We start from the raw sequence: 144,179 nt of genomic DNA, 5'->3' as shown, positions 1-144,179 counted from the left end.
CCTTTACCACATTAGTCACTGTGAGGGGGGCTGTACTGCCTCTTCTCTTCTTCGTTACCTGGCAATAGGCAAGAGAAGAACATTAATTTCAGTTATTTAAAAAAAAAAAAAAAGCAAATTGTTGGATTTTAGATATGAACTAAACATGATTAAAAATGCCAAAAAAAGCCACCAGGTTTGAGCTATATAGAAAACCTCTGAGTTACCTAGTGGGCAAATATTAGAAAATATCTTATTCATTATACACAGCTGATACAATCTAGAGCTCACCTGACAGTTTTGGAAGCCATCTTTTCAGGAAATATTGTGCCACCTTGCTTCAGGTTAGTAATTATGGGAACAGGCTAAATTGTTCTGTACATATTCCTAATTTTCCTTAACTCCATCAGATCTTTCATACTCACCATGACAACACAAAATATTATATATGTATAGTAGAGTTGCACATTTTTTCAACTCCCATTCCTTATGGATGGCAATATCCAACATTTTTGAAAATGAAGACATTTTAAGGGTTTTAGCTGAGCATTTAACTGTCCTCATTTAGAATAAGACCACACTCTTTCCTTCCCAAAGCAACAATATTTTACTGAGCTCTCATGGTTTTATCTGCTGACTTGCATATGTAAGTTATTTACAAGTCCAAAGATATTTTAAGAATAGCTGACACTTAGTTATTCCCATGCAAGGAATTTCATTAAAGAACCAGAGGTCTCCAGAGGGACCTGGACAGGCTAGAGAGTTGGGCAGAGAGGAACCTCATGAGGTTCAATAAGGACAAGTGCAGGGTCCTGCACTTGGGGAGGAATAACCCCAGGCATCAGTACAGATTAGGGGTCGACCTGCTGGAAAGCACCTCCACGGAGAGGGACCTGGGAGTCCTGGTTGACACCAAGTTAACCATGAGTCAGCAGTGCCCTCGTGGCAAGAAGGCCAATGGGATCCTGGCCTGCATCAGGAGGAGTGTTGCCAGCAGGTCAAGGGAGGTGATTCTGCCCCTCTCCTCAGCTCTGGTGAGGCCGCACCTGGAGTACTGTGTTCAGTTCTGGGCACCCCAGTATAGGAAGGACGTGGAGCTTCTGGAGAGGGTCCAGAGAAGGGCAACCAGGATGATTAAGGGAATGGAACATCTCTCGTATGAAGAGAGGCTGAGTGAGCTGGGCCTATTTTCTCTGGAGAAGAGAAGGCTCAGAGGGGATATGATTAATATGTATAAGTTCAGGAAGGGAGAAKGCAGGGAGGAAGGGGACAAGCTGTTTTCACTGGTGGCCAGCGATAGGACGAGGGGTAATGGCCACAAGCTGAAGCATAAGAAGTTCCATCTCCAGGTGAGGAGCAACTTCTTTACTGTTAGGGTAACAGAGCAGTGGAACAGGCTGCCCAGGGAGGTTGTGGAGTCTCCTACTCTGGAGATCTTCAAAACCTGCCTGGATGCCACCCTGTGCCACATGCTGTAGGTGTGCCTGCTTGAGCAGGAAGGTTGGACTAGATGATCTCTAGAGGTCCCTTCCAACCTTAAATATTCTGTGAATCTGTGAACAAGATAAGCATTTACCTATAGAAAAAAGAAGATGAAGAATTACTTCTTTCCATTCTACTATTACTCAAACAAATACACAAGTCAGGTCTGATTCTCAGCTTCTGCTGGAGTCCCTTTGTGATAAGAATGCTTACATGAGTCACTGACAGGCATAAAGCCAGGATTATTTATTGCATCCCCCAGGCTGCTCTAAGGCATGCCAGGAGTAGTTTTGGCTTTCAGCTTTGGAAGCAGAATACTAGCTGCAAGCCACTTTTCTCACCCCCTCCCCTCATCATGTCTGCTAAAGGACTTGCCCTTAACGGCAGCTTCTTTCTCTTCCAGATGGTAACTTCTAAAGTACACAATAGGAAAGTGGGAACATGATTCTCACATCTTCACTGATGTTGTAAGGTTAAAAAATCTTCACATAAGAGGCACAAAACTGCCATCTCAAAGTAAATAGTGTGCTTGCAAAAGGATAATATACTCTTAAAATGCTATGTATTTCCTATGGGAACAAAATAGAAGCATAATACAACTATAAAGCTACACAGTGGCTTGGGGCCAGCTTCTCAGTCAAAGTTAAACAGCATAGATTAAGTCTCAAGAGCATATATAACTTGCTTTTGATTTCTTGTTTGCTCTCTCAGAACTTCTCCTATTCTAGTTAACATGGAGTATCAAGTTTATGGCACAGAATCAAAGTGCAAATGACTGGAGTCCCCTCCAGAATACATGGAAGGATTACCTTTAGAGGGAATGTTCAAAAATATTGAACTAATTGAAAATGAACAACTGATTGTTCAAACAAATGAAGCCAAGATTTTCAGCCTTCTTTTTCAGCTATATAACGGTACAGGGAAAACAAGTGCAACAGTTCTACCCAGTTACGGGTTCAAAGGCTATGTGAAAAGGCCATGTAGCTTGAGGCTACATAATGCAAACAGAACAACTGAGCATTTCTACTCTAGTTTTCAGTTTATCACTGATGTATTTGGCAGGCCTGAAAGAGCAGAYTATGGAGAAATTATCATAATCTGGGAAACACCATGCACCAAGGTATCACCAAATAAAGTATTCTTGAAAGTTTTCCCTTATTTAGGAGACCCTCATTAACACAGGATGCCCAGTAAGCAATGAACATAAACATCATAAACAAACACAACATCATAAAACAAATATTTTACTGCTGTCTCCTACTCCTCTATTTTCAGTTTATAAGACAGCAATATGTAAGGCATATTGCGCAGACTCAACTTGACAGGCCAGTTTCTCTGCAACTTCTCTTGTGACTCTCAAAGCTGGTTCATGAGGCTTTCTTTCAATGCACATATCCATAATCGTAATTATTCTTTATATGTCGTGCGATATGTAATTATCCATCAGGTATTCATCAGGTGCTGATCACTTAAAGTTTCATTAAGGATTCACAAAGAAAATTCCTAACTGCTCTTCCCTCTTTGCAATTTGACTTTCATAAAACCTTTGAAAATACCCTGCCTGATGTTCTCTTAAGAAGGCTAAGGAAATATGACTTAGTAGTATAATCTAGAAAYGTGAAAAATGTGGGGAAAAGAAAAGAAAGGTAGTTATCACATAGGAGACTATTTACTCTACTGTTTCTGAAAGATTTGAGACTAGAGAGAAGACCAAGGAAGGATTTCACCAATGAATATACATATCTGAAGGGAGGATGTAAAGAGGATGGGGCCAGACTCTTCTCAGTGGTGTCTTCTCAGAGACAATTCAAAAGACAACAGGCAGAAACTGAGGCACAGGAATTTCSATTTGTATTCAAGGAGAAATTTTCTTATTGTAAGGATAACAGAGCATTGGAATAGGTTGCCCAGAGACAATGTGGAGTCTTCATCCTTCGAGATATTCAAATGCTGTCTGGACAAGGTCCTGGAGAGTCTGTTCTGGGTGAATCTTCTTGAGCAGAGGATTTGCACTAGATGATCTCTAAAGGTCCCCTCCAACCTCTATTGTTCTGATTCTTTTATATGTTGGTACCCAGTTCAGACAGTATTTTAGTTAATACTTTGGGATTTGGGATATAAATTATACTGATAAAATGGATAGATGCCCCAATCTGGGAAGATTTACCAGCTCATTATAATTCAAAATGATGATGCAATGGAGAAATGAATTGCAAAGACCGATACAACAGATGAAGGAAGGAAAAATTATCTGCTTCACGAAAAAAAAAATGCATAATGGTGGAGCAAGATCTGTAAGCTTTAATGGAGCACAAAGTAAATATAAAGCAGTAATATAATGTTTTTTGGGAAAAAAAGGAAAACGATTAAGTGATACGTTTCTGGTTTGTATTATCAGAACCTCTAACGCAAGATTCTAATGCATGCTGCAGAGAAAAGTTCTCATCTGGGGCCAGTCCAGGCATAATCCTTGAAGGAAAAGGTAGGCAACTTGGAACATGATTAATGAAGAAATTATATTTGATTAGTCTACAAAGACAGAAAGAAACCACAATAACTTTTTTCCAGTACATAACAATTGCCATTAATAGGATAGTAACCATCTGTTTTCCATGGCAAATCAACTTTTCTTATTCAAAATCAAAAGCAAGAGACAAAAAAAAAAGATCTTGTTGAACATAAAGAAAAAAAATGTAGGTTAAATAAAAAAGACTATGTTAGAAAAATCTTTGGAGATTTTTGACAGGATTGCTGAATATGTTTGTTACCTATCAGTGTAGAGCTCTTGACTACTYGATCTTCTGGCATCTCCTAGGCTGCTTCTGTGATCCTCAAACTTTCCAAGATCATTGTTAATGTCTAGCCAAACTTATGAAAGTCAGCTGCATATTAGCTTAGATTTGTCAATGATGACTAATTTAAATACTGAAAAAATGTAACACTTAAAAGGCTAGATGACAGATTAACTTAAAAGCTATTTTTTCRATATATTCTGTCTTCTGCTATGTCATTTCAGCACAAATAGGACTAAAATCCCTCTTACTTCAAATAATCATCCCCTTTGTCTGGGTTTGTTACATGTGGATTCATACTGCATAAACAGAGAAGCATTTTCATATAAAAAGTCCAATCTTATTTCACGTTTCAAAAGATTTATTTGTAATGGATATATGAAATACACCAACAATCTTTATTCAGACTAGTTGAAATTAAGAAACTTTCAGGAATTGAAACACTGCTATATTCTTAAAATTATTAGAATTTTCCTCTGACAGTTACTTTTTATCGATGATAAATATTGATCATAAATATTGGTGATAAATCTTGAAAACTAATGGAAATAACATTAAGCATTCTATTAATGAATTAAAAGGTATGTAGCAAGTCAATTTCCATCTATGGGAAAAGTAAACTGTATAGTAGCTTGAACATATTTGAGTTTTATAAGAACTATGAATTCAGAAACAACTTGCCTTTTCTCAAGTAATGCATTATTTGCTATACTAACCATCTTACCAGTGTCAATTAAACATCTTTATTTTGTAACTATTTTTTTCTCGCCCTGGAAAGAAAGGATGATGAGCAGGTTATACCTAGAAGTTGTTTTTTTTATTAATAAAGAAAAATGCCGGTGATTTATCCTTAACTAAATTTCCAAATAAATATTTTAAATGCTCAAGAACAATTTTCATATTAATTTGCTTTGATATCTTACTGTGAATAAATATCTTACTGTGAATAAATATTTTACTGAAATAAGTTGCAATATATTATTGAAAAGCTTGAAGACTGATGTAAGAGTTATTTTTTTCAATGTGACAAGAAAGTTACAGCACTTCAGAAGATATTTAAGCATTGGATCACAAACCCAATCTTTTTGTAAGTCAACATTTTGCACTCCGCATGCAGCAGATATGAACAAAAATAACATCACCACAACAACAGCAACAATTATTGCCTTTATATAGAGTTGCAATAATCTATTATTATAAAAACCTTCTTTTTTACATTTGTATATAAATAAACTTTTTGTAACAGATTTTTTAATGTGTTTGTAAATTCCTATAATCTAAATACTAAAAAAAAAATAAATTTAGAATCTAAAATAACTTTTGTTGTCTTAATGGCCCTATTTACTAGTGAATTCAAGTTAGACATTACAGCTATGCTTATACAAGTAAAATGAATGGTGCCAAGGAACATTTACAGACACAGGAACTTGATCTTCTACATGGCTCCCTGCATGGTTTTGGCCAGACAAACTACTGCTCTCCCAGATGATTACTGGTCACAGCTGGGGATCTGTTTTGGGCCAGGGTTCATTCTCAATAAACACCTGGCTGTAGCCACCTGGTTTGTAGGGTAAGATGGTTTAAGAGTAGGACTATGACCACACTGTGCCAAATAGCCTTGAGGAAGAGGACTGATCTTGGCTCTGGTTTATTTACTAGTATAAGTTTGGCCAATATTTCCTGAATGTCTTGAATAGCCAACCTAATTTTAACCTAAAAAGTGCTGGCATTTTGTCAGGAAATAAAGAAGTTATAAGTAGTCTAGATCAGTCTTTTCAGACAATTTTCCTAACAAAGAAAAGCCCATATATGATACGATGAAGATGGAATTTAGACAGACATATTGTCACAGAGGAAAGAACTTTTATTTGAAAAAGAGGCAAGAACCTCAGTTTAAGACATGATCAAAGAAAATATTTCTTTGTCTCATAGAAGCCATATTATTTTTCCATATGTTTCTCCAAAATTTATACAAGCATATGTAATCTATGCAAAATTAATACTGAGGAGATTATTTCAAGAGGATATTCTCTTCACTGTAACTGGAATTTCAAAACTCTGAGGTGGTTATGACCATCAGTGCATCTGAGCACAAACTCACAAATATCTACTTTTTGTCTATATCATGGCAACATGCCTCCAATCATCTGGTACTAAGTAAAAGTGCCTTTTCTATTAGATCTGAACACAAGCTGCAATTTGCCATGCTATTACAGCGTTCTCTGAAAGAAACAAGAAAGTTCTTGGGAGTTATGCGTGTCAAAATTGGCTAAGACTGTGTTTTTCAAATATGGAGGAATATTCTGTGCTGCCTCTAGAAGACRTGCCACAAACATCCACAATGATTTAATCAGATATTGCAGATGTTACAAGAATTGTTTTCAGAGTGTTCTGCTTTATTACGAGGGTTCTTCTGATTGTTATCTATTTAAAAAGTTTTAAATGAATGTCTAATTCTGTTTCACTTCAGGGCAGTGTAATTTTGTTCAGAAATGTTCATATAAGGTGTCTCAGAACATTTTATAAACAAAACTAAAATCATATGGCAACCAAGCTTTTGCAAATGCTGCACAATTCACAAATGTCAGAGAGGATGAGTATCAGTTTCCCTCCTTAAGTTCATTTACATAATCTCTAGTTTATTTTCAAGGATATTTTACCTATCATGTTATCATGGAATATTTGTTCATTTATTTTCTTAAAATTATGTAGTTAACAGAAAGCAAGATTTTACTGAAATACAGGAAATCTAATCTGAAGGAAATATTTTTTTCATTGTCTCTGCATGTGCCAAGTAMAATACATCTTTGTCCTTCACTGATTTAAAAACAACTCCTTAAAAATAAATGCCTGCAGGGGATAACTTGSTGGTCTAATTGTTTAGTGATTTGCACAATTCTTCATACAGGCGGAAAAGAAAGAGAGTAAATAGCTCTCCCAAGTCAGATGGATTTGAGAGTGCTAAAAAAAAAAAAAAAAGGAAATAATGGAGTAAGTGTGAGGTAACCAGTTCCTCTATATGGGGAGGGTACTCCTTTTCCATAATAAGAAACCATGAAAAATACATAGCTAAAAAGAGTATTCATAGAAAAGTGCTTTCTGGAACAAAATTCACAGTCATTTTCTAGTATAATCTAATGCAGAACACTATGCTAATATGATCAAAAAAATCACTCAGAAACCTTAAGCAATATTAATCTCTGCCATTTAGCAGACATTACTGTGAATAATATGCATTTTTCATTTCTAAAATAATCAAATATTATTCTGTAAGTAAGTGGCACTGTGAATAGGAGAAGGTAATAATATATATCTCAAATTCAGTTAGACTTGTGACTGCCTTCCATGAAAACCTTGCAAGTGAAACATTGGATGAATCCTAGATAAAACTATTATTGKATATTGCAAAATTTACTAAAAACCTTTATTCTCACAGTAGACTAAAAACATTCAGTATCAAAATGGAAGCACGTACTGAGTGGGGTTATGATATGGTTCCAATTCTAGTCAATACTTTCATATAAACAGTGGGACAAATTTTGAATTTAGCAAACCAATGGCTAAAAGAACATTGGATGACAGGGATAGAACTCCAAATTGTCCCCACAAGTTGAAGATACAGTAGGTGAACATTTAAGAAGTCATCTTATAAAAAAAAAAAAAAAAAAAAGAATGACAAGCACTTATACAAGCAATATCATTAATAAAAAGTTCTTTGCTTGGGAATAAGCTGGAATAAACTGTAAGAGAACATGTCTATCCTGCAATGCATGTTGAATACAGTGGAAAATACTAATGATTTAATTTACAATGTTGTAGTTGGCACTGTAGACAAGTATATCTCAAACGCAGCATAGACAGGAAATAAAGTTCCTTAATGAATATTGCTTCCAAGGTGGGAATTTGGAAGGAAGAAAGAAACCAGTGAAGGCTTTAGATCCAAGATTAACCCTGTGAAGACTCCAGAGACTCTCCATGACTATCATTATGCGAGTGCAGACATGTTCAACACCCCAATCTGAAAGTGAACCAGACCTTCAAGAGGAAGGATGTAGGATGGGAGAGGACAGTGGGAGATGACCCCTCAGAGTCAGTGCCTCCAGCTCTGCAGCCCAGCAGCTGCCATGCTCCTAGAGCTCCTAGAGCTCCCCAAGCTCTGTTGTTGCTTTGCGGAGACACAGGCCTGTTCCAGCTTTAGCAGGCAATCATATGAGAGAAAAAGATTTATTCTGGGCTGAAACTTGTTAGGAGGCAAACACAGCAGCAGCTGTGCATCAAAAGACTAATTCAAACTCTGATGTACACAGGGTTATATTTCCATCACCTTAAACCTGGAGATGCTGGCACAATCACAACATACATGCATACACACAAATACAATTGTGCTTCCATTGGAAGAATTGCTTTGAATCATGACTGAACTTCTAGTTTGCAGAGTTGATACTATTCCCTTTTCTCCATGAAATACTAAAAAAAAGTTGTAATGTAATTAACCAATCACATTCCTCCTATAAACAGATCAAAACCCTGCCAGAACTACCCTAAGCAGTGCTAACTTATTTCTAACAAACACTCTTTCATTGTCCAGTTATTAAATTTGTTTTGCTTCAGTAATCACAAACACTGTATTGGAAGTATGTCCATAGGTAGAAGTTTCCAAGAAATGTCTTGTTTCTTAAAATAAACATTGAGCGATCAAATGCTTTTTGTGCAACATTGTGTCTTCATTTTAGTGGATACCATTGATCTGATTCTTTATAAAACACTGAAAAACTATAGGCTGCATAAGGTGAAATAAGGTAGTCATACTGGTTTCTTCTGGCCTTAAATGCTATGCATCTATTTGACATCTTTCCCTGCAATTTCATTCCTACAAATATTAAAGTGTCTCTTCCATCTGCTGTATTAGTGGTCATATCTATTTATCTTCTTAATACTTGATCCTCTGGAGGCACTAAGCCAGTGAACACTCTAACCTGAAACAAATTATCAAAAGCAAAAAGACTGAATCAGCAGCCAGGAGAGAGGAAATAACCTAATGGAAGCAACAACTGCATAAAAGTGTCTGTTGCATAGTCATAGTCCAAGGAAAACATTTGGCCAACACTTAAAATTATGATAAATAGCTAATGAGGTATTTATGAAGAGACAGACAGTTCTGAAATCTTCAAGGGATGTGGGCATTTGAATGATGTGGAAAGTGCAGCAGTAAAGGTGGGAAAATTGGTTTTCCTATAGTTAATCTACTTATTTTGGGCTTTTCGCATGATGCCAAAATGAGAAATTTGTTCCCTTAACAGTGTTTTATACTGTGTTGGTAGTGCCTTTGGACTGATTTGACCTACAGTTCTGTGACTGACTCAGGATTGTCCTGGGAAGCTTCCCCAGATGCCATGACTGCATGCCTCATTGCACATTAGGTATTTGTCTCAAGTTCTCCTGCCTGTATGTACTCAATATTTTACCACAGAGCAAGCACAGGCAAGAAAATTATATTCTACAGACTTTGAGGTGTGTGGAATACATAATGCAATTCAGAATCACAGAATCACAGAATATTCAAGGTTGGAAGAGACCTCTAGAGATCGTCTAGTCCAACCTTCCTGCTCAAGCAGGGACACCTAGAGCATCACTGCTCTAGTTCAATTGTTCACTGTTGTGGAAGTCCAGTGGTATTGAGCTGGATTCTCATTCTTGTTTCTATCTCATTGTCTCTTCCTATCAAAGTATAAAATATAAATTGCCTGCACTTTAGAGTCCGCCTGCTGTTGCTACCTACACAGTCTGACTTTGGAGGGTATTTTGGAGAAAGGATGCTTGAACTTTCCAGCCTCAGGCTGATGTTGACAGTGGTCTCAGCATTTCAGTTACTGAGAGTAATCTCTGTGATTTTTCTGTTGCCACCACTGGAACTCACTTCCCCATCCCTTATTTTGTCCCTCTTTCACCTTTGTTTTGAGCCTCGAGTAAAGTTAATGCACATTGAGACACAGTGTTGCACAAAAASCAGCATGTGTCATACAAATAATATTTGCAGATCTTTGAGAACACGTAAGATACTATTCCACCAAATAGAGACAGCTTCTCCATGTCTACAGGAGTTTAGCTTTCTTTCCATGACTGGCACTCCGTGACTATGCTTAGGATGTCCCTTGACTACAGTGACTCTGTTGATGAYATCAAGATGTCAAATCAAGTTAGACAAAGACAAATGATCAATTTTCTGTGAAAAAAAAAGAAGGTAAAGTGATAGAATGCTACAAATAGAGCTAGAGCTGGATGAGATCTGTGGCCAATGGTCTAGCTGCTCTGATTTAGCTGGGAAATATTTGTATCATCTGGTGGGTATTGTTGAGTGAACTCAGAAGGGCCACAGAAGATGTGTGTGATTAAAAGACTCTCAGATCAAAAGACTCTCAGAAGGACTATTTAGACTGTCATCCAGAAATYAGGCACAAAAGAACTCTTCCTAGGAACAAGAGCTACTGAATATAGCCATTAAAAAGCACCATGGTTATTGTATTAATTGTACAAGTGTGGCATCTGCTGACAGCTGCAAACAAGAACATGAGCATGCCTCTGAGATACCTTATGAACAGCTACAACAGTTAAATGCGTTTCCCTGTTGCATGGCAGAGCCAGTAGGAAGTCTGGTTAAGTCAGAAGGTTGAGAAGCTCTGACCTCAGGAACTGGTCCAATATCCTGTAGACAGCAGCCTGGGTAATGTCAGCGGTCTAATCTATGACCTACCAAAAAGATCTGGATTCCCGGAAGGTCAGATCACTGCTGACTCAGTCAGTGCATGACTTGTATGTACAGTAGGAGCAAGGTTGAGCTGGGGACACAACAGACACTGTTGTTTGTGCCCACAGGATACATCTTCTCCCAGATTTGTCCTGAAAAATACACATGGGCCTAAAGATGTAGACTGTCTTTCCCCAGTGCTAAATTCCCCTAGCAGAATTACTCACTGGTAGAATATAGATGCTATTGCTAATCCCATCTTGAATAAACAGTTTCCAGATTACTTTTTTTTTTTTTTTCTCCATTCCAATGCCTGCTGCAACTCTCTGTTCCTGCTCAGCCTTCTTGCTCACTCCTGAAGAGATCCCTTCTGACCTCCCTGCCCTGAGAGGTTCCCTTCACACCTTGAGATCTTCTTTTGTTCCTGAGCTTTTCTCTAATCATTCCAGTAATCTTTTGTCCTTRTTATCATATCACAAGCATTTCTGCAAGTCATCTCATGATTGTGCATGACTGCATATTTCCTTCCYTCCCTTTCATTCATGTTTTTTACAGTAATGTTCAGCAGCCCTCAAAAGGCTATCTACCTAAAACAGAGGTTTATTATTCTGATTAGTGTTACTGGAAAAGTCTCAAGAAATAATCTCTCCCYGTATTGTTTCTAGATCCTAAGGTGATTTAGGCATCTAGCTGTTTAGATCAGGGCAAATGCATCTGGGTGAAAAGGGAGGTCTTAGTGAGTTTAGGTACCTCAGGATGAGGGAGCTATTAAGTTAGGAGTACTCAGATGACACTTGAAGAAGGTATCAAAAGTTCACCTATATTTTCTTCTTCATTTTTATACTCTTCTTTGAATGTAGCTCCTACTCTAACCCTTTGTAACAATACAGGCCCTAGTTATCTGAAGTATGATCTGCCTAAGYTAGCGGTGACATTGTTTTAAGATCATTCTGACAATGTAATTTTCTATTTAAGTCATTCTTTGAACTGATAGGAAAACCTTTGTTTCTGTATAGAGTTAATTAGTTTAATAGATTTTAAAAGAACAGGGATGAGAAAAGAGCTCATTTTCAGCAGCTTCCTATTTAAATTCTGCCATAAAATGGATTGATATATTTTAATATTCTGACAATATAAAGCTATTTGTACTTAAGCTGGCCTTGTTTTGTCATTGTCTTGACAATAAGTCATAAAAAAAATATCCATAGTCTTGAATTTATATTAACTTTGCAATAAATCTTAGACACCTTCATACTGGAGATGGAAAAAATGATTAGGTCATCTCATCTAAGTGTCTGCCAATGGAAGAATATTTTTTTGTAGTGTAATCTCCACTGATTTATAGCCCAATTGGACAGATGACTTAAGTGACGTTTTCCTTTCTGAAAGCTACTTGAAGTGAACAGCAATACAAGYGTACTTTTCCAGAAGCTACTTTGTATCAGAAATAACTAGTCAAACATATTTGTAATATATTGAACATACATTGAACAAATATATGGAAATTAGAACAAGTAGATAGTTACAAGGGTAAGTGAAAAAAAAAGGCTACAATTTTGACTGAACGTGACATAACCATTTTGCACTCAATGTATTATGGAACAGAGCTGTAAATCAGTTCTATCTCCTGATCATCTGGAATCAATCTAATCTCTAGTAGTTTTGAAATTCAAAAAGGAGATGGAAATTACAATACTTACGCAAGAAAGCATTCTTGTGAAGATGACGTTGTGTCTGCTCTAMCAGCAACCAGTTCTGTGATAAGGATTTTGAAAGCTGGAGTCCCTGTTCATTTTAAAGATCCCTACCCTTTCCTGTGCCCTCTTGTCCACTCCAGGGTATAGTTTCACAGCTGATTTAAGAACAGTGGTGGGACCACAGTCCCATCAGAGGGTTATATCCTTTTCTTTCACCAATCCTAAAGCACATTCCTGAATATCAGCTTTTGGCACCTTTACAAGCTTAGACTTAGATTTAAGCTGATGCAATACTAGTGCCTCAAAATGAAGAGAAAAACTGCAAAGAGCATGGCTTTTGTCTTGGTTCCCATTCACTTGCTCACTCATTTACTCACCCAATGAACTCAAGAGTTAACATGATCTTGCAGGTACACAACTTGAATGATTCTGCATTATATCTGTACAGATACAGAATATACCTATTTCATACGTGTTGCGTTTGCTCGAGGTTATTAGAAGCAACTTGCAAGTCAAACTCTGGGAAAGTGACTACTTTGTCATTAAAGTTTAGACAGTACAAAGTGTCTTAGTGCTTATAGATATCTATTTGATATTTACTGTTATTAAAAAAGTACCATTTTCCTATGAAATATATGTAGTAAACCATATTTATAAAACATTTGGGAGTTTCAAGATTGTAAGATTTTCTTTTTTTCCAGGTATCATCCCATCACACACTTCTCCAGTCAAGGCACATTGGTAGGCAGTTTTCAATATAAAATCTACTGTCATCTTTCATTTATCAATGTCAGTTGGGTTTTGGTTTTGTTGTTCAATAAATATAGCTGAGTCAAGAAAATATTTTCAGTTTTCAAATGATATTATATTGCAGATTTGTCCTGCAGTTCATACAAATGTCTCAGTTGCACCTGTTTCATCTAACTCTGTGCTCCAGTTAGATTCAGGGTTTGAGGATTTGTATTTTTAAAGCATGAGGAAAAATATATTAAGCTTTCTTCCACTCCATTATTTTCTTGAATTTTCCATAGCCAGACATCCTATTTCCAAATCCTCCACTGCAGGTAAAGGACAAAGCCTCTCATGATATAGGATACTGAACTCATATTAAGAAAATATCAAACTGAAATAAGTCACCAGTGCATTTTTGTAAAGGACTAATGTGATATTCAGGAGCAGCAAGAAAATGSTAAGTAGGTGACTACTTGGCTATTTCAACTAACTCTGGTGTCAACACATCGAAAAAGAATGTTGAATAACTGAAAAGTGTTCAAGAGCAAGTTACAACCGTGATCCAAGCTTCAGAAAGTCCATTTTCCAATAAGACAAGAAGAGAGATAAATTATTGGCTTGATTATGATCCTTTCTCTCCAAAGAGAGATGTTTTGATAGAGCACTTTAACCCAGCAGACAAGTATAATAAGGTATGGTGACTTAACAACTGAAAACTATTTTTCTGTGCCAAGATGTAAAATACATACATTGTAGTATAAATGACTTCATATTTTATACACAAAAAGCTGCACTAAGCCACTTTACAATGGTAAAAAGTGCAGTTCCATGARCAAGTATGATTTACAATTTTTAGAGTTTCTAGAAATTAAAAGTTTTGCATTTATTTGCATTTGCAGTCTGTTCATGTAACATCTGGAAGAATGCAGGAAGGAACTGTGAAGAGAAACATATTTGATATTAATGRCTAGGATGCACAGGGCTATATCAACAGTAGTATTTCTGTGAGCTTCACTGTTACCTTGATTGAACACAAAAGAGTTGGAAGAAAGACAAGTAACCTAGAAGGAGTGTAGAGATGCCTCTGATTGAAGCATCTCTATAGAGATATAGGGAAGCCAAAACCCATCTGGAGCTGAATCAGTGAGGGCAACAAGTAGGTTTTCTAAGAGTATAACAGTAAAAGAAAGACTGGTGAAAACATCCAGTGGAGTTGGCCTGGATGGCCTCCAGAGGTCTCTTCCTTCCTCAGTGCTTCTGTAATATCTTTTACTTCAGATTCTGAAAATTAGAAAGCTACCTGTCTGTTCCAGTTCATAGAAAGCAATAAATTAAAAGTTAAAAGTATGTTATCTCTTTTTGAATCACTGGTCTGGCCACAGCAGTGAACCAGTAACGGAACCAAAACTGTCTCAGAACTTASAGCATTTTTTATTTAACTTTTGGTTCCTGCAAACACATTTCTTCCATCCCTCCATGAGACAGAGAAGTGGGCTTGAACATCTGCATGTTCTACTGCATCAGTAKTAGATCTTTATACCTATTCTCTTTCTTTTCTCTTCTCTTAAAAAAGAAAAAAAATCTAGTGCAAGTATTCCTCTTACTTGTCTAAGTTGCAGTTATAGGAGTTTAGAGGGAAAACAAGCAACACATTCGAATTCCTCAAACAAACTGCAATAAAAGTTCGCTCATTGAAAATCTGTGCCCTAAAGTCCATTGTAAGCTTAGGTTATATTGTTTCAACCTGCCCATTGTTATTTGGTTTAGACCATTAATATTATAATATTATCATAGATATTAGTAATGTAATATTTAAAACATTACTACTAAAAACCTGTGGTGGAACTGCAACTGGAAAGAGAACGAAACCCACAGGAGCACTCCGTAACATTCAGAACAAAACGTGTGCAAGGCAAACTATGAAAATGGATAGTATGGCTCCAGACAGTTATACTTCTGGAAGTTTGTTTGAAAAGGTAGCTCGTTTAAGCCCAGGTGACAAATTTGCTTTATTTTGTCCCCTCAAGAGAAATATTATTGACTCTTCATTGTCAAGCCAAATCTTAAAAATGGAAAGCAGGAACCTGGCTTCGGAAGGCGAAGGTAAGCTGTTTCATTTTTGAAACATTTTTGTGCTCAGCTACAAACAGGAGGAGAAAAGTTGCAGAATAAACCTTTAAACTTAATCATAAGAGATTTTTAGACATAATTAGTTGCAATATACATTCAGCGCTATGAATTGTGAGCATCAGCTCACATAAAGGAAGCTGATTTAAGTGAAAACCAATGTTATTTTCTCTTCAGTAAGGTCATGGAATATTTAGCCTAACCACTATGAAGAGTATTCTTCTCTTCCCCTGGATCAAAAGAAAGTCCCCACAAATCAGAGTCTTCTGGACATTTTTTAAGACTCTAGCTATTAACATCCRTGCTAAACATGATGGCATTTTTTCCTAATTGTTCAAAAGTTGGGGATAACATGTCCTATTTATTTTTTAGWAGAACTTCTCTGAGCTGCTGTTTACTTTACTGCTCCCAGACCACAAACTTTCCAAACAGGCCCAGCTGTTCAATGTCAGTCGTGACCTTCCGTTGGTCATGAACATATTCCCGAACCCAAAAACRCAGAGGCCATGGAATGTCATCTTTTTCAGGCTTAGCAAACATCAGCTGCACGTATTAAACTTTCATGCCTGGCTGATATTTCTGAGGCAAGTGAGGGAGTATGTGAAGTCTAGCTGAGTTCTTTTTCTTTTCATGCCTCCAAATGACTTCAAGTCCCTTCCATGAGACATAATGAAGTGTCCCTACTACATGGGAAAGCATTGCCAAGCATTACCCAAGCTTTTGCCCATTGGGAAAGCACTCAGCAGCTATGATTCTGCAAGATCAGACTTATTTCATCAGAAACCACACTGCTTTTTTATTTTTTGTTGTATTGTTATTATTTATTTGTTTGTTTTAAATTATTATTTATTTAAAATTATATCAAAATTTAGAATAAGAGGTAGGGAGATACAAAGGTCAAATCAGCAGATACAATTTTGTCGAACTTTAGGATTTACTTTCTAGATTCTCTGCATAAAAGATCACAATTTATTTCACTTTATGAGAATGTATTGCTTAGTATTTTGAATCCTGAAGCGCCTTTTAAAAGAAGCTGTTGATGGAACATGAGGAATGGACATTGTGAACTCACATAGTCTCTCTGCAGTAAACTAAAACAAATATATGACTTACAAAGGTGAAAACAAGTACAGCTGGTTGAGTACTTTTATTTCCTCATGAAGAGATGGGCACTACCTTTGTAGCTTTGTGGCCTCCATTTGCTGTCAATTTCTTATAAATATGCAATGCCCTATAAATATAAATATGCCAGTGCGGTTTCTGAAGAAATAACCCTGATTTCTTATAAATATGCTCTGTTTTTGCCTCTGAATTCTACTAACTTCTTCAAATTCCTGTCTACTCCACTGCCATCCAGTATTCCAAAGCAGGTCATTTTTAATTGTACACTGTACATGTTAGGTTATGTGATTAAACACCCATCTGCATACACACAAGAGGGCAGAGAAGCAACAGCAGCTGTGAGGCCATGAATACTGCTCTGTGCTGTTCCTTTTAGGCCATCACATAGGAACCACCAGCCCATATATGCTCATTTCCAAGCAAACCCAGGAGCCAGACTGTCAGCATTCCAGAGGCACAAGGGCAAGAAAGGGCCAGTAAACCAGGCAAAGACATGAGCTCCTGCCAGGCCCCCAGGGCTATCCGAGGGGAGCATCAGCCCAAGGGTCAAGGACACAGTCACTGTGAGTCAAGGGGAGAGGCTTTCCAGCCACTGCACAGACTGAGGGGTCACTGCCTCGAGTGTTGGGCTTGTTATGGGATGCAGGGAAGAGGATTTGTGGGTTGTGCAAGACTTTTTAGGGGAAGCACCAGACAGGGGAAAAGAAGGGATCAAGGAGGCTTGGGGAGGAACAAAAATGAGAAAAGAGAGATGGGATGATACCCTGAAACTGGTCAGTTCACCCTGTTTGGCCTGACAGCACCTGACGTATCTGACTGGAAATGATTAGCTCTAGAGGGGCAGTGAATTGGACGGATCAACTGGAGGTGGAATAAAAGGATGTCACAGACCTCAGGTTGAGTCACAAAAAGACRGTGGTAGTGAACTCAGAAAATTCCATCAACTGCTTCAATGATAGTGCATATATTCATGCGCATGGTTTTAGACTGAGAGAAAAATAGGAAAAGTTTTTTATACTTCATACCACTCCTTAGAAATTATGAGATTTTCAGGTTGTCAAAATCTTTGTATGAGTTTACACAGACAAGAGTATTCTTACTATAAATAAAATGTACTAAAAAGAGTAAGGAAAAATGAAAAGATAATTTSATATCTTCAGCTTTGTAATTTTTCCTAAGAGCTACACTACAAAGATCATTTCAGCARTTAATGGAAATCTGAAAAGTGAGTGGCTTTGGCTCTATGAAAACGAACAATCCTTTCTGAGGTCTGAATTTTTGAGCTGTTGTTGACCATACAACTTCCTCACTCACAGCTCTGAGAGCTCTGCCATGAAGGCTTCAAGTTCAGAGCTGCTACCACTGTTCTCCAAATACGCTTTGCCTCTCCATGGAGCCAGACTTTGTTTCACAGTTTTCTCAAAAACAGTGGATCAATCAATCAGTTAATTGTCTTTCAAAAGCTTCCTAGAACAGCTATCATTCTTCACAGATCATCCCTGCTGCCTTTCCATAGATTAATTCCAGCGTTAGTATAAAACAAGGAATACTGATTTAGGCCCTATTTCATGTTTTTGTGAGCTGTTTATTGGYGTGGACAAACAAAAACGGAATAGATTTTACATAAGTGTCATTACAGCTGTGGTATCTGGAGTGTAGGCCTAGGCAAAGCAGGCAGTGACACCAGAACTGAGATTTATTTTTCCTAGCATCTGCAATTAGTAGAGCAGATAAATAGAGAAGATAAGACCTGGTTGCTGTGGGACCCACACCTCTGTGCTAGTTCCTGACCAGCCATATCACTAAGCGAGAGTCCTGCACTGTGCTGCTCCCTGCTTGCAGCTGCTGTTGATTACCATGGAAAGGCAATAGGGATCTAGGGAAGCAAAAATAACAGTGCTGCTCTGATTGGATAGCTAAGAATATATTCAATTTAGCTCCAGAAAGGTTAACTGCTCAAAGCGACCTCCAATTACTAAAATAAATAAATAGTCACGTGCATTTGTTTAAAATAACACCCATACAGCATGTGTAATTGCTGCTTGTGATTATTATTAATTATGATTGCAGTTTCAGGAATCCTGAGATGAATAAATATTGACATTTAGAACTTCATTAGACCTTCCCCAAAAAATGACACGTACACAGATACCCAGTAGGAGCTAGAACAGAGCACTTCTTTTTAATCAGAGTAACCAAATAACTTTGGTTCTCTTACCCTGCTTCTCTAGCCAGTGAGCTATTTATAGAGTAATGAATACTTTACTTTCAGATSTACCAAAAATATGAGAATATGACTTGCCGAATTATCAAACTACACAAAAATGTCTAATCAGTTCATCTTTTTCCCCAGAGCCCTTTTAGTCACAGTGCTTTTAAGATCTTTTCTCTAATATATTACTTTGGATGAATTTTTGAAGAAAATGGAATCTTAAAGCACCCAAAAAGCCGGATCAGGTTGTGATGTTTGTTTGGAAAAGGAAATCATCTCCAGCTGTGTCTGTTGTTCTGTATGCTTTGAGGCAGACTCTCTTCGGCCCGCAGCACAGGTTTGCATTGATTCCTCTGCATGTATTCTTTGCTCTGAATTCCCACGGACAGCAGCGGGAGGTCAGAACAAGGATGAATTTGTTCTTCAGGTAGCTCTTCAGGTAGTTAAGCAGAACTGCTCTGTAATGCATTCAGCACTGTTTCACAAATGTGCCTTGAAGACTGGTATTCTTAAAAATGGGTGCAAAATGCAAATCCTTGTACCTACACCTTGGAGCAATCACTTGGATTTGTTCTTGAACTGGTTTTTTTTCTGGGTTTTTTTTTTTTTTTTTTTTTTTTTTTTTTTTGCTATTTCTTATGTGAATCCACTGCTCAATACTTAGTTCTGGCCATCTTTGTATTGTGAAGCTAAGGCTCATACCAGCCAACAGTCATGATATATGTGCTATGTGAAACTCAGCTGTATCCTTGCTCTAGCTCAACTTCAGAAACCTTTGCAAAGTGTGTAGGGAGAGTCATGCACAGGATGCCTGCTGGCATAGACTGGACTGCAGTAATTCTTCTTTTCTGGTGCCGAGGGCACGCAGCTTACCCAAGTGAGTGCTTAGTCTAGCCATGTGTTACCAAGTGGGTTTGGACTCCATTTCTTGAGGTGTCCAGGCTTGAGTTTGGCCACTCAGTACATGTTCAAATGTTTACACTGGCAATATTCCTTTCTACTGGTTCCTGTTTCTGCATATGAAAGGACACATCTCTTTTTTTGTGTGTGTGTTTACAGGTTTCTCATATAAAATAAGATATTGTATGGTTCCTTGGAGCTGACCAGCATGGCCCTACAAATCTGTAACACCTAAGTCTCAGCCAGGCCTTGGACAGCTGGTGTTCTGCATGAAAACTTTCCACTATCTCTTTCAGTCACTCACATACACTAACAGAAAAATATGGGGTCCTTGAATAAACCAGTTCATAATACTGAGCACATCAAGCTGCTTGTAGTCAATACATTTAAAAGATGGAACRTGTTAGCAGAAAGTCTTTTATATGCATGGAATAGCGATTACTGTTTTTTACCAGGAATTACACATCTGGGATTCAATTTCTGCCGTAACTGTTATATATTGCTGATACAAAACCAAAACATCACTGGACAGATGTTAATCTAAGAATTATGTATCCTTATTAGGAAATGTTTGGATAACAATTCAAGGATGATTTATGAACATATAATATAAAATATACAGAAATATTTKTAAGAAGTATTACAATATCATACCATCATAAAAAAAGAGCAGGGACAAGGAAATACAGCACTAACAATCTTTTACCACGGAAAGCTATGCAGATGTTGTTTGTGGTTTTATCACAGAAGAAAATTACGTTGATCCAGAAATACCCATAAAGTAGGAATATGCAGCTAAACACATGCTTCTTAGYATTAACATAGATAATTGCTGCAACTCTTCCATACATATGAGAATCTGAAAATATGCTAACTACCTTAACAGATGATAGTTAAAAAATCCATTGCCACAAATTGGTACGGGTGCACGTACTTAATTTGTCTAGCAATTCATTAACATATTTCTTAAATAGAGCCATTCAATTAAAAAAATAGGACTGAGCTGTTCACTTTATCTTCTCCAAAATCAAAAAATATTTCATATCATGCATACAGTGCATAAAAGTGACATAAGCATCAACTTGACTCTACAATTTATTCAGCGCAGTAAGAACGTTAAAATTCAAAAACTGACATCAAAGACGTAAAACATGATGAAATTCAGCACTGGCTTTCCAAACTGCCACCAAATTCAAGTGGTTCCACATAAAATACTTTTGTCAGTAATTGATGAATTTCAATATGTTTTCCCTTGCAAGTAGTGTTTCCCAACCATCTCCAATTTGCTCTGTGTTTATCAGCACRACAGAATGAGTTCGATGAGTGAAAAATTCAAACAAGCAGAGGGACAATCCCAGAGCCAGACTGAAAGAGAAGTTTGTTCAGATGGTGACAAGCATTCTCCAGTTTAATGGATATATTTATAGTGCCAACAAACCTAATAGGCAGCTGTATGAAACCAGTACAAAACCAGAACAAAATTCTGTTTGAACACTGGAAGTGCCATCTTTAAGCATTTAGTCAGGAATATGTGGACATTTCAGACAAGAGCAACTTGGCGGAAGGGAGGACTAAACTTTTCTACATGACTGGAGTGAAACCCAGCACTGCTCATTGCTGCAACTGGCTGTAAGAGACTCTTCCCAACTGGTGCTGATTGATTCTTCTCACATGTCAGAGCACATTGGGAAAGTTACCATGCGTGAATAAGAACCCGTAGAGGAGCAGAGCCCGAAAGCACCACCCTGGTCGCACTCACTGCAWACACCTAACCTGCAGGCCTGTAGGAGTAAGACATGTGCTTAGACATGGCAGGCAGGTGATGGCACAAGGAGGATTAGAGTCATACCGAACTGGGAGCATGCTCAGATACACTGAATACACTCATCTGGCAGTGACAAATAACTCTAAAAAAGACAGATGGGCACTATGATTAGCAGGGCTATTTTGAGAAAATAAAAGTGTATATTGAACACTGCAGTTTTATGAGGACATTGGTTTCTGGTTAGTGTTTGTTTTCCTATATAAAAGTATGTATCAAGTTGCTAGTGGCCGGCCACAGTGGAACAGTCTCTGTCCGTGGGACACACACCACCCAATTTAGCTCTCTTTACAGCATTCTCAATGCAAATATGGTAAAGTCTTGGTCAGTTTAGTCACATTATAAACAACACTAAGCAAATAAATCATGTAGCATAATAAAGTAAATTGGAAATGGAATGAAGTTCATTTGCTGAGTAAACAACCACCAGAGCAGTAATAGCAGTCATTTATATGCTGTAGATATCCTATTACCAGAATTTCTGATCTCAGCAGAACYTCTAAACCCTTCTTGTGATTGCTGGGTTGTTTGTGCTTTTAAGAATTGTAGCAAATATATTGACTGACAAATTCTCAAAATAAATCAGAACTTTCAGTATAGTCTTGCACTACAGTTTACCTCTCAAAGGAGTGATGATCATGCCCTGTGTTCTTCCAAGCATCCAGGCAGATCAAGTGGCCAGAGTTTATATGACTTCTTTTTAGCCTGCACATTCCAGCTCCCTTTTTGTGGAAACCCAGAGTCTGGGGAGGGTGCACTGGTGTGAGCTGGAGTGTGCCTGCATCCTGGCCCAATACTTCCAAGTAGGACAGTTCAGAGACGGCCACTAAGTCTTTAGTAGCTTACTTTCTGCTTTAACCAATCCAATTTTGACRTACTAGAGAACACTGAAAAGTATTTTTGTGGCTTGCAGTGTCAGAACTGGAAACATCTATCACTTGTGACGTGTTACTGCAGCAGATCTTTCTCAGTGGCCTGATAATTTCCTTCCAGTCTCTAACTCTCATATTCCCATATAACTGCTCAGCAAAGAAAGAATTCAGCAAGATGACTGCTTGGCAGAGGACCGTCCAAACCAAGATAACAGAGCATGAAGGGACACAGGGAAGATGTTTATAATGATGAGAAATTTGGTTTCTGATCAAGCAGAGGTGACAACTAATACAAAGGAGCAGACATAAGCTATGAGAGGAGAGTAGTTGTATGGTGTCTGACTACTTCTCCAGACCACAAAGCATTCTCACTCATTTAGATTTGTGGAAGAACACCATCATCTTCAAAAGTTGATGGAAACCTACTTGCCTAAGTACCAGCTAGAGATGGTTAGGTATTCCTAACYATCTTTTACTGAGACTTTACTGCTATGTTTTCAGGAAAATAGCATCATGAAAATATCCATGTCATTCCTAAGGATCATTCTAGTAAGGGAATTAAGAAGTCTATTGCTAGGACTTTCATCTCTGTTTACTCTTACTTGGGTTTCCCTTTTTATCTGTTTGGCCATTTCTTACAATTAAACCAACCCTTTATCATATTGCCAGATTGCCTTCAGCTTGTTTATCTTAATCTTGACATCATACACTTTATTTTATGATTACTCAACTATAGTCTCCAAGATGTAAACTGATTTTTATTGTCTGGAAGGGAGATTGTAATATGAAACAGAGTGACAGAGACAATCCTGTTAAGCCATGTTTCATGGAAAACATTTTTGGAGAAAAAAAAAAAAAAAACAGGGAAAAAAAAAAAGAAATCCAGTATTTTTCCCCCTATAGTTTATTGTTAGCTAAAATTAAGTGTGCCTAAATATATTTGGTTCTAGTCTTAAAGCTGTATTATTTAGGCATGCCAACAAATATAAGCAAGAAATTCCAGAGAAGCCCTGCAAAATTCTAGAAAACATGAAAATGGGATTGTTCTCAGAAGACAAGACTGAAAAAAATAGAGATAGCTAGTCTATAGGGGAGACATGATAACACTTTTCATATGCATAAATGTCTGCTGCAAACAAGAAAGAAAGAAACTGTTCTCTACTGGTAATAGGACAAGAAATCAGTTTTAAACTGTGAAGAGGGAGATATCAGTTATGAAATCAACCTAGGACCAAAGYCCTCAAACAGGGTACCTCAGTGATTGTGAAAGTGTGGTCTCTTAAGACATAAAACAAGTGAAACTACCTTGAGACAAATTAATGTGGAGCTCTCTGACTCTGCTTTCAATCAAGCAGTTAGATTAAATAAGTTTTTTGAAGCCTCTTTCAGAATAATCTGACACAAAAAAAAATCAAAGACCTGCTTAGATAAGATCTTGCCTATGATCTAGCATATTCTATATTCTTCTTGTTTTCTGTGAAGCAAGTGTTGGAGAGATGGTCTAAATAGAGTGTAGCAAAAGTGATTTTTTCTTTAATCAAAACRTATTATAAAGATTTATTTTCCTGGTTGTTCAGCAAAAGAAATAACTGCAAATTTTCATTAGTTAATAATCATCTCCAATATTTTAACTTYTGTTTGTGATGACATAAAATGTCTCTTTGTTTAGAACACTTYGGGGAAATTTATTTCAAATTTTTGTACCTCATAATCTATGTCATTTGTGGCGCTAAATAGAACCAACATTAGAGTTTGGGTTCTTTTTTAATTGTGATTGGCTGTATTCAGCTTTCATCTCAGCAATATATTAGAGATAGGATGGGTAAGATGAGCACAGATACAAGAATGAATAGCTAGAATGTTATTTAAAGCTGTGTAAAATGCATGTTCTCACTTGACAAAGTACATGTGTGATTTTCTTTTCTTTCCTATTTATAACTATGCAAAGAAAAAATATGTGAGTCTTGTTCTATTTATTGTTTTCTCTTGTGAATAGAAATATTACTTACGACAAGGTTGTTTTTTTAATTTAATAATATTTCAACAATGTGTTAAGTTTCTATATTTATATATGCTGAAAATAAGTTATTGCATTTGGAGCTACTCTGAATTTACATGGGTAAAATAGAGTGAAATGTAGCATTTCAGACAAATGTCTGCTGTTGCTGCTCTCACTGATTGCTGGACAACTTCTCAAATAAAAAAGTACTGGAAACTTGCATATCTTACCATTTTTCTGTTTAGCATATTCATGACTTTTAGGTCCTGACAAGGTGGGCAAGTAACCTTTAAAATTAAAAAACGCAGATCTGTTTTCTTGTTTAGGCATTACTGTACCAAAACACCTCTTACAACTAATAGTTAGACAGTATAACCGCAGTATAATCACTGTGATGGCTATATGTACCACAGGGTAATGTTCCTATTCAGAAATCTAAATTACAGTGCATGGGTTTGTGTCAACATATATCGACATTTTTTTCCCCATGARTAATAATTTCTCTACTGACAATGTTTGGTATAAATATCCTTTGATGCATTGCGGCTCCATGAGCAAGACCCAAAAAGAGATTCATGAGCCAAGTTCTAGCGGAGCTAGAGTGGGATCTTGGAGCGATTAAGCCCCCTCTGACTGCTGAGACAGGAGAGTTTGGTGTCTCAGCCTAGATCCCAAAATAGCCAACACACTCATTTGCTAGCAAGAAAAGTGCTAAGAGTCATCCTTCCACTCTGGTAAGTCTCCTGCTCGTCTTTCCCAGACATCAGCCTGTGTTTTGCCATCTAATCAGTGGTCTCCTCCTAATCAGCCTCAGCTCAAGGTGAGCACTGAGCCAATGCAGCCCACCCTGCAGTCCCTTCTCTGTATTGCAAGACTTTGACCAGGCCCCTGAAGTCACCTGAACCAGGTCCCTGAAGTCGCTGGGACATYTGTGCAGTGTTCACAGAAGAACTGCTGTGAACGTCTCTAATACAGGCTTCAGATAACTCCCAGAAGACTTTAATTCAGTCYGACATATCGTCTGAACTGGGTGGTAAATTATCCTGTTTTGGATGACCCACCACTTTCCCACCCTTTGCTAATGAGATCAGAACAGTTTGAGAGCTGCCAAGTCCGTGATGGGCCAGAATCACAGGGTCCCAAGCAAGCTCTTATTTTCCTTGGTGGAGGAGAGCTCTGGTCTATCTTTATTTGGCATCAGCTCGGTGATTCATACTAAAACCATTCATAGTCTTTCTTTATGGTTGTTGTAGCAGGCTGGTAGGAAATGCTGAAAAACAGAAGGTGCTGCTTACACTGTCCCTGCAAACTGTCAACTTTATGAGTTGACCAAAACTGCAGAAATGATGCCAGTTTGTGGCGTTACAACCACCAATTCTTCAATGTATTCTCTTAAGAAGTAGGAAATGCTTTACAAGGGACTAATAATCTACTTCACTACCCAGTCCTCTATCAGTCATTGTCTATAAATAAATCGTGCAAGGAAGTGCTTTAGCAATTGCAGATAATGAACCCATTGAGATCTGCTGCGTCATCTTTGCCAGGCAGTGTGCAATGCTCTGGGAGCTGGAAGGCTGCTCTGTTTTTGCTGATCAGAGGCAGCTCTTAGCTGGGTTCAGGGTTACGGGTCTGAGCATCGCACTGAAACAGAGCTGAGCTGCAGAAATAAATAGTATATCCACAGAGCACAGTGGCTGCTGCAGAAGCAAGCAACAACCACAAGACTTTTTGTTCCACTGAAGAAAGGAAATTAAACCAGACAGACTTCAGTAGCGCCCTGTTGCATGAGTCCAAGAGACTCTTAAGAAGAAATGTAATATTGTAAACATCACTTTCCCAGGTGCTTTGTTACACAATTTATGCCCTAGCACTACTGCGTTTTAAATTCCTTCCAAACTAACCCAGGTAATCTCCTTCTCCCCTGGCTGTCACATATGCCTACATTGCTTGCATCCTCCCCCACAGGAACTTATTGTAGGCAGCTTTAACGTACAGGATGAAACTTAGTGCATTTTAATAGTATCAGAATTATCATTAAATTCACAGAGAAACTGTGAACAAGTCTGTTTTTCCAAAAGCAAATTTAGCAACCACTTAAAACTTACATTATTAAAACATTAAAATCATTTTATAGCTGACAATTTACAGTTCTTCTGTGGGAATGCAACGTGAACATGAAATTTGAAGTCTGTGTTCATTGSACACAAGATAACAACTTCTTTTTGAAATTCCAATTTCAGACTGTCCGGATGATTATTAACTATTGATTCTCCCATAAACACCCTTTAGAATTTAGTGTTCTCTAGTTTATGACAATCAAAGTAATTGCAAAGACTCATTTTTTATACATGGACATTTATCTGGGTAGTAAATCCATCAGTTCATCTAAGAAATTAAGTAGGCAAGGGCTAATAAATGTTAAGATTCTTTTATGTTTATTTCCACTGATATGTGGGAGCCCAAATGCTATATTCAGAAAATAATGAATTTGCAAAAGTCAGAAAGTAAGCTAGTAGGTAAGAATGCATGCATTTAATGAATGGAGGGAATAGAAAAGGCACAGATGTACAGTACATTGTAAATACAAAATGATGGCCCTGACAGTATTTCTTGATCTTCACAGAAATGCTTTTGTTAAAACAAGGTATTGTTTGCATTTGTTACACCTACAAGTATTTGCAAGGCATAATATTCCCGGATCAAAATCTCATTTCCTGCAGCACAGTGGAATAAAGCTCCAGGTTTGAACACCTGAATTCAGATGTCAGTATGTAGGTATCCACATGTAAGCCATGTGTCTAAGCTTCTCACAGACAATAGCAATCTGGCCAGCACAGTCCAAGGAGCCTAGGGATCGGTTCATCTCAGGCCAAGCTACATATGAAGAGCTTGATTCATTTGCCTAGGCTTTGATATCTACTGCTATTTAGATAGTATCAAGTAGGGTGTCCTGCTTCACCTAAATCTGCCACTGCAGAAGAACCCCAGGTCTTCCATTGGTCCGTTGTYCTGTGGTGGTCCTGTGTGGATGTCTCACATACCATGAGGCACCTCAGAGAGAGCAGACACCCTACCCTTTGGCAGCCAAACTGAACCAGCCTTTCAGCTCCATTGACTTATTTGCCAATGACCATAATGGGAACTCCTAGTACACATGGAGACATCTACATTTACATAGTTAAATTTAGGTGTGTAAATATCAAATGAATCCTATCTTGAGGACTTGATCAGTCTCTTACCTTGTGCTAATATCTTTAACCTTTTCTACTATACACTAATAATGCAGTTTGATAAATTATTAAACAGTACTGGCATAACACAGATACATCAGTATCATAACAGTATCTTTTATGTACTTGAAGAGTAGAAGGAGCTGCTGTGTTTTGCAAGGAAATGCCACAGTTCTTTTGTAATAATAGTATTATAATATCTGAAATGTGTTATTTCAGAATATCAGGTCAGAACACGTCAAGATCATCAGACTATAATTATGTTGTAGTTCTACACATGGGAGCAGATGATGAATACATCATGTGGGAGTAAGCAGGCTGTGACTGTGACAGAGAGAAACTTCTTTAATAATTCTATCAGTAAATATATTTTTAAGAATGCTGCTAACTAGAGTCCATGTGAAAGCAAAAGCTTCAATCATAAGGGAATTGATAGAGAGATTATAGTGGCTTTTCAATTTCCATTAAGACTCACAAGCATACTCACACTCCTGCCAGAAATAAACATGAAATACATGGAATTTCTAAATCCATGAACAGTTAATATATATAATCCAAGAAAAAAAGTATTAATTTTAAGATCTACAAAGTTAATGCACTTAGACAACTGAGTAGGGATCAGCATGCAATACCCACTGGAACTGATATAATGGAACAGTAATCACTGAATCTCTCAACTGTCCAAAACATGCAGTAAAGGCCTTGAAAGAGCAGCTTTATTACATCAAAGCTTTCAGTCCAAGCACTTAGCCAACATTCCCTCTGCCAATTCCATTACCAAATTAGTCACTCATATCATTCCCAAAAAAGAAAGTTTGGATAACACTCTCTTAAATTATTCAGCACAGATTTTAATGAATGATTAAGTGATCTATATGCTTTACCATGTGTGCCTGTATAAGCCATTCTTTCCTATCTAAGTTAAACAGCGTCACTACTGCTAAAGGAAAAAAAAAAAAAAAAAAAAGAGTCCCTGTGGCTTGTAAACAGTCTTCAAGCTTTGTCACAACTCATTCCCACTTTTTCTCTAGTGCCTCTCACAAATGTATCTAACAACTAACAAAATCCCGATTTCCTTCTGGGATCATAGGCCTGTGAATGCCTTCCTGCCCTATTCCACAACTGAATACTGGAATGTATTACAAACTGTGTCTCCTTCATTATCTGAAGACCTTTCAAAGGATGGTCACCCAATGCATGGAAGGAAAAAGCCTATGMCAACACTGAGAAGTTCAAGGGAGCTAATGTTATTACTACTAGTGAGGAGAAGGGAAGAATCCAGTCTAGGACAGGGAAATAACAGATGAAAGATCAGGGRTAAAAATTAAGCATTTTCAGATTCTCTTAATTTGATGAAATTCACTGTGACACCATTTCAAAGCTATTGCCTTGGCGGGCTCATGAAGGGCAGCTGAGGTTTGAGCAGGCAGCTAGAGGCAAACCCAGGGCCTGCCTGTAGAAAGCAAAGGGAATTGGACTCAGAAGATTACAGCTCAGTCAGCCTAACCKCAGTTTAGCATTAGAAAAAAAATTAAACTATCTATAAATATTTAGAAAATATCAAGAAGATGAGTATCTTTCAACACAGTTCTGTCAAAGCCATCTGTGGAGACAATCCCCTCCACAATGAGGTGGCCACATGTAAGGTGCCTATTGTCATGAGTGATGTCACCCCACTCAAACATTGACTAAGAAAGTGTTAAATGGCTTGGACAAAAACCAAAAACATAAGTCTTCAAATAGTTTATAAGTGCTACAAATGATGGAGTCCCAGATCTCCGGCCAATCATGGAACTACTTTAATCCAATGACAAATATGCACATTGAAAATAATAATCAGCTGTTTATTGCCAAACTGTAAATCTCAAGAGGCATTCCAGAGGAATGATCCCTTATGATTTGAGTGTCGACGTAGGGAGCACTCCCACTGCAAGAAACTGAAGATGATGCTGGAGTGGGGAAGAGTTGGCAAAGCACACGAATGTTTGCAAAGGAGTTGCAATGAGTAGAATGGGAATTCTGAATAATCTGCACAAAATAAAACATAGAATGCAGCTCAGTAAGAACACTGTTCTGCTCTTGCCGGGGCATAATCAACTGCACAGAAACTAGCTTAGGCAGCATTTCTACAGAAAAGAAACTAAGGGCTAAAAGGACCTACTAATTGTGCCATTTTGCACTCCTTGTCCATCAGCTGCAAAAGACTGGGTCAGGATTTTTGAGGATGATATATGATTCTCCAAAAGAAGGCAGCGATAACCCAGAAGTTGTTAGAATTATTCTACAAATAWGATTTCTGTAGTAGTAATTTGCAGGAATTTTACTGTTATTTGTTAGTAACCACTCAAATTTAGCAAAATTGAACATAAAAAGAAGTCATTTAATCACTTGCAGCAAGCTTCACCCCTAAAAGTTAAATTTTTCTGAGACATCTAATAGGTCCATTCTGTGCTTTATAAAGCAGCAAAAGGATTTTAGAACATGAAAAAAAATAAAGATCTATGAATAGCCTAATATTCTGAAGTCCACTCATCCTTTTCGAGTTACTTTCGAGTTACCTGGATGCCACCCTGTGCCACATGCTCTAGGTGTGCCTGCTTGAGCAGGAAGGTTGGACTAGATGATCTGTAGAGGTCCCTTCCAACCTTAAATATTCTGTGATTCTGTGATACTTACTGCAGAAGTCATTTCTAACATGGAGAATCCTATGTATAAAAGAACTATTGCAATCTAAATAAATTTTAATGATACCTGCTCTACTTGAAATYGCCCTGGTTGTATACTCAATTAGTCAAAAAACTCCACTTATGTTCAGTTGCCTATCAAGTCTTCTATTAATATTCCCTTACTTGCAAAGTGTCGCTTCCCATGGAAAGAACTAACAGGTGGAGAAGAGCATGGAAAATATCGTCAGTGACTGGCATGGAGTCTAGCAATATCCTTTGAAACTCTTCTGGATTAAAATCATTTTTGTTTTATGGAATTCAATGTTTGCTGTCTCTTTTTAAGATGGGACTGTATTTTACATCAAATCAGAAGCATATGTTCTTTGTTTTATAAAAAGAATATTTTTCTTATGACTACTAATAAACCATATTCATATAATTCATACAATTTCCAGTAAACATACAGCTTTAAACATCTTCAGCTTCAGTCATGGTCATTCAGAAAAAGCAACAGAACATTTTACAGATATCTTGGAGATGTCTACTAAGAATGTTTTCTACTCCTTAAAAAATAAATAGCCAGGAAAAAAAAAAAAAAGCTTCAGACAAAATAGGAATTAGCATTTGTTCAACTCGGATGCAGATGTTTCATTCAGCGTATCAGACACTTTTATGGTGCTTGAGAAATCTGTTGGAGAGGAATTTACTGATTCAGCACTTAATTATTTCTTTCCATAGATAGAGCATACAGACTGAGGGCTCTGACCCATGTACATTTTGTTTCTGAAAGCCCAGGAACATTTCCACCTAGATTCATCTGTTTGCTTTTTGTTCCTAGACAAATGGAAAAAAAATGTCACAGCCCTTTTGCAGCAGTAGCAGGACAGTGTGTTCTGGACAAGCCAGGGGGCCTCCAGGTACTAGGAATGGAAAATATCTGAACAGTAAATCTGCCAGCAATATCGATCAATATACTGCATAAAAAAAAATTCTCTTCTTCTTTGTTTGATTTAAAAGCAGTGAGCAGAAAAAGAAATCTGAACATGTGTTTTGATTTTTTGCTNAAAAAAAAAAAAAAAAAAAAAAAAAAAAAAAAGTCTAAGGTCTGAATATCCCTTAGGATATGAAGAACTTTCAGTCATGTGAAAATCAGCTTTTGTATTAATTGACTTTTCTTGATATTTCTACTGCTCACAATGGGTAGTAAAACCTTCCAATAACCTCCCTGAGAATCTCACAGCAATGTAAATGCAGTGTTGAGTATAGACAGGGTCTGTTGCATCACATTCAATTTGCTGTTGAACCAAGTCTGAAAAATCATGCCTAGACATGAACATACCCAGAATTTAAAGAAAACTGGTGCTGATTCAACTTCTGAAAATTCTCAGATTGTCTCATCAGTGAGATGACCTGACTGATAAGATCATCATTTGTAAGAAGCAAGTAATATTTAAATTATGACTTCCAAGTAGGCACTTTACAAACACAGTACAATAGGACACTACCAAAAAACAACCTCCCCATAACTGAGAACTTTTAAAAGTTACCAGTTCTTACCAGTTTCAGACCATACTGTGTTCCCATTAAATACAAAAACATCAGTTGTATAATTTGCTGCTATTTTCTTAGCAAAGAACATCTATTTAGGGCACTTTTATTTGAATATCCTTTGTGACACACATAACATAAAGCATAAGTATTTATCCTTTACAAATATATATTTAAGTCATGAAGTCAACATACCAAAGATAATACCCATCTGAGGAAAAAAGTGTTGCAAAAAATATATATATGCTGAAAAATAAAATGTGATTGGATTTTCTGGCTTTGCATGCAAAATTTGTCTGTAAACACTGACTAGATCACTTAATCACTGTAATAACCATTTTAAGTGATTCAGATCAGCAACACCATTATAACAGAGTCAGATCTTCAGCAGCTATAATTTCAGAGGACTGGCTGTGTAAAGCCTCCACCAAAAACTGATGCAAATAGGAGTTTTAGAAACATTGTGGTGGAGCTGACAACCGTTTTTAGCCTTCTTTCAAGATGTGGTTTAGTCCCCTTAGATTCCTGTTACAGACGTGATACACTGAGGAAATCTCTGCACATGGCCCTGGGTTATGGACGGCTCRGATGAAGTAACCTCTGGAAGGGCCCCTCTCTCCAGCAACAATAAAAATAGCCTGAGCAACTAATTTTTAGGGGATAATTTTTAGATGACTGGAAATAGTGAGATGAATCCTACCTCTTGGATATTTCTGGCACTGAACAACTCRCGATGAGGCTAATCTTAATCATTGAGTCTGCAGGAGAGGTCTAGCAGAAAGAGCTCAGGAGTGTCAATGGGACCCTGTGCCAAATTCAGGATTCAACTGAAAGTGATGTGGAAAGGGCAAYGGCATACATGAAAGAGAGGAGTGAAACTGGAAGAATAATTAAGAAATGTATCCCCTTCTGCCACTTATTTGTTCCAAAGCTGAAATACAACTCAAGAGCATCACCAAGTGACTGCAGATTAAAAGTATATCTTAAACATAAATGCAATATATACTCAAAATTTTCCATTAATTTACTTTTAGACATCTCTACCCATTCTCACAGCCTTTCTGAAGMTTTGTATTCATACCACTACTGATCTTTCATTGGCTCCATTCCTCAAGCACTATTTACAGTCTAGACTTAAGACAAGCGCATAGAAAATCAGAAGAGTTCTACCGCGCATCAAAGACTGGTCTCCCTCATATTGCAAAACACTTTGCATACAACACTACAGCAGGTGTCAGTTTGTCTTGTTTAGATGGAAAATTGAAAAAAAAAAAAGGAGAAATTCATGAATTTGAGGGAAACTCCTTGAGTATTCTCCCACCTTTTAAATAATTCTTCTTKGCTGTGACATTAGTTTAGGCCGCCTGAAACAAGTAAATGAAAATTTCAGCAAATCCAAAGAACATTTAATGGAAATCTGTAAAAATCTTCCTCATGCATGTGGGCAATTCATTTTCGTCTCTACTAGTGCTGTAATGCTGSCTGTGGGAATTAGCTAACTGTTTACTATACTTTGACCTCACTGAATTCTCATGTATTAATGTGGTAAAAGACTAAAAATTTTAATTTTGTTTTTTTTTTTAATGCAGGTAGTTTGCACTACATGCTTATTATGAATATGCAAAAACTAATGTTATTGGACAGCTATATTACTTCAGTACATATCTAACAGCAAACCCAATAAATTTCAGTTTTGCAAAGTTGTTGCATCTTACTACCTCTTCTAATTCAGTCTAATGCATTCCACAAYGCTGCCTCATTTCTCTTCCGATAGAGTAAGATTCACTAAACAATGCCCCTGTGAAAATACTAGCACCAGACAAGAAAAAAAAAAAAAACCTAATTCCGATTGTGTTTCTAGTTTGTCATAATACGCACAGTTTCAAAAATCCAGAGAGMGCAAATTTAAGTTTTTTATATTCAAACTCTTTTACCCTGGTACAAAACAAACAGCTCAGCATTTCTTGGTTTTGTAAATAGCCTGTGTGAAACACATCATCTTTCAGCAGTTCCTAGAAGGAAAAGTGACTTTACTAAAAAAAAAATAAAAATAAAAAAAAAGCATGGTTATTTTCAGAATGAACTGGAAGCAGAAAAGAAGACTGCGTGAAAGGAAAAACTGGATTATCTTATTTTCTGTGTGAAAAATATATATAAAAAAACAACACCAGCAATAAAATAAACACACATTTGAAGCATCCTGTTGAGGAAAGTAGAGCTAGCTATTTTGTCTTGAGTCATGTTACATAACAATTTCACACCTCTATCATATTAATATAGCCCTGCTGCAAACTCCCATTTTATTTCTATTATAACTCTCCCAGGGAAGTAAATCTAAAAGATATATCTAAATTTGGGATGTTGCACTTCTCTTGGCCTGCAATGAAAGAGGWTCAAACTATATTGCAGTAAGTTGATGGCTGCCACATGCTCAAAGCACACCCACAGTTTCTGCGGCTCAGCTGACATGCAATGACTTGCTAAGCTCCATCAACTTGGTTATTTTTCTGAACCCTAAGGCTACTTTGCTCTCAATTACCAAGTCAGGCACAAGCCTATAGGGAGCTGCCACACCTCTCCTGATAAAGATGGCACAGCTGGAAGGGCATYACTCATCATGCATACCAAAAAGGAGAGAATAAACAAAAGCATTTTCACTTTTTCTCTATGCTCCAAACAGAGCATACTGAGAAAATGCACAGTTTAAAATACACACTTGACATGCTCTATGAAATCACTTTATATACTGCTCAGTTCTAATTTAATTATCTCAGTGGACYTTGCCATCTAAATATGAAAAATTTTGGCTTTGATGTGTTGGAAAGTGAGGAAGGAGTAGTGCCGATGAAAATTCAGCAGCAAGCAGCCATAGTCCAATTTTCCCTCCACTGCTCCAGCAACCCTGCCTTGCAACTATCTGCCCTGAGGCTGCCAATAACGTTGAATTTTGGCAAGCCTCTGTTATTTTTGTATGGGCAAAGCAATCCCATTCATTTCTTTTTGTGACCTTCTTAGGGGTTGGTGTCACAATTTCCCACTACGAAAAAATCCCAGAAGGAATAATTGTTTCCTGGAGCGTTATTTGTAAAAGATAACAGYGCCAAACATTATTCTGACAGTAGAGAACTCATCCTCAAGCTCTTTATTACCCTGGCTACGGCCTGTTAAATGATAATATATTCTTATTGAATATAATTAATATGGAGAACCTTATTATACATCACATTCCATGCCATATCTCTGATCTGAATATTAATTCAAATTTACAGCGTGAAATATAACCATATAGTCTGTCAGTCATTGCTTAGGGAAAGAACAAGGTTTGAAAAATCTCTCTACCTTGTGTTAACTCTTACAAATCTTTCATATCCAGACCTGAAGCTCTTCTTTTATCAGCTTGATTTCAGCAGAAGGGTTCTCCTAGTCAGTCCTTTTCATGTTTCTCTGCAACCATCAAAARGCAGATAATCATGGTAGATAAACTTGTTTTATTCTTAGACATTTATCCAGATATTTCTACCTCTTTTCCTCAGTAAATTGACTTAAGGACTTTTGTAATTAATATCTTAGCAGTATATTAATGCTTCTGCATAAAATATTCTCCAATTTCTGCATTCATAGTCTGCAGTATCACAGTGCGTGCTTGAGGTGTGGAAAACGTAATACAAAAAGTAAAGATTATGTGTTCAGGATCGGACCCAGTCTTCAGGACTCAAGTACGTGCTTCAGGAATAGCTCAGCCTTGGGCTTGCCTTGCCTCAAAAAGAAGATCTGCCTGTTTGTCCTCTGGGAGCTCTCCCTTCTTGACGCACCCTCGTCCCCTGTTTTTATTTCCTCCATCAGTTCACCACAACAACTCGAAATGGAGCAGTGAAGGATAGTGGATTTCCACCCCCATCTTCCCTTGGGAAGCAGACACCCACCACTTCTGGGTTTTAGTAAATCAGAACTTGAAGTGCTGATCTGGTGTCTTCATTCATATGGCCTGACTGACATAAGTATTACTGGATAATCTAAAGAGAGACAATTGGCTGTTAATTGGCTTTCTGTAGAAGTGATATTGCTTTTACAGCAGATAACATTAACGTTCCTCTCTAGGAAAGCTTCCCTAGATTGATTGAAATCTTTCTCTCAGTTTTTACTACCTTTTAACCATCCACATTTCCTCAATGCAAAGTCTGTAAAATATTTAGTTATCTATTTCTGGACAACTTCTGTCATTGCAGGCATTAGATTAGCATTTTGGAGATCTATTCATATCATTTGTGACAGTYTGCTTTGTCTTAGACTTATTTATCTTTTCTCTGCCTCCAAGTGACTAGCCCAAAGATTCGGTCAAGTACAGAGTCCCTTTAAATTAATTGCTACCTGGAAAGACTACATCCCTGGTCTGGAAAACAAGCTGGGTTTTTGTTTAAGAATGTGAGGCTGGACTACCTTGCTTTTTGCAGTTTGAAGRACAACAGACTGCTTTTCATCTATTCTTTGTTCTTTCAAATTACCTATGTTTGGATGACCTGAGCATGAGGCAAACCCTCACCACATAGTTCTTAGGGCTGTAGGAATAAATAAGACTTCCCATCTCTTCAAAGACACTACTCAAGGTAAGGAGCATCAGAATAAATCATAAAGATGGCTTATATAGAGGGGTTATTAACAACACATTTGCTAGCAGATTCTTTCCATGTGAATGATCAAGGAAAAAAAAAAGATTCTTTTTTCTTTTTTGTTATTACTGTTGCTGCTATTAAGGGGCATTTTCCTTGCCAAGTAAACTTTTGTACTTCCTAGACTGAGGGCCAAATCTAAGAGAAAATTATTTAGAAGGAAGCAACATAGCTTTGTCCAAAGGAAGAGCCCAGACTACTTGTGCTGAGCAAGTCCGTTCCCAGATGATTTTGCATGCAGAGCTTTACCTCGTTGGCTCGCTAAAGAGGAAATGTGGCTTTGTAGTTTGTTATACAAACTTTAAAGCCAAAAGCACTATAACTTCTCATGAACTAGAGGGACCTGAACTGTAACATASGAAGAAGTAAACCTTTCTGCTGACCCCTTAAGTTATTGCTCTTGCCACAACACAATAGTACAGGGTTAGGGTAGAGTTGAGTTGTCTCCTCTGTTCTTTTAACTGCTTGATTAGTGTGCATTCCCAAAGACCAGGGAAACATAAGTGTCCCCAAGTGCCAAAGAGTCAAATGACCCAAGACTAGCCAAAAAACAAAGCAGCCTTACCTGAAAAAAATCAGCTCGTATAAACTATTGCACTTACAAGAAAAATATTCTGATAGTTTGAAGGCACATTAAGCTAGAACAAATTAAACAACAGTTTTCTAGTGAACCTCTTCAAACACAAGTATGTTCCAGCTTACAAATAGCTAGAGAGAACTAAAGGTGTTGTATCATATCTTCCAGTATACATCATTCATTAAGTCTCGATAGACAGCTTTATCCAATTTTGTTTGATCTCTGCTGTCTGGAACGCACTACACCTGTGAGACAGAGCCCATGTGAAAAGTGAGACACATAAATGAAAGCCAAATGTGGCTGGAAACAGCACTTGCAAGTTACAACATGTGTTTAGCTAGAGCTTTTTTCCAAGCTTTGCTGTTGATTTCTTTAAGCTCCCTCTGAGCAGGCTACGCGGTTACAGTTTCTTAGGTCTCGTTACTAACAATTTCCTTGGCACCAAGCTCCAGTCAACACCAAGAGACTCAAATCATTAACTACCTATTTACACAAGTGACTGTGATGCAAGTCACTTCTCTGGGAAATAAGAAGCTTAATTTGTACAGCTCAGTCACAGCAAGGTTACTGAGGGAAGCTGAAATGTCGATATTTGTAATTAAATATGTTCTTCTCATTACCAGCATAAGGCCAGTGGTCAGGGGAAATAGTGCCTTGATCTCACCTGAGGCCATTCATACGAAGTACAGCACGATGCCCACCACGGATCAAGGATGGGAAGGTATCTGATGTGACTGCACTCCTGTGTGGGGAAGGTGAGACTTTGAAGCTTGATGACTGGCTGCATTGGTTTTATTTTCTGTTTTGTCCAATTTGCAGACATAAATCTGAATCACACATTTTTACTTTTGTAAATTCAAAGGTGAGATTCTGTCCAGTAATGAAAAGTGTAACATTTAGGTAAACCTGTGAAACTCAGCTGAAAACACTGGGTGCAAAATGACTGCACAAAAAGAAAAGCCTTCTTCAATCACCTTTTACTATATCTACTAACAGGGAGTGTGAGTATCAGAGCATCCTGGAGCATTTCTTCTGAATGTGGAAGAACCTCATCTGACCATGAGGGAAAGGCTTGAATCAGGATGTCCAAAGAAATTTTATAATTAAAATATTGCCCTGTTTCCTCTGTGTACTACTCTGGAAGGTAGTACAATTGAGTTGTCATACACAAAATCCTAAAAATCTGAGTTATCCTTGCTGTTATTGATACATGTGTATGTGGAAGGGAGTTTTGGCCTTCCAAAAATATGGTTCTGAGTCACTAAGGGTAGCGTATGAACAAGCCACCTAAAATCACCATTCTGATGCTAGGAAAATTAAAATTTACTATTCAGAACTGAGGTCTAAATAATTTCTTCTATTGCATTCAGCACGTGAGGTAAATATTGCCTTTTTTTTTTTAATACAAGCAATATTGAAGGAGATGCAATTAACACTGAAGCAGACACAAGCAATAGAATATACTGAAGCAACCTGCTACCCATTTGTTTGGAACACCTGCAAATCAAAAAATTAATCCTGAGAGCAAAAGAATCACTTTTTTTTTTTTTTTTTTTTTTGTGTGTGTGTGTGTGTCATTTGTCTTCATCTGTCTTCATCTACTGTTATGCAGAGAAATACATTTACTTCAACTGTGTAAAATATTGCAGAACTAAGTTTCTTTTTCTGTGTACGCTTACCTCAGCTAAATAAGATCCATGTGTCTCTGTCATTGGAAAAACAGCAATACATTAAATTGAAGGGTGCAGGGGGAGGAGGGGGCTTTTAAATTCTTCTTGTCTGCTTTTCAGACATTGTTTAAAAGTTTTTAAAGATCTGGTGAACCAGAGGTCAGTGGAGGGTTAGATGCAGTAGTGGAAAAATAACTGGCTGGCATATTCCGTGGAATGTGTTGCAATCACTTTGAAAAAAAGCTGGAAATCTAAAACTGAGGAATTTTATAGAAATTAAGGAGTTATTGGCACAGGCCTTGACAGAGGACAGCTCAGTGGAAATATCCTCATCCTGAAAAAACTCCTGATGACATTTCTGGCTCAATCGTTTTTACTGAATGGCAATAGACTGACATCTAGTGGTTCTGGTTCTCTCAGGACTGTACAGACCCAAGCAGGTCTGGTTAGAAATTGTCTGGTCTCATCTTTTTTATTTTCTAATGGAAAGTATATTTCTGACTAGGATTTTTTTTTTTTTTTCGGAAGAATATACAAGTTTTTATTCATTTTCAACTTTCAGCACTTCTGGGCCAATGGGAGCCTGGCTTCATCATTGCCCCCTCGCCATCTCCCCTCTCCTCCCCGGGGTTTGGCCAAGGGGAGAGGGGCTGAAGCTTCTCCTTTGCTCTTCAGTGACCCCGCGTGGTCCTTAGAGGTTTGGCCTCAGAAAAGCATATGAAAATTAAAATCCCTGTTGCGCTGCTTCCCATGGCTGTGTTTGCCTCTCCCCGGTGCCAGGCTTCCCTCCGAGTGCTGACTTTTGGATCCCTGCTCTAATCAAAGCCATCTCTCCTCGCTACGCTCTGCGCTTCTGCTCCCCCATTGTCACCCTGAGGTGTGATGGATGTCACACTTTCCAGATGGGTGCTATTCTCCACACTTAGAGATTCCCATTCCCCTCCAGCGCCAGAGGAAGGCAGAGCCTTTTTGACACCCACCCTGAAGAGCAGAGCACCTCCACCATCAACAGATGTGATCACTGCTTGCTAGACCCCAGGATCTGTGAACAGGAATGGTCTGAGGAGGATGGAAGGGAAAGGCAGCATCACTCCTAGGGCCATGGCTGGACCTGTGGCAGTAACAACACCAAGGCACCAACTATGAACGAGAGACTAGCTATAGATAGGTTTAGACTGCTCAATGCGAATGAAAACTTGCAGCACATCCCTGATTTGCTGCTTTATTTTTCCTCCCTTCTCTGCCTTGCATATGCCAATAATCCTGTTTTTGATTGCATTTACATCATTAGAATGTACTTTGAAGAAATAATATAATTAATGCTGGGATTCTAAAATATGTTCGCTATGGGCAACAGTGCTTTCTTCAGATGAGAGGCTGTGATATATTTGTGAGATGTTTCCTTGGGTTTTCTTCATTCTTCATATTTATTAAAGCAATATTTTTATTCAGCAGACTGATTTTACTGTTTGATTTATTGTTTAAGAACAGCTGGGGCAATAAATCATGCCATATGTCACAGTTACTGTTGCCTGGTTAGTAGTGAGTACAGACAAAACTTTTTTTTAGAAAAAAAGCACATCAGCTTTGCTCCATTTACTAGCTGGTACTTCAGCTGTTATAGAAAAGAGAATCTGGAAGAAATACATACATCACCGATCAACTTTGATTTGATTTGAGTACATATTCCCAGAAATTGCTGTGTTTTTTGAGACTGCTTGACTCCTGCTTTCGGCACTACAGCAAATATTTTTTCCAGGCTTGTTTTGATGCCTTTGTTACATTTGTTATTTTATTCCTGGACTTATTTTCAGAAATYTATTCAATTATTCAAAATTTATTATTTTCCCCTTAATTATGGGGGGAAAATTTCTCTTATTATTCCCCTTATTAAAATAATGAATGAGAAAAAAACCTCCCACACTGTTGCTGCTGCACCCTCAAATGCTGCGAGAGCAAAGCTTAGACTGAGGCAGGGAAGATGCCTGACGGGTGCTCAGACACTGCATTTGAAAACATCTGTTCATTCAAAACCATCTTTTCACAGTCCTGAGACAGAAACAGAATCTGTCCTGAATGCATTTCAAAGCACAAGCAAATGTGACAATGCTGAAACATCACCATTTCCCCATTACTCACTGGTTCTAGTAAGTCACAAGCGAGGCTCCTCTGTGCGTGCTGTTTAAATTACTAATTTAATCAATTTGTCTAGACTGGGTTAAAATCAGACACCTATTTCCAGCAACCCAAAGTTTGACATCTCCTTTGCCAATGTACATCAGTCCTCAACACTAAAAATAATCTCCTGCTGATAATAAACCCACGCCAAGCTGACGCATCTCATCAGTTTAAAAGTTGTTGTTTAGGTCCCCATTTCAGCAGGATCAAGCTCAAGACAGTAGTGCCACCATTCAGGAAGAGCAATAACCACTGGTGCTCAACTGATCTATGCCCCCTCACCAGGTACGGACTGAATACACATTAAAATCAGGTTCAGAAGAGGTCTTGGCTGCTCTGAGTGTCACRAAAGGTGAGTTTTAGGCATCCAGCTTTAGTTTTCCCAGAGAGAAACAATCTCATCTCACCAGTACTTTCAGGATAGGGTTCACTTTCTTTCTCTCCTTTGATTCTGATACTGCAGAATCATTACTYGTTTTTTAGAATTTGCTTTCAGTCAGAGCCCAGATTCCTCTCCTGAAGACCCAGATGTTGCCCTTTCAACCTTATTTTCATGTATGTGGAGCTTCCACAGCTCTGGAGGCCTTCTGACATCATGGATCATCAATTGTGGGATGATCTGAGGTCAAGAGGCTAGCGACAGACCATGTTATAATCTCAAACTCTGCTGTCTCAGAGCTGTCAATTGCATTATGGAGCATTTTGGGACACCATGAAGCTGGCTCTGGGCAGGTGATGGCTGGTTGTGCCTCACAACCGGAAGAAAAGGCAATAGCTGCTCATTTAATGACAGGTGTGTTCCTGCCTTTTGTTGTTTGCTTTTGTAATCTGGGTGTCTGGTTTGCATCCCGGCTGCCAGAACAGGATTAGCAACCAGTAAAGTAAAGTTTCCTTTTTTCCACTTACCAGATGGCTAAAGGATTATGCCCATTTCTTTTGGATATGAACTTTGCAACTGCCTTTGAACCTGTGTCAGCTGGAGAKTCAACGACTGTGCTGTGCTCTGCACAGGGCAATGTTTCAAGTCTGTTTGGAGGCTTCTGCTACTGCTCAGTTCAGCCTCCCACTTCTCGTGAGGCATTTCCCTTCATGGACATATCAAATGTGGGCTCTCAACAGGCTGCCTGCCAATCAGGTTTTTAAAATCAATCTTAGGAAGCCTGACCCTTCCTAAAAGATGTCTTTTTCTTCCCTGTGGCAGCCAGGCAGAGCTGCCTTAGCAATATGCTATTTCTGGGCCCCACTAGCATAAGAGCAGGGGCACAGCAGGAAATTCTCTATTAAGGTTGAAAGTCTTGGATATTATTTTTCCCCTGAGCCACATGTAGTCATTAGTCTCTGCGAGAGAATCGTATTCCTTGCCTGCRAGGAGGTGGGTGTGGAAAAGTAGGACATAAAACTCTGAGGATGGCAAAAGGGTGAACTCATTTCCTCCCTTCTGCTCTAGCTACGTATTGAGGCTGAGCTCAAGGAAATATAAAGTGATCRGTTTAATATATTTAAGTCTAGCAAAGGTGTGAGAGCATTGGAAGAGCTTGCTTTTATGAGCATCTGTGTAAGTCGAAAACTATACCTGAAAAGAAAGGAGAAGACTTTTCTCAAGACTTTCTCAAGATTTTTGAAAAATCATTTTTTACTGCTGTGGCTGCTGGAATAGACAATGTGATCTCCATGGTTCTTGATGGCAAGAATRTGCAGCTCCTATTTATGCCAATATGGTTTCTGGAATGTAAATTTAAGGAGACATTCTTACCAGGAACMGTACAATATACCCCTAGTTTGAACTTTCATCCCTCCATTGATTTTAACAGAGCCATAGGATAGCAATTCTTAGGGATAAGAATTATAGTTAGGGAACATTAATGGTAAGAGTTAGTTATTTAAGTGCAGTGTTGGTTAACTCACACTAACAAAGCATGGTGACGGATGTGAAATTTTTAAGAACAGACAAGACAAGTATCTGTCAGGCACAGCAAACTGTGTTTCCATATGGCAAAACAATGAAGCAACGTCCCCTTCCAGCCTATTATCTGTGTTTTTGAAGTTCGTTTTGATACTCAAGAACACAGCAAGTTTCTTTTTAATTGTGACTCTGCCAAACAGAGACATAACAAATAAAATTATTAGGGTTACAACAGTGGAGCTATGTGTTCAGCAATCAGCTAGAAGAGGGCAGGAGATATATGTGTTTAAGGGAAATATGTGATATGCTGGGTGGTCTTTAGTCATCCTCCAAAAATGCCTTATGTTCCCAATTTGCTRACTATCTGTATCAATTACATTTAACTGAAAGGGTTTTAAAAGTATAACACATTATGTTGATGGAAAAAGCTATCAAAGRTCTGTTGGAATCTTTCAATTTATGTCTCATCTATAAAAATTACATCAGACAGCAAAAGGAAAATGAGACAAACTGAAAAACATGTTTAACAGGTGAAGGACAGAGCAGCACAATACCAAGACACTGTCTTGGTATCCCAGGACTCTGTAGTGTGCCCCACAGACCAGTCCCTGTTCTTCTTGGACCATGGAACAGACCTGCCAAAGGGTCCTGGTGGAAAATGTCCTTCTTTTTTATCTCCATAGGGCTTCCATGTCTTTATTGCTTGTCTCCAAAAATAGGGCAACAAACTAGGTGACGATCTTTCAAGTAGGATCAGTGGATCACTTCAACATACCTAAGATATTCTGGAGCTCATTTATCAAACCACCATTATCTCTGAAGCTTAAGGACAATTGATGAAGCATTTACATATTACAAGCATGTCTCTCTGAGGTGCTTTAACTAACAGACAGCCATGGATGCTCTTCCACTGTGTGATGGCACTGAGCTGAAAACACAAAGCAGAGTAGCATCTGGGGGTGCTACTCTGGGGGTGAAAAGGGGTGAAAAAAAGCAATCAGGACAGGCAGCATTGTTTAATTGTTCTGAAGAACATATTCAAGACACAAAAGCAAGGGCAGTGAAAAATGCAGCTGGGGAATTGTTGATAAAAGGTAAGCATTTTGGAGAATAATTACAGAGGTCTACTGCAAAATGCGAAGATTTGCACCATTTTCATTAAAAAAAAAAGACAAAAATGACCAAAAAAAAATTGTATGTTGGAGGACCTAGAGAAAATAAGGAAAATGATCATCAAAGTACTGTTTTTTTTCAGAGTCCTTAATATTTCCAGAATAGCAATATGCTCTACAGAGGAAGAGTGCAGTGAAAGAGATAAACAAATCTATGCTTTCCAATTATGTTTTAAKAAGAGCAGAAAAACTGCACAATGGAACTGAAAGGGAAGAGAGAGAAGAGTAGAATATGAGCCCCCTAGGAGAATGCCAGAGCATTAGTCATCTCTTGAGTCTACCACAAAAGGTTAGTGGTACTTTTAAGAATACATTACTTTAAGGAAAATAATTTCCTATAAGTGGTAATTTTAGGATGGTCATATACTCTCTCAAGGGAAGTGGAAGCCTCAGTGCTGAACTTAACAAAAGTTAAATAGAGGAAGAGTAGGAGGAAACCTGCCAAGGACTCCTCATAGGGAACAACCCCCAAGGAAGAAGCTGCAACTGAAAGAGAAGTGAGATAAGAAAACCTGGCAGAGAAAAGTGTGATGTAGGTAAAGATTTGGATGGAAAAAAGTCTGTAAGGAAAGATTGTAGAAAATAGATATGTGCTTCCTAGAGACTACTCCAGATTGATGGCAATAGTGTCTTTGTTATGATGACACCTTGGCCTTGAAAAGACCAACTTGCTGTCATTTAGGTTAGGCTTGCTTAAATCGAACCATATGAGATATTTTTATGGAGGAGACAGGCCAAAATACCTGTCTTGTTGCCTAAAATACAGCAATCTTGAATTTTCAGTTTTACATGTAGTAGCTAATAAATTTATCAAAACATATGAAATAAGCCCACAGACTCCAGCACACCAAAATTTCACCTTTGGCCTATCCTCTTTCTTCATGCTTGTAAACATTTTTCCCTTATGTGTGTCTCACAAACTCTTACCCTTTTCTTGACCAGAAGGTGATTTTACTGCTGTCTACTATGTTAATTTCTTCGTGCAGGGAAATTCAATATACATTTTAAATGCACTAGGGAAAGGAAGGGAAAACAGCCACATTTCCAACAACTAGAAATACCTGCCACAATGGATGGCCTGATAATTTTTTTTTACACAAGGAAGGTCTAACAGTTGGTCCAGCAAATAAGGGCAGTTAGAAAAAAGCATCATCATCTTTGGACGCATACCAGAGTATCCACCCAGTATTTCCTCCACGAAGCTCCAAGTTGGTCTGAAATCTGACCAGGTCAGTGGAGAAAGCATCACTGACTTTGCAAGCTGAAAAAAGCTTRAGTCTATTTTCTGAAAAGATTATGTGTTTTATCATTCTGGAATTATACATGGCAGTGTGTTGTCAAGGAGACAAAGGAAAGTCATGGCTTATGAGCTAGATGGCAGGTCTTCCCTGCCTCTGTGAGGAAATGAGYCCATGAATGAGACTCATCAGTCCAAACACACCCATGAGGCCAGATGCTCACCTAGAAGCATCCAAAGTTGTTGGATTCTGCATGCTTCCAAACCTCTTTGACATACTTGGGAGTTAAGGCTGCCTAGCATCACTCTGGATCAATCTCCAAGTACCCCAGCAATTTAATCCATTCTCAACTGGAGAAAACATCACTATTCTCACTGAATGGCAAAGGCAGAAGATCTGATACTTGGCTTACTGAGACCACTTAATATTTAGAGCAAGTTTTATTGCTAGGCATTTTCTTACATTGGAAAAAATTAATAGGCCAGGTCATTTGATATGTGATGAGGTAAAAACACTATTTTGCAAGGTAAGTGATGATATCTGATGAATTCAGGAAGGAAGAAAAGCTGTAACATTAATCTATAAATTGAATATATTGATTCAAAGTGATAAACTTTGCTYATAACTGATAGATACAAAGACTCCTTAAGACAGTGTGGTTGTCATTTACTGCAAGTCTTTCTGTTGCTTTTTTAATGTGCTTGATTTTCTTTTTCTGGCTGCCTTCTCTGGGTTGGTCTATAGGCAACTGAAGAAAGGACAGTATGTAGCACATTTTCAGTGTGTTTTAATTATATTCACACTGTGAGAACTGGTGAGGAAATCTTCCTTACCCAAAGAAATATAATTCAGTGCTCCATTTCTTCAGCTTAATCCACAGGATCTGTCCTGAAATGTGATCTATAGSATTTCTAGCATGGGTGGAAACATTTTGTAGACAGGGTCTGGCAACTAGCATGGACTAGGAGCTTTCATTTAATATAATTACCTCACACATGCTCWTGGGAAGAGTGATCATGACATTATATGATGTTGTTACAACAAAGAAATTGAAGCCTACTTCTAACATACGGCTCATCAACAGTCTTATTGGAGTTGCTTGTAGATTCATTTACTAATTTTTCATTTTTCATGAGTTCAGAGCTATGAAATTGCAATACTATTTAGGCCAAAACTAGTTGTTCCTGTTTTGACAGTTTGAGGGTTGGAATTTTTTCTTTTTTCTTTTCTTTTTTTTTTTTTTCTGTTTCTTCTGAGCAACTGTCTGTATCACTAGAATCCAAATTTTGTCTGAATTTTAATGCCTCCTCTTCTAGACCTTTTAGAGTATTTGTGCAGTCTTGAACTTAATGTCTCTGAGGTATTTAAAGACGAAGGCAAAAAAAATGTTGATAGTCACACGAAATGATGTCTAGCTTAGTTTTGTACCCAGAACTCAGAAATTCAGCTCTTTCAGGGGAGGAATTTCTTTAATCCTCATTTGGAATTCCGGTACCAATAACAATTAGTCCATTGGCAGATAGCAACAGCCCAACATTTAGCTATTTACATTGGAGATTCAAGTTGCATGTGTTGTAGGACTTGAAACTCAGGCCTTCCTCTTAACGAGTGTGGATAGGGCTCTCTACTGAATGTATGTGGATTAGACATTGTATAATCCAAAACAAGAGCAACAGATGTTACCATAACTGGAGTATTCTGGACAATACATATGACAAAAACATCACTTGCTCATCTTTTTCAATATTATGGAAAGATTCAAAAACATGGAAATGCTCGCTACTTCTAATCTACAAAACAATGTTTCAGAACATAAACCTATTTTGGATTTAAGATAATTTTATTAACTCAAGTCAGGAAGATCATTTAGGAATGATTATCAGATTTAAGTGAATCTGAAATATTCACATCAAATCTGAATCAGAACTTACTGAAACATCCAAGCTTCTGCTGGATGAGGTAGATTTAGCAATTGTTCTTCATCAATGTTCTATGGCATTTTCCCTAGCTTTACCGTGAATTACAAGTTTTACAGAATTAATTCATTGCTATAAAGTCCTGCATGATGGCACTGAAAAGATATAAAATGTACACATAATGAAGCATTCTCAAAATAGAAATTTCTCAAGAATATCTTGTTTTGAAAGTTCACTTCCAGCATCAAAACTGAAAAGAAGCAGACAAAGAGARAAAGTTAGGAAATTTTCAGAAAATTCTGCAGGAATCTCCTGAAATTGTACCAATATATTAAATTCTTCTTCCTTTATTCAAATACACTGGCAGTAATAAAACAGGATCAACTGAGCCAATCTTGAAACCTCAATTCTGCAGGTAGAACATTCTCCAAATATGTATGACAAGGGAATTTCACCCACTTGTTCATTTTCCTGTTGCTTCAAAATTCTATCCTTTCAAACAAAAGTTCAGGTTGTATAAGATCTTCTATAAGACCTCTCGGCTTGTGGAAAAGTGAAAAATGGTTGAAGAATCAAATGTTTATCGAAAATAATCTCTGCTATTCCATACATTCATGCACAGTACAGAGCAGATACAGAACAGTACACAGAGTATTTTGAAGTACAGCCAGATTCACTTACCATACACTACGAGACCATACACTAGCCTTCACTCAAATACAAACATTTCTCAGTATAGTTGGCAGAYATAAAGATTTTCCCAATCCTAAAATACTTTCCCTCTTAAGCCTGTGCAATGAGGTCAAGCTCTTAGAGGCATAAAACTATTGGCTTTCTTACAGCACTCGGCATCATGTGCGCCTGCAATGCAGGAGCTCTTTGGAGCTGACTTTGAACTGAGCTGCTCTATCATCTCTCCCTAAGCTGCAAAAAATCAAGTATTAAACCACTGGAGAAACTGTTCAGCACTGATATTTCCAAATTTCAGGATAGAAACTCAGAAACTTTAATGAGGTTCAGGTTTGATTCAAATTTTCCAATGATATTGAATCTGGAATTCTCTCCCTGTCCTCACGACCCCCATCGTTTTTCTGGCCTTCCTGTTTCTGAATTACCTTCTGCCCGGCAAGGCAGCGCCAGAATCCAGTGGTAATCCATTCTATTTATGAACACAATATTTGCTGAACAGGAAACAGAGCCAGATGTTTTAGGGTATTTCTAATTTCTTTCATTTCTCAGTTTCTTATGTGATTTTTTCCACTCAGCAGTTCTGTACACAGAGGTGGAGCAGCAGGCATCCAAAAGGGACATGGGCTAATCAGGGGAGTGTCACTGTTATTTAGCTCTTTTTTTTTAAGGCACAACAATTTCATCTTCAGAACTTTGCCATTCAATTAGATTAAAAGCCTACTATTTTCCACRAAGAAAATTAAATGCAATGATGAAACTTCTCTTACGGGTAACATTTCTTGTTAACCTATTTTAATGATATTTCCAGAACAACAATTTASTTATACGGAGGATTAATAAAAGCAAATGAAGGCAAGTTTTAAATATTTAAACTAAGAGATAATCAATCTGTCGTCTCTAAAGCTGCCTTCACTTCAGAAGTTTGAAGCTGATAGAAATGCAAGCATGGGTCCTCCTCTGACTCCTAAAATTGATCGTGACACCATAAAAGGTTCTATTCGAAGCAAACTAAATGATCTTTTTATTCCTTTAATACATGAATCAGACTCACTGTAGTTTTTTTTCCTTACTTTAGCCATGCAAAGCAACGTAAGCTAAATTTACTTACACAGTTAAAGCAAGTTTATGGTTGCTGCTGCTGTGTAACTTTAAGGGGATTCAAAGAGAAAATGAGAGGATCCGGTCCAATGCTACATATGATTACAGAGATACATAGTACAAGGCCAAACTTGTGTACCTGCTGCTGTGCAGTTGTATTACTATTTCCTCATGTTCCATCATATACCTGCATCCTTCTGTGTCCTCCCTAATTCAGGCAAGTTTTCAGTAGGAGACACTATTTTTGCCCTGTGTTTGTACAATGCCTGGCACAGGGGAGGTCTTGGCCATTGAGCAGGACTCCTTAGCTGTCCAAGTTAGCTATAAATAATGATACAATCAGTCACAAAATCATGTGCACCAAGCCTTGATGGCGTGTTGAAGTGAAAAGTACTTCTCCACTACATCTTTTATAACGGGACAGCGTGCATGGGTTCCTGACACTTTACATAGCTGAAAAAAAATGAATGTGAAGTATTTGTTTAATGAGTTTACAAGAACATTTTCTGTTGACAACTTTTCAGTTACACTGAAAATATTCAGCTGAGTCTGGACGTCATAAACAATTAACTGCAGCTCAAGAAAGTGTGCTGCAAAGTAAAAAGGTCTGACCACATGAAAGACCATCCAGAAGACTGATTTGGAGTGAAATCAGGCTTCAGAAAATCTGTTTAGAAAATCCATGTATGTTTTAATCAACTACAGAAGATTTTTCAAAATGAAAATTTACTGCTTGTGACAGCTACGGACTGAATTTCTTGAAGCTTTGAAAATCYGCGTCTTCTGTGAAAGAAAGTATTCTTTACTCGATATTCTTCTATAAAATCAGCTACAAAGTCCTTCTATGATTACATTTAAAAGAAGTTCCAGTTAAAAAGATATTTGGGTATTGAAATTCCCATTTTTTTTCTTTAATTCAGGGATTTGATTTTGTAGGAGTCTATGCAAGACTTACCAAAATACTTAACAAAATAGAATCCTGAAGAGAAAGTTTTTAAGTTCCTGTTGTTGTAGGACTTTGTAATATGATGGGTTGGTTTTAGGATCCAATGAAATTGAATTATGAATTAATGTGCATTTCCCATGAAGCTAAGGAAGTGGTGTATTCCCTCATGATTCATATGTGAACCTCTTCTATTTGAGCAAAAAACCTCTTCTTCATAAAACACRACAGTACATGACTTCATATACTCTGTTGTACGTAAAATATATATATAAACTAACAGCACAATCATTTATTACTTATTCTTTCTACCTGCTTTCATTTCTCTGCTTAATTTCATATATGGTAAGACTCATATAAAAACTGACCATTTGAATAAAAACAGATGAAATCCAGCACAGCATGCAGAGGAGTAAAACTCAAATTACATTGTACTTTTTGTTAGTATCAAGAGAAAGATAATTAAAAAGTATATTTTGGTCTGGTTGTCAGGTGGTGACAGACTCACTGAAGCCGAGTTAGGCCAGACTYACTTAGCCAAGTTAGGCCAAGACCACATATGCATGTTTTCTGTACAAAAAGACCAGGAAGCTCATACATCTATAGGGAGATAGCAGTGGGGCGTTTATTTCCGAAGRATGAGATTCTTGGGACCTGGGCATTTTCAGTAATGGCGGCCTGTTCCAGTGCTCTGTCAAGACCACAGTAAAGAAGTTCTTTCTAACATGGAGATAGAACTTCCTATGTGTCAACTGGTACACATCACCCCTTGTCCTGTCACTGGCCACTGCCAAGAAGAGTTTGGCCCCTTCCTCCCTACATTCTCCCCTCAGGTATTTATACATATTGATCAGATTTCCTCTCAGCCTTCTCTTCTTTAGRCTAAACAGGTCCAGCTTGCTTAGTCTTTTCTCCTAAGATAGACRCTGCAATCTCTCGATCATCTCTGTCACTCTCTGCTGGACCCTCTCTAGAAGCTCCACATCCCTCTTATACTGGGGAGCCCAGAACTGCCCCCCATACTCCAAGTGCGGCCTCACCAGAGCTGAGGAGAGGGGCAGGATCCCCTCCCTCCACCTGCTGGAAACATCATCCTGATGAAGCCAGGAGCCCATTGGCCTTCTTGGTCATGAGGGCASTGCTGCCTCATGCTTAASTTGGTGYCAACCAGGGCTCCCAGRTCCCCMTCCACTTTCCAGCCCTCTCCGTGGAGCTGCTTTCCAGCAGGTCGACCCCTAATCTGTCCTGGTGCCTGGGGTTATTCCTCCCCAAAGGCAGGCCCCTGCACTTGTCCTTGTTGAACCTCATGAGGTTCCTCTCTGCCCAACTCACCAGCCTGTCCAGGTCCCTCTGGATGGCAGCGCAGCCCTYCGGAGTGTCGGCCACTCCACGCAGCTTGGTATCATCTGCAAACTTGCTCAGGGGCACTCTGTGTGCAGTTAATGTCCGACAGCCCTCCTGTGCCCAGGCTAATTCACCAGCACTACCCAATCAGCTTCTTGTTGCTTTTGTTCCTTGCTTGCTGATGGAACAAGTGCACTGCCATCCTTGATGCTGGTCTAACAAGGCATCCTGCACTACTCCCCGATTGCTGAAAAAACACTGCACTGCTGTCCTTGAAGCAGGCCTCCAAAAGTTTACCCAACAACTCCTCGCCCATCCACACAGGTCTCCTGCCCCCCTTACTCAGCTTTTTTCTTGTAGGAATGCATCGATCCTGAGCTGTGTTTGAATTAAAAAATGGTGCTTGAATATTAACCAGTTCTCCTGGATCCCCTTTCCTTCTAGGACCCTGACCTAGGGGATTCTTACAAGGAGCTCCCTGAAGAGGTCAAAGTTATCTCTCCTAAAGTCCAGGGTTACAATCCTCCTTCTTGCCCAGCTTCCTTGACACAGGGCTGTGAATTCCAATATCTTATGGTCACTRCAGCCAAGACTGCCCCCAACCCTCACATTTCCAACTAGACTATTTGTGTTTGTTAGTATTAAGTCCAGTAGTGCYCCTCCCCTTGTTGGCTCATATACTACCTGCATCAAGAAGTTATCTGCAATGTTCTGCAGGAGCCTCCTGGACTGTCTTCTCCTGGCTGTGTGATTCTCCCAGCAGACATCAAGGTGCCTCTCTTTCTAGCTGGGGCAGCTGCAACTTGACTCTATGGGCCTTCAGAAGTTCTCATATTTTGCCWTTTAGCCTCTGCAGGCTTTGGGCACCCTTCACAGGCTTTGGAGTTAGGTTGCTGTGAGTGGCTATGAAGAACTGAAATTCATCTCCATTTCTGATTCTGAAACCTGTAACATAAGTGCTTGAAGATGGCCCAGCAAACCCAAACATGTGCTGTTTGGTGGCTGAGCTTTGGCAAGGTGCCTCAGCAAAAAGCTGTTGGTGGCCCCCAAAGAAAATTCCATGCTGAGGTCTGTGCTCTAACTTATGCAAGGGCGTGTGCCAGTTTGTGCTARTGTTTAAATTACTGTTTTCACCAAGAATATGAGACAAAATTTAATAACACAGCACCTGATTTTTCAAATGGAWTCAATCAATCGTTTCCCAGATGTTAACAGCTAAAATGCTCAAGGGAAGCAATTCTAGTATTTACCCTGGCCCAAASTTGTGGCTTTTTTCATAGGCATCTGCACCCCAGAAAACTGGAAGCACACAGAGTAACTGATGAGTCTGCATACCTCATCAACACTCACTGGGAGATGCTGAGCTGAACTGAAGCCAGGATACATGACCTACATCACTGGGGATTTCATGTGACCCACACAGATTTGGGAGATTTTCAAATTTTAAGTGTTTATACATGCAGCTGCAAGCAAGTAGAACACAAAATAACAAACTGCTGTGCTTCTATTCAAGCCATACAGACTTGGATATGCAAAACTAGTATCTTGCAGAGCTCAAAAATCTTTCCCTACATTTATCACTGTTCCCATGTTATCTTGCAGGTATGATTTATTATCCACCATTTATAAAGCATTAAAATGGCAACTGGCAGCCTTAGCAATCAGTGTTGCTAAGCAAGACTGCATTGCATTTCTTTTGTATAGMTGTTAATGGGATTTTTGAAGAGATGTAGAGTAGTGTTAAAGAATTTTCCAGAGCTAAAGAATTCTCCAGAGCTAAAGGGTTAAAGACATCTGAAAATTCTTGCTCTGTCTCCTGAATTGCCTATATAGAGGTAGTGCGTATTCTGACTGGGAACACAGACAATCCCATTGTTTTATTACCCATATCACAATCTGCTTCTTGCACACAATTAATTCAGTGATAAATAATTCATTTGTATCACATCAGTTTGAACAAATAAAAATATGCTCTGTTGTCTGGAAAAAAAATGCAATTCTGAAAAAATCAAAGGTGTTTTGGTTATCTTGGTTATAAAATTTGCTTTCTATTTGAATTGCTATGTGTGCACAGTGCATACAGTATCATATTTCTGGTTTTATATCTTCTAGCATTCTGATTTTATCCAGAGAAAGAGAAGTAAAGTTCAACAGAAATATGATATGGAGGATAAAGCTTGGCAGAGCTATAGCAACTGAGGAAAACTCTCCCTGGGTAGCTTGCTTATATGGTGAATCTGTACACTGTAGTCTAGCAATACAGTCACAAAAAATACAGTCACAAATAAGCAATTTAAACCTGTCTACAAACATATGATGAAGAATTGATCTGTTAAACCTATAAAGCTCTCAGCTTAGGAATTGCCTGGGAAAACGGCACACAGTACATATTTGTTCAACTCAGACCTGTACTCACGTTTACTAGGAATCTCTCCTTGACAGACTCAGAAGTTCAATTCCTTGTGTTTTATACCCTCTCCTATATGTCCAGGATGCTATGCTGTCCCATGAAGCATTTTCAAGAAAATTATATAATTCTCCAAATATTGTGAAGCCTTTTGTAAGTCRGAAGTTGATTGTCCACCAGGTCCCACTGTGCTTTTAAGACCAAGTTTTGACTCACAGTATMAGCTACAGTCTCATTTATGCCATATAACCCTAGTGTAACTCCAGTGGTTTCAAAGCAGTTACTCAGCAGTTACCTTAACTTCATGAGAAAGAAACTTAAGTCTTGTACATCTCAGTATGACTCTTGCCAAATCTGTCTCATGCTGTGTCTTTGCCACAGAGCCACAGAAAACAGATCATAACAAAAAAGAAAAAGAAAAAGAAAAAGAAAAAGAAAAAGAAAAANAAAAAGAAAAAGAAAAAGAAAAAGAAAAAGGACATCAAAAGCTTGTTTAGTCCACCCACACCACCGAGACAGACTCATAAAGATTCCTGGATCTTTTATAGATGTTTGTCTAAATTGGTCTTCAAGCAGCACTTGCTGAACATGCAGATTGTCCCCCTAAGCAGCTGATCACATGCTCTGCTTATTGTATTAGGAAAGTCCTCTCTAATATTTATTTAATATATTTAATATATCTGTGTCTGCAATTTAACCACTTGTTTGTCATTTTACCGGTCATAGTAAGAGCAGACAAATTATTTCCCTCATCTTTTCCAAAATGTTGCTGTAGCTAGATATGGTTGATACAGAAACTTCTAGACCTTTACAGCCTTTGTCTTTGGGGCTGAAGCTACCCTAGTTCACTTAACTTGCCCTTGGCAGCTCTGCTTTCCAGACTCTGGCCATCCTCATTATTGGCCTCTGGGAGCAAGGCAGTCAGGCTACAGATTTCCTTCTCCAGCACTAAACAAAATAGGGCTGTGGGCATTCCCAGTAGCTAAGGCGTGGAAGGACGTCATGGCTCCTCCAAGTTTTACTCTTGTTTATACATTTGAGTCTGTTGTTTGCCTTTTTCCACTGCAGCTTGATATTGTTGACTCTTGTTTGACTTGTTTATGCTGGAATGTCCTGTTCCTTGACATCCTTCACGTCCCACGTACACTGTGTGTGATGTAGAGCAATAGGTTCATGTTCAGACCAATAAAATGCATCTTGAATAAGTGTAGGAATATGTTTTGCAACCTGCAAAACAGCTTGAGTAATCTCAACCTCAAGAGCCATTTTTTGCTGCAGCTAGCACAGCATAAGTATTGATTTATACACTGATAGTCTGACATAGACTATTAGTTTCAAGTTTTGCTCTGTCATCTTTCCTTTCCTTCCTCCATACTTCTTCCCTTACTGCCAGACTCATGTCCCACTGCAAAGAGATTTGGTGGAGCTGCTGCCCCAAGCAGGTGCCACAGCTGGATGGTGCAAGGCCATGAGCCCTCCTGCAGGCCGCTGTTGCTCAAAGCAGCCTCTCCTACCTTCTTCTACTATCCGAGTCACCCTGTGCTGTGTTTTACTGGCCAGGCAAGACCTAGGGAAGTTTCCCCTTGCTTGCAATTCCCACAAACTGTTCTCTGTTGCTTCCAGAGGCAAAGGCAGTGTCAGGTACAAACTTCCTGCCCCTCAAAGTTGTCRGGTCTGTCTACTAATTTAGAGAGGTTGGAGTTTCATTGCAGACTTAATTTAGATTTTTAGTTTGAGAAAGTTTCTTTATTTGACCCTATAAAAATCATTTCATTTTGTCATGGTTCATTTTTATCCAAGCTTGTRTTCCCTGTTCCTATACGTGGTGCAATCTGGTATATTACATAGGAGCAACTTGAAATTCTGCTCTTCCTTACCAACATCTAGATCACTATTGCACAGCCTCTTGCTTCCATCATCTTTACATGCAGGAGATGGATTTCGTACAAGCATACCTAGATTTGCTCTTCCAAGGGTATATGATACCCATCTTAAAACCAGGACTGAAAAGTGTGAGACTTCAGCCACCAACAATATGCTCTCTGTCRTATGGCTATTTATATGATGAACTTAGCTCATATCATGACCCAAATAAAGCATCAAGCAGCAGCAGAAAATAAATTTTATTTAAAAATTTATCACTATGACGGAAGTAAAAAGTAGCAGGTTGTACTTCCATAAGTAGAAAGAAGAGCAATTCTGAAATGGATTCAAGAGGAGGAGATTTTATCCAGGAAGATAAGCATACTATCAAGCTGACCATTTACATTCACAGATTTCTTGACTTCACGTCTTCAACTGATATCTATTTTTTAAAAAATCCATAGAAAATAATTGTATGAATTGTATGAACAGTGAATTAATAGTGAATCTCGTTCATTAATATTCCTGGAAAATTGGGACCTGCTGACTCAGYTGAATTGAAAAGTATTGAAATAGGTTGGGAAATAGGGATAAGAGATTATGGAGGCAGAGGACTACCATCCTACAAGAGGACTACCATTGCCATCCTACTTTTTGAAAATATATGAGATTAAAGTCATTATGAAGAAATTATTAAAAACAAAATGGAACTAGAAAAACTGCTGAAGCACAGCTGGATAGGTAATATTAGTACTTCTTTTCTATTCTATTTCTATTTCTGGACAGTTAAAAGTCTCACTCTTCGCACTTTAATGAGAGACGCTGCTTTAAGACCACACACAGCTTTCTTCTGAAGAATTCACACTGGATTTTTCCTTTTCCCTCTCCTATACCCTATAATAAATGTATTGTGGAGTGTGGATGGTCTCTGTGTATTTGAAACTAGGCAGATGGAGGGGCAAGAAAACATGAAAAATATAGCATCTTATTTTAAATGGAGCAAGCAGACCATGTAACACTAGCAAATTCACTCCATACAATCATCTTTAAAAAATCACTGACATGTTCAGTCTATCTTTAATGTTAAGTTAAAGGTAAATAATGTTCTGTTCTTATTTTTTTTTTTTTTTCCTTTTCTCCTGAAATTGAACTGAAACCAAGCAGGAAGATAGCAACAACCTTATGCTGGATATGAACAACTGGCCAAGGGTAAGGATCACATACATGAACATGGCATATTAATCATACGGACTGTTATCCAGTACTGAATCAACCCATTCGTCTTTAAATGATCACTGTGGTGATGATATGTAAGTCATACCTGAAATGAAAATCTTTAAAGGAAAAATCACTTGGCACCTCACTGATACATGCTCTCATGCTGAACTTATAGTACAATGTACAGAGAAGTTTGTGACTTAACTGCTTGCTCACTGAGCTTGAATTGGCTGTCTTTCTTCTCCATATGTAACCACAGAGCTTGCTCAGAACATTATTTCCATATGTGCCTGTATTACTATGCATACCCCTTCATCCAACATTTTAATAAGCATTCACCTGAAAAAAAGTCTATCCACTTGCCTAAAATGTCAGCCCAGACCTCTCTTTCCAGCAATGTAAGCCAGAAGAATCCGCAGGGAAATCCGAGGAGTCTCCCAGGTAGGTAGCTGCTATGAATTTGCTTAAGAGTCCCTTCCTTTTTATATATATCATTTTATTCCTCTTTACTACGGATATGATTCCTTGTTCCTTGCTCCAGTCATGTTAATAGCCTTTTGTGCTCCTAAGGCCTGGGTTGGCTTCAATGTATGAGGTATGAACATCCTGCTAAGTGTCAGATGGATATCTTTCCACAGCTGAGGAACCAGATGCTCCTGTGTTTCCCCTCCATATGGCAATAGATATTTTAAAAAGAGTCCATGGGTCAGTAGGAAAAAAAAAAAAAAAAAAGTCAACACTTCTCTACCACTTACCCATGCATCTGTTTGACACTTCCAGGGCCTCTTCTACAGGAAAATAAGTTACATTTACGCCAATACTTACATTTAAGCACAAGCTTCTCCAGAGTTAGACTAGTCTTCTGTGGTGGCTTCTAGGTTTTATCTTGGAGCTTGCACCAAAGCCTGACATCTAGGAAAGGCCCAGAGCCTGCTAGTCTCATTATCTCCCTGGTCTTTACTTTGGCGTGGTGTCAATACTGAAACCAAAAATTTTAAATATAATGCTTTGATTGACAGCCAAAGGTGATTTAAGAGGTATTTTCATGTTAAATCTCTACAGTGTCTTTGTTCATATTTAATACAGAAGTATCTTGAAACAATTTTTGATATATTTGAAACTCTAATTCCCATACACATCACTTTCTATGGATATGACAATATCAGGTACCTCTAATCAGGTTGTAAAATGTATTTATTATTACATTTTTTTAAACCATCTGAAAATTTAGCTGTGTATGAATTTATTCTGATCTTAAAATGAAATACATTGAATGATAATGTGATAATCTCAATGGCTCCATCTGTTCTTCCACACTTTCATGAAGAATGAATCAGTTTAATTGCATTCCAAATGACAATGATAAAAATGTCAGCCTAGAAGATTTTAATATACTAGATGTAATAATATTCACGTATCAACTGAGAGCATAGAGTAGATAATATTGCATAAAACTATTTAAATATATTATATTCTAAATTATATACTTATTATGCACTTACACCTCTCCTGAGCACCTGTCAGATATTTTCCCAGACATTCATTCTCTTTTAATGCACTCTCACACCCAAGGAAAGGTGGCATTTGATACAGGGAAAAAGGTTTTTTCAGCTATGTAAATATGTATATATATTTTTTCAGCTACAGAAATTGGCATTAGGGCTGCAGAATACCCAGTTGTACCATAAGACCACATCTGCCTAAGACTGCAAGTCGTGTTTTACCTCTCAGTTACCCATCGGCTGCATAGTCACACTGGTTACACAATGATGCACTGACATGCTGGGACATGGCTGGGACACAGCAACCTCCTGAACTGGTGGCACAGAGCTCCCCAGTTACTTCATTAGATGTAAATTTACAGCACTCCTAACAAGGACATTCAATATGAAAATCACTTTCACTTTAAAATACAAACAAAAGRAAACAAATAAACAGAACAACAAACTCCAGTAGAGGGAAACACCTAAGGACGTGGTTACCTTTAATAGAAAAGGACTAAAGAAATGCAGCTGGTGCATACAGAAAAGCGAACAAAGACATTTCCTCAACAAAATGTCAACTCTGACAGAAATTCCATTGTTTTGCTACTTTTCTGATTTGGAAAGTACATTAAGAGGAGAGGAAACAAAGAGCACACTGAGATGGATTAAAACTGAAAACTCACCAAAGGATTTAAGATAAAACTATGAAGCAATGCTTGTAGTCAGCTTGGAAGGAATTGGTGGTATGGATTTCATAAAAGACTTCAATTGAAGGCAAATGAAAAAAAAATGGGATTCCAACTGCAACAAACAGTACATAAAATACAAGACACAATCACTAAACTTAAATTGCCAGCAGAAACATAAACATAAAGCAAGTTTTGAATCTAAATAAGCCCGTTTTGCTCTGCAACTGTTTATTCCAGTGCTTGCTATGGCCTTGCAGAACCATCACCAATGACAGGTTTCTAGAACTACATAAATAAGCATGACAAGGACACCCAGAAATCATTTCCATGCCCCAGGCAGAATTGTCAACAGCTCCTCCAAAACTCATACAGTGTTTCATATACACCTTTGTTAAATACCTGGTGCAGGACAGGCATTTTCTATCTCATTTTCATATGACTGTTTAAAAGTTTATTACCAGGCTTCACATTCTTTCAGCAGTAAAGCTACATAAGTTAGAGTTCATACTTTAGGCTTCCATCATATTATTTTAACCTAAAAACTATTTTCAAAAACCTCAGTATTCAGTTCATTCTTGCTGATTTTTCCATTTGGAGTGCCTTTCTAACGAAGTGCTATGCCCAAATATGTGCTGCTGTAGCTGGGACTATAGCAACGATGGCTGGAGAAAGCATTGCTGTGTGTACATCACTCTTGTTTATACAACCCTGTGTGTTTGCTTTTTTTTTTTCCTTTTTTTTTCCAATAGTTTGACAAATGGCAACTGCACTGGCTTGGCATACGTTCACTTGCATCCCAGCTTTTCAGCTGCAGAATTTCTGCCTTGTTAGTCATTCCCCCATATGCATTTGTGCAGCTGAGTACTCTTTCCTAAGCACACAGCATTGCTCTTGCCCATGTTAAAGTGGAACCAATTCTTTAAGAGCATTTCTGCGCTTTGTCAAAGTCAGCCTGAATTCTTCWTCTTGGAATACTGAAAGTTACTCTAATTTATTGCTACTTGCCAATTTGGTAAGTCAYCTTTCTAGCTTACTGAGTAGGATCCTAATATACTCCATAGAATTTGACTAAATGAAGGCTTTCCTTCCCTTCATATATGTAATCCTTCCTCTGCTGCAACTGTCCATTCTTTCAGAAYTGCAAAACTCCAAAGAACATGCCAAGCAGATAACTCCACACAGATATCTTTGAATCAGAAAGATGTACAGATTGCTTTCTCATGGAAAACACCACAAATRTATGCAGTCCAGCAGCGTCCTTCCAACAGTGGAACCAGCAGCAGGGACTTCCAAAAAAGGTATGAAAATCTATCTGTATAATAATCTATTTCACAACAGATTTCTTAGTCATCTCTTACAGTTCAAGTTTAACTCAAACTCTGATACCTCCCTTCTAACCAGTTAATACCATCTGTAATTAGTCCCAACAGATTCAGTGGTAACATCAGCCCTCCAAGTCATTGCTGTGCTTGAGTGCATCTTTTCATGACTAAAAATTATCTTCCCACCAAGGTGATGTTTCAAGCAACTTCATGTCATGGGTCACTCAGAGGCCTGACTGTCTCTGACAGATCTCCAGGCATTTTTAAACCATGCCCATGGTTGGTATCTCCCATGAGAAGCCAAAAGGTACCGTGGATGTTTGTACATAATCCTTTCTTTCTCTTACAGGTGCCTCTCATCTCYTTCCCTAACTTACTGAGTTTGATGGAGATTAAGATTCCTTCTCCAGGGAGCCAGTCTTCTTAGGGCCTCTCTACAGCAGAAGCAAAAATAAATAAATAAGTAAGTAAATAAATAAAAAGAAAATTCACAGGGCATGATTCATACAGATGTCCTGACTTGCCATTTCAAGATGACCATCTTTATCAACTTTTAGACAGCACAGGAAGACTGACCTCCAGGTATTTTTCTAATATTACAGTCCTTCACAACTAYTTTGTGTTTGCTGGAGCAGTAGTAGCTGTGTGCTATTAAAATGAGCTAACTAAAAATTAAGGAACTAAAAGGAAAATGGGGAAAAAAATTATTTATAGAGCATACAAAGCCTACTAACAGTATCCGATAGCCCTTCATTCTGTGTGTTCTACAGCCTCTGCCTGCTGCAGTTCTCATTGCCACTAAACACTACTACTACTCAGCCCCCAATGTGCTAATAATGAAAAGAAAGGAGGCAGAAAGGGAGCAAGAGCAAACTGCAGGCATTCAGCATTGCAGTTCTAGAAAAATACTTTAAGGACAAATGTTCTTTTGAATATAAATGAATATATTTTTAGAAACCAGGAAAAAAAAAAACATGAAACTATCTTCCACTCTGGGAAATGTTTTCTGTTACAAGAAATCCAGGCATAATTTATGTGTTAAGGATAAGAACACACAACTAAAACATATGGCAGTAAGATTGAGTATGTTTATTGCTTTATTATCTTCTCATACTGAGCAAAAATCATAAACCCACARACCAACCACTAGTAGGACAGTAAGGCATAAGGAAGAAAAAAGAAAAGAAACACAGCAAAAAGACAGAAAGAGACTCTGTCTCTTTTATCATCTGCTGCCATCTGGAAATTGGTATATTTTCTGCAATGTCTGGGATTCCAGGAAGTACTCTAGGTGAAGAAACACATAAAAGAACTTTTTTTTTTCAGAGCTAGCAAATACCATGATTTTATTTCAGCAGATTCTTGGTCTGTACAACCGACATAYTTTAAATTCCATCAAAATAAAATACTACTTCCGAATGTATACTCCTAGGTTGTATGGTATTTCCCCACAAAAGCATATTATTTGAACCATAAGATACAGTGATAGATGCTATTGCAATAAACTTGGGTGTACACAGGCAAAGGCAGACTTTGCCTAGATCTCCTCAAGACATCTGCAAACTTACCAGAAGGCAAGAAATTATAGTAGATACATACAGGTAGAGTATGTACACAAGAAATCAGTGGTCATCAGAAATAGCTCTAAGCTGCCAGGGAGCATAATGCTCGTCAATGCTCACACACTTCTCTGTGTGAAAACCACAGCAAAGGAGAGATTTCAGAGGGGTTTGCAGAAGAGCAGCTATAGAGCATTATGGACACTTGAGAAAGCGTGCAGAGCATCAAGCTTGAAAAAGTAGAAGGAATCAAAGGCCAGTTGGAAGCACAAGTCATCATACAAATAGGACTTAGATTGACTCCTCCGATCTTCTTGATTGGAAGAATCCCAAAGAATAATGTGTAAAGTGTCTGTCAGTGGTCAGCAGCCTGATCATAGAAAAGATCATTGCCATATTTCAAATTAAGTTTTAAAATAGAGGGGAGACAGATGGATCGGAGTCCATAGACTACAGAAAGTGAGACCTAATGTGTGTGACTATATCATTGTTTAAGCAAACACTTGACAATTATTATTTTTAAAAGACATCTTTAATAGATTTTTTAAATAGCTATTGCAAACTTTATTTGAAGAAAAATAAATCAATATCCTTTTTTTCAAAATCCTGTGAAACAATCTAGTCCCTCAGTTTTTCTGTGTTATTTGAAAAGACAGAAGCAGTTTGCACAGCTGGTATGTTAATTAATCTCCATTTGCTCAAAACAGGTTATAAAACAWTATTTCTTTACCATTGCTGACTTCATCAAAACTGAAAATATATTTGATGATCCTAATCTAGGTCACAGTGGATATCTGATTACATCTCAAGGCAACTAAGAATTTTAGTTCAAATTACTTAAGGCCAGAATGGAAAAAGAGGAGATGCAACGGCCACCCAATAGGACAGCTAACACATGGCACTTCCCTTGAGCCAGCATTTTTATATTTTCTACCTAATAACAAAATATTGCCCAACCTACCAATATTTAAAAAAAAAAAATAAATCAATAATACAAGATCTTAGCAAGGTTGAGGAAACTTTTGGATAAACATTAAGAAATCCAGAAATAAAAGGTATGATGCAAAATTAGAGAAATCTTTACATTGGAGCTCCAGTGACTCAAATTTTGTACCATATAAATTACGTGTATGTTCATACATATCTGAAAAGGTACCATTTAACAAAAATAATGGACTGATCTACATCATGCTGTCAAACTTTATTGCATAGAAAAGCATTAGTGCAATGATATTTCCAAGTAACACACAAAAATGCAATAAACCAACCAAGAAACAATACCGAAGTCAAATATTTTAGCACAGGGCAAAATAATAAACAGGGCTAATAACTCAAAAATGTGACTGCATAACTGCTCTTATAAACTGTAAATTACTAGGCATAAAATTTTATTTCAAATTTCAAAATCTATGCATTTAGAGTGCAGTTCACATTGAAGGTTTATGTTAGAAGAGGGTTGTAATAGAAAAATCTTGGCTATTACAATTGAAATGTTGGGGTTTACCCTGTATTTCTACAGGAATCTATTTAAACCAAGTATCATCAAGATTCATACCAATCTGAACAACATCATGAGGAAATATTGCTAGGGTAATATTTTGAAAATGACTAAAACAAATGTCAGAATCTCATGTCCTATTTTCAAGAGGGATTTTAAAGCCAAAAGAGATGCAAATAAAGTCAGACTCTGGCTCTTCTAATTCCCACATGCCATTTGGTGATATCTCTTTTACCATGTACAACTGTGCAACTCAGCAAACTTCTCTTGCTTATACATTACATGTGCTTTGATTTTTTTCCCCTCCACTTTGGGAACTAAACTGTTGAACTGACCCAGCCTGCAAAATCTGCTGTAGAGAGGAGCCAAATTTTACCCTTGGGTACAAACATCCAATCTCACAGACTGYATGAATGACAACACAGGTAATATTTTGGGTGTCCTGCATAGACTGTGCATTGCTAGCAGGAGGCTGAAAAGGACACTGGAAGTAGCAGAGGATACTGAGTCCTCAAACAAACAGGATTCCCTCAAAAATGTTCAGGCAATGCACAGGAAGACTCCATCACTGAAAAAAAAAAAAAAAAGAAAAGAAAAAGAAAAGAAAAAAAAAAGAAAAGAAAAAAAGCACAAAAGAAAAGGTCTTCTCCTCCTCTAACCTCAAGAACAGATTCTACAGAATTGAAAAACACATACACTGAGCATCTGCACAGAGGTTCCTATATAACATACGGGAAACAAAACAGGAGAAAACAACAGGTGCTGAGCCACATTATATTCCGTTTTCTCCATTCCATTCACTGCCATCATGCAATGTAAAATTTATCCTCTGCAACTCATCAAAAGCACTAGCTATAACTGCAGAGTGACTAAAGGCATCTTTGAAGGCAACGGTGTAGTGAATTAAAGGCCAACTGGTGTCAACATTTGTTACAAGGTTCCTTCAGACCAACTTAGTAAGGAGGCAGATTTGAATTTATGAAAATGATGTTCCTACTGTATAGTAAAAAAAATAAAATAAAAATGGATGTTTGTTCGCTGACTGTGACAATTTCCATGTCATGGTACATTGTTATTGATGCTTTTTAGTTGGGTATGGAAGGCAGCCAAGAATCATTTAAAAACATGTATTGTTTGTCTCTGAAGGATAAAATGTAAGGTAACACTAAGAAAAGCTGCACTCCCTGAAATTAGGCTGAGCAGTTTGAATCCATGTTTCACAAAGCATATTTGTGAAGCTGAGAAATAAAAACAAGCCTACAAAATAAAACTAAAAATTTATTCTTACTACCTACTGCAAAACTGCTTACCTCTAGTACATTTCCAATGGAAAATAAGCTTATCATAATATTCATCAGACATTAATGTCTCCCTTAGAAGCTCTATGCAGAGTGCAAAATGAAAGTTTGAATTTAGAGTTCTTGAGAGTAAATGGAGGCGAATGGGACATCAAGGCTGTTGTTCCCAAAGGCAAAGAAAGACTTGCTTTCATCCTTCACCTAGAAATCAAACCCACAGCAAAGCACATCCCAGTACAGACTGTGAGTGTCTTCTACATCATATACCTGGCACAATTCAATGTATGCTCCCACATAAGGAATAAACGAATTGAAACACAAAGATACACTTTTATTTTTGAATCATGGTTTCTATTAGCTTTGGAGCCAATTAATGGTAAGATTGACAGATCTGCATCCTACTGATTAAGTAGTGCTTTGGACTTCAATACATAAGCTATTACTTCACAAGGATCAGAGTAGCAGAGACATGTTAAGGCATCAATCAGCTGCTTGAGAGGCTAGATCTAATGGGCTTCAAAGACAGGCAAAAAGCATGAACCGAGGACAAAAGCATCAGGCCTAAGCCTGTTTTGTAAATTTTAAATACAGGTTAAAAAAAAAGAACAAGTAACCCAGCTTTAACTAGTTTTGTAGTTAAAAACACCATATCGTATTATTATTAAAATTAGTAGTATAGTTTTAAAAAGTTCTTGCCTCTTTTAAAGTTACCATGAGCTAAATTCCTTTTGAACAAAAAGTATAGGCAAGCATAAAATACAAAAATATACATTTTAAGCGGTAGCAAAATTTGAATAAAAAATTTAAATTGCTCAAGGAAATAATTACATGTGCACAGGCACACACTCTGTCTCAAAAAGGTGTGAATGAAAGAGAAAACAACTGCTTCAAAATTTCTAATAGTGCTGTCTGGCATGACTGCAATAAGTTCATTTTAGTAACTAGGAGTGTTGTTATCACTTTGACTTCCTTGTCAAAAAGAAGTAAACATTAAATAACACACACAGTCTTCAAGAAGGATAAAAAACCTATGAGACAGTGAACATGTTCACTCAAGAGGGAAGAGGATTTTCTGTACTCATAGGGYCTTTACTTCTCCCCATGAACAAAGAGTAAGTTTGGTTCCAAACACATGCAAATCTAAGATATTACCATCCCTCTTCTCTATCTCAGCCCAGTCCTTCATACAAAGGAAATATCCTTGCTAAGTTTGAGCAAATATTTTAACTATTTTGCTGGACTGAATGCATGTGCAGCTCCTAAAAGCTCCTCCTCTGTCAATCAAGAACTGGAGCTACGTATGTACAAGCTCTCGTTCAGGGCCAGAGCAGTCGACACAGTAGCAGAGCATGGCAGTAGCTGTTGGGGCATTGTACCATTTAAATCATCAGCATGGGGATACTGCAAACACAAGACGTAAGTGATCCCCTAGGATGATGTTTCWATAGAAGATTTACAAAAAACAGGAAAGGATTATGGCAATTCTCCTGGCACTAAATGTGCCAGTGAAAAAATGAGGATTCTCACATGGAAAGAGAATTAGGTTTATTTCTGAACAACTCCGTAAGAATGAAATCTCAGATATAGACTCCAAGGCTCATACATTTACAGTAAAAGCCTGTTATAGCAAAATGCATGAAATCATCTTGAGGCATTATTTTTCAAATATGATTAACTTAAAAAAAACAGAAAAATCTACGTGGCTTCACTGCCATTTTATATATATATATATATAGAGAGAGAGAGAGAGAGACAGTCAATTTTCTGAAATATTCAGTTTGTGAATGCAGTACTTTTCCGCTTTTGGATCTGCTCTGAAGCCAACATAGAGGGAAACTCAATATTAATGTGAAGTATCATGTTTGCAGAACAGAAAAAAGAGAGTTCTGGTACCAAGCTCTCCGTATCCTGCTTACTAATATCCCAGTAAAGGAGCAGGTAATTTTTCAGAATCATTTTTACAACGTAAAAATAAGCAAAAATAGATCAGGTAAAAAAGGGGGTGGGAATGTGGAGCTAGACATATTTTATTAAATCGCTTCCTCAGTAACTCTTTCTCTGTGCTTCTTCAGAAAATAATTTCAATATGGAACCACCACTCAGAAGGTTTTTCTAGTAGAGACTTYTAAGTTTTCTGGCACAGCCAGAAACCTACCATATGGGCCACTCCTGCTCCTCCTGAGCACAGCAGGAGTCTGGTCTCTGTAATCACTGAAGACGAGCTAGTATTCAAACATAAAATTTTCTTTGGATTAATTTACGGAAACCTTAAATGTGAAACATAAGCAGTTTCCTTCTACAGCACCCAACCAAGCAGCAAGCTTACTTGAACAACAAATAACATGAGGAACAAGGAAGATAATGAAGAGTGCTGAAGCAAGGCTGAAGGCCTATCCCCGCTGCAAAGACTGCAGTCATTTTTACAGAAGTCACAAGTGGTCACACTTCGCATTACTTCTGAATTGTAGCTTCTCACYGCTCTTCTCCCTGTTCAGAAAGGTTAGTTAACACTTTAGTGAATGAACTTCTGAGAATTGTCTAAAATTTAGAAACTTGTAACATGCTTTAAAGGGATTTTGATACATGTTGTTCATCTTTCATTACAGAAATATATACATAATGAATCAAACATCTCATAATTTCTAGCAGAATGCAGTAAATATTTTTTAAAAAGAAATTTAACTGTATCTATGCATGCTCATTTATATGTGTTTTTTATATATGTGTGTATATATATATATATATACACACACACACACACACATACACACACACACACACAGTAGCTTATCTAACAGCTTTTTTACAAAAGGCTAGGCCCTGAATTCTCCCTGCCACTGAAACACTGAAACAYGTGGAAATAAATTTTGGCCATTGGTTCTCTGTTATCAGTCTATCTCAAACAAAAAAACTGCTCCAACTGTTCAACCTCTAGAATTTAAAATGTGATTTAGGTCAATGGACTATTTAGTTGCATCCACTAATTTACTATTTTAGTTTTATTTCTATGATTCAATAAACTTTTCAGCCTACAAAGAATAAATATGATTTCTATCTAGCTGTAGTACATGTCATAGTGTATTTGGCTGTCTGTCTTACGCTAAAACAAAGCAACATGAAGAAAAACACCTAAACATCRTTTTTATGCCTTATCTCAAACCAAAATTTAATTCTTACTGTTTCAGGTGGCTGGTGTAATGAAAACCTCTCTACTATCTTCTTCAGCAGCTTGTAATCCTGCTTTGTTTCTCACTGTGCCCAAGAGCCTATGTACACTACTGCCTTTCTCTAAAACACACTYCGCACCAAAGAAAAGAACTTTGAAATTGTTTTTGCTATGTACATCTTTTCTACGTAACTGTTGATGTAAAAACACTGGCATTCTCTTCAGTAAAGGACTATTATATTAAACAAGAAACAGATGGAAAAGCTACTTGAAAGATAATCATTAACTTGGTAAGTGAACCACAGTGAAGTTCCTGATTCATTTTGGTAGTTTTGGGAACACTTTGGGCCAGATTGAAGCCAATTTATACCAGATGACATTAAGTTTTGACAATTCACACCAGCTGAGGAACCAGCCCATTAGGACTACAAAATTATATATAAGAGAGCAAAAACTAGTGATTTGTTAGAACTCTTGGCACATCTAAGTCCAAAAGTTGCCGTGGCATCAAAAAATGTAAACTTTAGTGCAATGAGGCTTTCTCTTCACTAAAATTTGTCCAGTTTACATTTATGAGAATAATTTTTTTCAGCTTCTGAATCACCAATATCCATTTGGAATGACTGACACTTACTAGGTTCATAGTAATCCACTATAGTCACTGAGGCGCCCTGGGTATTCGCCACTTTGAAGTCTCTCACAGCTGGAATATCCACACAAACGTGTGTTTCATTTAGCTAGAAAAACAGAAAAGAAACATCCTGAGAACCCTAGTGATGGTGGTTTCATGGAAGAAGGAAGGACGTGGTATTTGATGGTAGACCCAACCTCATTTCTAAAAGTTTAGAGTCTGGATAAATATGCTTATTTCATGTGTTATCATTTTGGCCAGAATAGAGACGTTTTCAAAGTCCCTATTGTACTACTTGTACATGATTATATAAGAGGTGCAATTGAAAATCTTTTACAGATGCAAATGAGTTGTATATATGCAGTCAACCTCATTAAAAAAAAGTGGAACTATTCACTCAATGTGAATAGCAGATGGTGAATTCCCCAAAGAACATAATCAGGATGTCTTTCTAAAATTAATTCAAACAATGATCGAGTCAGGATTAGCATCACTGCAAATACRTTTTTTTTTCCACTATTTTCAACTTACGGAGTCCAAGTATAGGTTGACTTTTCCATTGTCCTTTTCCATCTTCTTAATTTTTTTGTCTAATGGAATGAAATCTGGTGACACAGAGAAACCATTGAGTAAGCCGACCTCCATAAGAGCCATACCACTACTAGAAGCTGCACCAGAAGCCAGGTACCTTTTCAAAACATAGACAAGGAACTTTTAATAGAAATACAACAGTTCTCTATCCAAATAAACTCTTTCATTATTAAAACTCAACAATGGAAGGGATAAAATTAAGAATACTTAAAAATAAACGGAAAAAATGCCATCAATAAAATTGCTAACGGTAAAAACCTAATAATTTATTTCTCTGTTACTCTGCCTCACAAGTTCAACCACATAGACTAAAGTAAGTACAGCATTGAGAAAACAGCAGTATAACAATCATATGGGACATAACCCTGAACACACTCACACCAATAGGATCCCTTCCATTGGCAYTTATAAGTGTAGGTTTACATTATATATATGCAAGATCAAAACTGAATGCGCATTTTGAAAAAGATAACTCAGAAACCATGCTAGGAAATCTTGAACTGCAACATTCATAYGGATGCATTCTTTAGTTTGCTTTTATTCATTTTTAGAGAGCAAGATAAAAGTATAAACCAAAAAGCCTCCCAAACCTTTTCATATTTTCCAGATACAGACTGATGGTCCCCTTAACAGAGTCACCATTAGATTATTTCTCCAAATTTGGGTTTTAAAATGCATAGCCATGTTCTTTATCCAATTTTGGAAATAGAAGAACAATTAATAGACTTCCTTCATCTCTCCCAAATAATGCTTATTATCACATCTCCTTCTAAATTTTGGAGAATTAAATGCTGGCCCAAAGGCTTTACTCTATTAAGCAAGCCTACTATATCATGGTACACAACAGAGCTATCAAAATATATTTATGTCYTTCTATGCTATACATAACATTTATATGACCTGCAAAAGATTTTATTCTTTTAAATAAAGTAGATGGCAGAAAAGTTTTTTCCCCACTTGGCAACGACAGTAAATGACTATTGTTATACTAAAATAGCAGTGTCTCCAATCCGCATTTTGAATGTCTGACAGTAGTTGAAAGTAATTGAATAAAACTATTTCTTTGTAGAGTTGGCTGGTTTAAAAAAGGGGAAGACTTGCTTTCAAAGCAATGCTATTAAGCTTGGCAGCATGGCTGATTGAACACAGATAGGACTTTGAAAAAAATACAGCACAACTGCTGACTTCAGTTGGCTCACAAGATTAGAAACAAATGAAACCATCTGCTGGGTGATGTGCTGTGCCAAAGTAGCTGCTATTGAAAACAAATAACTGAATTGGAACTGGATGTAATTATATCTGTGTAATTACCAGTGAAAGATGAGAAAAATACCAAAGCTGTCTAGTGAACCTGAGGTACCACCAAAATACCAGCAGGTAACCCATCCAGTATGGCATTTCCAATAATTGAATGAGATATATACCTCAAAGTTATGAGGATCTGGCTCTCTAAATAAACAAGAGAGACTGCCTAGAGGGAGGGTCCTGATATTGTCTCTTTAACTCCAGCATTTCTTAAAAATAAAAAGCCATAAATAAAATAAATAAATAAATAAATAAAGGAGAGTGGTTAGTAAGAAAAAGAAGAAGCAAGAGTTGAAGCTTATATCTTAACAGAACTTAAGTTGCATTTTATGTTTCAGCATATCAACAGTATGAGGTCTGTATGTGACCCTCCCACTGATGGTGCAAAGATGAGAGAAATGTCAAGCATACAGAAGAGAGTCAGTAAAAGCATCAGCAACCAGTTTCTCATTGCTGGAAATGGTACGTAGGTGACAAAAAAAAACAGAGAAGAAAAGGACACTCCTGAGTACATGTTTCACAGACAGTGAGGCCACTCATCTAACCAAGAATCTGTTTAAATTCAAGAAGTCATCATATGCTCCCCTGTCAGAAACGCTACCCAGTTAAGAYGACCATTGTGAATCACTATCAAGCTGAGTGAAACAAAGTGGAATATTCTGTGGATTCAAGCAGGGATGACCAGTCTGCCAGGCCAAACAACCTGTGGCCAGATCTCATCCTACAGAACAGAAACACTAGAGTTGTTAGAATTAATGGCCCGCTTTCCAAACTACAGTTATTGATCTTGATATTCCAAATATTTTCCTGGGGTGGTTTTATAATGCTGTTAGTTCTTCCTCAGTCCTTTCAATAGTCTGCAATTAAAACAACAGCCTATAGCCTTCCAAAAGAGCAAAAGATAGATTCCTTCCTTCAGATTCCTGCATCAAAATTCTCGTCCAGAAAAAATGATCAGAATGCTCAGCCAAACTTATCCCAGGCCACTCGTGTAAGCCCTTTACATGTCAGAAGTTAGTCCTAAACTTTAAARACCTGTTGACACTTCATAGAAAACTCTAAAAGAGAGAAAAAAGTCTATTTCTATTCTAGGACCTCTGTGTGCTCTAGCGTCCCTGCCCACCATCTGTGTCACTGAACTGGTTACCAGAAACACATGCATGAAAACAGCATGGCTTTGTTCTTGATGGTTATTTCCCAAATTAAATCAATCCTCTCTGTACTGACATCGTATTCATTACAGTTGATTATTTGCACGACGGTGTCACCTAGAGGCCCCAAATCCAGTCACAGCTTCCTTGTGTTAGGCAGAGCATAATACATAGTCCTAGCAATAAGGAGTTTAAACTTTAAATAAATAACGGAGGATGTGGAGGAAAGGAATGAAAGAATAAACATGGTAGACCAGGTGGTACTTTGTAAATGTTGTGTTTACCAGGAACCCGTTATAGAGTCACAAGAAGAAAACAGTTATTCAAGAAGCAGCATTAGGGAAACACAGATATGATCATAAAATACAAAGAGTCTATTCACCTCAATATCCAATATCTTTGTASATAACAAGATAAAATAGACATAATTTAGATGAAAATCTTCTCAGAAGCACCCCTGCAACCTCCATTCCCATCAACAGAAAGTACAGAATTAGATTGACCTGAAAACTCATCAACCCTTTCAAGATTGGTACCCATATTTTGTTACTGAAATCATAAATATAAACACAGAGTAAAGCAAAGCTTAGCTGAATATGTTATTATGCAGACGTGGATTTTGACCCAGAGGCCTATGTGTTCCAYGATCTTTAATGCATGCCAATAAAAAACCATGGCTGACTACTGACAACTCTGCACAAGAGATCTGTTGGAGCCATCAAACAACAGTATTTATTTACCTACGATTTGCTTCTTTGTTTAATTATTGTTGCTTTTTAAAAAGTAATTATTTTGCTCTGATGAGTTACATGCTTAGATCCAGGGCACTAGTAAATCTGCATAAACAAATGGAAAATTTAGCTCATCTTTATACATATAAAAGCTGCATAGATAGAGAGATACATGAGATAGCCTCAGTTGAATTACCTACCTTGTGCACACATTCACAGTCAAATGGTTGATATCATCCTTGTTATCTTTTACATCAACATTCAAGTCAAAGGCTTCTTGGTTTTGAACAGATTTGAGCCTCTGATCAGTGTGTTTTGTGTTGTAAATAACATTGAGCTGTGGATTACAAATAAAGACATTAGGTGACTATGCAAGGCAAAAGTATGTGGTCAAGAATAYTAAGTTTGTAGCAGTAGAACTCCAGAGAGATGATCAATAACAAGAGGAGGATATAACGCCCTTCCTAACAGCTAGACAAACGAGACTCATATGAAGTCTCAGGAAAAAAAAATGTACTTTCTGAGCACTTTGTAATGCAGCAGTAACAATACAATTAGCAGAATGCAGATGAGGCAAAAACAAAAAGTTGTAGGAGATGCAGTAATTTTTCTCCTAGTTGTTTTCCGCTGGTTTACARTATATGCAGCTACTTCCTGTCAGCATGAAACAGGATGAAGGAAGACTTCAGAGAGCGATACCTACTGGGTTAAAAAGAACGACTGAATATGACAGAAATGCAAGAGCAAATACATAGCGTATGCACAGAACTGGTCTTCAGCCATGATGTCACAGCACTCCTCATACATTCAAAACAGATGAGGAACAGCATGTTACTCCAAGCTCAAAGCAATACTGTTGTTATGCACTAATTAAATAGATTCATCTTCTGGTTCATTTGTAGCAAAGACAAACTACAGGCCTTTGACTGCCTTAAGGACAGAGCTCTCACCCTTTCCGTTCAACAAATGCCAACCGCTGCTAACCAAGCCAAAGAAGAATGTAGGACAGGCTTACAGATTTTGTAACACTCATAAAATAGGCACATCTATTAGACACAGTTTAAAGGGCTTCCTATTCTTTTAGTGTAGATGTGCAGAAGATGTTGGAAATGGATCTTATATCAAAATACCGGTMAAACCAGAAGCGCTTAAAGGTGTTCTGAATAACTAGGAGATAACTTGACTATCTTGACAACCTGTGAAACTATCAATGTTGACAGCCAAAGCGGAAATGCTGGATTTGGAACTCAGCAACCATGAGTACTCRCACATTATCACGCATAACATCACCCATAAACAACAGAGTAACAAAAAACAGGCTACACAACCCACAGAACTGAGGTAAAAACAGATGAATTATTACCTGCAGGTTTTCATTTAATAAAATTCCTTGGTATAAGACTGGAAGATAGCATTAGACATAAAATTATAAAAGAATTTGGGGAGGGGTGTAGAGAACTCCAGATATCAGGTAAACTCAGTATCTGTACTAGAAAACATGGTAAAATCAAAATAGTGGACATATGAGTAAACATGATATATTGGAGATAGCTCATTGTTATAAATCTACCAAAGTTGATTGAATTAAGTAAATGAAAGCATGAAAAAGGGAGCTCTACTGAATATAAATTCTCTGCATATCCAACAGTCAAAACGGTGGTTGGCAAGTGCCAACTGAGAGTTCTGGAAGAAAATAAGCTTTCAAGGAACAAAGGAATGTTAAAAGTCAAGAACAGAAGGCAGAAATGAATGTTCAGATATGAAATGACTAGAGACCTAAAAGAACTTTGGTGCCACTAGATGCTAGATGACACTTGATAAACATATCATAAACATTAATCGTAGAATCATAGAATCCTTAAGGTTGGAAGGGACCTTTAGAGATCATCTAGTCCAACCCGCAGGTTCACCTACAGCATGTGGCACAGGGTGGCATCCAAGCGGGTTTTGAAGATCGCCAGAGAAGGAGACTCCACAACCTCTCTTGGCAACCTGTTCTAGTGTCACCCTCACTGTTGAGGGTGAATACTGGCATGATAAGGTTTGGTGATTAGACTAATTTATTTGAGMTGACAAAGATGAGAATTACTGCAAAGAGCTGCAGAATAATGTGATTTTTAATGACTATTACAGTACCGGAACGAGATCAAAGTTGAATCTCTTGCCCTATGAAAATATAATTTCCATGTTTAGCAATGATCATAAAACTGAATAAAATTTTGAGAGCCATTAAGAAGCATAGACCAAAAAAAAAGCTAGAAAGATCTAGCCTCCATCTCAAAAAACGTATGGTGGAATAATAATGAGATGGAGAAAGTTGATTTAGATGATCAAAGACAAAGAATAGCTTCCAAATAGATGAAAAAAAAATCAGACATGAAAAGGTAAGTAGGAAGAAAGATTCAGTAATGACAAGAATGATAAAATAGTGATATAGTGAGCAAAACAGTAGAATGGAGAAGATGAACAAGAAATTGTTCTTCATGCAATACAAGATTACACTATATAATTGCTTCCCACAAGATGCTGCAGATGTTAAGTKTACACAAGTCCAAGGACAAAATAGATAAGTTCATGGAAATCAACTGAAATTTGCTAAGTACACCAAAACAATCCCCAGCCAAAGATCTTGGATAATAAATARCAGGAGGTGGAAATGACAGTCAAAATATGTTATCTATGTTTACATTCTCTTTTTGGTATCCACTTTGGGTTATAGCTGAAAGCAGAACACTGGGCTCTTCTTCAACCCACCACAGTCTCTCTTAGACCCTATCTCCAGATATATGTTAGGAGACTAGATTCAAGATGAACAAGGGGTAGTCTGTCTTCATTCAATGCATCATTAGCATAGAATTACTTGCCAAAAGAAGCTGTAGTTAAAAATTTAGAAAATTCAGAGTGCCATATTCATGGAATAAAATTCTAACATGGAAAAATCTGTTAGCCCAGAGATGGCACCAACTGATGACCTGTGGTTTGGAAGGCCCTGTTTCACAGACCAGCCAAGGGCAGGAGGTGTAACTACATGCTTGTCACAGAATCACAGAATGCTCAAGCAGGCACACCTAGAGCATGTGACACAGGGCAGCATCCAGGTGGGTTTGGAAGACCTCCAGAGAAGGAGACTCCACAACCTCCCTGGGCAGCCTGTTCTAGGCCTCTGTCACCCTCACAGTGAAGAAGTTCCTCCTCATCTGGAGATGGAACTGCCTGTGTTTCAACTTACACCCATTTCTTCTTGTCCTGTCACTGGCCACCACTGAGAAGAGCTTGGCCCCTTCCTCCCTACATTCTCCCTTCATATACTTATACATGTTAATCATATCCCCTCTCAGCTTTCTCTTCTCAAAGCTGAACAGGCCCAACTCAGTCTCTCCTCATACGAGAGATGTTCCATTCCCTTAATCATTGTTGTCGCTCCCTGCTGGACCCTCTCTAGGAGCTCCACATCCCTCTTATACTGGGGAGCCCACAACTGCCCCCAATACTCCAGGTGCGGCCTCACCAGAGCTGAGGAGAGGGGCAGGATCCCCTCCCTCCACCTGCTGGAAACATCCTCCTGATGCAGCCAGGATCCCATTGGCCTTCTTGGCCACAAGGGCACTGCTGCTTCGTGGTTCGCTTGGTGTCCACCAGGGCTCCCAGGTCCCTCTTTGCGGAGCTGCTTTCCAGCAGGTCGACCCCTAATCTGTCCTGGTGCCTGGGGTTATTCCTCCTGAGAGGCAGGCCCCTGCACTTGTCCTTATTGAACCTCATGAGGTTCCTCTCTGCCCAACTCTCCAGCCTGTCCAGGTCCCTCTGGATGGCAGCACAGCCCTCTGGAGTGTCGGCCACTCCACCCAGCTTGGTGTCATTTGCAAACTTGCTCAGGTTGCCGTCTGTGCCCTCGTCCAGGTCACTGATGAACAGGCTGAGCAGCACTGGGCCCAGCACTGACCCCTGGGGAACACCACTGGCCACAGGCCTGCAATTGGACTCGGCCCCATTTATTACCACCCTCTGAGCTCTGCCATCCAGCCAGTTCTCAATCCACCTCGTCCTGCTCTTGCAGCCTGCCTTGGGCATCTTTTTTCTGTTGGCCATGACAGGGTAGAGGATAACAAATTGTATCAGTTGTCCCTGGATGTCTATTCTCACGTTCATGTGGTTTCACACCCAAAAGATGTTGAGAGTGAAATTTAACTGTGAGAAAATATTCTTACTCTGATTAACACCACTCCGTTATAACAGGACAAAATGCCTGCTGAGGACAAGAGATTGAGTTACTGACTCAGCATACCAGTGAGAAAACTTTAATTTTAGAGTGACAAAACCAAATACAATAAACTACGAAAATATCTACTATCAAAGATTAGCTGCCATTTGTTTGGCAGAATTGTGATTTTTGTCAACAACAGAATAGTAAGTTTGCATAAATAAACTCCATCATTATCTGTTCTCTTAGTCATTACGATAGAACACTAAGAGGGGGAAAAAACTTCTTCAGCTTTGGAAGGAAAATAATCAGAGTGTGGCTCAAATAACACTTGCCCAGCAAGACCCCAGTTTGTACTTCAACTAATGAAAAGAGAATGTAGGATATTTCTTGAAAATCACAGTCCCTTTAGAAGAGTTCCAGACAGCAAATGGAAAACTGTCAGACCAAATTTAGAGGTACAGCAGGGGGGAGCCCAACTTACACACTAGCAAGTCAGTGCAAAGTGTCTTTTAATATCTTATTCTGCTTTCTGCTGCCACGTCTCTGTCTCCTTGATAGGAAAGTTATGCCCTGTATTTCAGTCTACAGTTACTAACTCCCATCACCCTGCCTAGCATTTCTGAATTTTACATAGAGTATGTATAGAGCCAATTTTGTATAGACAGAGCAATAGTGGTGTGGTGGTGAGGACTTACCCATATAACTGTCCTGCAGAAAGGAGTACCAAGCAAGTCTAGAAGTCTACCAATTAAAGGCCTGCAGGAAGTTTGGTAAAGGGAAGCTGGCAATGCCCTCACAATTTGCCATCACGAAAGCAAAATTGTTTTAACTTTTTTCCAGAAAAAAAAGCAACACAGATAAGAATTTACTGCCAATGTGCAACATGTGAAACTATATATCGAAAAGGTCAAGCAGGTACTACTTTCAAGGAATAAGTTGTTAAGTGGAAACTTTCTTATCCTGATTTCTCATGACAAAAAAAAAAAAAAAAGAGGTTTTTTTTTTACAGTGCTACAAAGCAAAGATTTCAATTAAAAAATTCTTTCTTAGCAACTGCAATTCCTCTAATCAATGTGAAAAACTGAACATGTAGTCCTCTAATCAATGCCTCTTTCCTGTCCATTTTGTTCTTTGACTAGCAATGTAAATATGCTTAACTGAGGACTTGAGTTCAGTGAAATATTTTCAGCAGATTCTTCCTCTCTCTTTTCCTATCCCTTTTTGACTAGTTAGTATCCACTCAAAAACTGCAATGGAGAAATACATAGCCATTTCACAGTATATCTTTTTTAGTACCATCACACTAGCACTTGATCCTTTATTTAAGTCTAGTGAAAAAGAAAGCTTCAGTGAAAGAAAAGATCAGTACTTTTCACTAGTTAGCAACAGGTGATTCTCTTCTCGGGTTCTTTTTCACACCTTCCACCATCAAAGATATAGTCTATGCCCACTGTTTTCCTCTGTCATTTGAGAACTGCCCTTTCAGCTGTCACTGAACATATGAACTGTGTCTATTATGAAAGGGGGTGGCAGAGAATTGAGTGTTATCAGCCAACAAACCCTGACAAAGAGAGAGATACTCCTCTCTCCAGAGAGCCTTTTATATGCAACCAGGCGGTCCAAAAGATCTTGCCCAAYCAATCTACTTTGCCCACAGACATCCTCCTTGATCCTGCCAGCCCTCCACTCACCAGAGCCCTAGATTTCAGTAGCACMCTCCTTTGTCCCAGGCCATGCACTGGCCAAGCCAAGCCTACAGTTCAGCCAGTTAACAGATATTTCTTCCAAGACTTCCAGCAGGCCACATAGAGAAGATGTCTTATTTCACTCCTTTTTCTACAGGGTCCCTTTCTTATATTCTACCCCTAAAGCTATGCCCTCCTTCTCCTTGCAGAATCAGTATCTTAAAATAGTGTCTGTCCTCATAATGAAGGGACAAGCTAGGAGACTTTGTTGACAGCAGGACCACAAAACTACAAATAAATGTTTGCTTTCGCAGTGATACTGTCCAAAATAAATATATTTGATAAGATCCTGCAGGGTTGTGAGTTAACACACAGCCAACTCGTACACACAGGCAAGAGTTTTCATAAAAAACAATTTAAACTAGAATCCATTCTGTTGGGAAAAGCTTTTCCATTAATGGACTGAATCTTGTGTGTTGTGATATTTAAATGAATTACTGTTTCAACATGCTACATCTGGCTAGAAAGTCAAATCCCAGAACAGTGAATTTCACCACTGTACTTTGGCGGGTGTAACACAATGAAACACAGCTGAAGAAATGTGCTTGCAATGTCGTATGCTATCTGATTTATTAAATGAGACCCAGATCTAGCTTGTCTTTGTGAAAAAGAAAAATCTAATTCAAATGGCATCAGTGCTCTTTCTTTAGAATAGCAGACCTGCCAAAGGAAGCAGATGGAAAGAGATGGTCCCACCTAAGAAAAGTTTTTGGAGAAACTACAACTCTATGTTAAGTACAATATTTGGAGACAAGTCATAGCATTTCTGCCTCAGAGCTACTGGAGAAAACACAACAGCACAGTGACTTAAATGAAGTAGATAACTGGTGTTCAGAAATCAATGCCAGGTTATGTGTGAATGACACCACATGTTAGAACTGTAYAACAAATCAGGAACTTACACCTGAGGAGCCCTCTAACCACTAGGTTAAGTACTGGATATTCTGTGTACAAGAACTCAGCTAGGTCTTCCAGACAGACCGATTTGGATGTGAAATTTGCCTATTGGCAGAAGTTTAATTGAAATCAACACATTTCCACAGAAAACACTCATTTCAATAAATCATCATCATCCATTTCAATAAAGCATTTTCCAGCATGAAATAATTTGCTGAAAAGTTTCTGATTCACTCTCCTGACACATCAGTTGACTTAATATCAGGGAGTATTTTTCAACAATGATTAAGTTTAAGCAGTCTTAACTGTTCTGGAACCCCAGTCTGCTAGACTTCATACACACATGCATGCACACTTTGAAATTAAACATGTGCAAATGCAGTCTTGCTGAAGTGTTCGTTCCTATTTTGGCCAAGGAGTTTGAATCTAAAATATACTCAAGTATTTGAACTTTCCTGCAAATGTCATTTGCACTTCTGGGAATGAATAAATTATGATAATCATTTATGTCACTGTAGGTTTTGCAGACTGGTACTGAATAAACGAGGTGTATTGGTAGCTGCTGTTCATTGCTAACAGGTAGTTGTGAAAGTTTCTTTGGAAAGGTTCTTATCCAAGAGGGTACTTACTAAATTCCTCCTTTTTTGTCCCTCAAGAGAATTGAAGCAAAGGTCAGATCAGAAAAATTTAAAATTGAATCTGATCTGGTTTAAAACTTTGAGTGCGTTAAGGTGGCCTAAATTCTGTTTTCCCAAATATGAACAGTAGACAGTTACCAGGAACTCTGCCCTGTTTTGTGATGTACTCAGCAATTATCTGTTTATCTATATACTTGTAAAAAAAAAAAAAAAAAAAAAGTCTGCCATGCTTATCAGAGACTAGTATTTCCATGTCATCTGTTTCTATAGCTTTTCAAATGCCTTTTCTTTCACCCATTTGGCTCTAAGCCACTGTTATCAACAGGAGGAAAGGTAAGAGAGACCCACTAGTGATCTTATAAATCTGATCCAGTATTGTCTTCTTCTCATATTATATTTCCCAAGTGTTACTGTAAAATCTTGAAGAACAGTTTTCTTCAGGACATAAGCTCTGTTACTGGTGAAAGATAGGAGTTGAAAAGCATAAAAGAGCTATTTACTGCTTGCTCATTCCAAAGACAACATGTACTGATCACAGATTAATTTGTTTAACTGAAATAAAGATGCTGGAATTTTTACCCCTGACACACAGGACTGCCAGAGAGGAGATCATGACACCCTTTCAGGCTTCCCATTCCCACAATTTGACTGATCCTGAGCATCCACTTTTAGCAAGTTTCAATAACTTTTTTATTGTCCTTTATACTCTTTCATGCCTTTTTCATATATATTTGTGATTGTACCATTTCAGAGTAGCATAAAAATTGCTGGAAATCCAGTCATCTTCATTTTTAGCTTTTGCATTGTTTTATTCTACTTCATTAAAAGGAAAATAACTCTAAATAACTAACAATGCCATTATGTTCTGTGCCCTGCCAGGGCTTATTTCAGGAGCTAATGAGACTTTTCTGCCTTGTCCACACAAACTTTGGACTATCATGCCAATGCACTACTACATTTCTACAGGAGGATAGGCTTATAACTGACCCATGGAAGTGCCCCAAAACCATCACTCAGCCAACAGTACTTAAAATGTTGAACTATTTGAGATACACAATCACACAGATGTGAAATTTGTACATTTACACAAAATTTGGTTTATTTTTTTTAAATTACAGTACTTTGCTATTGTTTTAAGACAAGATGTTYTACAGATGTTTTAGTTATTAATATTTTTATAAAGCTTTCTATTAAAGTAAACCTTCCTTACAGAGAACATAGCTTTAGAAATAACAACTCTATTGCATACCTGAAAGATAGCAAATCCAATCCCCTCAGCTGAAACTGTAACAGTCATAGGTTGCACAGGCACAAGCTAAAAGAAAGACAAAGGAGTTAAACAGTAATTTCAAGAAGAYACTTTCAGGCACAAACTTTACTCACTTTCTACAGTACCTCCTTGGTCTGAAGTAGAAAACGGTTTCGAGTATCAATTGAAAATGTTTCTGGAATTTTCAACGTAGGTGCTGTTACAGTAACATCAATCTCAGTCTTGCTGGTGGCAGTAATAGATGCAAATAGACTCAAGGCTTGCAGAGCCACTACAGTGTCCTGTTGAGAGAAATAAGTGCTTCTGTATTAAACACAGCTCTGCACACCACATGACAGGCAATCCTTGCTGGAGTCTGTCTAAACACTCATACTGGATTTGTTTAAATAAGCTGGGCTTGAACAAACATAATCGAGTCAGCTCAACTGCTCAGCTTGGACACTTTAATCAGGTCTAAGAAAATCCATGCAATTAAATTTATTACTTCAATTTAATCAAACCAGGTTATCACCAGTTTTTTAGTGAAATATGTGTGTATAGCCATGTGTTTGGCCCTTCTTTTTTAGTCCCAGTTTTCTCCCATCTGTTGATTGTGTTGGGAGTTTTCAAGCACCCACATGTCCATTGCTATTTCACTAGCCCAAAGGATTCCAAAGCAGAAGAGGGACAATAACATAGTACAGAAATTAAGATAGATACAGACTCAGGTAATACAGAATGAGATGGGAGCTTGCTAAGGAACTCTTCCATTTGTGTGAGATGTGGAAGACCTGACAGGCAACAGCCTAGATGCAACAGCCTGAATCACATCCCACCCAGTGTGTGAGGAAAGCAATGATTCTATTTTCTATTTTCTACGTTTACACAGGGACTAAGTGTAAGTAATATCCAGCATTTCATAGTATTTTTTCAGGGTACCTTGATCACTGGAGCAAAAGATACAGGTCTGAAAAGTAGTAGTGTTTATAAGAATTCCTGAAACCATTTCTTATTGGCCCTATGGCAAAAAAATTGAAGGGAATTCAGCCAAGTTTTTATCCTTTGTATTTGAATCTGAGATTTTGTACAATCATACCACCGCAGAATGTGTTTATAAACACAGTATCATACCTACCCACAAATTCTCTTTTGTTTATTTTTGTGTACAGCTGCAGGCTTAGAGTATTTGATCATTAGAGGCAGTTTTTGAATCTTTGATCCAGCACAGTTCAGTGAATGAGAATTTTAACACCTAGTATTTTCTAGGGGGAAAAAATGCAGTAATTCTAGGTCTGTATTGCTTCCCAGGAATTTTTGTTTGTTTATTTCATTTGTCACTTTTCTTAACCCATGGCAATGAAGTAATGGGCCTTGCAGGCTCAGCATTTAGAGGTGATTTATTCACTTTTACRTCATTCTTAGTAACAAGATTCTAAGGTGACAGTAATGTTCATTAACTGTGACTATGCCATACCACAGTGTAGCAGGACGTGCTGCCTATTCACTCTAAATGAGTAGAAACCAGTATYTGAATGATTAGAAACTACTCTTTCCTGTACCATGCCCTCTTCCAAGATGACCTGCTTCATTGATTTCGTAAAATCTATAAACTGCACATGATTGAGATGATCAGCAACATTGCAAAGCGGTACCCTGAACCACTATGGCTGGGATTATCCTGACTCCAGTGCTTAGCATGGTGTGGCAGAATAGATACACCTGAAAGATCTCAGAAATATTTAACATTCTGGACAAACTAGCAGATTTTCCTGTAAGCAGCCAATATTTGCTCCTACAAGGAAGCCTTACTCTTATACTTGCAGATGCTGACTCCTTTACAGAAGGCAATGGCAAAACAAAATGATTCTGCCCTATTCTGGGAACTCGTATGTCATTCCTGCCAAAGATGTGTGGCTTGGAAGCCCAAAATTTCAAAACTTCTTTCACATTGGAATTAAAGAAACTACAGTGCTCTACCACATCTGTATAGATCGGATCTATGTTAAAGATCTAAACAGATATAAGATCTTCTTGGAGAATCTAATTTTAATGATCTGAAAATAGAAATATACCTGCACTTACCTAAGCTGGTGACTCCGAGGWATATCTTGAAGTGTCTTTTCCAAATCCTTACAATCACACTTCTCACAGTTTAGATTTATCTCCCTGATTTCAGCCAAAGTACAAAAAGTCTAGAAATCCTATTTGCCCTTGCAGAAGATGACTTTGGGTCTTTTCTCCTGTCTTAGGCTTCTACAACTCTGCTGGGCACTTATAAAGATGATAAATGTGCCCTTTGGCATGCTCTGCAATAGAAGGCACACCCTAGATTTTCCCACAAGGAAACGTTAACTGCTGAAGCACAAGGAACAAGACTAGTCAAGGCAATATTACATCAAATATACTACTTGAAAAGTTAGGGAATATGGTTTCAAGTCATGTCTATAAGTCCCTCTATGAGAGGTTCTTCCCTGTTATTTAAATTTGCATTCATATGTTACTTTTCTGTATGTGTGTATATCTGTATGTAYGAAATGTGCACATTTTATGCATAGACATGAAAAATATTATAAAGCAAAATATTCTGACTGCAAATTCACAGTAATCTATACTAGTTACATAATTTACAATGAATTATGGTATGGTACCCTAGCTTAGAAAATATCACACATGCCACTGATTACTTTTCGTTTTACTGTTTAAAAACATATGAAGTTTATAATATAAYGAAGTAATGCAAGAAAATACTTCAAACAATTTCTTAAAGCAATTTTAGAAGATAACAAAAAGTATGTGACCATTTCCACAAGTAAAAAAACAAAAAGGCACCCACAGACATATTTGGAGCAATTTTGAAAGCAAAATAGTTTAGATTATAGATGACTAAAAGGATTAGATTCATTTRCTAACTTCACCCTTGGTGCACTGGCAGATTTCCAAACTTTCAAGTAAAAATATTTTCTGAAGAATAAAGAGAATCTTTATTCTCTTTATTTAAACCTTTGGCCCACTTAGTGCTTCAATTAAGTCTTTCAAATAATAAGCAAGAATTAAGACATTAAGAAAATATTGGAATCTCAGGGAAGCTATGCTAGTTCCCAAATGGCCCTTCATTTCACAGAACTAATCTCTCTTAGATTAATGTGACTTTTGAAAATAATTAAGAATAGCCTGTATAGCTTGSTACCAAGCAGTATGATGAGATGTGACATTTTATTGTGACCAGCATTTGTAGTTAATTTAAAAGCTAACTTGAACTAATGCAATCCAAATCACTATATGAATTCTTTGCATGCCAGCACAGCTTACATGATGTGATTTCAACAATATGGAAACCTCCTGGAGATGATAAAGATCTCCCAAATTTCATGGTCCATCAAAAGTTTACGTAACAATGAGGACATAGTACATACTTAGCTGAGACCAACTGTCAACAGAGACACTGGCATAGACTGTTCATCTAAAACTTCACTTTCTTATCTCAGCTAATAGCATTTTAGGAGTTCAGGGACACACATATGGAAAGAATAGAAATAAGTTTCTGTTCTTGGAAGAAAAGTAAGAAATGTTTATCACATTTGCTTGGAAAATAGCTTTCACCATTTTTCCATAGGAATCTCTTCTTCTTACTTTTAGGTCTTTCCAATTAATATTTTAAATAATTAAGGTGATTCTCTGGTTCTTGATTACACTTGTCAACTTACTAAAATTTTAGTCCACATTTAAGAAGCCAATCCTGCAAGAATACAAGCACGCACTTAACCCAGGCTGTTACAGAAAAACAAATCCCTATACTTCTTATTTACAACCAAATGTGCTCTCTCTCTCTTTTTTTTTTTTTTTTTTTTTCTTAATAAAATCTAGCACTCATTTGGAAAGTGTAACTATTCAGGCATAATATTACCTGAGTAGATGAAAATCCTCCAAGGTGATTTCTTTGTTGACTTAACCATTTCATAACTGGGATCCCCTCTGCTAATCTGTTTTGATGAAAGTGTGAGAGCAAAGCATATGCTGCAAGTTCAATATCAATGGAGCGTGGCTGCCATGAATCAGAAATTTCAGAAGCAGGTGTTACCCAGAAACGAAATTCACCTGAAAAAAGAATTATAATACAATCAGATCCACAGCCTGAAGCCTTTGGTCTTCCAGGAAAAAATAGAGGGAATCCTCTTGATTTTTGCTTTATTTTGGGATCTAGCAAGTTTCTCTAAACTTTATGCGCATTGCCAGTAAAGGGTTTACTTTAGCCCTTCCTCAGAAGTGGATGAATCCAGATAAAAAGAAAGCTGGGGTCCAAATAGCAATTCCTTTTGATTTCAGATAAGCTTTTGTTGTCATCCTCAAGTACCATATAAACTAGCTTTTGTGAAAAAGCCAACTCATTGCTGGGGTACTCCTTTCTCTCCAGTGCTAGAGAGGGAGCTCCGGACAACAAGACTGCATCCTGGACTTATTTTTCCTTAATGTATGAATCCTCCCTTCCCAAAAGTGACCTTCCAAAAAGTCCAATTCAGTAAACACAGAGGGACACTGGAAAAGCTTGGGTTCTAAGCTAGAAAATARATTGTTTCAGATTTTTCAAGAGGATGGTTATAATGTAACCAACAATCTGATTTTTTTTATATTGCATGTCATCTGTTTTATTTTTTCCTTCCTAAATCAAGGAGAATAACTTAGTTGTGCTGAACTCAAAAGAGGTTAAACATCACAATAGGGGTCACGAAAGAAAACCTAAAGAACAGATCTTTGTATTAGCTTACTTAAAGTCCAGTCCTTCATTTTTCTATTCTTACACTGATTTCCACTCAACATTACCCACCAATTTCCTGAACTATCAGAACCTTTTAGAACAGTAGAACTCATACACATAATAACATAGTAAAACACAGAAGTAATGTTTTCCAACATCCTTGCACTACTAATATGAGGAGCACTGTATGACTTAAAGCCCTAACTTTTTCTGAGAATTCATTCATCTATAGTCACTTTTTGTTAAGGTTTTCTTAGAAGTTTTCAGCCTATTCAATTTGTCATGCTCAGAACACTTCTGAATTCAGAACTAAGATCTTCTTTGTCTCTACTTCTATATGTAGGTATGGTGTATGATATATATTTTCAAAATCAAGGACAAAACACCTCTACAGTGGTATAAGATTGTTGTGCAATACCTTCTTGTTCTGCTCTCTGGTTTAATATATTCAGGGCTTCCTTTGCTTTTGTACTTTTTGCCCTTGACAATGCATATGTCACAAGTGCCAAAGTATAATTATCCAAAATGCCTTCTTCTAATTCTTCTTCTAGAAAGTTTGTGGCACGTCTGATTGCATCAATATGCTGGAAATAAAAATGATATTGAAAAACGTACAGTCAATAATATATATAAAGAGAGAGTAATATATTCTAAAAGAAAGCAGAACAAAAATATCACTGTCTTCTAGCAATAACCAAGAAATACTAAGAATTTCTTTTAGAGTCACACACAGGACATCAAAGGCAAACATTCTGATCTGGCACTGTCTCATAAGAATATGAATAATATGACTTAAATCAATTGGAATGATTTGGCATCTCTAAGGATAGCTTCCCCCCTAAATTGCTTTCAAAATTCTTGGACCAAAGCTATGACAATACTTTTGCTACAAACAACGACTTTTAGCTTTTGCAGAAGTACRTAAAACTGGATGGTCTCCAATCACAAGTCTTTGCTGTAGATAGGCCAAAGTACAGGGAATTTTACCCAAGACAGGTTGAATTTGGGGTCTATTCAGAAGTTCCTCTATTTCCTTAGACTATAAAGCGTTTGCCAGGTAGTATGACAAATTATGAAGTATTCCAGTAATTATATTACTCAAGAAATCCAGTACCTGTTTATCTGGAAACTCCAGCAGGGATGACATGATGTAAGCTGTTAGAGTGACTAGATTATTGTTGCCTCCTTGAAGGTCACTCTGTATCACTTTGCCAGGCTCCTGAAATTCTCCATTTAATTTCTGATGCTGGACAAGCCACTTAGCTGTATCCACAAGTACATTTGCATCAATATCTATGAATGGACGAGCTTGAAGGAAACATCTTAATACAAAAGCTGTTAACCTTAGGGGAAAAGGTTAATTGAACACAGAAAATTAACACCACATTACAGTGTCCTCTGCTTAACATGATTTAAGATGTAGTTATGCCATACACATCTTCCAAGCACAGAGGAAAANAAAAAAAAAAAAAAAAAAAAAAAAAAAAAGAGGCTAATCTTAATCTCAAAAAATGAAGTTATTTCGTTGTTACCAAAAATCATTAACAGCCTTTTCAGCTGTTAGCATTTAAAAAATTAGTTACAGACTGTAGGTTCCCAAACTTAACATAAATATTTATCTTTATTCAAATATTGTTCTCATGACTTCTGCTGCAAGACTGTAATTTGTAAATCATAATTTACAAAGTAATATATTTATGAGTATGATCTTTCCTAGGATCATTCTCCCCATAATCTCATCACCAGAACAACTCTTGTTGCTTTATTCATTTATAGTCTAAAATTCTGCCTTGACTGCCTTCCTTGCTAAATGCATATTCATGTAACCTGTCACTGCACTATTTAAATACCAAGGTTGATATATAAATATTTTTCTTCATTTTTCTTCATTTTCCAGTCTATTGAGTCCAAGGCAAATCCCACTAAAGTCAATGAAAGATGTTCACTGAAGTATTGACTGGATCAGTGACAGCAATTGGAATGTTTCTACTTACAGCCAATAATGTTTATTGAAATATATAAGTATATTTAAGCTCCTGGGTACTGTTTAAATCCACATGGGGAGTATCAGAGAACAAACTAATGTGTGTTTTAACAACTCGTAAGTTGTGGATTACCGAGAGACTGCAGTTGTGAATTAAATACCCAATCACAATTGCTCATACAGTTATAATCAAGTTTTCACCATTTTATTGTAGCAAGCAGCCAAATCTCAACTTTTCTTAACTTTTTTTCTTTTCTGATTTAGTTCTAGCTGAGCTATCCTCTCCAGCAAGACATCTTTAAGCATTTCACTCAGTGACTCCCATTTCTAAAAAATATCACTATTYATTCTTTGCAAAATTAAAAATCCTTGTCCTAATAATGGATTTGACAGCATATTATGTAGTAGAATGACCTTAAAAGTTGGCCTAAAGACCTAATGAAAACCAGTCAGAAGGCTAATATGGCTGGAATTTTTTACCAACTTCACAAAGATTTTAGTTGTAGGGAAAAATATCTAAAATGATCAAATTCCAAAGTGAATCTGGCAGAACTACTTACCATGTGCTCCCAGAGGAATCTTCATTTCCAAAGGCACTAAAGGAGCCATCATCCCTCTGGAAAAGAAGCTCTCTTTGGTAGCCTGAAGTGAAAAAGCAGATAAAGGCATTGAACGCATTCCTCTTACAGGGTTTCCAGTTCAAACTTTCTAATGGCAWGAAGCAAAGCACTTTCTGAGAAGAACAGAGGAACTTCAGTTCAAATTTCATAAATACCTTCCAAAGATGTAGGAAGAAATAAAACTGTGCAAAATACCACCAGTATGTAGCRGTAACATGAAGGATCTATCTACAAAAATCCAGACATGAGTGCAGCACACTGTGACACAGCCCCACATAGCTCAGTGGCTCCAGCAGCACAGCAGGGAGGGCAAACTGGAGTTACAGGCTTTAGTTCAGCACTTTGTTGCTTTGAGGAGCTTGTCACAAACATGCAGAAATGTTCCATCTTCCCAACACAAGCAGAGAGAAGTGAAAAATTAAATGTTTTCCAACTGAAAAGGCAAGAGTTCAGCAAACCTACAACTGCCACTGAAAAATATTCCCTTTTAGCATCCTGCCCCTTCAGAAATGAAAGGCACATGGTTAAGAGACATCTAAAGATTTTTTCAGTATCTAGAACAGCTGCAGTGTTTTACTGAGTGCTGAATATCTATAATAAAAGGACCACAAAAGCTTACTAGCTGCTCATGACCACTAACAGCATCCCTACTCAATAGTTTGCTTCAGTGCAGAACTGAAATTCAGTAATGTTAAAAGTGAAGGAATACCTAAGGCACGCTTATTACTGTGGGCTCTGATGCCTAAGACCTTCCCTCTCCTAYGTTTTCTTTGATTTGGCTTGCCACTTGCGCACCCAGGATAATAATGATACCTATTTCTAACATTTAACAAAACTTTATTCTTTCCTTTTTCCCTTTTGTTCCCTTAGTTTTGCTATTCTGATTATTATAATTAAGAAAGCATATTCATTAGTCTAATACCTGACAGTCACCAAGTACAAGCAGGCAAAAGGAAAAGCCTTAGGGAACATTTATTTTTAAAGACATTTACATCACTACAGAACTGTCTGAATATCTTTAGAAATTGGTCCCTGCAATGTCTTCCTCACATTCACTGACATATGGTTTATCACGTGTTTTTATACCACCCTCAGTATAGATAAGTGTGTGAATCACAGCCTTACTTACTGAGGAACAAATTACCTCATCATATGAAATGAACTTTTGTCATGGTCTCTCTCCTATAGGAAGCTATGAAGGTATAAAGATGTGAGTTTAATGCTACATTATACCAGCCCAGCTACCCATTCAAAATCTCATCGAAACAGTATCTAATTTAATTTTTGTCTTGTTAGAATAGTTAGAAATTACAACTTCCACATATACACAGTTGTTTTTTTAAGGTATTAGCATAAGTAAAGTGGTTATTTACATCATTAAAACCAGACAATCTTTCTCATACATAGAAATATCTTTAATCAAAGTTAAAGAGCTTGAAAAGTGAAGCACTGTTAAGTGGGAGGAAAAAAAGTCCAAATTAAGTAAGTGGCATTTCTCAACAAAGAAAGCAAAAAGTCACTATCAAAATTTTAGCCAAAGTAATATTTTGTGAGCAACACAAATATATGTATATGTACAAATAGTTTTCTTTTCAAAAATGCCTAAAAGTTGGGTTTCTTTTTCCTCACAGAACAGGGAGTACATAGAATTAAGGATTATCACCACCATCCCACTGGTAATGTGGAAGCACTTAACTAAGAGATAAATATATGTTGGCTTTTAGTAATTTTGGGGACGATCTCAAGATCGCCCAGAACCAGAAGGAAAACTGAATGATCACTCAGTTATTTCCTACAGCCTGCTTTCTTTTTAATGACAATTCTGTTGTTGTCACACAAAAATCGTCTAACATGAGTGGATCTAACACAGGATGGTCTGCAGAAATGCTGAAACAATAGATCTGAGGGGTGTGAACCACTGCATTCATTCCAATGGACACTCAATCAAAACTGAAAAATGATACTTCAAATGTCAACACATACAACTGGAAAGGCAGGGAAAAGAAGGATCCTATTATCAATATGTACCCCATCATTCCCAGAGGATGAGCTGAAATTAAGAGATGTCTATAGAGATGACTAGTTGAACAGAGGTAAAAGAGAATATGTCAGGAGGAAAGGACTTCAGTAACATGTGAAAGACTCATGGGGCTTTCATTTCAAATAACTGGAAAATACTTCAACCTCATTCCTTGCCTGAGTCTAGACTCCAAAGTTTTCACATCAACCAGTATTTTCTTTATTTCTTAAGAAGCAGTTTCAAAATAYTTAGCATTTTCCAAAATGCATAAAACTTTTCAAAAGCAACTTTTGTTTTGCTTTGCCTCATACAGAGATCAGAAATGTTTGTTTATGCAATTTAATCAAAGAACAGAGAGCAGTCTCTAAGRAATATTATAAGAATTACCTTCTAAAATGCAGCTTTCCTATAAAAAGTAATCATATAAAATTATTTTTTACTGAACAAAGTCAGAAACAAAATTGTTTGCACTTTAATTCTGTCAGCCCAGTTGAAAAAACTAGGGGAAAATGGACTTTTCTTCCAGTTCTCAGGACAGCAACAGAACAGTACTTCAAATACCAAATGCAAAGTTAGATATGTCTTTTACCAACATGTTCTTAAAAATCTAACATCTTTCTTCTCAGCATACATACCTTTTCTCATAAATGATATGGCTTTCGATTTAATATCTTCTCTGAGCTGCCTGGTTTTAGTCAGGTATTGCAGAACATAAACATTCGGAGCAAAATTGATCATATTCTGTTCACCGCAGCCATAAGGCATCTTAATCAATGATTCCAAACCATTGATAGAAGGCCCAAGTATATCACCTGAAAGATCAAATTAAAGCTTAGTGTAAATATGTACACATCAAAGGTGATGTCAGCTAAACTGGGAGAAAATATATTGGGAATGCAATACATTGGGAATACTTGCACTAAACACCACTAATCGTGCAGAAAACTGCATTAAACCTGAAAACTTCATCTTATGAGCTCTTTGTTAACTGATCTGTCTTCCCATATGCTTTTGGAAGGAGGCATTCCATAGAATCCTAGCAGATAGCAAACTTTATCTCAAAAAAATATACAATAATAGACAATACAGCTTCTTAGCAAATAATAGAGATAAAAACAGGATAAAACAATTCTTACCAATAACAGTGACCTGCACTCTCTCACTGCCACTTACTACATCAGAAGGAAAACTGAAATCCAACGTTTTTGACAATGTTTGCAGATTATTCCCAGTCAAATCCAAAAGAACTGTCTGAGAATAAATCTGTTCCAATCCTTCAGCCTATCAAAACAAACAGAGAGAATTATTGTAACCTTTTAAATGTAGTGCTGATTATTGTAACAGGATTATGGTAATTTTAACAGTTGCTTCTTTTAAGATGGGATTGTGTACTTGCTGTGCTGAGGGATTTAAAGCACTGTTGGATGTTTTGTGCTAGCTGTTAACATAAAAGAAGCTGAGTTATTGGTCCATCAAAACTGACATTTTTTATGTCAGAGACTTAAAACTGACTAGCTTTATGACAAACATCTATGTCCACAATTTGCTTCTCAGGACATTGTTTTAATTATACAAATATATCCACAGAGTCAATTAGAGCATCTTGATTCCAATATGTTCCATGTCAAGTGCACGATGCAGGGACAAAGGAGACTGAAGATGTTACCTCTCATGTCATCTGCTATCCTACAGTTTGTTACACAATGAGGACTTAGGTTAATCACCCTGAAGGTTTAATTTCTTCTTGCATGCATGCAAAAAATGCCCTTTGAGCAGAGGAAATAAATGGGCTTGTTCCCTCAACCCATTCAGGATAGACCTCCATCCAAGAGATTTTAGTTCTCTGCACAATCCAAGTTGTTTACTATTTACCTTTACTAAAACTTTCTGAATGATAGCATCAGAAGCAGCAGATGATATTGCCGTCACTTTGATAGGAATCTCTCCCAGCTTTGTTGGCTTGATAGGGAATTGAACGGTTTTCCCGTCTTCACTTGGTACAAATATAGACTGCTGATTTGCTGTAGAATTTATTTCATTGGATGTCAGAGTAATTTCAAAGGCATCATCCACATCCAAATACACGRTAACCTGTAAAATAAAGCAATGTTTGTAAAGTTGGATCTGGCATGCAATCAATCAGTGCAATAATTTAAACTTTAGAATTTCCAAACATTAAAATGTTTTGGAACATTAAACATTGGAAATGTTCCAAACATTAAAATGTTCCATTTTAACATTAAAAATGAGTTTTTAATGTTAACATTAAACATTAAACATTAAAATGAGCTGCTTATTCAACCAAGATTGATACAGGAGCATGCACATGAACTGACTTGGGAATTGCTGGCAAACTTCATCCTATAACAGAATTGTAGTGAAAAATACTCATCAGAAAGACCTAGTAGTTCTTACTTCAGCCTCTTCTTTCAAATAGTTAAAGATGTTCACTTCCAAAACGAACTGTTCTCCTCTGGTGACAGCATATGGGATGTTCAGGAAAATGAAGAAAGGTTGGAAAGCTTCCAGCTGCAAAACAAAACCAGTATAGAGCAGCGAACTCAAGCAATCAGATATTGGCTATGAAAATGACCATATAATGTGTTCTCCGATTAAACCATCTCACCTTTAAATTCAAATTTAGGTGAGACAGTATATTTGAGTCTACAATTTATAAAATATAATCCTGTAGGGGAGATGCAGACACCAAAAAAAATCTATTAGTTATTAGCATCTTTTTGAGAACTCAGTAGCATTCAGGTGAGTGCTCATGGACTCCTGGCAGCCCTGACACAAGGGCATTTTCTGACAGAGGCATCTAAATTGGGTCTTAAAGAGTCTATCAACTGGCAGGCTTGAAAGCTGTGATCTGGCCTATGATCTGAGATCTCAGGAAGGCAATCATTAACTGGTTTGAATGCATAACTATTGGATGGTTATATATCTCTCTATGCCGATATATCACCATGTCAATAGAGAAATGAATTTAGAATACAAAGTAACTAACTTTCCTTAATTCTGTAATTCACTAACAACCACATGTGCAGTGGTTTGATATTTTTGCACATTTGAGATTGTTTTGCAAAAATAACTGTTGCAAGTTCTTTATATTATTTCTAAAGATACATCATTTCTTAATTAAAAGAAAAACTGAGGAAAATCCACCAGCAACTAGTTACTTTTATCTGAAAACAGGATCTTTTGGATGAAGCCTTGGTTTGAAGAAGCCAGTGGTAAGCTCACTTCAATCTCAATGGAATGAAAATTATACTGCTTACAAACATCTGTACAATAAGAATAGTTGAAGCATGATATGTTTCATTAGTGAAATGTCAGCTAGAAACGGTTTTAATTTTGTTTTCATTTAAAAAATATTTCTATGTGAACAGAGTTTTTGGGGAGATCTGAAACTCAAAATTCTTCTTAGCTATCAAATCTTTCCATTTTTTCTTTATAAAACTAGCTCAACTTTGGGTTGAGTTTTCTCAAGCTTTCAGTTAGTTAACAAAGTCTTTTTCCCGCTAAAGAAGTTTTGGGTTAGTCMACCTATTTTCTGCCTTTTTTTCTTTCCCTTTAAACTTCTTGCAGTACCGAAAATCTATATTCAGGAATATCCTAGTATATCAGAATTAAATACAATGGGGTAAATTAATTGATACTYGCTATAGTAGAAATCATATAAAATCAAGACACAAAGGAATAAATGACAATAAACATGCAGATGTCATATTTATTTCTCCATTATAATTTTCATGAATTTCTTCTATATGCTTTTCTGYATGGTACTCATTAGCATGTTTCAGCCATATGGATCTCTGAGCACAATATAAACAAAGCAGTGGGTGATGTACTGAACAGTGCATGTGGGTGATTATAGTTAAGAAATCATCTCAACATCTGTTCTACTTGCAGCCTACTCAAATTTGCGTATGAGGGGCCAACTATATATTTTCATACAGTCTGAACCAGAAAACTATTCCTCTTTTTGTCTCATCTCTGCCAAACATCACGAAAGAAACAAAAATGAAGATTCCAGTCTCAAAGGAGCTTTACCACAAAAAACAGATCAGGCTCCAAGTTTTGTGGTGGAGTCATGATCGTGATGTTCAAAGCACATGTTCTGTGTCTGGTGTAACAGCCAACTATGAAATTTGGATCTATCTATGGGTTTGAATTCCAGAAGTTACTCCTCCCCAAGAATCTGAGGGCATGAGAACTTTAACAGGTAAATCATCCTCTCTAAACTATGTTTTGATTAGTTGTGGTGTCAAGTTGTTAATCTGCAACTCAGTACCATACCGTTTCACTCAATCTAACTTCGGGCACTTCATTGAAGTTGTCTTGGTTAGGAATGCAGTTTCCGTAGAATCTTTACATGAAGAATGGAAGGATCAATAATCCTTTGCAGGGTTATTCAACATAGCTAAAATATTAATTAAACAAGCCTTGAGGAAAAGCTTCCTGTTTTAGATAGGCTGAATAACTCTGTGAAGGTAGCTTTCTCCATGAACAAAGAGACAGTTCATCAACTGCTACAGTCCTTGCACATACAAAAGGTATGGGAGGCAGACACTTGGCAACTAGGGGCACCTCATCGCTCATCTTACTGTCAGATCTCAGTGTACACTCCATCACTCAGGTTTTTATTCAAAAAGTAAGCATGTTTCCTTTTTTTTTTTGTCCTTCCTTCTAGGGTGATTTTCAGAATAACAGCACTGGAGCATGATCCTTCTAGTAGACAAAATGTTCCCATCCTGGCCACCTCTTCCCAGCTGGCCTGTGTGCTCTACCTGTACTCACTATCCACCTCATGTAAAAATCTTCTTGGCACAAACAAACCAGGGAAACACGATGTCCTCAGACAGTCATTCCTCCTTTCCACCTAAGAAGACTCTGATGTGGCCACATTGTGAAAGTACAACCATTTTAACTCAAGTAGGCACTCAAATATTTGTGTAACATCTGAGCTATTTAGAAGTCCATGAAGAAGAAGCATATATAGATGACTTTGAACATTGGGACGGGCTGCCCAGAGAGGTTGTGGAGGTTCCTTCTCTGGAGATCTTCAAAACCTGCCTGGATGTGGCCCTGTGCATCATGGCCTAGGTGTYCCTGCTGGAGCAGGGGGGTTGGACTAGGTGATCTCTAGAGGTCCCTTCCAACTTCAACCATTCTGTGATTCTGTGACTTCGTGTGGTGTTTTCTCTAAGTTTGAATGAAATTCATCCCTTGATCACTTTATTAGTGTAAGGAGACAGCCATTATTAGAACTAAGATACAGCTTCAAGTATAAGATGACGATGTTACCAAAAGTTTAAAGCATAACAGTCTACTTCTGTATTACCTCAGCTGGAGCAGTTGTCAACCCAAGCCCACTGTTTTCAGAAATCACAAAAGCACTGGCTATCCAGGATGTGATGGTATCGGGTACAGTAACTTCCAGCGTGGTACCTGTGTCAGATCTGATGGCAAAAGGACATAAAAGACTTTCAAAAGCTTAAATTAACTAAATTGAAGGTAATTATATTTAACTACTTTGCATTACACTTAAGAAGATGTTACATATCCTGTAAAATAATCTGAGATTATGACTATGTCTTTAAATCCTTAGCCATGGATGAACATAATATTTTGCTTCACATCACAAGTCCAATTTCACCATCCAATTTGAACAGCTCCTTGAATTCCTGACTTTTGTACRGGTAAGATTTCACATTCTAGACTAATCTCAATATTTTAGAGAAAGAATACTGAGTCTCTTTGTGAGTTTGTTCCCAATCTGTAAAAAAGAAAAAAAAAATCTCCAGTATTTTTACCTAGAATCTACTAAAACTGTAAAGTATTCAGTCAAGCACTGTCTCTTTATGTGTAGCTCTAAAATGTCTAATTTGGTGGGCCTCCAATCTCATTTGTGGCCTCTAGGTGGTAGTGCAATACAAATAATACTATATTTTAAAGCCAAGTTCTTCAACTTTACAGCATAGTACTACTAAAATCTACAAAATAATAAAAGCAAGAATAAATCAGTTTCCATTTGCTGCTAATCTGATACCTAGTATTGGTGTCAATCCAAAGCCAAGTCTCTGGAAAACGTGTCCTGACATAAGGAGTGCTGAAATCATGAGATCCATCTCTGGTTTCCAACAAATCATCAGCAAAATCATCCTCTATGGGTATCATTCCGCCATCTACAAAATAATAAATATTATCCTTTCAAAAAAAATGGTTTAAAAATATATTAATATAATGTTTGGACCATATTCTAGAGCTTTGCAATACATTTGGTAACAGCACTCTGTGACAATACGAGCTAACAAGTTTCATAAGAACCTGAAGTTTCTACCTGTCTCTGGAGGCAATGTATGGGAGTACTCCTGAAACTCATACGGTACGGCTACTAATATCACAGTGGCAAACTATTGCCCATATATCAAGTGGAACTGAACAGAAACTCATTCACTCCCAGGCCCTCACTGGATACCAACACTCAGGACAGAAGCAAAAAGAAAGTTTTTAAAATACTGTAAGTTTTGCATCTCTTGACTCTTGAAAATCACAATTATTTGCAAGGCTGAATATAGACCATTCGTGCTACCACAAGAACTGCTAATAGGAAGCCTAACCCTTAGACAGCCTTTCCCACACAGTACATTAGACTTGGCTACATTTATTTTTATTACTTACAAAGATAACTTTCTTTATCCTCCTCAAGAATTGCATCAGTTGATACCCAAAGGCTGCATTTCTGGATAGAATTTATAAAATATAGTTCAATACAGGGCATTCAGGACATCAACAGAGCTTATCTATTTTCTTTTTTTTCTTTTTTAGAAAAATACAGTTTCCATAATAAAGCAGTTATAAATCTTAAGGAAGTAGTATTCAGGAATCAACAAAACAGAAATCTAAATCTGAATATTTCCTCAATGWCAGAAAAGTTTAAAAGAGAATACACTATCAAAAATAAAGCAATTCACATTTATGAAAATACAGACATATTTCTCTGCATTTGGAATATATACATGATGATTAATTTTTCAATTCAAAACCAATATAAACCATGAAAACAGTACACTATCTACAGTCCCAAATTTAAAAGAATTTTTTTTCTCCTAGGCAGTAAAAGCAGTAAAAACTCAGCTTTTACTTAAAAGAAAAAGAAAAACAATACCTGAAAGACATCAAAAGAACTTCTAACCAGGGGAAAGTACTGWGCTGTGTTGTATAAATGGAGATCATGTATTACCTAAAACAAGAGAAACAAACTAATCTGAAGAGTGTTCAGTCTTCAATTGTGTGAAAATTGTGTACTCTACATTTTCAAAACTTTTACAATTACAGATGCTAATTTAAAAAAAAAATGAACCTCAGGAAGTAGCTGTGAGCTCTGATGTAACAAAAAATAAAATCTGTGACAGAATAAATGGGATTGGACTATAATGGTTTCATGACTAATGAAAGTGTGACTAAAACTATAAAAGAATAAAATACAAGACTATAGTTCACTGATACTCTGTGACACTTAAGCTAACATGTCATCATCATGTCACTTTAGAAATGATGTTTTCTGTCAAATCTTTTTGCTTGCTGGTGCTCTTGTGATCTTGTGATACAAAAAGATTAATTATTTTATTCTCAAAAAGATACAGTTCTTTGTATTGTTTTATATTGATTTTTAAAAGCACAAATCACTAAGGAATTTTCCTAACTTTTTTTCTTTCTTGAAAGAAGAAACTGCCAACTAAATAGATAAATGGAAAAACAATGAAGTATTAGTTGGAATTAAAAATGCCAGGTCTATTATTTTGAAAGCCTTACAGTCTTTTCCACAATTAAAGACTACAAATCATCCCCAAAGAATATCATTCATTCAGCTTATGAATGGTAGTGTATTCATAAACATACATCTTTCATACACACAATACTGAAAACATTTTTCCCCACTTTCTTACAGAATCTTCTGTTATGTCACTACTTTCTCCTAGAAGTTTTGTACTTTTATCAACAACTGCAAGTCCAATTATTGATCTTGGTTCCATTGTACTGATTTTAAGGGAGACTTTCTCAGATGGCTTGACCTTATCTTTGCTCCAAGAGATTTTAATCTAGAAAAGAAAGACAGAAAATAGTCAGCTAACAACTCTGAGGAAGTATTTTTAACTTAATTAGCTACAATTAAGACTTTGGATTTGCAAGCAAGCATGACATCTCTTAGGACTTCTGCCTACGACCYGTAGGAGAACATCATGATGCTCCTTCTACTGTCTTCAATTCCTTACATTGGTGTTARGCTACCATTAGCATCCAGAGCTATCATTTTAACTCACACTTAGAATAGAACCAGCAACCTCTTCAGCCACAAGTATATACTACTTTCCATAGCTAAGGGCAGTAAAAGAAATGTGTTCTCTGTAGATCAGTACAGAATATGCAACATATTCTCTGAAATACTGGGATATCTAGATATCTAGAAAGGCATTTTGGGGAAAATCTCCATTCCTCAAAGATTCCACTAATGCTTTTCCTCCTTCCTTAGAAGAAGAAGAACTTGAAACCATCTTTGGGTGGTGTCACCTGTAAAAAGTCAAAGTTAGTCTTTTATTTGCATAAAGAGCAAAAGTCTCATCCTGATAGTAAACTAGGAAATGAAACAACTGCTGTAACAATAGTTTTCCCACTGTTTTTCAATTTTTTTTGAGTTAAAGTACTCATGGTCACAGGAAATATTGGTCACATTCACTGTCCACACAGTCAAAAAAGCTGCCTTTGAGCTTCTATAGAAAATTAGGAAAACTCATGGCTTATGGAAAGTCTCCCCAGAAAGATTCAGCAGAAAATGCCAGTTCTATTTTGAGCTCTCTGYGGTCATACATCATACCACATGATCCTCTCTGATTAGAATAAGGTTTTCTAAAACTTTACAGTTCCATATATACAACACTGGTGAATATCCTTCTACTGTATTACCTAAAGCAGKTTTTGGCTGAGTAATTCACTAAACTATTAAAATCAAGAGGGGATGCTGTTTATCTGTTTATGCAGAGCACCTAGGTCWAGTAGGTTTTTTTTTTCAGATATGAAATAGCCCTGCATTTATAGCTGAACCCTGATATTATTAAAAATCTTTCCATGAACTTTTGCAAATCTCAGATTAAATCCCCAGATTAGATTTAGTGTTTACACTTCTGTGATCCAGACTACTGCTTAGCATGCAAGAAAAACCCAAGAACACRATCTCAGATTCAAGTTCCACATAATTACCTTGTCCAAGGCAGGCTGAATGGAGACAGTGACAGCATCATTTACAACTACTCCAAGCTCATCAACATAGAATACAAGTACGTGTGCCAGGGGAGCCCAGGAATTTTCTGCTGTTAAAGTGAATGTTGTGGAAACTTTTGTGCCAAATGCCATAATCTGTTCCTTAGATACTACCTGAAAGGGAGAAATGAATCACAGAACCTACTGGTAACTCAGGATATGACAAGCATTGCAATTTCTTCTATAAACAGATGCTAAAAGAAGAGTCATAGAGCTGTAGCTTTTTTGAAAAACTGGTGGGTTAGCTCTAAGAGACTGGGTATCAAACATGGGAGGAATGTAATAATTAAATATTAAAAATAGATATTTTACATGCTTTAATTCCTGTATCATAATGGCCAAATGAAAAACCACAAGGATAAGTGCACAGTACATATTGACAATGAGAATACAGAAATATAAGAACAAAATGGCTGGGTAGTATGGGACATCTACAGTAGCATTGAGTTTGGATCAAGAATACAATTTTGAAGCAAATCTCCAATCAATCCATACTTCATGGAGAGCCCACTAATATGCTCCAGCTAATGACAAGCATTTGGTTTACCAGATCAGATCATAACTAGCCTGAAGCTCCCTCAAGATATCTACAATGCAGACTTTGGGTGCACAGGATCAACTTTTTCATTCTGAATCTGTTACAACTGGACCATATGACTTATCAAAAAGGAGAGCTATGGAGAGCACATGATTGTTTCTCTTAACTTTTCAAATCTGCATTTTCACCAACCACCTTGACTGTAACCTTTGTCCTTCTGTGGCTAAAATCTGCAAGGCCAGTTTATGCCTATATGATCTGTCAGAATTTCTTTACCTTAAACAACTCTTTATTACCTCCATGTAGATCTCCATATTCTTACTGAGAACAGATTTCTAAAAATTAATTAACTGAGAAAAGAATTGTTTGAATCAAAAAATACAAGATACGAAGAGCACTGTTTCTTTATAACATCTAGGTTAAGAGAAATGCGTATGGTAATATGGTAAAAATATGAATTTGCATATACATACACATATACAGACATATAAACACATAAATATATTGGTATATGGGGCAGGGTTGTAACTTTCCATATTTTTGAATAACATTTTCATATAAAATTGTTTAATTTAAACTATTTAATTACTTATCTTGGTAAGTAAAATGGTTTTTGTGCATGCTTCAAAATAATATTCATTTAATTGCTAAGAAAGCTGCAAATCTCTCACCTCAGACAAACAAAGAAGATTAGACCATATACTCATGTCATTCCTATAATAAAAAGGTAGATCCCCAAACTTCATTTTTTAAAATTTTTTCTATAGTTTTTCCATTTTAAAAAATACACCTGAATTTTACACACACATTTTACACATTTAAAATTGTTCTGGTATTTTGCTTACTCAGATTACTAGTAGCTAAAGAATAATTGCAATTATAATCATTATGATTTAGACTGCCCACAAGACATTCATGCCTTAAGGATGGGGAACTGGCAATAAATCCTTTCAGCCCAGATGCTTAAATTACAATTYAGTAGAACTAATAATAAATAATGATCATCTAAGCCACTTATTAAAACAAACAACAAAAAAAGGGCTTCCTACTGCATACAAAATGCAGTTTGCTTAACACTGCAACCCTTCCCACTAACCCATTTGTTTTCTGAGCAGGCAGCTCTTCTCCCCATGCTGTGTTCACAGCATAGACTCATTCTTATCAGCCCCCAAATCTGCTGAGGGGCTCCACAACCCTCTGCTTCCACTTTTCCCCCTCAGATATGCTGGCAAGCCCCAGCTAGGGCTGCTCCCAGACACTCCTGCCTCCTGACAACAGCAGGACCACTGTCATAGTTCCACCTTACTTCCCACATCCATAACCCATCATCCAAAACAGAGAAATACTTCCAGAGAGCACTGCTAGAGGCAAACATGTTAGGTAGTCAATGGCCACTTTTCTGAATAAAGACCATCTAAGCAGAAAAGCAGTGTATACATCAAAGTAGAGTAGAAATGTGGAAATTTTCAATTTTTCAATCATATTCCATTCACTCCAATATTTAAGAGGTTGGTAAAAGACATCTTGAATTGTACACATATGTAAAATCGATAGCTTACCAGGTAATGAAACTCTTTTACTGGCTTGTTGCTTGCAATAGTCAGCTCAAAAGGTTTCCCAGCCTAGGCAAACAGTATGATTTATATGGATGAGTATGGGGACATGCTGAGTAACTTGAACCGTTCCTATCTTGGCAAGTTCCATCTCACACTGTTACCTTTACATCCTGGCTCTTTGTTTTAACCTGGAGATAAGTCTGGCTGGATGAGCTGAACACATCATAAACACCTATGTCAGTCTTACTGTTGAGGAACTCTGCCTGTAAGATAAGGTAAACAGTAAAATCTGAGATATTCACATACATGTTACTGTTTGAAGGCAGCATGGTACTGTGACCTTAATGGCAGTACAGAAACAATTTATTGCTCTGAGTAGCTATTTCTTTTCGCTCATCCAATATCTTGGTGCAATTGTTTAGATGACATTTAAATTTTAAAAGCATTATGTCACATGGGATCCATCACCTATGCTTCCTTGCATAACACAATTAGCAAGCAAGGTAAATAATAATAGCTGGTTGTATCAGCTGCTGCAGGCAGTAGGAACAGCATAGCATTGATGACAGTCACAGTCTGCTCYATTTTCAGTATCATTGTTTCAAAGCAATTATAGACAATACCTGAACTCTCAGATTTTTTGTATTATCCAGAATTGGAAACTCAATATCAATAATTCCATTTTCTGGAACAGTGTAATTCAGGACATGGACCGTCTTATTGCTCTCTTCTGTTGCCTCRTTATCAAGGTAAGAAAGTGAAGAATGCTCAAAAAACAGGTCTGTCTGYTGTGCAGTGATTGTGACAAGATTCTGTCGTTCTTCAGTTGTCAGCTGGCTGCCATCAGAACGTGTCACCTTTAGCTAAAAAACAAAAGAAATTATATAACAAACAGGATAAAACTAGGAAAAAATACTTTAAGTTGATACAGCATCAATATCTCAGCTCCCTGTGGACACATCTTTGGAAAACAAAGAGGAAATAGATGAAAGCTGAAGTCAAACTGAGGTGCTAGAAAGAAAAAGGAAAAGGACCAAAACAGAGACCCAAATAATCAGGCAAATAGAAAGGCATGGTTTGAGTCAATCTACACTGAATTGCTTATTCAGGCTATCATTTTGATTATCATTTTGATACATAGGTTTGATTTCTATGGATTTTCGTTGTCCTCAAGAACTGTGACGTCTACTCCCGTTTTCAAATAAACAAAATGTAGTGACACAATATGAAACCACTGCTAAATGCAGAAATATTGAAKGTACCAAGAATATTTCTGCAACAGGACTACAGCTGGTATGAGAAAGACAGAATAGAATGCATAAAAAAGACACTTTCAATTGAGGGATATGTGATTTAATCAATTTTACTCAACTTTGCAATAATTTTTAGTAACATGACTCTAAAGGAATAGCTAGAAACTGTAAAGATTTCTCTTGTTGGAGAGCAGTGACAAATTATATTCAAGAAAAACTCTGCCAAGGCTACAGCATTTTCTGACATTTTGTCTTTTTCTAGTATAGTACCACTAAGTTTAGTAACTTCCCAAGTTCACTGGGAAAAAGAGATGATTTGAAAGCAAATCTGTAAATTATACTTAAAACTCTGAGACAAAATTTAGTATCTAAGCAAAAGTACAGGAAAAAAAAAGTCCCAACACAAATCATAATGAAATAAAAAAAACTTACAGTAGCTATGAAGTTCAGAGAAGGCTTTATTACTCTAGAGTAGTCCACAAATTCAATAAAATAGTCACTTTGCTTTGGAAATATGATGATAGTTGAATTCTGGGAGATTCCTGTTGAATAATTGAATGTGTTTAGATAATGTGGTTTTAAATATGTATTTTTTTTTAGAAGCAATATTCTTTACTTGTTCTTCAGACAATTCTGGTTTTTTGCACTGGTTCCATTTAAATTGCTCTCTACCATTCCAGCTAAGGATCACTACAGAGGTGGTCTCCAACCTATGCTAGATAAGTCATACTGCAAAGTGCTCTACTCCACATAGACTGTGTCAGAATAGAAAAAATCTGCAAAAGAAAGGAAGTCTGCAAAAGAAAATAATTCCAGCTCAGGCAGCTTTACCTTTATTGGGTCTGTACTGAAAGTCTTTGAAATCCAATTTCTGAGACTGGTGGATATTTGTAGAAATTATTTTTTTCTAATATGTAAGTTGAAATGTTACATGAATCCAAAGAAAGGTGCAGTTTGCAAATTCCCCAACTCAATAGAGAGTGAAAAAGACAATGAATGGTAAAGAACTYGCTAGTAATTCTTTATGACTTCTCTTTTCATCAAAAGTGATCAGTTATTGGCTATTAGCCCTCATCTGAAAAAAACCCTCTTTGTTATTTAATAAATCATTTAGCATAGAACTATTCAGCCAAATTAAGAGTTGCTTTAGATCTTTAATATCTAGATAGCTGAGATAATAGACTGTAATATTTCTTTCAGCACACAATAATTTTCMTAGTATTTCTAAGCCTTTCTGCATATTTTAAGAGCCCACTGAACTCTTACAATATGGCCTTCTCTTTGAATTTCTCAAAGAAGACATCTAACAGCAACATACCTGTAAGAGACTCGGTAACCACAGCTATAATTTCTATCGGCTCTCTGTAATCAGAGTCATGATGGTGCCATGACTGATCAGCATTCAAGTCTTGCAACAAAATTTTGTTACATGTAACATTCGCAGATCCATTAATCTGCAATGTAAGAAGAAAAAATGTATCTCAAACTACCAAAATCGAGGTTTTATTTACAACAGCTTATTTCTGGTTAAGCTCTGCAGTTCTCCCCACATAAATTCTGCAGTGCCAAGATCAGAAAATTGAAAAATTCTGGCTTTTAGTAATCATTCTTATTAAAACCAGTAGAAGTTCTTCAGTGTTTAGAGAGTGAGTTATCTGTTGTTTTCTAATAATTATTCAGTTCTGTACTGCCAGAGCATTGGTGTATATGTTGTACAAAAGAAAAAATTTAACWGGTTGCTGAGAGTTAAAATGCTCTCTAAATTCTCAAATCTCATACTTTCCATAGGCTAAGTGCTGCTGAAGGCCTGCAGTATACCAGAAGGAAACAATAGCAGACACTGCTTAACAGAAATCGAAGGTTTTTTAAAACGTTGTCCATAATTTAAAATCAAAATACCTCATTTTGCAAAAGGATGCCATGAATCTATCACCACTTTAAGTCTTGAAATCAAAACTGCAAGCTTTTTTAAATGCCTTGCTCTAGCTCATGCCCAGCCCAATAATTATTAAACAACTACTGTTTAATTAGCAAGCCAAACACTTTGGTGTCTACAAAATTAGTGTTCTACATGGACGTTTTTAATGATCCCTTATGGCCTTATAATATAAGGCTAGGCAAATAGTGGTATATATTGAGCCAGGGAACATTCCTGGGCACTGGAACCCTATCACCTATATTGTTTGGATTGTTCCTGGAATTTTTTTTTTTCTTTGGGCCAACTAATACTCTCCAAAACAACTTCCAGGCATAGTTCAGTAGATAACAAAGGCCAAGTATCATTCCCATCAGCCAGTGTGAACGCAGTCACTTTGCTTTGGAAAATAAGAGTTTAATATTATTCATGCAAGTCCCTCCATACGGTACGCCAGCTGAACTCAACACTTGAGAACCGTCCCAGGCATATTTAACCTACAAAGGCAGACATAGACTTAGGCTCTACAACACTGCTTATAAAAGCAGACATAAACTTAGGCTCTACAACACTCAGAGCTGTTAAAAGACTCACCTCCATTGTGTTTGTTACGTTTTTCTTGTTTGTCCAGTAAGAGACAGGAAGGCAAGTGATGGTTACAGTTCCCTTCACTGGTTTTCCATAAGTATACCTGAAATGTGTCAACCACAGTTACACAATCCACCACCTCAAGGTCTTGGGTTCCTTAGGATTTTCTAAGGCAAAAGGTTATACTAAATGTTTTTCCTTTATCTCAAGCATGACTAGAAAACATGAAGCTTTGAAATATGAAGCCTTCAGCAGAGATCAGCATACAGACTAAAAGAGAACAGCCCCAAAAACACAGAATATATACAGAAGCAGGAAGCTTTGTCCTTTCCTTAATTTCCTTATAAATTATATAAATATACAGGTAATATAGGCAAATTAACTAGATTAAACTAAGGTGGAACACAATATTCTTGTGTCCGAATTAAGAGCCATTTTGGTAGTGTTATTCTGGAATGGCTTTCACCTTCTGAAAAGAGAAACAAAAAGGAACAGATATTCTAGACATGTTATACATTTCATTTTGTCATTTCACTGTAATTAAGGGCATCGGATTAACAACAAAAGCAAAAAATATCAACTGGAAGCAAGTTATTGAATAGAACATTAATGTACCATAATAATCAACAAACAGCGGAACTAAATTGAAATGTAAGAAATGAAACTGTTACGCTTCTCAAATGCTTCTAATACAAAATGAGGGATCCCAAGACACATTTTCCAATTATTTAACAATCACAGCACAAACATAGAAGTAGATTATACTACTAATACTTCTAAATCAATCATTTCTTCTTTTCACTGACAAATGCAATGTTTAGACATGTATTTTTACAGAATTAAATTACCACCAAAAAAGATATTTTTTTCCAGGTCATCTTTGATCAATTTTTCAAGTTGAATTGCTGAATTCAACTGAATTTCTAAATATTCCTCACGTATAGGGTTTTTGGTAGGTAAAAGTCTATACTTCTTTCTTAAACCTATTAGGGTAGGAAGAATGTGGCTAAACTGGAACTAGAAGTGTAAGCCTGGAAAATTCCAAATTTTTCCAGTTGGTCTAATAAAATACAGTGGCCTAATAAAATACAATTACCTAAAAAGCCTAATCTCTTTTAACAGTGTTATTGAGGAAAGGAAATAAATTGCTTGATTGCTTGGAAACTTTCATTATAAGAAAAAAATCATCAAATTCTGTGAATAAGGCATGATAAATAATTTGATCATATTCTAGAAATACCTTTACCCAAGCAAAAAAAAAAAAAAAGAAATTAAAAGTCTGATGGCATACCAATATTAAAACAAGATCCAATAACTAGAAATAAGTAATTTAGAATAGACAGTACTTTTTGGTGTTCTCAGTCAAAATTTTTATTTTGACACTTACTAACACAGTAATTCTTTTAAGAGTGAGGGTGACATTGGTATCAATGATTTACTTACTTTGCAGTGACAACACCAGTTATGTCTTCATCTCTTAAAGAGTAGTATAATGATGTTTTTATCGTGACATCAAATCTTGGCAAAACTTATAAAAAAAAAAATATTAAATTCAGAGAAGAAAAAAATCTACATTTTTTTGTAAATAATACAGGTCATTCACTGTGATATGGTGAAGACTGACAGTTTCTTAYAGAATATGATGTAAGACATGCTTTTAACCCAACTTGGTTCATATGTAACACTAAGACCTCTTGTTGAAAGGAAATACCAAGCAACACAAAAGCTGCCTCTATAAGAAAACTTGTATTGAAGCATAAAATGTCCACTTCTCCTTTCTCAAGCCAAGCTGGCAAAGGAAGAAGAAAATTTCAGCCTATTCAGCTTTTATAGAATCATCAGTAAGCTTCAGAATCAGACATTATACAGACATTTTGGAATGAACACACTGCCTGCATAATTCTGGGAATACAGGGAAAATAACTGTATCTCATATACTTAAAATTATTTTAAAGGTTGCATGACATTCAGACACAGTACAGTAGCAGGTAACTGTAAAGGAAAAACAGGGTTGCCCATAAAATAATGATGTTTTTCCTAGGACTGTACCAGAGAAGACAGGAAAGTTAAGACTTTCTGGGAGTATTCAAAGGGTTCACATTAGCCAAGGGCAGCTAGTCACTCTACACTCTAAATCAATGGAAATGAAAGTTTCTTCAAGCATGTGTTTCCGAACACYTATGTTAGGTTCTTGTACTTGATTTTCTAAGGGAGCCCTTCTTTCTCCACTGAAAGACTACAGAAGCAGACCAGGCAGATCAATTTTGCTTAGCTAGGACAAACCACAAGGAATAACCCCTGGTTCAATATGATGTTACTAAAATCACTTGGTTATTTTTATTTAAACAAACATGATAATGAATATTGTAACAGCTATTGGCATTTTCTAAGTGCTAAATAAGACCTAAAATTCTACCAATTTGGTTACTACTAAATGCACTTAGGCAATACTTACCATACTCCATCACTTTAAATCTTTGATAGTGATCTTGACCCTATTGAAAAAAAATCAARGAACATAAAATCAGATCATCAGATTAACAAATGTATTATATTAACAAATTTAACATATCTTCTATGCCCAGTTGCACATAAGTTAATGCCCACCATCTGCAAGGTAATCTGCAGAACGCCAATTTCTCTATAAAAAAGCAAATATCCAAGCCTAAAGCTAACCAACATAAATGTTCACAATAACCAYGATGAACTATGCCTGAACTACCAACAGTTTCTTTGCAAGCTCTTCCAAAATCAACTCAGGTGTCCCTATACAAAAGTGATGTCTTTATCTGARAGAGCTGGGTCTGTTCAGCCTGGAGAAGAGRAGGCTGAGGGGGGACCTGATCAGCGTGTATAAATACCTCAAGGGAGGCAGKGAGGAGGAGGGGGGCAGCCTCTTTTCAGTGGTGGGCAGGGATAGGACTAGAGGAAATGGCTTCAAACTGAAGCAKCGGAAGTTCCACAGGAACTTAAGGAAGCATTTCTTCACTGTGMGGGTGACAAAGCACTGGAACAGGCTGCCCAGAGAGGTTGTGGAGTYTCCTTCTTTGGAGATCTTTAAAACCCGCTTGGATGCAGCCCTGTGCCCTGTGCTCTAGGTGACCCTGCGTGAGCAGGGGGGTTGGACTCGATGACCTCTGAGGTCCCTTCCAACCTTCGGCATTCTATGATTCTATGATCTTTATCTACAGTGCCTTTTGTAGAAGACCAGACAAAACATGTATAATCTTAAGTCTCTTCATTCACTGACAAAAAGATAAGATGTTATTATAATCTACAGTTTATACTACCTTCAGCAGAGATATCCTAAGGTCACAGCTGCCTTTCTTGTATATTCGTTAATTAAAAATAAATGTAAGAATAAGCAGCTCTTCAAAAAACTAAGTTGGCCATGGTCTCTTTCCCTTTTCTTACTTTTTCTATTTTTTTCACTTTCTTTCTGATATTCTTCAGGAGAATATCCAACCTCATATTCACACATTCTGACATATTTTTGATATGTGGCACATCAGGCTAACAATAGCCTGTTGTTGAGAAAKCAATTTAGAAGTTTCTTCACTCTCTTACCATTAAATGCATCAGTAAGTACAATCACAGTTAACACAAGCAGCCATACTACCTTCCCATATAGCCTTTACTTTTTGTTCTCTTTTGCTCTCCCTTTTTTGTTCTCTACTGCTCTTCTTTGCTAAAGTGAGAATAATTCTGACCAAATATGTAAGGCATTTGTATGAGGACATGAAACGCTTCACAGCTTGATGATCTTTTATCACATGTCAAAAATCGATCAGTGGGAGCAAAGGTATGAGATCATCCACCAGCAGTGCCTGGAACTGGAGCTCTGAATTCAGGCAGGTCTACTTGACCTACACCATAGATGTATTTGGAATAATTTGGAACAATTAAGTACTATTTCATAAAGAGTKGCTAATCACTAATAGCTCAGATTGCTCCTCACTTAATCATATCTGCCACATTAACACATTCTTTGGGGATAAACAATGTATTAGTTAAATAAACACTAAGATGGTTGCTAGCATAACACATCTTGTACCTTGGATCTTGCTAATCATTTATTAATCCCAGTGCTCATAAAAATATAACTTTTTTGAAGGAAAGTTAAATTACTAAATGTGGATAGAATTACTTCCAGTTAGTCCTATCAGAGGAAAAACACTTTCAGGATGTTAAGTGAAAATTTCAGGATAAAATTTTCATGCCAGCATCCATCCAAAAATGTAAAGTAACCAAAGGATTTGGTATAAAATTTAAAGATTTGTCTTTAAAATAATAAAAATCAAATTATCCAAGAAAACTATGTTGCCATGTTCAAAATGTCATGAGTCAATCTGAAACAGCTTTGTGTCTAGTGTTTGCAGCCAGCTTGAATGGAACCCTCCCATTTGGCGTTTTTGAAGAAGAAAAGTAGGTCTGGCCTGGMGCAATGGTCCCAGCAATTGTGAAAGTCTCCATGCTCAGGTTGGATGTTCCAATACAAAGACCACCTCCCTGCTGTGCAGGATGTCAGGCCACAGAGGAGACACAGCCAAAAAGAATTTCAAATCTCAGGCTGAAATCTCTCAGAAGGAGAATGCCAGGGCTCATTCACCATTATTTACTAGCTGCAAGGGGAAAATATGATCTCAAATAGGGTTGGAAGAGTGGTGTAAGGAACCAAAGGAGTCTACAGCTCCCAATGGGCAGGAAAGAAGAGGCTATTTTTGAAAGCCTATTTTGCCTCTTTGCTCAAGACTCTCCTAGAAAAGAATGGAAAGATCAAGATAGACAAAAAYCTGTTACTGGGAGCTGGCTATTTTAAAAGGTTAATATCACTACCTGCTATTCAATCGTGCAATGATGTTATGCTGATGTGGAGCTCAAAAATTTGTTTTTTCCTGTGATTATAACAAAGAACAATGCCACCCTTATAAGCAAACAAATGTGCTGGGATTCCTCACTGRGCAGGATTTGAAGTGTGGAATTAGAAAGAGGGAACACGGTAAACCTAAGAGCAACAGGCAGTGTATGTGTGTGTGTTTATCCCTCTTGCTGCTTGGCTCACAAYCAAAGAATTACCTCGAGAGGTAGGATGAAAAAGCATCTTGTGTTAATTTTTCTTTTTCTTTCACATTAGTATAGAAGTCATAAAAGATAAGTAGAAGTTAAGAGAACTGTAAGGAGTAGGAAAAAACATGTTAAAGTGAGATGAGAGCTCTTAACTCCAACCTGTCTAAAAAGCCAGTTTTTATTACAGAAGCAAAGTCATGGATTTGCAGTACAGGGAAACGAAGAGACTCTACCAGGTCATCTAGCTCATCTGTCTGCGAAGCCCAGTTTCTCACTAATGCACACTTTTCAGCCAAATGAGTTTGAAATATGCCAAGTAATAGCACTTGAACCACTTCACATCATTTTATCTCTTCAGGGCAGGGCTGCATGTCTGACAAATAGTATTCAAATATTTTGGAGTGTAAGTTGTTAAGCCGGTTTCCAGGAGTGGAGGCTTTTAAGACAAGCGGTTAGTTATAAACACAGTCCAAAAGAGAGATGTCTTTTTTTGGACTTAGACAGAAAAACAACATGTTTATTCCATTTGTTTCCAATGCTGTTTTATTCTATTTTATCTTATTCTTCTATGTCTGTTTTTTGCTTCTTAAACATACTCATCCTTCCAAGCTACTGTCACTTTGCCCTAAATCAGCACTACTTAAACCACAAAGTGTTTATCACAATCTGTGCATGTTGTCCAGGATAAAATCATCATTTAGAAAAATAGTGCCAAAAAGAGATCCATATAAATACTCAGAGATGATAAGGAAGATAGAGACTTTCTGCATTTGTGTCTTAGATGCTAYAGACTCTGACATATAAGAATTGCTAACAACTGAGATTTAGGCTTTGATTTCCATGATAAAGTTGTTCCATCTGAAGTTATTTGGATCAGGTAACAAACAAGGGAAAACAATTTCCCTCAAAATTTTTACATCTTGGCAATCTTTTTTTTTTCTATTTTTACTCTTGGCAATCAAAAATCTCTGAAATGAATGTGCTGCATATCATCTTTCTTATTTCTTTTTATTTTGTTTTTACATGAGCTGTCAGTTACATCACGAAAGACTACAGTTTCTTACTGACTGCCTTGAAAAAGTAAAATCTGGCACATGCTTTTTTTCTTTTGTGATTATACTGCCATCTCATGGTAAATGTTAGAAAGTTTCATTGACTAAATAGATTTTTATCTAAATAGAAATTAAAAAAAACCCAACATCTCACAATCACTTTATTTTTGTGCTTTATTGTCATATGCACTAAATAACCTCCAAAATAAAATTCTGCAAGAATTCCTACACTTTTGTTCAAATCCATCAGTATGGTCTCCAAAAGCTAAGCAGAATCATACTACTGTCACCAATATTCGTACTATTAGTTCCTGGTTAAATACCAGTGCTCATTTTAAAACTACCAAAACACAGAAAAACATAAATAAATAAACTGCTTTTGAAAGGGTGATACTTTTTTTCTAAGTAACCATATAACCTCAAAATCCTTGAGTGGAATTCAAAAGAAGTTTTATAACTGAAGCTTTGAAAAATATGTAATACTTATTCAAAAATATTTTAGAAAAACCTCATTCCAGCCCAAACTACTGTTCTCTAACATTTYATCATAACTACACTATTCTCTAAAATTTCATCATGACTTTCCAAATAACAACTTCCATTAATTAGGTTACAAAATAAGACCTTTTGAAGAAAAATGCTTACTATTAAAGCTCACCAACTAACAGCCTTTTAGCAGCAGGCTCCATGGCAGGAAATGTCAGTTATCCAACTAAAATACAAGATGGAGACTTGGGAACCAGACTGCAGTGACTCTGTCCTGAGTTTTCTTGGAATAGCTGTGCTAACACCTGGTCCCTTATAAAAAAGCTACTCCAGGATGTTTAAGAGCAGCAAGCAGTCAGCACAAATGAGGTTGAGCAGCAGTACTTCCAGGAATTCAAATTCTGCACACTAGGGAACACCTGTAATGAGTGGGAGGCAAATGTTATTCCCTGACTCTACTAATGACTCTTTAAAGATAGGAGTCATGGATGACTCTTGTCACCTGATATGAAAAGGTTGGACATAAAACACTAAGCTAGAAAGCTGAGACACTGACATTAGGATAGTTAAGTCAGCAGATGAGGCTGTTTGCTATCTGAAGGTCCTAAGCAGACCTTGCCATCTAAAGTGCTAAGTAGATACAAAAGCTGTGCTGGATCTTCTGGATGCTGTGGACACAGGGAAAGCAATAAGTTAGCTAAACTATCTAGCTTAGKTTAGATACAAAATACATATCTACAATATCTACAAAAGCACCAAGGCCCAGTGAACTGCAGCACAGACACACCCTATACATTCCTTAGCACTAAATGCAAGTTCTTGATGATCTTTGTTAATAGGGAGGAATTGGTGAATTTMTACCACTCACTTATACAATATAGGAAAATCCGTAGCTCCCTTGGTTGGCAGGTTCAGAATAGCCAAGATTATCCAGGCAATAGATAGGAATATTTACAMAGAGTGACCTCAGTTACTCTTTAGCTTTCACTGAGCACTGACTAGATCTCCATTAACCGATGTCAGCCTTAGTGTAACCTACATACAGACCTCTACACAAGGTAAATCTCAAACTGAATCCTACCCAATTTGACTCCTCTGATTTCAGGGTAGAATCTCACTTGTAATTAGCAGAGCCAAAAAGGATCTTCCATCAGCTAAGTTGCTTTTTTTTCCCCCTTTTTCTGCAAGACTTATTACATTTTTCATTAATCCAATAGTTTAACATGTTATCAGARAAAAAGAATAGTGTGTGAGATAACCAATTAAACAGGTTTAGTTTAATAACATGGTATCTCTATGCACATGACAGCCTTACCCAATGCAAGACAGTTTTGCAGTGCGTAGGTACAGGCTATCACATAGAGAAATGCTGCAGATCACTATGTCACTACTTGTTTTAATATAGAATTTGAAAATTAAAGCAGAGAAAATGTGGATGTTGGAGGAAAAAGAACCCTGAAGAAAACAACRTAAACTTCTGAGTTTGGGGCTTTGCGTTGGTGTTTTATTCCCACAGGATATGTATAGTGAGAAAAGCCATTTTGGCATTTTCGAGAGGGCTCAAAGTCTACACAGATTCCATTTTATATATAAATATATATATATATAKTTTGATATATATATGTATATAATATATATACTGGGCCTTCTGTCCTCTACTTCAATTTGTAGTTCATAGAACTTAATGACAACTGGGACCATGAGTGTATTTAGCCTGGTTTCTTTTATCACAGGTTYGGTTATTAGTAGATTTGTTATATCATGTTCCTACTCTCCCAGCCGCTCCACACCTGTGACAACAAAGGCCTCCAGAACCAGTGCTTTCTATTTAGAATCATAGAATCACAGAATGCTTAAGATTGGAAGGGACCTCAGAGGTCATCGAGTCCAACCCCCCTGCTCACGCAGGGTCACCTAGAGCACGTGGCACAGGGCTGCGTCCAAGCGGGTTTTAAAGATCTSCAAAGAAGGAGACTCCACAACCTCTCTGGGCAGCCTGTGCCAGTGCTCTGTCACCCTCACTGTCAAGAAGTGATTTAAGTGCTTTTATTGTATTTTATGTCTATGAATTTTCCAGTCAGTTCTTGATCCCTTCAYATTCYTATTATTCACAGGACTCTCTGGTTCTATGTTATGTAGTTTAATTGTGCTGTTTAAATTGTTTTGAAATTGCCCTCTATACCGGTGCCCTTCTAGACAATGCATTTGGAGAGAGYGTTCTCTGCTTTCCCTAGTTACTCACGACCAGAATGGCATTTTCACCCTGTCACCTCTTTTCCTACCTCATTTATATTCACTAACCTTTCACAGTACATACTAGGTAGCTAAAATTTAGAATACCACCTCCTATGATCTACAAAGATTTCAGTTCACACTTGTCTGTTTCCTTACAGTTGTTGCATTAGCCTAGATAAAATCTAACACACTTTTTAATTTTGCATTTTTTCCCTCTTTTTTTTTTTCCCAGGTGACAATGATGTTCATATAGTCAAAGCCTGAAAACAGCTGATGCAGGCCCTTGGGCAGTGTTTACCAGACTTCAGGATTATTCATGATTTAGCAGGAAAACCACACAGAATTTCACCACCATTTTCTCTGTCAAGAAAGCTGCTGAAGAAGCCCCCTCTGTCACCAGGCTCTCTGAATCACACTTGGCTGCTCCCTGAAATGTGTGGACTGTCCTGTGACCCTGATCAGTCAACTGCTCTGGGTTAGCCAAAGAAAACATAGAGATGCTTTTCGGTCTGGGTCATTTCCCTGATGCAGTTTTAATCTTTGCCTCATTACAGCTGCCTCAGCTAGACCCAGAAGTGGCTGAACAGGGGCAGGAGAGAGTAGCTGAGAACAGGGACAAGAGCAGAAATAAATCATTTTTTTAATCCCATAAAAAACAGTACTAATGAAAACATATCCAAACAAGAACCTATTTGCAAAATCCAATCCTGTCGTTCAGTTGAACAYCAGCCCTCTCTACTTTGCCTATATAAATCCATAAAGCACATAAGTGTTATGTATGCTTCCCAAGTACAAACCAGCTTCTCTTCTCCTCCAGCAACTGCCCACCTTGCTAGAACATAAATCCGTCCTKCTTGTACTTGCTAAATGCCTCTGAATGGCCATTGCAAGACAATTCAGAAGGGCAGCTCTCAAATTACAGACACTTCCAGCAACACACACAACTACTGAACTACAAGCTACAAACTGTCATTCGAACTACAACTCCAAGTATTTTTACAACATATTTCACTGTATATCATGAAAGTGTTAAATGAATAGGACCAATAAAACTCAATAGTACCAACAGCAACATGCAAAGTAAATCACACTAATTTTGTTAAGCAACATTCTAGTATATTATTCATCCCATTATGCATAATTCATTTGCTCTCAGTAATGCTTCAGTCATTGTGAACCGCTGAAACGCCACTAAAACTAGACAAACATGGGTAAATGACAGTGTTTGGTTCTACATCCTTTGAGACCCTGACTTACTGCATACCAGGGCACAAAGACTTTCTGTATACTCACTTAGCAAAAATAAACCCGATGGAGTCTTACTTTAAAGAAAATAAACACTATTTCTAATATTTCATAAAATATTTGGTTTATATTAACAATTAAATTAACATTTAAATCCCTAAGTTTTTAAATAACATTCACATTTTAGAATCAACGGTCATACCTTAGGATAAAATATGTATGATATTAAATATTTGTCCTTATTAAACCATATACTACTGAAAAGCTTGCAAGGTTTGCTCAGTTTCCCTAGATGTGGAGTGAAGGAAGGATTTTCTAGTCTCTTAGCCCATGATATCTCCTCATTTTGCTTCATCAAAGGACACCCGAGTACAATTTTAATTAATAAGTGCATAGAACATACAAACATACATCAGGAGGAAAAAAAAATCTCTATAAATTGGCTGTGATAATACTCACGTCCACTTCCACTTCTATGGACCAATCTCCTAGTGGAGGGTTCATCGACAACTGAAATTTTTTTGAAACTACTCCCAAATCACCCTCCTCCAGCAACCACTGCTGAATCAAATTCTTCCGAGGGTCCTACAAGACAGAAATCAGTTAAGTGTGAGAGAAGTGAGTTAAATGTGAATAGCCTTAGCAGCAAGGTTTAGACAGTAATTCAAGTGATCTTTATTTGGCATGTAAAGATGGAATACATGGCAAATTCCAAAGTATAACTGGATTTCTGTGGCTACTTACTCGGATAAATATATTCAGAGATGCTTTGTAAGGTTTGAGATCAGGATAGACTGTGACAATCCGAAACATCACATCTTGTCCTGGTTTATACGTAGATTTGTCAGTCTGGATGAACACAGAGCTCCTCTTTGAGATATATGTCAAGCTGGTACGGTTAGAGAAGACCTGCTGGCCCTCAGCATGGCCTTCCACCAGTAATTCATAATTCCCAGAMGCACTGTTCAAAGGCAGCTAAAAAGACATGAGTGAATTGCTGTTACTGTTTAAAGTATTCTTGAAGGTCTTATTATTCAGAAAATGTTCACCATAAAGATCTCTGACCCATACCTTGACTTGTCAAATTGTGTAAATTCTCAAAAACTGAAAGAAGAATTCAATGTGAGGGCAAGACTTTCAATGCGAACTTATTGAAAGAAAAATCCTATATTTAGATTGTGCTTTGGTTGCTGTTTGTTCATACAGCTAACTCTGCCTTTAAGGTGCCATTTGGAAAGACTGCTATTAATGATCCATTCCACCAGAAATCAAAGCCCTCTATAGTATCTGTATAAACAGTTCTGCAGCTCTACTGGGCTGACTCTGAAGTGTCATTTCAGCAACTACCAATACAACAATAATTACCCGACAATTACTTGCAATAATGTATTTATTTATGTATTCATATACCTTTCATACACACACACACACACAATGCTCTTTCTCTTCTTTCTTAAGTTATTTAGAAATTTACTGATTTTGACTTTGGGAGCTCATTTTTGCCATTTTTTAATAATGAATTGTCTAGGAAAGAAAAGAGTTATAGATGCAATATACATTCAAAAGGAGTCAGACRGCAATGAGACACATGTAATCTTGCACCTCCTTTCAGTAGCTTTAGCATCTTGTCTTTGGGGTAGAAATACTAAATTCAGAGGAAAATATTCCCAGGATGTAGACAGTGCTTTTGAATAGAAATTGACTTTTTTTTTTCATTTCAGTGGTTTTACAGTTCATAATTATAGCACACACTAAATCTCACCTAGTAAGAAAAAAATAACTATTTTCCCAAAAAACTAAGGAATAAAAATACAGACATTGTATACCGTTGAGTGAGATGCTTTATTTAGGATGCACATTAGATGCTCCTACTAAAGTCTGGACAGACATTGCTGTCTCTAAGGCAGGATCATGCAAGATCAGAACAACATGAATCTCCCTCTGTCCAGTGATTAAAGTGAATCTAGAGCCCTAAATTCTGATGCAGCAGCTTGTTTCCCAAATTCAGGTGAGAAGAGCCAGAGTCACAGTGGATCTAGCGACTTTAAGCCGAGATGTTGYCGTACACAGGGAAAGTTCACCCAGACAGGCAACATCACACAGACAGTACACAACCCTAGAACTGTTCTAGCCCACATCCTGGCTTCTGTAATACCATCGGCTTAGGGATATCTCTTTAAAGAGGTTTAATAAAATAGCCAGCTGGTTCCAAGAAGTAGTACTGCTATAAAGCTTAAGAGTCACATATTTMTGTTTGCTGTTAGAGCAGTGTAAACCTGGAATAAAACTGTTCAATATGAAGACAAGAAGAACAGAGGCTTACATTTTCCAAAATAAGATACGGAGATTAAGCAGTCTTTTTGCACTGGTAATGAAAATTTCATCTGTTAACTCACAAGGCACAGCACTTTAAAAGTATTCTCCCAAGTTCTGTACTGAAATTATGGTTTGTTTTAAAATTATTTCGAAGATCATGCAATGAGTTAATGGAATTTCCTAATCAGGGAAAAGTGTCATACAACAACAAATGAGGTAAATACCAAATATAGTCTATAAAGAGCAAATTTTACCTATACCAAATACGTTTCCTTCTGTGTATAGAGAGCAATCAGGAGCAACTTTCTTTTTCCTTTTTTTTTTTTTTTTATTCTGACTTTTTAAAAAAAACAAAAATCAAGAAGAGCAAAAATAAATAGTCTCTTTTCCAGCCATGAACAAGCATATAATTGCATAGAGAAAAAACGCCTTTAAAATCTAGATTTATACAAAAAACTTCAAGGTGTAAACCACCAGACTGAATTTGATTTTGCATCTTCTTCAAATGTAGATTTTGTATACACATTGCCAAGAACATATGATTCACATATTTCAACACTCTCATACTTTGAGGCCAAGTTTTCTGGAATACATTAAGTAGGAGGAACAGACTTCGTTACTGCATTTGTCAAAAAATAGCTCAAAAATAATAAATTTAAGATTATTATCATTTACCGAACAAGTTGTATTCCCTGAGAAAAGCAGGCAACATTCCCCACAAAAACTCCAAGAATCATTACAACCGGCCAAAGTCACAAACGGAATGGGATGGAAAAAGCTTGTTTTGTATTATCGTAGCAGTAAATGCTGTTCTTAAAGCGTAATTGTAACATGCTTGCAAGGATTGTCTTTGATTTCTTCCCTAAAACACTGTAATTGCCATTTACAGATCTCATATTTCTCTAAAGCTTTTTTTCCTATCATGAGTAATGGCAAATAACAGGGGCTGCTCTTYGATCTTTGATTTGTTGATACTTTAATATTTCTTTGCTTCCTGCAATTCAGTGACAAAAGTGCCTGGTTTATCCTTCTTCATGCAAATGTCAGCAGCAATCAGGTTGGTATTGTCATGGCAGYGTGTCAGGACAGCTAAGGGGTAAAGCAACCAAGCCCTGGTTCACTTTTCTGTGCTAACAGAGACTCAATGATTCTAGAAGGTCAGTGCTAGCCTATTTATTTCAATCCCATCAACTCCTCCTCTAAAAAGAACATTTCTCTACCTGAAGATGAGCAACAGTAGCTACTGGCAATTGATTATGAAGACATTATTCTGAAAATTGACTTATTAGTGAATATTATTATCCTCATGTTGGTGCCGCTAAGAGAGAAAAAGCCATCTCACATACTTCTGCTGGGCACAGTAGTTACTGCCATGAGCGCCCCAGACAAGGAAGCTACTGTTTCCTTTGGAAAACATGACAGCCCAAGCTGGTAACTCATTACCCACATTACATTACCAGCCAATAGCATGTTGGGCAGTACATAACTCTACCATAGCTACACTAATGAAAAAAACGCCTTCTCATCAAAAGAAGAGTGGGTATTCTTAGCTTCAGACAGTAGCAGGAGAGGGAAGAATTCAGCTAATTCCAGCTGCTACGCACTATGATACCTAGTTTTCACTAGTTGTCTGGGTTTCCTCTGCAGCCAGAGATCCAGAAGGTGAGTCACCTTCACCTGCAGTGAAAGCTACATCCTCTCTCTCTTCACTCTGTTATTTATGGAGGGAATCTAGACTCATAACTCTTAGCTAGACACCTGATTTCTCTACAGCAAAAGTTACATGAGATGAATCACTCAAGAACACATATTCCCAACTTTTAGACATTTTGAAGGGCCAAGAAATGTTTTAAAATCTTTCAGCTTCTCAAGCTGCCAAATCTAGAAATTCCTGGAATTTCTCCATTCCTGGAATGCTCACAGGTGTATCTTAAATTACACCAAATTGTAATAATTCCTTACAAATCGACAGGCTAGCTGGAGACCATGAGGTCCAAATAATGYGTGATCATTCCTGTGTAATCCCCAGAACATACCTTTAGCATTCAATAAACTTAAAAAGTTTATATCCCAAGAAATTTACTGGGAAAATCTTCAATTGCTTTATTAGAGCAGCTGTAAAATAGGTTGGCAAATTAAGATCTGAGTTTGGTTTTACTTTCACCATTTTATTTACTGTTTGTTAGAAGCCTTCTAAAGTATAAAGTCAGTTTGGTAACCATAGTGGCTATCTTGTTTTAGAATTAGTTTTATAATTAGTAGCACTGATGAGATTATATTTTGCAGAAAGCTAGTAAGACATAACGACACCTTAACACCTAGCCAAATTATAGTAAGATAATTTCTATTTAATTTTTTAGAGAAAAAAAAAAAATGTGATTTTCCAAACTGTGTGGAATGGCCAACACTCCAGAGGGTTGTGCTGTGATTCAGAGGGCTCTAGACAGGTTAGAGAGCTGGGCAGAGAGGAACCTCATGAGGTTCAACAAGGGCAAGTGCAGAGCCTTGCCCCTGGGGAGGAATAACCCCAGGCTGTACTCATGTACAGATTAGGGCTCGACCTGCTGGAAAGCAGCTCCACAGAGAGGGACCTGGGAGTCCTGGTGGACACTAACCATGAGTCAGCAGTGGGCGCTCATGGCCAAGAAGGCCAGTGGGATCCTGGCTGCATCAGGAGGATGTTTCCAGCAGGGGGAGGGAGCGGATCCTGCCCCTCTGCTCAGCTCTGGTGAGGCCGCTCCGGAAGTATTGGGGGCAGTTCTGGGCTCCCCAGTATAAGGGAATTAAGGAACTTGAGCATCTATTTTATGAAGAAAGACTAAGCGAGMTGGGCCTGTTTAGCATGGAGAAGACTGAGAGCAGATCTGATCAATAYGTATAAATACCTGAGGGGAGAATGTAGAGAGGAAGRGGCCAAGCTCTTCTCAGTAGCGGTCAGTGATGGGACAAGGGGCAATGGGTACAAGTTGAAATACATGGAGTTCCATCTCCATGTGAGGAAGAACTTCTTTCCTGTSAGGGTGACAGAGCCCTGGAACAGGYTGCCMAGRGAGGCTGTGGAGTCTCCTTCTSTGGAGATCTTCCAAACCCRCCTGGATGCCGCCCTGTGCCCCGTGCTCTGGGTGTCCCTGYTGGAGCAGGGGGKTTGGACTAGATGATCTCTAGAGGCCCCTTCCAACCTCAACCATCCCGTGATTCTGTGATTACCAGTTAACAATTTGGACACATATGTTTCAAGCTAAGAATCTGTATTATATTCAGGTGCTCACTGTGATTAAGAATCTGCATTATATTCAGGTGCTCACTGTGATTAACTACATACTTACCAAATATTTCCAGATAATTTCATAAGATGTGCGGTTTATCTGAGATCAGAATTTAAACTCACTGCACTTAATAGGTACTAGGTTACAGTTATTTTATAAATAAAGAATTTTGTAAAACATTTTTCCCTGACATAAATACATAAGTTTTTAAATCAGATTTCTCAGATGAACATCCTGGATTATATAATTTCAGGGTTCATCCTAATACATAATTCAATATTACTTGTTTTTATTGACTGATTAATATATTAGGCATTTTTACTGAATATTCTTTTCAAAATCTGAAGGAAAGCTATGTACAAATACAAGTAAGATTTTTATTTTGATCTAAAATGTGGATTATTTTGCACTATTCTTTCAAATCTTATTTGCTTGCATAGTGCATTTAAAATAGAGATGTACATGTCAGCCGGTCAAAAATAGCAGGAAACAAAGTTCTGTTTTTGAGGTTTATCACAGTTTGTGCCAATGCTGCATGTCAACTCCTAAATCCTGTAATTATTTATAACAAGCTATAAAGCACAAAATCTGAAAATTCCTTGGTTTAGTCATCAGTGAATACATTCACCTATGAAAGTTAAAATAACCAGCATCACATACAAAATACACATCATCAGCAGGTCACCAGCATGAGCAGACAAATAGTTTTGGACAGTCAGCGCTTCTGAGAAGTAGGAAAGGAAAAAAAATACTTACTGCTGGAAGAGCAAGAGTCCCAAAGGAATCTAAATAAAAGAAAAGAAAAAAWACCACACTGTCACAGACCTTATAAAAGTTTATCAGAAGTTTCAACATGAACAGGATAATTAAAAAAGCGGCTCTGCTCTTTCATTCCCACAGTGTTTACAACAGCCACCTCACAGCTCACAGTCACCTCGAGTCAAGGGGAGAGGCTCTCACAGACTGAGGGGTCACTGCCTTGGGCATGGGGCTTATTATGGGATGCAGGGAAGAGGATTTGGGAATTGTTCCAAAGGTGGAAAGCAAGAGGGACCAAGGAAGTTTGGGGAGGCACATATGTGGGAAAATGTTGGCAGAGGGGACAAAAGAGGCTGGTGGTGTGCAAACACGGGTGTGCAAACAGGGGCTGCTCAGCCTGCCTGTCTGGCCATGTCCTGCATCTGATCACCACAGCCTGTCTTCTCATTAAACTCAATTTTTAGCTGTTTTCCTGAGAGGGAAGCTCTACGCTGTGAGCATCTCTGTCTCTGGAGGTCTGAATGCCAGCAGCTGGAGTGGGACTACGGATAACAGGACCTGGGTGACTGGGAGCCAACACTAGAGACCAGAGTGCACACACAGGTATGTGACCAGTAGCAAACATCAAGCCAGACTAGCTGTTGAGTAGGTGAAGTGACTAGGGAGCAAGTTATATGTGATTCTGAGTGAGACATCTGGAGGAGTTAGATATTGGAGGGACCACAGCATCTAGACCAATTGCTGGAGACCCATGCAGTCTGGGGGTCTCCCTAAAGACCCATTTGAGTGAGTGTGTGTGTGTWTGTCTATCTTTCTGTACAGCAGACAGCTGTGCAAGGATCCTGTACCATGTGCCGTATGGACTGCATGTTTGAGTCCAGTTACTGGAGGGATCCACAGTGTGTGTGTGTGCACATGTGCAATCATGTGAGGCCACACCTGGAGTGCTGTGTCCAGGGCTGGGCTTCCGAGCACAAGAGGGACATGGAGCTACTGGAGAGAGTCCAGCACAGGGCTATGAAGATAATCAGGGCACTGGGATATCTCACCTATAAGGAAAGGCTGAGGGAGCTGGGCCTGCTCAGCCTGGAGAAGAGAAGGTTGCAAGGGGATTTATCAGGAAGATGAGGCCAGATTATTTTCTGAAACACAGTATTTGAGGAAAAACTTCTTGACTGTGAGGGTGACTGAGCACTGGAACAGGCTGCCCAGAGAGGCTGTGGAGTCTCCTCCTCTGGAGATATTCAAAACCTGCCTGGGCATGATCCTGTGCAACATGTTCTGTATGACCCTGYCTGAGCAAGGAGGTTTTGAACTAGATGATCTCCAAAAGCCTCTTCCAAGCTTAATCACTCTGTGATTTGACATTATTCTCCCAGGACTGAGAGCCTCTCCAGTATAGCTGCCCCAAAGCTAAAGAATTCCCTTGTTTCTGCAAGGAAGTTGAGTCTGCAATTCCTTTATGTGCCAGGGAAACCCAGGATATTTTCTATTGACCTTTTATTTGATTTAGTAGTTGACTACTTTTTGGAGTCACTTTATCAAGCCAAAGATATTTCAGAAGGCATAAAAAATGAAARAGCTTTAAACCACCTGTTACCAAAGAAGGACAAATGGACAAAAAAATTCTTCAGTCCTGTTCATTCCCTCAGAATTAACCTCCTGTCTGCTACTTCCACTGCTATGGTCTGAAATACAAGATAAATCTAGCAATGTAAGCAATAGATACGTATTGAGCAATTAACTCTATGACAACTTAARGCTAATCATGCATTGGACTTACTATCCCTAGGCAACTGAACTAGCTATTCTCCCAGTATTACACCATCATGGGAACAACTATATRATATTAGTGCATATGGGTTAACATAAATTAATAAGTTAATAATATAAATTAATATAAGTTAATACAAAATTATTTTAACTATTATAGATAATACAGCCATATGTTTTTTTCATAATCCATTGTTAAACTTCTGGACATCCTGAAGTCATAAATGCCACAGCTTTATGTAATTTTTAGTTATATAACATTCCCCAACTAGTACTGTAAACTTTATATCAGTAAAGACAGCAGGATTCATTTTTCACATTCATCTAAAGAATTGTTTCGAAATTTCCTTTCACTTTCATCTTTTACATTTTCTAAAAATGATGTTCCTCTAAACACATATATTCTAAATATAAGTGCTGCCCTCACAGAGTTACCTTATACAAGCAGCTTAATTTTACCACTCTGATAATCAAAAAAAAAAAAAACCTCAGCTCAGTTTGACTTCTGTGTTATCTTTTCCTGTCTCCGAAAACACATGGTTGTATTCTGAAAATGTCAGTGTAACAAATCTGCTGTATACTTGGAGGGATCTTTTCTTTCCTGAAAGAATGTCAAGAGTGGCCTCCTTGTGCCTGAAAGAAGTAACGTTCTCTTTGGCTCTGAACATAAACATGTTCACTGATGAAGCAAATAACCTGCCTTTGAACAAAGTGGAAGTACGCGTGAACTGAACTGGTATGTCTTGCCTGCCTTTGTAGAGTTAAAGGAAAAGTCCCATGCAGCATGTTCTATCTATTCAAATTATAACCTGSATTAAACGAAATGACTCATATCCTGAAAACGAGGCTGTGGGCAGCACACTTCAGTACTTCATTCTGGTCTTCAGAAGCAGCAGGAAGCTGCAACACAGTTCCTTCCACAACATGTTGATACTACTGTGAGAGTCGCTTTTTTCCTCTGAATTTGTTCTTTTCACTGACCAGTAGCTCATGCAGTTGCAGACTGTGAACAGTCCCACAAGACTTTGAGGTCCTACGGCCAGAAGTCTCAGACAAAACAGACTCTTCTTTGCTCACTAGCAAGCACAGAGCCTGTCCTGGCCCAGAGCACAAAAGCAGGGAGCCCCAAGCCCTGCTAAGCTTGTGTGGCACGAGACAACTGGAGAACTGCCAAATACATAGGAGGAATTTTACAGACTCTTGCATAATGATATAATATTTTTTTGTAATGCAAACCTCTATCTTGACTTACATATTTATTCCCAACATCTACAAAAAAAAGCCCAAATAATCCTATTGAAAAAGACATGTTTTTATCTATAGGAAATCTGTTTCTTCCTAGCTGATAAGAAACAGATTTAATGTGAATGTATTAATGTGAATGTGAATGTTAAATCTGAAACAGATTTAATGTGTGTAATTAGGATGAACTTTTCTAAGGGAGTATGATATACCACTGATAAAGGAGACTGGATGGAGGATAAGGAGCAACAGTAGAAACAGGATAAAGTTGCCTCCTGAAATTTTGCTCACTTGTATGTGGAGAGTGCAACTCTTCTCTAGCCCCTGTCCCTCTGCATGATACAGTGTGTGAACAAGCCTGTGGTAAAGCTGAATTTTGTGACCACAGCTGACTATAGTTTCACCAGGAAGAAAAAAAAAGAAAAAAAGAAAACAGAAATAAAAAGTTTTCACTGCTGATAATCCCTTATTAACAAAAGATTAGTTTTATTTGCAACATGTGTCTGAATTTAGATCCACATGATAAGTGCTGCTACCCTCGCTTTACTCTACCTAGCACAGACAATTATAGCAATGGTTATAGCAGCGGGACAGTAGCAGCTTCAGGATTTTGGAAGAATCCCATACATAAGTCTGGTACTCATGCCAAAACCCACACCACTAGGTTTCTATTTCCATCATTTCCCACAGTAATGCGAATGCTCTAGCACACTCCCAGGCAAGGGCAGAGCACGGAAGGGAGCTGCGACGCAGCCTTCTGCTCAGCTTGCTGCAACTTGCAGAGCAGCCTCACACTGCACCGGAGCAGGCACTTTCCAGCTTCCTGATCAAAAGGCTGGTTTTCCTAAATCCACCTATTTTGATAAGTATCATGAAAAAGAAGGGAAAAGACTTTTCAACKTTAAATAAGCCGTATTATTATGCTGATGTTCCATATATTGTACCCCAAATATGGAGTTAGTTAGATGGGATAGTACATCAGAATCAAATCAGAAAGGCCTAACTTGCATCCAAGAAATAAAGCTAAAGTTTGTAAAGTTAAAGGTAGCACCATTTCAGAAGCTCTGATGTTAACAAGAATGAGAGTCTGGCTACAGCTTGTGACTGGTTCCGCGAGGTATTTTCAGCACAAAGTTAATGACATAATCCCTGAGCAAAAGAGGCTCCATCAACCACTTGCACATAAGCCATGCAGTGCTAGCAGGCGTGTGGATAGGATGATATTAGAAATAGTGAGTTTCTTCCATTTACCTGAGGACCTAACAGCAGGTATGAGCCAGATATAGCATGATGCTGGTGGAGAAGAGTTGGGAAGGAGGGACATGTAAACCGCAGTCTGTGTAACTCAAAAAGCATTTACATCTGGCGATGTGATGCTAGCAAGGGAGGTAGAGCCTCCTTAGCTGCACTGATAACGCCAGGAGGTCTGCCTCATTCTCAGGCAGTGAATATCATAAACCAGAGCCGGAGGCATGATAAATATCTGTTCACTTCACTATGTAATTATTTCTTTAGGTGTTAAGCAGACTGGGCAGATCCAAAACTCTCAGGTGCTGTGTTTCCTCACCATGCGAGCTTTTCCCCAGTTCTCACAGATGTCGGAGCTGCAGTCCCTTTGTGCTCTCCTTCCTCAGTTACATCTGGACATGGCTAAGGTCATTCTCAAATGAGGTAAATAGGCAAAAGATTGTCTTTATAACAGTGTGGAATTGCTGAAATCTCCTACAATTTTCAGCCATTTAGTGAACTAAAGTTATATTTGATAGTACAGTAAGTGCAACAACTAAAAGGGGACATTGCTCTCCTGGGACCTCTGTTAAGTGCTGCTGGACTATTTTACCTCAGTACAACGTGCAACGCTTGTGCACACGAGTCAAGATCAATCAAGAGTATTTCTTCATAAAGGACAAAAGTTGCACATAAGACTTACAAGGGATCACTTCAGTTGTTAAACACAATTGTCAACAAGTACAGGAAACCARTTCCAGGCTATAGAGGTCAGGTTTGGAAAGGAGTCCAGAAAAAAGCACCCCACGTGCACCAAGATAACAAAACACTTCCTCCTGACTTGTTACATACCAGTTCTCTCTAACAGAGGACTAATGAGCACAAGTGCAACAGACCACAGAGGGGAAAGACCAGGTGAGGGCAGAGGTCTCTATTATTGCAGGAAATTTGCTAAAGAAAATTCCCAGATAGGAGCCATGCCCTAGATATAACAGGAGGCAGGAAACAAACAAACAAACACAATGGTCTATTCCAGACTGACCTTGAGGAAAGAAACAGAAACCACATGGCACTTCAAGGGGGAACATCGCTTGTCATCACTGTCAACAGACACTTCGCTCAGCAGAATTCCTGAAGCTTGTGCTGCTTTTATTAACTACTGCACTGAATTAATACAGTACAAAGGAAACAAACCCATATTCTCCTGCTTCCTTTTCCTCAAATTCCTAGGCATTCATGATATTCCTGCAGAAGGATGAAAGCCAGTATAGTAGTGAGATGTCACCAACACAGATGGCAGTGGGAAATTAAATGACCTTTTTAAGGTATTTTGCCTCTCTATCATTTTTGGAGTTTTATTTTATATATATTTATATATTATTTTATTATTATTAGAGGATATTGGGGGAAAAATCTACAAAGACAGAATCACGAACCTTTTCTTATACTTACRTAGGGCTGCACAAAGGACAACATCTTATGTTCTTCCCATTTTATTAGCCCTACCAAAACCCAGGAACTTCTGTCACTTATTCTTAAGCTGCAAATACCAGGAGCAGGCGTAGCTGCAAACATCCCTTCACAGTGTTTTTTTTTTCCAAAAGGAGATGATTAATCTGTGCCTTCAGTGTTTCATTTCAAACAACCTCAGCACACAAGTGTTTCCCTGGTATGGCTGCACAGAGCTTGTAGTCTGAATCTCTGTGCCCTACAGCCTGTCAGTAATTTCCAAATACATGTCTCTCTCTTTGAAATGGCACAGTCCACTCTAGGGGCCACATTTTAAATGTCATCAGGACAAATGTAATCAAGGCCCAGGGCCAAAAAGGTACACCTAATCAGGAATAAAAATAGGTGTTGAAAACAATAACATTTCTACAGAACTGTAACTCCTTAGATTCAATGTCTTATAAACTAATTACATCTAAACAAATATAAGCACTCCATTTTCGGCTTTCACTCCCTTAAAAGGATAGAAATATGGCTTTGTGACCTGGCGCAGTAAAACAGAACTTGTGCCAATATGAATCAGTACAACAGCAGCTAAGTTAGCAACTAATTTAAACAAACTTAAATCTTAGCTCTGCATTGAAGCTTATCGGGCAGATGTTTCTGCAAATAGACTTTCTCACTTAGCCTCTTCTACCTATATCCTCATTTGTTCTTAATTCTGTTAGAGAAAGGAAAATTGGAAATAACTGGAACCACTTCAGACTGATTTACTGAAATTATGTCTTCCTTCTGGCTCTGGGGTCACATACCTTCATGCTTAAGAAGTTTACAGGAAATTATTTTCTTTACAATGGTAAACAAATTATTTTCTACCGAGGARCCTGTTTCAAAAGGCTTAAGATTAGGGAAGTAAAAAAAAGTTCTTAAATGCCCTTCCTTTTTTTTTTCTTATCTAAAACATATGCTATTTCTGCATTAGAAAAACAGTAAATTATTGTGACAAAGCCAAATACAACATCTGTAAGGTTCTCACAGACTAAATAAACATAAAACGTTAAACTACCACAGGAGAGAAAAATAACTTTTCTTCATAAAAGAAGCCCTATAAAAATATTTAATATGTTGAAGTTGTAGTTTTATTTAGATRCCTTATACTATCCTTCTAATTTAGCACTGAACCCATCAGCAATTACTTATGTGAATAACCCAAAGGATACAATTTGAGCCACTGCTATTAAGTTATGGATAAATTTGGACCAGTTTTTACCAGGAGATGCAATGGAACACAGACAAACGACATAGGATTGCTAGCAGATCTCAGGATATAGGTTGTCATCAAAAGCCAAACGAAGCCAAGAGGCCTGGAGTAAAGCAGTAAATATTTGCTCCACAAAGCCTCCAAAACCTCTCCTGTAGGCCAGAGCACTATGACCCTTTCCTTGCACAGCCACTCATTGCTACCTTATCCCCATTCCCACYGCATCTTTGTAATTTTCAGTCTTTGGTTGTTGTAATTTTGAAGACTAAAACCACTAAGTTACAAAGGGAGAGAGACCCATTAGCATTTCTGTTTAGGGAGAAGGGGATAAAGGGACAGATCCAACAGTCCAAAACAGRCTAAATTTTATAATCAGAAGGCCCAGTCAAGACAGTGCCACTGTATCTCTGAAGATGAGAAGAGAGGCTACATCTACAAATTCTTCAGTGATTAGTGCCAAGTTTTGCCAAATTTTGAACTATCTAGAAAATGGAAGCTAAAATTTGGAATGYGGAATTGATGAATATTTTTCTGACAACCAGGACAAACACAACAAAAAATATTCCCTAGTTCAAACAAGCTATTTTTCTCCCTTGTTGCACTTTTACTCTTTTGTCATAATAGTGGTTTGAATCCAACTTTAGAAAGCACAACAAGAAACATTCACAGACAGAAAAGAATGGGCACAGATTTACCACAAGGTATGGAGAAAAAGGGGTACTGCCCCTCCTTCCCTCAGCCCCAGCTCAGAATGGCATTCCCTATGCCTTTCATATGTTACTTTATGTGGTAAAGGAGTTGTGGTACGGAACTACTCATCAGTTCCCTGCTTGTCCCATTTACCAGTTTAACCCTTCTACTCTCACCACCACTGCTGGATCCAGCCCCGAGGAAGACCACAATGTCCCATCTCCCTCAAACACACAAACACTGTAGGCATTGGGCAACTCTTCCCTTGCATTCCTCCCTTCCTCCAAAATCCCATTTCACAGGCAAACACTGTTTTCTCTGCTGCTGTGGCCCCAAGAGTCACTGATTTTTAGGGGTCGATGAATGCCTTAATTTTTTTTTTTTTTTAGAGACTTAGGTCATAATTCAGACATTTAACTCCTAGCTCAGTGTTCTAAAGTACARCTACTACGTTTATACACCACATGATTACCATCTTCAGATGAGCGGTCAGAGAACGGTCAGTTGCAAGAACACAATACTTAAAATCCTCTAAAGCACATGTGAGATACTCTATGCTGCATAAAAAAGAAGGAACTTCTTATTTCTGGAATGAAATCATCTCTTTGGTCAGAGAACTTCCTACAGCTACTCCCACAGCTACCCTGCAAGGCACTTAAAAACAAGTGTTTAAGTTTTAAAACCTTAAAACCTTAAAAACTTTCCAACTTACTCCTGAGATAAGCCTTCCACTTACTCCTGAGAAAAGCCTCTGCATGCCAATGTCCCGGCACACTGTCAGAGCCTATCATTACTCACCATACCCAGCTAACACACAATATTCCTATGAAATATAAATTACAACTGTTAGGAAGACAAGTTATAAATACAAGAGAGAATTCCTCGATTTTCAATCCAGTCTATGAAACTACACAGGCAATTCAGAATCATCTCAGAGCTAAGCCTTTACACACTTAAATAGGATTTCATTTCATTCACTTTTCACTCAATGACTATATATAAACATGCAAACTCACAAACATATGTCTATAACCCTTGCATTCAAGACCCTGTTGGCCATCATTATGGACAATACACACAGGCAAAACCACTGCAGTTGCACTTAGCAGCAGCTGCAGTTATTGTTCACTGTTGTGCACACTTCCTTCACCAATAAATAAAGGCAATGCAATTCCCTAACCATACAAGACAGGAACCTGGGCCTCACAGCTGGTCATCCAGCATACTGGAGAAAGACAAGGAGCCTGTGACCTTAGTCCACATTTTTCTGTGCAAAGACTTCACCAGACTGCAGTGAATCTAGATGAACTGTCATCCTCTTTTGCCACGAGCTGTTCAGTCGCTCTGGATGGGATCTCGTATCTGCCTTCACAAACAGCCAAAAMCAGCGAAGTGTGGGAACCAGCAATGCCAGTGCAGATAGTCATAAGATTCTCACAAAAACAAAAGTCTGTATAGGTCATACTGTGTATGACTAGAGAATGATTAATTTCAATTGTTTCCTCCCTCTGACAGTAATTCTATAATCCTTGGCACCAGTTTAGGCTTCTGGTAAAGCAGATGTCATTAAGTACATTGCCCTATACCCATTCTGAGATTCACTCTCAGCTCCAACTCTTTTTCAGGTTCTCCCTTGTGTACCTGAAGAGTGACACCAAGTGTATACTGCATTCTTCTGCAGAGACTTGATCCCCATTATTCCAATTTTCCCCAAAGATTGGGGAACTCTCAAGGTCAAATCAAAAGCCCGTTTAGTCAACAGTCCTGTTTCCAATAGCAGTCAAGGAGAGACATCTGAAGAGCGCCTCCTGAGAGATTTCTGATCTTTTTCTCTGCTCTTGCCTTGAATTTCTCCAGTAGGTTCACATCCTCATTGAGGAGTGACCAAAATCAGACATAACATTCCACAGGATGCCTCGAGTTCTGAGGACTACTGCAATGCTTCCTTATATTTTGCAGAAAAGATTTACTTTTATGCATTCCAGTAAAGCACTTGCTTTCTTTCTGAGCATTGCAACATTGAACTTGCAATATTTTACCTTACTAACATCCTAGATTGTCCTCTGCGGTACTGCTGCCTAGTTATGTTTTTCATCCAGTAACTGTACACTCTTTTTATTCGTGACAAAGTGCAGAACTGTGCACTTTGCCTTATAAAATCACCTGAGGGTCACCCTGAATTATCAATATAATTTCTTTAATCCTGTTTGCCAGCATCATTGCAACCCCTTCACTTAGTAAAATATCATTTTTCATCCATGTCAGCAATACTGAACAGTACAGTTCCAAGGTCAAAGCACTTTCAGCTTGAGAATGAACCATTTAGGCCTACTTTGTGAATAATATTTTCAAACAAGTTACAAATTTGTTTATGTTATTGAACATACCACGTTTAGCAAAGATTCAACACTTACTGCCTTTCAGCATCATTACCTTTAGAACTGACCTTTGCTAGTCTCCATATTACTCATTTTATATTTTAAAAAAATTGTCTGACTATCCTTTACATTCTTTTGAATGCTTTGGCCATCCCAGTTTAGTTTCTTCATATCCATGTTATTGTTTTATGCTTGACATTTGCAATCGGATCTCATTTTCAGTTCCTTTTATTTTTTCTTCTTGTTGTTGTTTTCTGATCAGTGATAAGATCCCTTCTGTTACATTAGGAATATGTCTGGTTACCTTTTAATACGGATTCCTTAAGGAATTTCTCCTCTTGCTTCCTGTCCTTCTGATTTCTGATAGTCTTACCTCACAATTCACTCTGTTGGTAATACCTTTTTTTTTTGCAAATTTACAGCCTTTCCAGGGATGTGTCTCTCTTTTCTAAAACCTATAAAGCCTCCTCAGTTCACAGAAGAAATGGGAAGCCCTCCACAAAGGTTTGTGTAATATTCATTTATCTCTATGCATTGCTYTGCTGCCATGAGTTCTGCTATGACTCAGTTATTCCTTCCTGTTCACTTTGTAAAGCTTTGTGAAATAGTCTGTAACACCTGCTCTTCAGCTGGATACTGGTGAACAGTGTGGAGACCAGAACAACCTCATGTACAGAGAAGTGTCAATGGTCAAGTCACAGGCTAAAGAAGGACTCTTCTGGAGTCTCAAACACCATCCAGTCAATAATATATAGCTGGTGTAGAGGAGAGATACATTACTTCCATTTTTCTGCAATCTACCTAATGGCCTGATCCTGATAAATCAGTATGGACTCATCAAGAGTCACAGAAGCCTGTATTTCTTCTTTCAGCAGTACAAAAGTCTGTAATGGAGAGCACTCTTTTCTCTTACAGTTCCCTCTCTCCAAATCCAGTCATCATGTAACTGTAACTTGTACATGACTATGTGACAAATTGTCCTTCATAGGAATAGCTATGTATATGTGTGAAGATGGAGGATAAACACATGAAGACATWGTACTCTGCTCTCCTGCTGTTTTGCCTTCTAGTCATTCACAACGGTAGCGTAAAAGGAGCTGCTCTACTCTGCTGTCAGCAAAACCCTTCACGTAATTCTTCAGGACAGGTTTTCTGGCCAGCAATTAGTCATTTTATTCAGAAATAAGGAGCAGAGGCAAATTAAGGTTAACAACAGTGATAAGCATATTTGCACTATTCATCCTAATTTAGTTGTTACCTAACTACTTACGATTCCTTGTGTTTTTTTACTGTTTCACACACTGATGTGGGCAGAACCACACTACTAACTATGCAAAACACATCTGCCACTTAAAGCAAATTTTCCCTTTTGGTGAAAGCAGATTTTCCAGTGTTTATATGGACRATCACTACATGTCTGAACTTGACAGACATTCTCTCAAACTCTGTCATGTTTCATAAATCTGAGCTAAATTTTTTACCATGTTGTAGCTCATTTACCTCTGTTAACAAATAACCTTATTCCATGCTAGAAGATACACAGAAGAGCAACGCAAATCAGTTAAAACTTACAGATCATTCACAGGGAATCTAGCTCTGAAAGCCTATTTTAAATAGATTCTTCAGTTCATTAGTATCTCTAATTTCACTTTCTTATATACTTTGAATTGTTTCTTAAATACAAGAAACTTTAAATCGGACTTTAAGAATCAAATCATTCACTTGTGCAATCAGGTAAATGATGACACCTTGTAACAGGTTAAAGCATTTCTTAAAGCTAATTTGCTTTTCATCATATATGCTTCATGCTTCTTATTGAAGTGCCAACAAGGAAAACAGATTGGTCATAATCTTTCTGAATTAAAATATAAGGCTCAGTTATATACTATATATTAGTATACATATGGCAATGCCAGCGTAGCAAACACTGCAAGACAGCAGTCCTTTGTAATTGTTCTTTCCGATTGCTGTGTTGCAATTTATGGAAACATTATTTGCAAATATTATGCGCTATACAGCACACAGTCATGTGGCTCTTTAGAAAYGTGGCTCACATTTCTAAAAACTGCATTTGTGGGCAACTTTATAAGAAACTCTGGTCTGGATGAAGAGGCAAACATCTGTCTACTGCAAAGGTGGTTAAGCTACAACCATTTTGAAATTGTCTTCAGTTCTGATGGGAGTGACAGAGGGGAAGTCTTTTTGTTTTTCTCAKCCTGGTGATTGTTGGCTCCCTGGGGCAGCAGTACTCCTGTCTTCACAAGATACTTCACATTTTTGATCTGACTTTGGATCTGATGAAACTGCGTGAACTTACACTTTCCTTATGACCCTTAAATTAGCAACCCAGCTTAAGAGCTATTCTTTATACATATATTTCACATACTCTGTCCTGAGGTAAAGGAGGGTCTGTAATACTTTAGTTCAGGTTAGTTTTATTTGTTTCTTTCGTGTGTTCTTCTTGCTGATTCATAGCAGATATTTATGGATCCACCGTTGGACTAATATGCATAATGAGAGTCACCCTACAGTATCCACCTAAAAATCACCGTTCATCCATAAAATTTAACTTGTCTTTCTGTTATTTCCATCATTTTTACTTTTTGACCAGAATAGCCAACTACTCAAACTGTTTGTAAGCCTTAATGATTTTCTTCAGAGTGAGGGTTTTTCTGATATTGCATCTTCAAATAAATTGCATTGCGTTTACTGTGGATAATATAAACTATTTTCTCCTGGTGATGCACTGACATTTCTGTGCAGTGATTGCTCACACAGTTTACCAGTAGCAGGAACATCTTGCTTACAGAAGTTCAGTGAGTCTCTCTGCACTACAACTAATCTCATTAACTTAATTTCTGTACCAAAACACTGATATTACATAGTCTCTCTTGCTAGAGTGCATTTGGATTCTGATATGTTAATCCAAGATCAGAGTATCAGCACTTGTTTAAATGCATGTGCACACACAGACGTACAATTTTATCCTTACTGGCTCCAGAGAATAAAGACTAGCAACTTCTAAAAATATGTATTTTCCTTCCCTCTCTCATATGAAAAGCAAGAGAAGGATGTGGACCATGCTACACTGCTAACATCTTTTTCTCACGTGTTCCCTAGTGTTCCCTAGAATCACTCAGAACTCCAAATTCCACCTATAACTGTTTTTAAAGGGTGAATGTTTTGTCAACCGTTGTCAACCACCAGAAGGCAAATGTTTCTTGTATAAAGCAAGAGTTATGTTATATAAGGAAAAAAAAGCTGTGCCTCTAACTGAACAAGATTCTTTATGGAGCTAACTCCCAAATTTAAAGACATGCACATGTGCTGTGCTGCATTGCTGCTAAAGAAACAGAGCATACACTAAACTTAAGCAATTGCAAATGCACTTTGTTCAACAGGTTTACAGTAATTCTCATGCCTATGTGCAGTACTGGTCTAAGCCTGCAAGATTTAACAGCATTAATAAATAAGTTGTATTTTACCTGTCATCCACTCTCAGCATCCARTCCCCAACTGCACCATCTCAGTTGTACCATAACAAATGTTTGCACACCATGTCAGGAGTCTTGGCTGCCAAAAAAGCTACTTATCAAAATAAAAGGGTGATTTTTTTCATTCAGAGCCGTTTCCCAAGGCAGCTAATAACCTGCATGTTTTTGCTGTGACAACGCAAGGAAAAATACAGAGAAAAAATGAGCCAGCTTAAGCAATGCAGCCAATGCCTGTCACACCCTAGGCAAGGCAGGCAATCAGCTGCAGCTCTCTGGGTATTCAGCACGGCCAGTAACTTCAGTTACACCCTGCCTTCTGTAATACTTGATTTGCACAGACTTGTGGCAGTAACACTTACAAATCTGTGTGCTCCCAGGAACATCACAACAGTGTACCAGCCACTCTGTGTAACCCAATGGGCCCAAAGGAGAGATAAAGCAACAAACACCTCCTGGGCACCACTCCATGTTCTGGGGACGCGATTCAAAGAGGAGTTTGTGTGCCTCAAGAAGCCCTTGGCTTTTTTCCTTCAGCTGCAACAGCGGGCCTCGTAACAGCTGGCCTAGTGAAACCTCCCTAAACCCTGCTTCTTTAGACTATCATAGCTACAACAATACTGCTATTGCAATATTTTTTATAAAGGAAAAGAACATCTTTAGGGTAAACAGCTAAAAGGGTAGAAGCTTCGTCTATCAAATTGTTATCTGCCTAAGTAACTCTTCATAATTGATTCATTCATGCAGCTTTCTGGGACATATTCCTTCACTCTACATTCCTAGGCACAGGGCAGTTCCCTTGCTCCTAGTCCTTACCACCTTTTCCTATGTATTTGCTCACAGAAAGTGATGACTAACAAATTAGTTAATTTGCCTTTAAAAAGTGGATGGYCACATACTAAATTTTAACGTTTTTACAAGAGGAAATACACTGCATATTCAGTACCAGATTCTTTTAATGTTTCACTTATCAAGTAAAAAAGTATGTAAAATTCATGATTAAAATGATTATAAAAGGTAAATTGAAGATTTAAGATTAAGATTGCAATTTAAGCAAGGTGTTATAGCAGTTCCTCTTTTTCATATGCCTCTGATATAGTGTCTATGCCTGTTCCTGATCACCCTTGACTCTCACTTTAGCTGTTCCAAGTGTCAACATCATTCTGTAAGCTGTACAGGCATCCATGGCTACCTATTTTCACACATCTGAAATTAGTAGTTGTTTATCTGCTTTTTAATGTTGAAAAGGGCAACAACAGACAGGCTGAAACTCATGTAAGGCTCCCTGGACTTAACTGTAAGCAAAATAGAAGGATGATATGAAAGCCAAAATAGTTAGAAAAAGAAAAGGCATCTTCTTACTTTTAAGGCAATAATGATTTTTTTTTTCAAAACATAGGCAGAAAAGAGATTTGATTAATGTAACTGAACAGAAGACAAGTTATATTCTAAAATAAAATGATGCTGGAAAGCAAACTGCCCTGGTTTGGAAGTAGCAAAGGCCTTTTACTATCTATACAATCAGCTGGATTGCCACAAACCCTTTTTTACTCACTAAGAGTCCCATATGTCATTGTCAAGAAACTGAAATCAATGAGAGTCATTTTCCTTACATCTAATGACCAAGAGATCTACAATCATTGATGGACTATATCATAATTTTATACCAGGCTCAACTTCTGGCCGAAGAGTACAAAAATGATGTTGCAGACAAGGAGAAAACATGTGAAGAAGCTTCTCCAGTCTGCTTCTGTCACCTAGACAGGGGGTCTACTGCATGACTGTAGCATGAGCACAGCTTTGACCTGTTTGATTAAAAGCAGGGTTTGTCCTAGTACTGACACCAAAGATGATTAAAAGTATCTGTGCAATAGCTCATCTTTGAGACAAGTTCAATACTAACCAGCACAATATACAAGAGATTTTTTCTCTACAAAAGAAAAATGTTCATTCCACACTACTGAATCTTTCACTATGTCTAGCCCAATAGCCTTGGCCTGCACTTTTCAATAAATGAAATCAAAATGTAARCTGCAGTATGTCATGGAAATAGGTGATCAAAGAACTTAGACATGACAAGCAGTCTGTTTTACTAGCATACAAATGTAAGATGAACAGTCTAAATTTGATTTTAAATAGGTACTTTAACATTTTTCTTTAAATTAGCCAGAGCACAACAGGAAATATATTTCAGCTTTATTCTTTGACCCTGACTACAGGAGAACACATATCCGATCCAATATAGAATTAGGCTGGATGAATAATAAGCAACTCAATGTAAAGCCTTGAAGTAAAATCAGAGAATGACAGAAAGGAAAAAAATCTTTTTCAGAAAAGTAGAAATGTCAAGAAGAGAATATTATCAGATATGAATTTTTGCATGATGGAGCCCTGACATGATCAAATGTATCCCCTGAGACTCAAAGGCTCAGTCTCGTATGCAGATAGTGGAGAAAAGTGGGCTTCCTGAAGACTGAAATGAAGGTGTCCTTCCAAACAGGACATTTATATCAGTTATAGTTCATTAATAGAAATATCAATCAACAGCAATAAGGAAGAAATTCATTTTAGTAAGGCAGATTTTTCTAAGGTCTCACACTGTTATCAGTAAGACTCTCTACTGCAAACAAATAAAACACAAAAGTCTGGATTTCATGCTGCCTCACACCTGCCTGGTAGCCAAATGCAGGCTGGAAGTTGGATTATTCACACAAAACATTTTCTTTCGCCCAAGGGCAATTTGTAGGTGAGACAGAGACTACATGTTGACACTTCTGCTCTCCACTGGCCTTTATGATAAGGAGCGGTGATCAGGATATCCCAATTCTCCACCTACGCAGACTTGCCACAATGTTCTCTACCTGTCTTCCATGGGCATACATTAATCAGACGGCTATATCTACAGTTCCAATCCGCAACCTCTCTCGGGAGTCAGTTCCTGATTCTTAAAGCTTTCTGCTTTGTCACATGTACAGAACTTGCAAGTAACAGTGTTTCACAGTGAGCTCTGCTTTCTTCTGGCCTCAGGTGCTGCCTTTCTTAGGGTGTAAGCAGCAGCCAGAAACAAATGCTCTAATAATTTGTTGCTTTCAGCATTTTCTCACTTGCTTAGACCCTAAGTTTTAACAACAAGCCTACTGGAAGTGAAGATTTGCTTCTTTCTCAGTGGCCCCACTCTGATGTCCAGAGTACTTTTAGGCTCTTCAGAATTCCCGTATCACATCACACTTCATTAACGTTGGATTATTTTCAGAGTTTGCAATGAGTTATCAACAGCCCTAGGCAAACTGCTCACTATCCAGCGCAAGAGTCCACCCACACACAGAATAAGCAGAATCTAATATTCTTCTCCCAACCCCTCACTTGGTAAAGCCAAGTTTCTATTTCCATAGGGTTTAGTAGCAATGGTGTTTTGGGAGCAAGGAAACTTTTGCGGGAGGAGACAAACTGAAATCTTTCCAGGGCAATACAGTTGTCTTACCTTTCTCAAAGACCATTTCCCTGCTCAAAAGTGTCTTGTTATCTTTGATCACTTCTGCCCTTACAGTGACTTGAGCTGGACTGTCCGGCAGCAGCGCTACCCCAACAGTCACATTTGTCCCGGGCCTGATGTTCCAGGGAACTGTCACCAGAAACGTCGGTCTGGAAAATCCAAACAGAAGGAAAAGGGGACACGCACAAGGAATAACGTACAATGCAGACACCAAAGCTTGTTTACGCTCCCCTCCCCGCATTTTGAGCCCAGCACCACATACCTGGCGGCCGCGGAGCTGCCGAGGAGGAGGATGGGAACGAGGATGAAGAAGAAGAGGAGGCGGCTGGAGGCGCCGCGGCCCCGCTCCATGGCGTTCCGTGCGCTCCGACCGAGCAGCGGCGGGAGCAGCCGGGGCGGCGGCGCTGGGAGGGAGGGAAGGAAGGAGGGAGCGGGAAAGGAGGGAGACGAAGGCAGCAGATGTGAGTCACGCTCCGGGGCGGCCCGAGCACCGCAGGGCGTTCCCGAGGCGGCGGTGGGCGCGGGCAGAGCGGCCCCAGGAGCCCCCTTGGAGCAGCCCGAGCAGTTTTGTGCCTGCTCTTGGAAGGYGCTGGCTGAAGGCCCGGCCTGGCGCGGCGGGGGCCGGCTGTGTCTGGGATGCGCTGGCGCGGGGCGCAGTGCCCAGGCGGACGGGGACAGCAGCGCTGGCAGGAGCGCCTGGAGTCGCGTAGCTGCTTCAGTGGGAGCCAGCTGGTAACACAACTCCGGCTCGTCATGCCCCGCGTGTGCAAAAGTAGGTTACGTGTGCGCACGCAGCGTCTCTGACTACAAAAAGTGCAGTAAAGGAGCCTGGTGAGAGTCCTCTCCCCTAGCACACACAGTGGAGCTCTGTAGGCTGCACACATCCAACAGCGTTTTCACTGACTGGAGCCTTTGCAACCCTGCACAAGCCTCAGAAATTCCACCCAGCACTTGGAGTTGGCCTCCTCAGAAATGCTGAGCCAGCATATTGTGCCCTCTGTTACGTGGATGCTGATTTCGGTGGATGCTGCTTCGTTCCTCTGCACTCTGTCAGCATTCCCGTTTACAGCTGTCCACACTGGGATTTCGGTATGCAGGCGGATGCTCTTACTTTGTTTGACCTATGTAATTCAAAGCAAAACAGTGGCTTGGTTTGTGCTAAATGGATAAAATTAAATTTACAGGTTGCCTAGGCATGACAAGTTTTACCAGCTTCTGCTACACTGTACAAAACATCTTCAGCTGGCTTCAGCTTTTCAGGTGAGAAAAATGTCCCCTACAGAAAAAGCAGATTAAACTAGTTATGTTACTAAGCTGCTAGTAGATCTGTGTTCCACTAAGCAAAAGATTTCAGCTGGGATAAACATCATTTTCAGGGCTGTTGAAATGACCATATAGCAAGGTCTCAGGCCTAAGGAGGTTCTAAATTCTGGCTTTGACAAACACCTGAGAGATTAATTTGTGCACGGAACTGGAAGCAGGGAGCCGCACAGCAACTTACTGAGATCACGATGTGAAGAAAATTTGTTTTGGACCACATTTCTGCATATTAGGAATAATTCTGAAAGTGTATAACCTAGCATGAAAGAATTTAATAATTTTCAGCTGCTGCAAGCCTGTTGAAGTGGATACTCTGGAGATGCAATCTGGGAGGTAACACAGGTTGTCGTTGTGTTCGGCAGGCCAGCCAGGAAACCTCGCTGAAAAAACCTCTCTCTGTTCAGGTTCACATTTGGGAGTTAAGCAAGCAGTGCCAGACTCTAGTTTTACACCATTCTGTGGTATGTCACCATAACAAAAAAAAAAAAAAAAAAAAAAAAACACTTTTAACACCTTTACTGCTCCCTAGGAACCTTATTTTGCTAATTCGTCAGATTCCCTTAAAAACATAATGTGTAAATGATGAAAAACTCATCTACAACATTGGCTAAGTTCTCCAACAGATAACAACTATACTTTTGTCTGTATCCATGCTACTTAGTTTAAAACCACCATACATATAGATGTGTGTGTGTATAGATATAGATATATAGATATGACTGGAAAATCCAAACAGTGGATATATAGATACATTGATATCAATAGGGATTAAAATCACCCCTTTGAGTTGCAGTCTGAATGTATTCAAAATAAAGATGGGTTTACATAAAAACAGAAAACAGAAATCATTCCTTAATGAGTCTGGGAAACAACTTTTGCACTGGTAAATAAGAAGAATCCTGGGACCTGGCAAATGAGTGATTTTTTTCAAATTCCCAATTGTGTGAAGGCTGGATAGAAATTAATATATGTGCTGCATATATCACATGAATAATGTGATTTTCTCTAATATCACATGAAGAAAATACTGTGTAGCTATTGTGAAAAGCCAATCACTCCAATAATTGAAATATTGAGGGAAATCTCAATAATTACCTCAGTGACAACTTGAATGGTCAATGCCTTGTCCTGCTTTTAGCATGAGAAGGTGAATTGGGTTGAATTCAGCTGGATTCGGCAGTATTCATTTGGACTCTGGTGCAAACAAAGCATGTTTCCATGAAATGAGTCACATTGAGGAACATCTGAAGAGCTAGGCTATGAGGATATTTGAACTAGAAGACCCCAGTAGTCATTCCCAGCCAATATTCTGTCTTTTCAAAAGCTTAGCCAGTAGCCTTATGCATCGCTGAGCTCAAGGCCTGCAACAAAGCTCATTTAGGTGATGAATAAATCTTTAATTAATCTCAATAAGCTTTGGATAAGGTCCTAGAAGAAACTGTGATTGAGCAACCCATTGAACTAAGAAGGAAGCAAAAATTTGCCTTATTTCTCATAGTGAACAGACAAGAATTATAATGAATCCTAAAAATAGGTAGATATAAGATTATTCTTTGCTATTAGGTGGACGGATACCTTGCTTAGATGTAAACCTGAAGAATTTGTGCTTGCTTAAAAGGATTGAAAGGAATATAGGATATAAAGCTCTTACAGAAATGTTCAGTAATAACACTTCAGATGCTGGTTCTGATGATGGAATCCATCAAAATGATTTGTGCTGACAGAGGGAGTGCCAATGAGTGAAACTTGCCCTGAGCTATCAGGGTGGAGTTTCATGAAAAACTGGTCTGTGTTACAATTTAGACTTTTTTCCTTGGCACCCAAAGTCATCTCTTTCAATAAATACAATTATTTGCAAGTTCACTTAAAGTTTTAACGGTTACTCAGACATAAGGAGCAGGATTCACCTGGCCAAATGGGGGTCTATAAACTGGGTCTCTCCTGGGACCATAAGAATGAGCTGAAAATTAATTTCCTAAGAAAAGGTTGTTAAGGCAACATCCTAACAGCTGAGATCTAGTCTATCAGGAGGAAAAAAAAATATGTGAGAATAAAATAAAAAGTACTCAGTAATTTTTTGAAGTCCATGAACTTTGCAGACCTGGAAGCATTCCTTCACAGACATTTCCATGGTCTTTTCCTGCAGAAATGATCAGAAAATATTAATGAAAATAATGGCATTACATTTGCCAAGAAAAGGCACAACTCATCTTTTAGTCACTAAGGCGAACAGGTCCACCCGATCAAATGTTAGAGTGAAGGGGGCTTTGCTGATCCATGTGAATTTGCCCACTCACAACACCTTCAGCTTCCATGATGCATGCCCACGGCCACCTTCTTTCTCTTTTTCTCTTTCCTTTCCTCTTTACTTATTTCTTCCTTTCCTTTTTTCTTCCTTTCTGACCTTTCCAGGTTTTATTTCCTTACTTTTCCAGTCCTTACTTTTTTCCTTTTCTTTTTCTTGTTTTTCTCTCTTGTTTTTATTTCCTCTTTTAATTCTTGCTTCTTTTTTGCTTGCTTTTCATTCCCAAATGATTCTTTTTGCTGTTTCCTACTTTTTTTTCTTTCCTTCTGCCACCTTATTTCCTTCCTTAGTTCTGTCTTTTTCATTTTCCTTTTTGCTTGGCATTTTTTCTTCCCTCTTTTTTTCCATCCATCTCAATTTTCATTATCATTTCCTCTTCCTTGATATCCTATCTCCTGATGGCTTTCCCTTTTTTATTTGCTTGCTTGCTGGCTTGCTCACTTGCTTTCCCTCTGGGTTGCTTTCCCTTGCCTTTGTTTCTTTTTTCTTTCCTTCAGCCTCCAGTTTTTACTTTCTTCTTCCCTTTCCACATTTCCTTTTTCTTCCTTTTCTTTTTTCTTCCTTATACTTTCCTTTTCCTTATTTTCCATTTCTTCTGCATTTTCTTTGCGTTTCTCTTTCCTCTTTCCTTTCCTGGTAGTTTTCTTTCCCTGCTTTTCTTTAGGATTCCTTGCTCTCCTTTCAGGTGTTTCAGTTTCTCCTAACATGAGATTTTTCTTCATCCTTGTCTCTTGACTGTCTTAGCCCATAATGAGCAACACTGCAAAAAGCTGAGCTCTACCAGGCTTTAACATAAAGGAGGCCTCGTGTGGAGTGAGCATTGACCTTCTCACCTTCTGGCAGGTGCTGCCAGACAAAAGCTGTGAGCCATTGAAGCCCTTGCAGACATACCTGTGGAGCTGCCCCGTGTCCCCGGAGGACTCCTCAGCAGAGGGGCACCTCCTGCTGATGAGTCCTACAGGGAAAAAGCATCAGCAATGTTTGCAGCTCCCCACTGTGTTTTCTGTCCCCAAAGCTCTAGCTCTTGGATTGTGGGTGCAGTAAGAGCTGCCCAGTGCCCAGGAGAGGGGCACCCTCCACGCTACGTGCTGTTGGTGCTGCAGTGGACTTTTGCCGTGGTCGTGGGATGTGTGGGGCTGATCCAGCTGTGGCCCAACRCAGGAAGCCACTTCCACACACCTTGTTGTTCGTCCCTGCCTGCAGCTGCAGTGGCAACGTGCTGCCCATGCCAGTGTAGAGGGCAAGGTTCCTGGAGGCTGTTCTGTTGGTGGCTGAGCTCCAGATGAGGTGGTGGAGTGTGACAAGCAAGGCCTTGAGCAGGAGGCAGTTTGCCTGGGGTGGTTGGCCTGCCACCCTACACGAGCACAAATACAACTCAGGAGGTAGCGGTCACTGCCTCTTGCTGTGWGACAGAAGAAGTAAGCCCCCACAAATGGTGAGTCCTCCACAGGGAACAAGGCCCCYGCTTTCTGTCTTTGCTTTAGACATGTCCCATGGAGAAAGTTCCAACAGCAGCTGAGCATCTGCTTAAATGCAAGATGTGGAAGGGCAAGATCTTGACTAAAAGGCAGGCATCTCTGCACAGTGCCTGCTTTTCAGGACATGGACAGTG

At 37.8% G+C, this 144,179-nt stretch overlaps 1 protein-coding gene across 1 annotated transcript; it reads right to left on the bottom strand.

Annotated features, from left to right (window-relative positions):
* Positions 1 to 66,826: 66,826 nt before the first annotated feature.
* CD109 (CD109 molecule) lies at positions 66,827 to 138,999 on the bottom strand. The gene is made up of 32 exons (XM_026051268.1): positions 138,931 to 138,999; positions 121,936 to 121,964; positions 116,342 to 116,572; positions 116,057 to 116,182; positions 107,968 to 108,007; positions 106,956 to 107,040; positions 105,519 to 105,615; positions 104,328 to 104,463; positions 103,442 to 103,551; positions 102,380 to 102,619; positions 101,918 to 102,019; positions 101,760 to 101,822; positions 99,603 to 99,776; positions 98,294 to 98,446; positions 97,513 to 97,587; positions 97,035 to 97,086; positions 96,394 to 96,529; positions 95,686 to 95,803; positions 92,757 to 92,870; positions 92,214 to 92,432; positions 91,478 to 91,622; positions 90,977 to 91,153; positions 88,262 to 88,343; positions 86,832 to 87,060; positions 86,136 to 86,301; positions 84,869 to 85,059; positions 81,111 to 81,266; positions 80,965 to 81,030; positions 72,435 to 72,571; positions 68,988 to 69,144; positions 68,460 to 68,562; positions 66,827 to 67,146 (listed from the first exon to the last, which is right to left on the bottom strand). The coding sequence occupies exons 1-32, from the start codon at positions 138,944 to 138,946 to the stop codon at positions 66,956 to 66,958; spliced, it is 4,116 nt and encodes a 1,371-aa protein (XP_025907053.1). The 5' UTR covers positions 138,947 to 138,999; the 3' UTR covers positions 66,827 to 66,955.
* Positions 139,000 to 144,179: the final 5,180 nt, after the last annotated feature.

The sequence above is a fragment of the Nothoprocta perdicaria genome, unplaced genomic scaffold, assembly GCF_003342845.1.
Source record: "Nothoprocta perdicaria isolate Ctin4 unplaced genomic scaffold, notPer1 scaffold_74, whole genome shotgun sequence".
Lineage (NCBI taxonomy): Eukaryota > Metazoa > Chordata > Aves > Tinamiformes > Tinamidae > Nothoprocta > Nothoprocta perdicaria.
Note: the sequence above shows the minus strand (reverse complement) of the source record. Positions and strands in the feature narration are given on the sequence as shown.